This window comes from Gouania willdenowi, chromosome 14 (genome assembly GCF_900634775.1).
Source record: "Gouania willdenowi chromosome 14, fGouWil2.1, whole genome shotgun sequence".
NCBI lineage: Eukaryota > Metazoa > Chordata > Actinopteri > Blenniiformes > Gobiesocidae > Gouania > Gouania willdenowi.
Window position 1 is genome coordinate 26,664,857 of NC_041057.1, and position 110,240 is coordinate 26,775,096.

The 110,240-nt window shown below is 40.4% G+C and overlaps 5 protein-coding genes and 3 pseudogenes across 5 annotated transcripts; all 8 read left to right on the forward strand.

Annotated features, from left to right (window-relative positions):
• The first annotated feature begins 10,801 nt into the window (after positions 1–10,801).
• LOC114475277 (forkhead box protein J1-B-like) lies at positions 10,802–13,330 on the forward strand. The gene is made up of 5 exons (XM_028465968.1): positions 10,802–10,909; positions 11,509–11,732; positions 12,327–12,531; positions 12,653–12,815; positions 12,882–13,330. Exons 2-5 carry the CDS (start codon positions 11,551–11,553, stop codon positions 13,328–13,330), a joined length of 999 nt encoding a protein of 332 aa, XP_028321769.1. The 5' UTR covers positions 10,802–10,909; positions 11,509–11,550.
• Positions 13,331–14,427: 1,097 nt separating this feature from the next.
• LOC114475278 (forkhead box protein J1-B-like) lies at positions 14,428–17,046 on the forward strand. The gene is made up of 5 exons (XM_028465969.1): positions 14,428–14,535; positions 15,135–15,358; positions 15,953–16,157; positions 16,279–16,441; positions 16,508–17,046. The coding sequence occupies exons 2-5, from the start codon at positions 15,177–15,179 to the stop codon at positions 17,044–17,046; spliced, it is 1,089 nt and encodes a 362-aa protein (XP_028321770.1). The 5' UTR covers positions 14,428–14,535; positions 15,135–15,176.
• A 20,879-nt stretch (positions 17,047–37,925) lies between these two features.
• Positions 37,926–40,585, forward strand: LOC114475279 (forkhead box protein J1-B-like; annotated as a pseudogene).
• Positions 40,586–51,253: 10,668 nt separating this feature from the next.
• Positions 51,254–52,768, forward strand: LOC114475280 (piggyBac transposable element-derived protein 4-like; annotated as a pseudogene).
• An 835-nt stretch (positions 52,769–53,603) lies between these two features.
• LOC114475281 (forkhead box protein J1-B-like) lies at positions 53,604–58,300 on the forward strand. Its single transcript, XM_028465971.1, has 7 exons — positions 53,604–53,725; positions 54,343–54,566; positions 55,161–55,365; positions 55,487–55,679; positions 55,840–55,982; positions 56,088–56,141; positions 58,160–58,300. Exons 2-7 carry the CDS (start codon positions 54,385–54,387, stop codon positions 58,298–58,300), a joined length of 918 nt encoding a protein of 305 aa, XP_028321772.1. The 5' UTR covers positions 53,604–53,725; positions 54,343–54,384.
• Positions 58,301–60,188: 1,888 nt separating this feature from the next.
• Positions 60,189–62,873, forward strand: LOC114475282 (forkhead box protein J1-B-like; annotated as a pseudogene).
• Positions 62,874–86,697: 23,824 nt separating this feature from the next.
• LOC114475283 (neutrophil collagenase) lies at positions 86,698–91,440 on the forward strand. Its single transcript, XM_028465972.1, has 9 exons — positions 86,698–86,849; positions 87,006–87,154; positions 87,783–87,908; positions 88,067–88,228; positions 88,865–88,994; positions 89,064–89,200; positions 89,281–89,440; positions 89,559–89,666; positions 91,389–91,440. Exons 1-9 carry the CDS (start codon positions 86,698–86,700, stop codon positions 91,438–91,440), a joined length of 1,176 nt encoding a protein of 391 aa, XP_028321773.1.
• Positions 91,441–94,281: 2,841 nt separating this feature from the next.
• On the forward strand, positions 94,282–97,058 carry mmp13a (matrix metallopeptidase 13a). Its single transcript, XM_028465863.1, has 10 exons — positions 94,282–94,394; positions 94,472–94,716; positions 94,807–94,955; positions 95,183–95,311; positions 95,419–95,580; positions 95,687–95,810; positions 95,887–96,020; positions 96,112–96,271; positions 96,349–96,452; positions 96,548–97,058. The coding sequence occupies exons 1-10, from the start codon at positions 94,296–94,298 to the stop codon at positions 96,655–96,657; spliced, it is 1,416 nt and encodes a 471-aa protein (XP_028321664.1). The 5' UTR covers positions 94,282–94,295; the 3' UTR covers positions 96,658–97,058.
• The last annotated feature ends 13,182 nt before the right edge of the window (positions 97,059–110,240 follow it).

A 110,240-nucleotide genomic window follows, 5' to 3' on the forward strand; every position in this document is an offset into this window, starting at 1 on the left:
GCCTCTGCAGTATCTCCATCAGCATCAGGACCAACAGCATTTGGTGAATCTGGATCAGTCCTTGATGTTATTCTCCGAGCAGTCAGGGGTAGGAGAGCTGCAGCCATGGGTGGAGGTCACAGTGGAGACAGAGACCGTACCCCCAACCCTGGATCAAGGCTTTCAGCATCCCACTCGCTCACAACCCCTCCCCCCAGGCCCACTCCCATCCCGTTGCTATGACAATAATGACAAAAACATGAAAGATAGGAACAATGATAAAATAACAGTTCAACAGCATGAACACTAAATCCTCGAGTCATTACAATATGTATATATGTTTTAAGTTTGTACTTCGTTTTTGATCTTCAATAATATTTTGTCCAGTATTTTCATTTGTCTTTTGAGATCAATTTTTGTGAACTTTGTTTATATATTAGTTTTCCTAATGTGTGCTAAATAAATAAATAAATATATAAAATGAAATAACTGACATGGACATTTCTTCCATAACCTGCTTTGTTCCCTGGGACTGTAAATTATTATTTTTTTTTCACTTTTTCACTGAAAGTCAAGGATGATGACATCAAACCGACACAGCTCGCCCTAAAAAATGACACAATGAAGGACACGCTGCGTGAATATTTTGGGCTTAAATAATAGTGATGTGTTTATCTAAATTCAAACAAAGATATTTCAGAAGCTAGTAATACTTAATCAGAGATGTAAGTAACGGATTACAAGTACTCACGTTACTGTAATTGAGTTGCTTTTATGGGTGCTTGTACTTTTTTGAGTATGTTTCTAAATCAGTGATTTGACTTGTGCTTAAGTTCGTTTTAAAAGAAGTAATTTGTTACATTTCTGCACCCAACAGTTACTGAGTACATTTTAATTTTTTGTTTTAAAATGATCAACAGACATTGTGAAACTATGAAAAATGAAATGACCAGAAAAAAATGAAATGCATCACATCATAGTCGACCAATCAGATTAAAGTGAATGCACGGCACCAAAACAGCATTGAATGCTTGGTATTTTCTCAGTTTTGCAGTTCATTAATGTAGCTATACTTAGAGATTTGTTTATTATTTTGATTTGAATGAATTTGTGTTATTTAATTTAACAAATAATTGCACATTTTGGCAGAACATATATTTTATATAAAGGTGCCTTTGTGGGAAAATAAATTAAGTTCCATTTATACAAGATTTTATCTCTTCCTTTTTATTTAAGTTTATAGATGAGATGTTTACTGTATGCAAGGGAAACGTGGCAAGATTTATTACGGATCAGGTCCCTGAAAGGATAGGGCACTGAGTACCTCACATAATGGTCTAATTTGTGTTTTTTGCAAGGGTGCCAAAAATACTAGTGTTCAGTACTCAAGTAAAAGTATAGATACTTGAATAAAAAATGACTCTGGTAAAAGTTAAAGTATTGATGTTGCTCCCTTACTTGAGTAAAAGTAAAAAAAACGTACATGCTCCTAAATGTACTGTATTGTAAGTTAAAAAAAGGAAAACAAATGTCCCTTCAATAATAAACCTGTGTGTGTGTATATATATATATATATATAATTTTTTATCTGGACATATTTTGTATCTAATTAACTAAACTGATTGACCCTCATATTTTATCGTGTGGCTGTGTTTTATTTCCTGAGAGTACAACGTGGCGGTGTTTGTGACAAACCAGATGACTGCTGATCCTGGAGCAGGAATGAGATACTGCAAAAAAAAAATTCTTTGAACTGCTTTTGTGCTAGAAAAAATAACATCTAATTTACAATTACCAATCGGATGATTGTTTATTTAACAGTTCCATGTCACCATGGTCCTGTACGTCACAGAACTTTCTGTCAGGGGTAGGGGTTGGTGTGGACCCAAAAGCAGACCCAAATGTTGGTAGTTTTCTATTTCATTTCAAAAGTCCAGCAAAAGCTGAGTGGAAACATGAGGGAGCTAATCAGTCACAAAGCAAGCACACCGACATCACTGGGGGGGGGGGAGCCACAAGCAGGAATCCCTGGAAACAGAGACAAGAGTTAACACAAGACAACATACTTGAAAATAGAAAAACCAAAGACTCACAGAAAAACTAAAAGACCACAAGGGCTAAACAAACCAAACTAAATAGAACTCATCCTTAAGGAGCGGGTTCAAAACTCTCCAAAAACCCTTTCAGGGAGGGTGGCGGGGGACCTGGATGAGGGTCCAGGCAGAGTGTTCCCCTGACACAAGTGTGTCGGGCCCACAGAGCAGCAGCAGCAGAGAGGGAAGCCAGGGGAGGCGGCCTGGTGTGGGGAGCAGGCACTGGAGCCGGCATGAGGCAATAAGTCTGTTCCTTATATTTAACAGTGAAAGACAGTTATGTCTGTGATTTACGCTGGTTTGGTTTGGACAACGCAGTAGACATCGTGCTGCCTTATTCTGCTCAATTTTGCAGTGTGTGTATGTCTGTTTAGATGAAGTTAATTTACTATCAAATATTATTCCTCAAAGTTTGGTTTCATGTACTTGTTCTACAGTCACATCATTTATATGGAATTTCAGTTTGGGTTTCTTCAGTAACGTAGTATTTGTTCCAAATACAATGCTATTTGTTTTAGAGATATTAAGAACTAATTTATTGCTGCTTATCCATTTCACTACTGCTTGAATCTCCCGATTTAAAACACTACTAAGTTCAGATATTGTGGTCTTTGCTATGTACAGTATATTGTTGGATCATCAGCATACATTGAAATGTTAGGGTCCATAGGTCATTCGTAAATCGACCAAGACTAAGTTTTCCAAAGTGAAACTAATGTAATTTTTCCTAAAATATTCTCTCTTATTGTGAATAGTCTCAACAGACCAGAAAACTAAGTCATCTTCGCCATCACAGGAGGAGGAGTCGCTGATGCCAAAGAGTGATGAAGAGGAGTCAAAGCTTCCAGAAACATCTTATTGTTCTACGCTCACCTTCCCCTGTTCACCTATTTCATGTATTTGTGAACAAAGTGATTTATGATATATTTATTGAGTTTCTTAACAAAGCATTGGTCAGATGTACTGAAGTGATGGATTTGTACAACTGTGGGTTAATTGTAACACCGTGCAGTGTTGTAAAATGTTAAAGTAGATTAAAGCATTTTCTGAGAATAAAACTATTTTAGAATATGTTTTTAATTGTTATATTAGTAACACTTTATAATCTGTAAAGGGTAAATATATAGTAAATTAACTTTTAGTTAGTAGTTATTTACTGTTAACAAACAATGAAATGTATTGAATGAAATAGTTCATGTCTTAATGATTTGTAATGCTATAATTTATATCATATTAACTGGTTATTGACGCACACAACATTTTATACACCTTATAAAGTGTTTGTTAATGATTAACCAAAGATTAGTACATTTTGATTATGGTTGATAAAACATCTATAAACATTACAGAGACACATGGACCAGATATTTGTTAATGGTTTATAAATGTTTATGAAGTGTATTATTATTTGGATGGTTATTATAAAGTTGGAACTGAAGATTATAATCATATACTAATGCTTTATAAAGCATCTATAAACATGTTTTAGATACTTAATACTTTACTAATGGTTAATAATTAGTTTATAAACCATCTACAATCATTATCTAGATAGTTATTGTAAAGTTGGAACAGATGTTTATAATACTTTGTAAATGGTTCATAAACACTGTGCAGAGCATCATAAACATTAGTTGGATGGTCATAAAGTAGAATTGATGTTTATAAAACTTTAACAATTGCTTTATACAAGCTTTATAAACCATTTAAATAATGTTTATGTTCATTAATATTATAAAGTTGCAACTAATTCTTGTAATATTTATAAATAATTATATATATTCATTAACTAACTAACCATAACCCAGATCACCTGGTTATGATAGAGTGGAACAAATTGGTCATTAGTTTATTAAGTCTTGTCTTAATTTATTCATCTTTAGCAACACTGCTAATGACTTCCACAGACACAAGATTTTTTCACCTCCAAAAAACTTCTTTGTTTAACCCTTGTGTGGTGTTCGGGTCTGTGGACCCGTTTTCAGTTTTTATTAAAAGAAAAATGATACAATTAAATAATTTTTCAAACTGAGACTCACTGGCTTTGGCTCATTTTCTGTGAAGAACATATATCAGAAGACATATTTAATGGCAACACACCGTACACCCCCCCTACACATTTCTATTACATATAAGATGTTCGGGGTCCACTGGACCCGGAGCTAATAGAAGTGTGGAAATTGATCTTCTGTGTACCACACGCGTGCACGCGCACACACACACACACACACACACACACACACACACACACACACACACACACACACACACACACACACACACACACACACACACACACACACACACACACACACACACACACAGCAGGCCTAGACAGGAGGAGGACAGAGTGTAGGGACACAGAACATCAGAGGGTCAAATGTGCGAGAAAATGAGAGCAGACAGTGTTGACAAACAATGTTGCAACCTTGTGTGGGAACTGCTTCTTTTGTGTTTCTGCACCTGCTCTGTCTTGCGGGAACCTTTATTTTCTCACTCTATCTGCTACAAATTGGAGGCGGGACACTATAAATATAGCTTTGCCAGTGTGCTTTCTTATCACAACCAATCAAGATGGCCAAAAGTTACTCTGCGCAGAGGGCCCTGGAATTGATTTTAGAAGAGAGAGAAGTTTTTGATGATGATGATGTAGAGGGAGAGGATTCAGAAGAAGAGGTTTCAGAAGAAGAGGATCACATTTCTGAAAATTCAGAGTCTGACAGTGACTCTGAAGAAGATGATGAGATTGAGCATCAGCCAGTTTCCGAAAAAACAGACGAGCCACAGGACCAGGCCGTCAGCAGCCATCACCAGGCCCAGAACAAGCCAGTCAGCATGGAGCAAGTGAGGAAATATGGATGTCAAAAAATTCTGAAATTGAATGGTCTTCTCGCCCAAGAAAAGAGCCACCCCGCAAGGCTGCCAATGTGATTAGGATGCAACCAGGGCCAACACGGATGACAGTTACTCACACACAGGACATCAAGTCTTCTTTTGAGCTTTTCATCACAGATTCCATCCAGGAAATTATTCTTGACTGCACTAATTTAGAAGAAAGATGTGTTTTTGGAGAGAGGTGGAAGGAAATGGACCAAACCCAATTACATGCTTACTTTGGAGTTCTCATCCTTGCTGGAGTTTTCAGGTCCAAAGGGGAATCCGCAGAATCCCTGTGGGATGCAGAAACTGGCAGAGAAATTTTCCGTGCAACAATGTCTCTGGAAAACTTTCACATCATTTCCAGGATTATCCGCTTTGACAACCGAGATGACAGACCAGCTCGACGGCAGAGAGACAAACTAGCTGCCATCAGGACAGTGTGGGACAAGTGGGTGCGCCTCCTCCCCCTGCTGTACAACCCTGGGCCAAATGTCACCATTGATGAACAGCTGATGCCATTTAGGGGCCGCTGCCCCTTTCGGCAGTATATACCATCTAAACCTGCAAAGTATGGTATAAAGATCTGGGCTGCCTGTGATGCCACTTCCTCATATGCTTGGAACTTACAAGTCTACACAGGGAAACCTGATGGAGGACCCCCAGAGAAAAACCAAGGAATGAGAGTTGTCCTCGACATGTCTCAGGGACTCAGTGGACACAACATCACATGCGACAATTTTTTTACCTCGCACAAACTGGGACAGGAGCTCCGGAAGAGGAAGCTGACCATGGTGGGAACAATAAGGAAAAACAGGTCAGAGCTCCCACCTCAACTGCTGACTTCAAAGAACAGGCCTGTCAAGTCTTCCAAGTTTGTTTACACGGCTGACACATCCCTGGTATTCTATGTGCCAAAGAAAGGCAAGAATGTGGTACTCATGAGTACACTGCACGGGGATGGAAGAATCTGTGACCAGGAACATCACAAACCAGAGATCATCATGGATTATAATGCCACAAAAGGAGGGGTCGACAACATGGACAAGCTGGTCACGGCCTACAGCTGCAAACGGAGGTCTCTACGCTAGCCACTGGTAATATTCTTTGACATGTTGGACATCTCAGCGTACAATGCTTTTGTCATTTGGATGGCACTGAACCCAGAATGGAAACGAGTGAAGCTCCAGAAAAGACGGCTCTTTCTTGAGGATCTGGGAAAGGCATTGGTGAGACCACAAATCGAGACAAGAAAACATATCCCCAGAACCCCAGCCTCTACAGCCATGGTGAGGAGGATTCAGGAGGAGAATGTTGGTGCCCTGTCCACCCAACCTACAGAACCACAATCTGCAGAGCCTGAAGTAAGTGTGTGATGCTGTTGCAGTACATGTCTGGCACTCATGTCTTGTGAGAGAGACAGAGAGACAGGTGTTAGTAAAATTCCTGATCTTTTCATTATTCTAGGTTGTGAACACCAGCAACAAGAAGAAGCGGTGCGAAGTGTGCGGACCCAAGATGGACAGGAAAACACAATATACATGCATCAAGTGCAGAAAGTATATCTGCAACACACACACACAGTAAAGCTCTGCCCCTCATGTGTTATATAGGCTAGTGGCTAAAGGCCATGTGTTCAATGGGGCTGATGTGTTGTCTTGTTTACTCTGTGTTCATGTGTTGAGCTTGTGTTGTGCACCTGAATGGGTTAAATTTCTAGTTCAAAGAAATAAAGTCAGTAGTTTTGAAAAACCTTGCTTCACTTGTAAATGTTTTCCACTCATATCTTGATTTTAATTGATTTTCTTTATTATGTTTTAAATAATAAGTTATAAATGTGACCTAACAAAGGTAAAGGGTAAATATTAACCATATATATTGTTTATACTGCTTGTAATTGGGATAAGGTAAACAACTGTTCAGTATTTTAACATAAAAGTGTTTGATTGTGAGGCATTAAAAGCCACAAAATGGAACGGGTCCATCAGACCCACAAACACTGGCTGAGTAACAACAATATGAACATCACACAAGGGTTAAGCTAAAAGTGCTACAGGAGCCCCGCTCATAATCATGCATTTTTTGATTTTCCCACTAGTGGCAATTGAGCCAAAACCAGGCGGTTTAGCTTCAAATGCAGCTCAGTGTTTACAGATTGTCATGGTAACGCATTCTAAAAGATGAAAGATGATCAGAATTAACCGCAGTGTGAGTTTTACAGCAGGATCAACAACAGTGACAGCACTAAAGACTCTCAGATACGACTAAAGGAGGTTTAATATCCTTAAAACCAGCCCATAAACACTGACCAACAGAGGTCAGCAGTGACCAAGGTTTGTGACCAAAACTTTTTGTAATATTGTAAACTTTAATGATTCATTCAGGGATATTCCTGAAACAAGTTAGTAAATACTGCTGGACTTGTAATATTGCAAATATAGTTATTTATTCAGATAAATTCCTGAATCTAGTGAAAATTAAAATTTAAATATTGTTTCTTTTATAATATTGAAAATGTAGTTATAATCCATGTGAGTTCACGTTTTTAGATTTAGATAAAAATGTATAATTTAGATTTAGATTCAACTTTACATTTAAATTTAACATTTATGTTACAATTTAACAATTACTGTTATATTTATTTTTCTTGTGTACACATTTTTAACAATGACATAAAACATGCTATTTTACATTAATTTGTCTCTCAAATGAAAGAAAAATGAGCTAAATGTGGTGAAAGTGAGCTCAACGTTCAAAGTATGTCAGCTATGAAACAGTGACCAAGTTTTTACATTCAGCTCCACATAAAACTGACTAAAGACTAATGTGTTCTGACCTCATTGTTCTGGTTAAGAACCAAGCTGCAGCAAACTGGTATTTTTTGATGTATTTGTTTATGTTGATTTTTCCACTCTTTCATTTTCCATGCCAGTTTGAACATCTTCAGTCTCAAACCAGGAGACCGGTGTTGACGATGCCTAAAGCCAAAAGGTTTAAGGCGGACAGGTTGGGGATGTATCCGAAGGGTCATGTCCAGGGGTCCGGTCCTGCCCCCCTTGATGACTGCCTGACCAGCCTCGACTGGCTCCACAACTTTTCCATGATCATTGCAGACCCGGAGCGGCCCAGCAGCCCCGGGGGTCCCCTGTTCTCCAGGTACCAGGGTTGGGGTCAATTATAATTGTAATCGCGCAATTGATGATTAATTACAATTATGTCGTAATTCTAATTCTAATTGTAATATAACAAATCAGTTGCCATGTCGTAGTCACAATAACATTTTAACTGAGTTTAAATACTTGACATTGTAATTGTAATTGCCATAAAAATTCTAGACAAATTGTCAATTATAATTAAATGCAAACCTGAGGAACCATGTTACAGTTTTTTGTTCAGTTCTACACATGTAGTTAACAATTATTAAAATTTGTTTCATTTCAAGCTTTCTCACATTTTATCTTGGGTTATACTGATACAAAAAAGCCTCAGACGCCCACAGCAAAAATATTAAAACCTGTATTTTCATTGATTATGAAACTTATTTATTACATTCTCTGTAATTGTGATTATTGTATATGAACTTTAGTAATTGAAGATGTCATTGTAATTGACTTTCTGAGGTTAACAATAATTGTAATTTAATTGTGATTGGAAAAATGCTGGTTACTGTAATTGTAATTGAATTGTAATTTGAATATGGGTAATTGAAAACGTAAATCTAACCAAAAAATGTAATTGACCCCAACCCAGGTACCCTCGCATCCAGATGCAGCCCGTCCCTCTGGTGGAGGTGGACTACAAGACCAACCCCAATGTCAGACCACCTCATTCCTACACCTGTCTCATCTTCATGGCCATGCAGGCTAGCGAACAGCACGAAGTCACTTTGTCCACCATCTATAAGTGGATCAAAGAGAACTTCTGCTACTACAGACATGCAAAGCCCAGCTGGCAGGTAACCAACACCCTCTTTTATTAATTATGAGTATCCATTTCCCTTCATTTCTCATCACTTACTCATATTTGCTCAATGACTTTGTCATAAAATCTTGTTTTTATTGTTTTTATTGTTACAGAACTCTATTCGTCACTTCTTGTCCCTCAAGAAGTGTTTCAAAAACGTCACTGGACAAAAAGACGAGTCCGGCAAGGAAAGAGTTTGGCAAATCGACCCAGAGTATATAGACATGTTTGTCAACAGGATCTACACACCCAGGGAACTTCTTCAGGGCTATCAGGGCACTGCAAAAACTTCTTCTTCTGTTGAAGGTGTGAGTCCTTAACAGATGCCCCTGTCGTCTACAGACAATAGAGGGACCACGAGGTCTACAGAGACGCCGCTGGATTTTGACATTTCTTGCAGCTGCGTGTAATGACATTGTTGGTGGTCATTGTAGCACCTTAGAGGATTTGGACACTGATGCTGTTAGGGTCCTGAAATGTGAGGTGGAGGGGATTCAGCAACCAACAGGAGAGCTGGCAAGGTGTTGGGGAGGAGGAGGAGGAGAAGATGTCATGATCCACCAGCTGTCCTACGGCCACATGGACCTGTGTGCCACCACCATGGATGACACAGTGAACCTAGCAGAGCTCCAAATGCCTCTGCAGTATCTCCATCAGCATCAGGACCAACAGCATTTGGTGAATCTGGATCAGTCCTTGATGTTATTCTCCGAGCAGTCAGGGGTAGGAGAGGTGCAGCCATGGGTGGAGGTCACAGTGGAGACAGAGACCGTACCCCCAACCCTGGATTAAGGCTTTCAGCATCCCACTCGCTCATAACCCCTCCCCCCAGGCCCACTCCCATCCCGTTGCTATGACAATAATGACAAAAACATGAAAGATAGGAACAATGATAAAATAACAGTTCAACAGCATGAACACTAAGTCCTCGAGACATTACAATATGTATATATGTTTTAAGTTTGTACTTCTTTTTTGATCTTCAATAATATTTTGTCCAGTATTTTCATTTGTTATTTGAGATCAATTTTTGTGAACTTTGTTTATATATTAGTTTTCCTAATGTGTGCTAAATAAATAAATATTATATAAAATGAAATAACTGACATGGACATTTCTTCCATAACCTGCTTTGTTCCCTGGGACTGTAAATTATTATTTTTTTTCACTTTTTCACTGAAAGTCAAGGATGATGACATCAAACCGACACAGCTCGCCCTAAAAAATGACACAATGAAAGACACGCTGCGTGAATATTTTGGGCTTAAATAATAGTGATGTGTTAGTCTAAATTCAAACAAAGATATTTCAGAAGCTAGTAATACTTAATCAGAGATGAAAGTAACTGATTACAAGTACTCACGTTACTGTAATTGAGTTTCTTTTATGGGTGCTTGTACTTTTTTGAGTATGTTTCTAAATCAGTGATTTGACTTGTGCTTAAGTTCGTTTTAAAAGAAGTAATTTGTTACATTTCTGCACCCAACAGTTACTGAGTACATTTTAATTTTTTGTTTTAAAATGATCAACAGACATTGTGAAACTATGAAAAATGAAATGACCAGAAAACAATGAAATGCATCACATCATAGTCGACCAATCAGATTAAAGTGAATGCACGGCACCAAAACAGCATTGAATGCTGGGTATTTTGTCAGTTTTGCAGTTCATTAATGTAGCTATACTTAGAGATTTGTTTATCAAGCTAAAAGTGCTACAGGAGCCCCGCTCATAATCATGCATTTTTTGATTTTCCCACTAGTGGCAATAGAGCCAAAACCAGGCGGTTTAGCTTTAAATGCAGCGCAGTGTTTACAGATCGTCATGGTAACGCATTCTAAAAGATGAAAGATGATCAGAATTAACCGCAGTGTGAGTTTTACAGCAGTATCAACAACAGTGACAGCACTAAAGACTCTCAGATACGACTAAAGGAGGTTTAATATCCTTAAAACCAGCCCATAAACACTGACCAACAGAGGTCAGCAGTGACCAAGGTTTGTGACCAAAACTTTTTGTAATATTGTAAACTTTAATGATTCATTCAGGGATATTCCTGAAACAAGTTAGTAAATACTGCTGGACTTGTAATATTGCAAATATAGTTATTTATTCAGATAAATTCCTGAATCTAGTGAAAATTAAAATTTAAATATTGTTTCTTTTATAATATTGAAAATGTAGTTATAATCCATGTGAGTTCACGTTTTTAGATTTAGATAAAAATGTATAATTTAGATTTAGATTTAACTTTACATTTAAATTTAACATTTATGTTACAATTTAACAATTACTGTTATATTTATTTTTCTTGTGTACACATTTTTAACAATGACATAAAACATGCTATTTTACAATAATTTGTCTCTCAAATGAAAGAAAAATGAGCTAAATGTGGTGAAAGTGAGCTCAACGTTCAAAGTATGTCAGCTACTAAACAGTGACCAAGTTTTTACATTCAGCTCCACATAAAACTGACTAAAGACTAATGTGTTCTGACCTCATTGTTCTGGTTAAGAACCAAGCTGCAGCAAACTGGTATTTTTTGATGTATTTGTTTATGTTGATTTTTCCACTCTTTCATTTTCCATGCCAGTTTGAACATCTTCAGTCTCAAACCAGGAGACCGGTGTTGACGATGCCTAAAGCCAAAAGGTTTAAGGCGGACAGGTTGGGGATGTATCCGAAGGGTCATGTCCAGGGGTCCGGTCCTGCCCCCCTTGATGACTGCCTGACCAGCCTCGACTGGCTCCACAACTTTTCCATGATCATTGCAGACCCGGAGCGGCCCAGCAGCCCCGGGGGTCCCCTGTTCTCCAGGTACCAGGGTTGGGGTCAATTATAATTGAAATCGCGCAATTGATGATTAATTACAATTATGGCGTAATTCTAATTCTAATTGTAATATAACAAATCAGTTGCCATGTCGTAGTCACAATAACATTTTAACTGAGTTTAAATACTTGACATTGTAATTGTAATTGCCATAAAAATTCTAGACAAATTGTCAATTATAATTAAATGCAAACCTGAGGAACCATGTTACAGTTTTATGTTCAGTTCTACACATGTAGTTAACAATTATTAAAATTTGTTTCATTTCAAGCTTTCTCACATTTTATCTTGGGTTATACTGATACAAAAAAGCCTCAGACGCCCACAGCAAAAATATTAAAACCTGTATTTTCATTGATTATGAAACTTATTTATTACATTCTCTGTAATTGTGATTATTGTATATGAACTTTAGTAATTGAAGATGTCATTGTAATTGACTTTCTGAGGTTAACAATAATTGTAGTTTAATTGTGATTGGAAAAATGCTGGTTACTGTAATTGTAATTGAATTGTAATTTGAATATGGGTAATTGAAAACGTAAATCTAACCAAAAAATGTAATTGACCCCAACCCAGGTACCCTCGCATCCAGATGCAGCCCGTCCCTCTGGTGGAGGTGGACTACAAGACCAACCCCAATGTCAGACCACCTCATTCCTACACCTGTCTCATCTTCATGGCCATGCAGGCTAGCGAACAGCACGAAGTCCCTTTGTCCACCATCTATAAGTGGATCAAAGAGAACTTCTGCTACTACAGACATGCAAAGCCCAGCTGGCAGGTAACCAACACCCTCTTTTATTAATTATGAGTATCCATTTCCCTTCATTTCTCATCACTTACTCATATTTGCTCAATGACTTTGTCATAAAATCTTGTTTTTATTGTTTTTATTGTTACAGAACTCTATTCGTCACTTCTTGTCCCTCAAGAAGTGTTTCAAAAACGTCCCTCGACAGAAAGACAAGTCCGGCAAGGGAAGAGTTTGGCAAATCGACCCAGAGCATTTAGACATGTTTGTCAACAGGATCTACAGACCCAGGGAATTTCTTCAGGGCTATCAGGGCACTGCAAACACTTCTTCTTTTATTGAAGGTGTGAGTCCTTAACAGATGCCCCTGTCGTCTACAGACAATAGAGGGACCACGAGGTCCACAGAGACGCCGCTGGATTTTGACATTCTTTCAGCTGCGTGTAATGACATTGTTGGTGGTCATTGTAGCACCTTAGAGGATTTGGACACTGATGCTGTTAGGGTCCTGGAATGTGAGGTGGAGGGGATTCAGCAACCAACAGGAGAGCTGGCAAGGTGTTGGGGAGGAGGAGGAGGAGAAGATGTCATGATCCACCAGCTGTCCTACGGCCACATGGACCTGTGTGCCACCACCATGGATGACACAGTGAACCTAGCAGAGCTCCAAATGCCTCTGCAGTATCTCCATCAGCATCAGGACCAACAGCATTTGGTGAATCTGGATCAGTCCTTGATGTTATTCTCCGAGCAGTCAGGGGTAGGAGAGGTGCAGCCATGGGTGGAGGTCACAGTGGAGACAGAGACCGTACCCCCAACCCTGGATTAAGGCTTTCAGCATCCCACTCGCTCATAACCCCTCCCCCCAGGCCCACTCCCATCCCGTTGCTATGACAATAATGACAAAAACATGAAAGATAGGAACAATGATAAAATAACAGTTCAACAGCATGAACACTAAGTCCTCGAGACATTACAATATGTATATATGTTTTAAGTTTGTACTTCTTTTTTGATCTTCAATAATATTTTGTCCAGTATTTTCATTTGTCTTTTGAGATCAATTTTTGTGAACTTTGTTTATATATTAGTTTTCCTAATGTGTGCTAAATAAATAAATATTATATAAAATGAAATAACTGACATGGACATTTCTTCCATAACCTGCTTTGTTCCCTGGGACTGTAAATTATTATTTTTTTTCACTTTTTCACTGAAAGTCAAGGATGATGACATCAAACCGACACAGCTCGCCCTAAAAAATGACACAATGAAAGACACGCTGCGTGAATATTTTGGGCTTAAATAATAGTGATGTGTTAGTCTAAATTCAAACAAAGATATTTCAGAAGCTAGTAATACTTAATCAGAGATGAAAGTAACTGATTACAAGTACTCACGTTACTGTAATTGAGTTTCTTTTATGGGTGCTTGTACTTTTTTGAGTATGTTTCTAAATCAGTGATTTGACTTGTGCTTAAGTTCGTTTTAAAAGAAGTAATTTGTTACATTTCTGCACCCAACAGTTACTGAGTACATTTTAATTTTTTGTTTTAAAATGATCAACAGACATTGTGAAACTATGAAAAATGAAATGACCAGAAAAAAATGAAATGCATCACATCATAGTCGACCAATCAGATTAAAGTGAATGCACGGCACCAAAACAGCATTGAATGCTGGGTATTTTGTCAGTTTTGCAGTTCATTAATGTAGCTATACTTAGAGATTTGTTTATCAAGCTAAAAGTGCTACAGGAGCCCCGCTCATAATCATGCATTTTTTGATTTTCCCACTAGTGGCAATAGAGCCAAAACCAGGCGGTTTAGCTTTAAATGCAGCTCATTGTTTACAGGTAGTCATGGTAACGCATTCTAAAAGATGAAAGATGATCAGAATTAACCGCAGTGTGAGTTTTACAGCAGTATCAACAACAGTGACAGCACTAAAGACTCTCAGATACGACTAAAGGAGGTTTAATATCCTTAAAACCAGCCCATAAACACTGACCAACAGAGGTCAGCAGTGACCAAGGTTTGTGACCAAAACTTTTTGTAATATTGTAAACTTTAATGATTCATTCAGGGATATTCCTGAAACAAGTTAGTAAATACTGCTGGACTTGTAATATTGCAAATATAGTTATTTATTCAGATAAATTCCTGAATCTAGTGAAAATTAAAATTTAAATATTGTTTCTTTTATAATATTGAAAATGTAGTTATAATCCATGTGAGTTCACGTTTTTAGATTTAGATAAAAATGTATAATTTAGATTTAGATTTAACTTTACATTTAAATTTAACATTTATGTTACAATTTAACAATTACTGTTATATTTATTTTTCTTGTGTACACATTTTTAACAATGACATAAAACATGCTATTTTACAATAATTTGTCTCTCAAATGAAAGAAAAATAAGCTAAATGTGGTGAAAGTGAGCTCAACGTTCAAAGTATGTCAGCTATGAAACAGTGACCAAGTTTTTACATTCAGCTCCACATAAAACTGACTAAAGACTAATGTGTTCTGACCTCATTGTTCTGGTTAAGAACCAAGCTGCAGCAAACTGGTATTTTTTGATGTATTTGTTTATGTTGATTTTTCCACTCTTTCATTTTCCATGCCAGTTTGAACATCTTCAGTCTCAAACCAGGAGACCGGTGTTGACGATGCCTAAAGCCAAAAGGTTTAAGGCGGACAGGTTGGGGATGTATCCGAAGGGTCATGTCCAGGGGTCCGGTCCTGCCCCCCTTGATGACTGCCTGACCAGCCTCGACTGGCTCCACAACTTTTCCATGATCATTGCAGACCCGGAGCGGCCCAGCAGCCCCGGGGGTCCCCTGTTCTCCAGGTACCAGGGTTGGGGTCAATTATAATTGTAATCGCGCAATTGATGATTAATTACAATTATGGCATAATTCTAATTCTAATTGTAATATAACAAATCAGTTGCCATGTCGTAGTCACAATAACATTTTAACTGAGTTTAAATACTTCACATTGTAATTGTAATTGCCATAAAAATTCTAGACAAATTGTCAATTATAATTAAATGCAAACCTGAGGAACCATGTTACAGTTTTATGTTCAGTTCTACACATGTAGTTAACAATTATTAAAATTTGTTTCATTTCAAGCTTTCTCACATTTTATCTTGGGTTATACTGATACAAAAAAGCCTCAGACGCCCACAGCAAAAATATTAAAACCTGTATTTTCATTGATTATGAAACTTATTTATTACATTCTCTGTAATTGTGATTATTGTATATGAACTTTAGTAATTGAAGATGTCATTGTAATTGACTTTCTGAGGTTAACAATAATTGTAGTTTAATTGTGATTGGAAAAATGCTGGTTACTGTAATTGTAATTGAATTGTAATTTGAATATGGGTAATTGAAAACGTAAATCTAACCAAAAAATGTAATTGACCCCAACCCAGGTACCCTCGCATCCAGATGCAGCCCGTCCCTCTGGTGGAGGTGGACTACAAGACCAACCCCAATGTCAGACCACCTCATTCCTACACCTGTCTCATCTTCATGGCCATGCAGGCTAGCGAACAGCACGAAGTCCCTTTGTCCACCATCTATAAGTGGATCAAAGAGAACTTCTGCTACTACAGACATGCAAAGCCCAGCTGGCAGGTAACCAACACCCTCTTTTATTAATTATGAGTATCCATTTCCCTTCATTTCTCATCACTTACTCATATTTGCTCAATGACTTTGTCATAAAATCTTGTTTTTATTGTTTTTATTGTTACAGAACTCTATTCGTCACTTCTTGTCCCTCAAGAAGTGCTTCAAAAACGTCCCTCGACAGAAAGACAAGTCCGGCAAGGGAAGAGTTTGGCAAATCGACCCAGAGCATTTAGACATGTTTGTCAACAGGATCTACAGACCCAGGGAACTTCTTCAGGGCTATCAGGGCACTGCAAACACTTCTTCTTTTATTGAAGGTGTGAGTCCTTAACAGATGCCCCTGTCGTCTACAGACAATAGAGGGACCACGAGGTCCACAGAGACGCCGCTGGATTTTGACATTCTTTCAGCTGCGTGTAATGACATTGTTGGTGGTCATTGTAGCACCTTAGAGGATTTGGACACTGATGCTGTTAGGGTCCTGAAATGTGAGGTGGAGGGGATTCAGCAACCAACAGGAGAGCTGGCAAGGTGTTGGGGAGGAGGAGGAGGAGGAGAAGATGTCATGAACCACCAGCTGTCCTACAGCCACATGGACCTGTGTGCCACCACCATGGATGACACAGTGAACCTAGCAGAGCTCCAAATGCCTCTGCAGTATCTCCATCAGCATCAGGACCAACAGCATTTGGTGAATCTGGATCAGTCCTTGATGTTATTCTCCGAGCAGTCAGGGGTAGGAGAGGTGCAGCCATGGGTGGAGGTCACAGTGGAGACAGAGACCGTACCCCCAACCCTGGATCAAGGGGTTTTCAGCATCCCACTCGCTCATAACCCCTCCCCCCAGGCCCACTCCCATCCCGTTGCTATGACAATAATGACAAAAACATGAAAGATAGGAACAATGATAAAATAACAGTTCAACAGCATGAACACTAAGTCCTCGAGTCATTACAATATGTATATATGTTTTAAGTTTGTACTTCTTTTTTGATCTTCAATAAAATTTTGTCCAGTATTTTCATTTGTCTTTTGAGATCAATTTTTGTGAACTTTGTTTATATATTAGTTTTGCTAATGTGTGCTAAATAAATAAATAAATATATAAAATGAAATAACTGACATGGACATTTCTTCCATAACCTGCTTTGTTCCCTGGGACTGTAAATTATTATTTTTTTTCACTTTTTCACTGAAAGTCAAGGATGATGAGATCAAACCGACACAGCTCGCCCTAAAAAATGACACAATGAAAGACACGCTGCGTGAATATTTTGGGCTTAAATAATAGTGATGTGTTAGTCTAAATTCAAACAAAGATATTTCAGAAGCTAGTAATACTTAATCAGAGATGAAAGTAACTGATTACAAGTACTCACGTTACTGTAATTGAGTTTCTTTTATGGGTGCTTGTACTTTTTTGAGTATGTTTCTAAATCAGTGATTTGACTTGTGCTTAAGTTCGTTTTAAAAGAAGTAATTTGTTACATTTCTGCACCCAACAGTTACTGAGTACATTTTAATTTTTTGTTTTAAAATGATCAACAGACAATGTGAAACTATGAAAAATGAAATGACCAGAAAACAATGAAATGCATCACATCATAGTCGACCAATCAGATTAAAGTGAATGCACGGCACCAAAACAGCATTGAATGCTGGGTATTTTGTCAGTTTTGCAGTTCATTAATGTAGCTATACTTAGAGATTTGTTTATCAAGCTAAAAGTGCTACAGGAGCCCCGCTCATAATCATGCATTTTTTGATTTTCCCACTAGTGGCAATAGAGCCAAAACCAGGCGGTTTAGCTTTAAATGCAGCTCAGTGTTTACAGATCGTCATGGTAACGCATTCTAAAAGATGAAAGATGATCAGAATTAACCGCAGTGTGAGTTTTACAGCAGGATCAACAACAGTGACAGCACTAAAGACTCTCAGATACGACTAAAGGAGGTTTAATATCCTTAAAACCAGCCCATAAACACTGACCAACAGAGGTCAGCAGTGACCAAGGTTTGTGACCAAAACTTTTTGTAATATTGTAAACTTTAATGATTCATTCAGGGATATTCCTGAAACAAGTTAGTAAATACTGCTGGACTTGTAATATTGCAAATATAGTTATTTATTCAGATAAATTCCTGAATCTAGTGAAAATTAAAATTTAAATATTGTTTCTTTTATAATATTGAAAATGTAGTTATAATCCATGTGAGTTCAGGTTTTTAGATTTAGATAAAAATGTATAATTTAGATTTAGATTTAACTTTACATTTAAATTTAACATTTATGTTACAATTTAACAATTACTGTTATATTTATTTTTCTTGTGTACACATTTTTAACAATGACATAAAACATGCTATTTTACAATAATTTGTCTCTCAAATGAAAGAAAAATGAGCTAAATGTGGTGAAAGTGAGCTCAACGTTCAAAGTATGTCAGCTATGAAACAGTGACCAAGTTTTTACATTCAGCTCCACATAAAACTGACTAAAGACTAATGTGTTCTGACCTCATTGTTCTGGTTAAGAACCAAGCTGCAGCAAACTGGTATTTTTTGATGTATTTGTTTATGTTGATTTTTCCACTCTTTCATTTTCCATGCCAGTTTGAACATCTTCAGTCTCAAACCAGGAGACCGGTGTTGACGATGCCTAAAGCCAAAAGGTTTAAGGCGGACAGGTTGGGGATGTATCCGAAGGGTCATGTCCAGGGGTCCGGTCCTGCCCCCCTTGATGACTGCCTGACCAGCCTCGACTGGCTCCACAACTTTTCCATGATCATTGCAGACCCGGAGCGGCCCAGCAGCCCCGGGGGTCCCCTGTTCTCCAGGTACCAGGGTTGGGGTCAATTATAATTGTAATCGCGCAATTGATGATTAATTACAATTATGTCGTAATTAGGTTCCGATGTCCCAAAATGGGACAGAGGAACCTATTGTTTTCGCTTTTATTTCCTATTATTATTATTATACCCCGCCAGCCTTTGATCGCTAATTCGACCCCCTAAAAATGCCCGAAAACTCACCGAAATTTGCACGCACCTCAGGCCTGGCGAAAAATTTGATAATTTGGTGGCGTGAAAAAAAACGGACAGAAAACGCACGCGTAGCGTGCGTTTTTGCCGCCAAAACAAACGATGCAACCACACGACCGCTAGGTCTGACCGATTTGCACGAAAATCGCCACATGTAGTCTTCGCCCCAGAATGAGCAAAAAGTTACATTGTGACCCCGCCCAAAACCAAACAGGAAGTCAGCCATCTTGGGTCAAAGGTCAAAAATGGCGTTTCGCCCTCGAAACGCATCTGCGCTATCTAGTCTGAGGGGATTCATCCGATTCGCTTAAAACTTGGCAACACCACATAGGACCCATTGAAGATGAAAAGTTATCGAAAGAATTTTCGTATCTGTCACGGTTTGGTCGTGGCGCCGCCACAAAAATGCAATGCTAATTTTCGTTAGCACGCAAAAAATTCCAAATCTACATAACTCTGACACACAAACTTCGATCAGCTTCAAATTTCACACAAAGGACATGTGCCCAAGCTTGGTCATGACTGCTTTCAAACATTTCCCATCATGCCTTGTGTTTTCGACCGGTGTCATTTAAGGTCATGTACACGGTTAGCATTTACAGGACGCCGTTCTAGGAAAAAGCTTATAACTCTAGAATGCAAAGTTCAAACTGCTTCATATTTGATACACACGATCACTGTCCACAGCTAAACAACAAACGATAACCAATTTACCCACAATGCCTTGCGTTCTCAGAGGGCGCCGCTTCTGGGGTCGTCCTACACGAGCAGCTGTAGCGGACAGACGATATGTCGTGTTGACTTCAAAACACTGTAGGATGAATCTTATTAGATGGAAGCACATTGCTATGGCAAATAGAGCAGGCTGTGAAAAGTGGGAGGGGCCTATCATGACACAGGAAAATCCCTCGCCATAACTACGCCGTTATACGAAAACGCTTATAACTCTAGAGTGCAAAGTTCAAACTGCTTCATATTTGATACACACGATCACTGTCCAGAGCTAAACAACAAACGATAACCAATTTACCCACAATGCCTTGCGTTCTCAGTGGGCGCCGCTTCTGTGGTCGGCCTACACGAGCAGCTGTAGCGGACAGACGATATGTCGTGTTGACTTCAAAACACTGTAGGATGAACCTACACAGAGGGTAGCAAATTGCTATGGAAGAAAAAACAGGCTGTGATCAGTGGGAGGGGCCTATAATGACACGGGAGAATCCTTCACCATCAGCACGCTATAATAGGAAAATGCTTATAACGCTTCAATGCAAAGTTCAAACTGCTTCATATTTGATACACACGATGATTGTCCATCCATGAACAACGCTCGATGACCAAATTACCCATCATGGCCAGTGGGAGGGGCCTATAATGACACATGAAAATCCCTCGCCATAACTACGCCGTTATTCGAAAAAGCTTATAACTCTAGAATGCAAAGTTCAAACTGCTTCATATTTGATACACATGATGACCGTACAGCCATAAACAAAACTCGAGAACCAATTTACCCATAATGCCTTGCGTTCTCAGAGGGCGCCACTTATGTGGTCGTCCAACACGAGCAGCTGTAGCGGACAGACGATATGTCGTGTTGACTTGAAAACACTGTAGGATGAATCTTATTAGGTGGAAGCACATTGCGATGGAAAATATACCAGGCTGTGAAAAGTGGGAGGGGCCTATCATGACACAGGAGAATCCTTCGCCATCAGCACGCTGTAATAGGAAAAAGCTTATAACTCTAGAATGCTAAATTCAAACTGCTTCATATTTGATACACACGACGACTGTCCAGCCATAAACAAAACTCCATAACCAATTTACCCATAATGCCTTGCGTTCTCAGAGGGCGCCGCTTCTGTGGTCGTCCAACACGAGCAGCTGTAGCGGACAGACGATATGTCGTGTGGACTTCAAAACACTGTAGGATGAATCTTATTAGATGGAAGCACATTTCTATGGCAAATAGAGCAGGCTGTGAAAAGTGGGAGGGGCCTATCATGACACAGGAAAATCCCTCGCCATAACTACGCCGTTATACGAAAACGCTTATAACTCTAGAGTGCAAAGTTCAAACTGCTTCATATTTGATACACACGATCACTGTCCAGAGCTAAACAACAAACGATAACCAATTTACCCACAATGCCTTGCGTTCTCAGAGGGCGCCGCTTTTGTGGTCGTCCTACACGAGCAGCTGTAGCGGACAGACGATATGTCGTGTTGACTTCAAAACACTGTAGGATGAACCTACACAGAGGGGAGCAAATTCCTATTGAAGAAACAACAGACTGGTCAGTGGGAGGGGCCTATAATGACACTGGAAAATTCTTCGCCATCAACACGCTGTAATAGGAAAATGCTTATAACGCTCCAATGCAAAGTTCAAACTGCTTCATATTTGATACACACGATGATTGTCCATCCATAAACAACGCTCGATGACCAAATTACCCATCATGGCGAGTGGGAGGGGCCTATCATGACACAGGAAAGTCCTTCGCCATAACTACGCCGTTTTACGAAAACGCTTACAACTCCAGAATGCAAAGTTCAAAGTGCTTCATATTTGATACACATGATGACCGTACAGCCCCAAACAACAAACGATAACCAAAGATACCCACAATGCCTTGCGCTCTCAGAGGGCGCCGCTTCTTGGGCCGTCCCACGCCAGCAATTCTAGCGGCAAGACGACATGTCGTGTTGACTTCAAAACACTGTAGGATGAATCTTATTTGATGGAAGCACATTGCTATGGCAAATAGAGCAGGCTGTGAAAAGTGGGAGGGGCCTATCATGACACAGGAAAATCCCTCGCCATAACTACGCCGTTATACAAAAACGCTTATAACTCTAGATTGCAAAGTTCAAACTGCTTCATATTTGATACACACGATCACTGTCCAGAGCTAAACAACAAACGATAACCAATTTACCCACAATGCCTTGCGTTCTCAGAGGGCGCCGCTTCTGTGGTCGTCCTACACGAGCAGCTGTAGCGGACAGACGATATGTCGTGTTGACTTCAAAACACTGTAGGATGAACCTACACAGAGGGGAGCAAATTGCTATGGAAGAAAAAACAGGCTGTGATCAGTGGGAGGGGCCTACAATGACACGGGAGAATCCTTCGCCATCAGCACGCTATAATAGGAAAATGCTTATAACGCTTCAATGCAAAGTTCAAACTGCTTCATATTTGATACACACGATGATTGTCCATCCATAAACAACGCTCGATGACCAAATTACCCATCATGGCCAGTGGGAGGGGCCTATAATGACACAAGAAAATCCCTCGCCATAACTACGCCGTTATACGAAAACGCTTATAACTCTAGAGTGCAAAGTTCAAACTGCTTCATATTTGATACACACGATCACTGTCCAGAGCTAAACAACAAACGATAACCAATTAACCCACAATGCCTTGCGTTCTCAGAGGGCGCCGCTTCTGTGGTCGTCCTACACGAGCAGCTGTAGCGGACAGACGATATGTCGTGTTGACTTCAAAACACTGTAGGATGAATCTTATTAGATGGAAGCACATTGCTATGGCAAATAGAGCAGGCTTTGAAAAGTGGGAGGGGCCTATCATGACACAGGAAAATCCTTCGCCATAACTACGCCGTAATACGAAAACGCTTATAACTCTAGAGTGCAAAGTTCAAACTGCTTCATATTTGATACACACGATCACTGTCCAGAGCTAAACAACAAACGATAACCAATTTACCCACAATGCCTTGCGTTCTCAGAGGGCGCCGCTTCTGTGGTCGTCCTACACGAGCAGCTGTAGTGGACAGACGATATGTCGTGTTGACTTGAAAACACTGTAGGATGAACCTACACAGAGGGGAGCAAATTAATATGGAAGAAAAAACAGACTGTGGTCAGTGGGAGTGGCCTAAAATGTCACTGGAAAATTCTTCGCCATCAACACGCTATAATAGGAAATTTCTTATAGCGCTCCAATGCAAATTCAAACTGCTTCATATTTGATACACACGATGATTGTCCATCGATGAACAACTCTCGATGACCAAATTACCCATCATGGCCAGTGGGAGGGGCCTATAATCACACAGGAAAATCCCTCGCCATAACTACGCCGTTATACGAAAACGCTTATAACTCTAGAGTGCAAAGTTCAAACTGCTTCATATTTGATACACATGATGACCGTACAGCCCCAAACAACAAACGATAACCAAAAACACCCACAATGCCTTGCGCTCTCAGAGGGCGCCGCTTCTTGGGCTGTCCTACACCAGCAGCTCTAGCTGCAAGACGACATGTCGTGTTGACTTCAAAACACTGTAGGATGAATCTTATTAGATGGAAGCACATTGCTATGGCAAATAGAGCAGGCTGTGAAAAGTGGGAGGGGCCTATCATGACACAGGAAAATCCCTCGCCATAACTACACCGTTATACGAAAACGCTTATAACTCTAGGCCAATTCCCAAATCCCCAACAGTGGTATACGTGACCGTGGGTTACCGCCCCCGGCCGCTTCATCGGAACCTATGACGCCGCTCGCGGCTTTAATTTCCTATTATTATTATTATACCCCGCCCGCCTTTGATCGCTAATTCGACCCCCTAAAAATGCCCGAAAACTCACCGAAATTTGCACGCACCTCAGGCCTGGCGAAAAATTTGATAATTTGGTGGCGTGAAAAAAAACGGACAGAAAACGCACGCATAGCGTGCGTTTTCGCCGCCAAAACAAACGATGCAACCACACGACCGCTAGATCTGACCGATTTGCACGAAAATCGCCACATGTAGTCTTCGCCCCAGAATGAGCAAAAAGTTACATTGTGACCCCGCCCAAAACCAAACAGGAAGTCAGCCATCTTGGGTCAAAGGTCAAAAATGGCGTTTCGCCCTCGAAACGCATCTGCGCTATCTAGTCGGAGGGGATTCATCCGATTCGCTTAAAACTTGGCAACACCACATAGGACCCATTGAAGATGAAAAGTTATCGAAAGAATTTTCGTATCTGTCACGGTTTGGTCGTGGCGCCGCCACAAAAATGCAATGCTAATTTTCGTTAGCACGCAAAAAATTCCAAATCTACATAACTCTGACACACAAACTTCGATCAGCTTCAAATTTCACACAAAGGACATGTGCCCAAGCTTGGTCATGACTGCTTTCAAACATTTCCCATCATGCCTTGTGTTTTCGACCGGTGTCATTTAAGGTCATGTACACGGTTAGCATTTACAGGACGCCGTTCTAGGAAAAAGCTTATAACTCTAGAATGCAAAGTTCAAACTGCTTCATATTTGATACACACGATCACTGTCCACAGCTAAACAACAAACGATAACCAATTTACCCACAATGCCTTGCGTTCTCAGAGGGCGCCGCTTCTGTGGTCGTCCTACACGAGCAGCAGCTTCAAAACACAGTAGGATGAACCTACACAGAGGGTAGCAAATTGCTATGGAAGAAAAAACAGGCTGTGATCAGTGGGAGGGGCCTATAATGACACGGGAGAATCCTTCGCCATCAGCACGCTATAATAGGAAAATGCTTATAACGCTCCAATGCAAAGTTCAAACTGCTTCATATTTGATACACACGATGTTTGTCCATCCATAAACAACGCTCGATGACCAAATTACCCATCATGGCCAGTGGGAGGGGCCTATAATCACACAGGAAAATCTTTCGCCATAACTACGCCGTTATACGAAAACGCTTATAACTCTAGAGTGCAAAGTTCAAACTGCTTCATATTTGATACACACGATCACTGTCCAGAGCTAAACAACAAACGATAACCAATTTACCCACAATGCCTTGCGTTCTCAGAGGGCGCCGCTTTTGTGGTCGTCCTACAAGAGCAGCTGTAGCGGACAGACGACATGTCGTGTTGACTTCAAAACACTGTAGGCTGAATCTTATTAGATGGAAGCACATTGCTATGGCAAATAGAGAAGGCTGTGAAAAGTGGGAGGGGCCTATCATGACACAGGAAAATCCTTTGCCATAACTACGCCGTTATACGAAAACGCTTACAACTCCAGGCCAATTCCCAAATCCCCAACAGTGGTATACGTGACCGTGGGTTACCGCCCCCGGCCGCTTCATCGGAACCTATGACGCCGCTCGCGGCTTTAATTCTAATTCTAATTTTAATATAACAAATCAGTTGCCATGTCGTAGTCACAATAACATTTTAACTGAGTTTAAATACTTGACATTGTAATTGTAATTGCCATAAAAATTCTAGACAAATTGTCAATTATAATTAAATGCAAACCTGAGGAACCATGTTACAGTTTTATGTTCAGTTCTACACATGTAGTTAACAATTATTAAAATTTGTTTCATTTCAAGCTTTCTCACATTTTATCTTGGGTTATACTGATACAAAAAAGCCTCAGACGCCCACAGCAAAAATATTAAAACCTGTATTTTCATTGATTATGAAACTTATTTATTACATTCTCTGTAATTGTGATTATTGTATATGAACTTAAGTAATTGAAGATGTCATTGTAATTGACTTTCTGAGGTTAACAATAATTGTAGTTTAATTGTGATTGGAAAAATGCTGGTTACTGTAATTGTAATTGAATTGTAATTTGAATATGGGTAATTGAAAACGTAAATCTAACCAAAAAATGTAATTGACCCCAACCCAGGTACCCTCGCATCCAGATGCAGCCCGTCCCTCTGGTGGAGGTGGACTACAAGACCAACCCCAATGTCAGACCACCTCATTCCTACACCTGTCTCATCTTCATGGCCATGCAGGCTAGCGAACAGCACGAAGTCACTTTGTCCACCATCTATAAGTGGATCAAAGAGAACTTCTGCTACTACAGACATGCAAAGCCCAGCTGGCAGGTAACCAACACCCTCTTTTATTAATTATGAGTATCCATTTCCCTTCATTTCTCATCACTTACTCATATGTGCTCAATGACTTTGTCATAAAATCTTGTTTTTATTGTTTTTATTGTTACAGAACTCTATTCGTCACTTCTTGTCCCTCAAGAAGTGTTTCAAAAACGTCCCTCGACAGAAAGACAAGTCCGGCAAGGGAAGAGTTTGGCAAATCGACCCAGAGCATTTAGACATGTTTGTCAACAGGATCTACACACCCAGGGAACTTCTTCAGGGCTATCAGGGCACTGCAAAAACTTCTTCTTCTATTGAAGGTGTGAGTCCTTAACAGATGCCCCTGTCGTCTACAGACAATAGAGGGACCATGAGGTCTACAGAGACGCCGCTGGATTTTGACATTCTTTCAGCTGCGTGTAATGACATTGTTGGTGGTCATTGTAGCACCTTAGAGGATTTGGACACTGCTGCTGTTAGGGTCCTGCTGTGGGTTGGAGGGGATTCAGCAACCAACAGGAGAGCTGGCAAGGTGTTGGGGAGGAGGAGGAGGAGAAGATGTCATGAACCACCAGCTGTCCTACGGCCACATGGAACTGTGTGCCACCACCATGGATGACACAGTGAACCTAGCAGAGCTCCAAATGCCTCTGCAGTATCTCCATCAGCATCAGGACCAACAGCATTTGGTGAATCTGGATCAGTCCTTGATGTTATTCTCCGAGCAGTCAGGGGTAGGAGAGGTGCAGCCATGGGTGGAGGTCACAGTAGAGACAGAGACCGTACCCCCAACCCTGGATTAAGGCTTTCAGCATCCCACTCGCTCATAACCCCTCCCCCCAGGCCCACTCCCATCCCGTTGCTATGACAATAATGACAAAAACATGAAAGATAGGAACAATGATAAAATAACAGTTCAACAGCATGAACACTAAACCCTCGAGTCATTACAATATGTATATATGTTTTAAGTTTGTACTTCTTTTTTGATCTTCAATAATATTTTGTCCAGTATTTTCATTTGTCTTTTGAGATCAATTTTTGTGAACTTTGTTTATATATTAGTTTTCCTAATGTGTGCTAAATAAATAGATAAATATATAAAATGAAATAACTGACATGGACATTTCTTCCATAACCTGCTTTGTTCCCTGGGACTGTAAATTATTATTTTTTTTTCACTTTTTCACTGAAAGTCAAGGATGATGACATCAAACCGACACAGCTCGCCCTAAAAAATGACACAATGAAGGACACGCTGCGTGAATATTTTGGGCTTAAATAATAGTGATGTGTTAGTCTAAATTCAAACAAAGATATTTCAGAAGCTAGTAATACTTAATCAGAGATGAAAGTAACGGATTACAAGTACTCACGTTACTGTAATTGAGTTGCTTTTATGGGTGCTTGAACTTTTTTGAGTATGTTTCTAAATCAGTGATTTGACTTGTGCTTAAGTTCGTTTTAAAAGAAGTAATTTGTTACATTTCTGCACCCAACAGTTACTGAGTACATTTTAATTTTTTGTTTTAAAATGATCAACAGACATTGTGAAACTATGAAAAATGAAATGACCAGAAAACAATGAAATGCATCACATCATAGTCGACCAATCAGATTAAAGTGAATGCACGGCACCAAAACAGCATTGAATGCTGGGTATTTTCTCAGTTTTGCAGTTCATTAATGTAGCTATACTTAGAGATTTGTTTATTATTTTGATTTGAATGAATTTGTGTTATTTAATTTCACAAATAATTGCACATTTTTGCAGAACATATATTTTATATAAAGGTGCCTTTGTGGGAAAATAAATTAAGTTCCATTTATACAAGATTTTATCTCTTCCTTTTTATTTAATTTTATAGATGAGATGTTTACTGTATGCCAGGGAAATGTGGCAAGATTTATTACGGATCAGGTCCCTGAAAGGATAGGGCACTGAGTACCTCACATAATGGTCTAATTTGTGTTTTTTGCAAGGGTGCCAAAAATACTAGTGTTCAGTACTCAAGTAAAAGAATAGATACTTGAATAAAAAATGACAATCGGATGATTGTTTATTTAACAGTTCCATGTCACCATGGTCCTGTACGTCACAGAACTTTCTGTCAGGGGTAGGGGTTGGTGTGGACCCAAAAGCAGACCCAAATGTTGGTAGTTTTCTATTTCATTTCAAAACTCCAGCAAAAGCTGAGTGGAAACATGAGGGAGCTAATCAGTCACAAAGCAAGCACACCGACATCACTGGGGGGGGGGGGAGCCACAAGCAGGAATCCCTGGAAACACAGAGACAAGAGTTAACACAAGACAACATACTTGAAAATAGAAAAAGCAAAGACTCACAGAAAAACTAAAAGACCACAAGGGCTAAACAAACAAAACTAAATAGAACTCATCCTTAAGGAGCGGGTTCAAAACTCTCCAAAAACCCTTTCAGGGAGGGTGGCGGGGGACCTGGATGAGGGTCCAGGCAGAGTGTTCCCCTGACACAAGTGTGTCGGGCCCACAGAGCAGCAGCAGCAGAGAGGGAAGCCAGGGGAGGCGGCCTGGTGTGGGGAGCAGGCACTGGAGCCGGCATGAGGCAATAAGTCTGTTCCTTATATTTAACCGTGAAAGACAGTTATGTCTGTGATTTACGCTGGTTTGGTTTGGACAACGCAGTAGACATCGTGCTGCCTTATTCTGCTCAATTTTGCAGTGTGTGTATGTGTGTTTAGATGAAGTTAATTTACTATCAAATATTATTCCTCAAAGTTTGGTTTCATGTACTTGTTCTACAGTCACATCATTTATATGGAATTTCAGTTTGGGTTTCTTCAGTAACGTAGTATTTGTTCCAAATACAATGCTATTTGTTTTAGAGATATTAAGAACTAATTTATTGCTGCTTATCCATTTCACTACTGCTTGAATCTCCTGATTTAAAACACTACTAAGTTCAGATATTGTGGTTTTTGCTATGTACAGTATTGTTGGATCATCAGCATACATTGAAATGTTAGGGTCCATAGGTCATTCGTAAATCGACCAAGACTAAGTTTTCCAAAGTGAAACTAATGTAATTTTTCCTAAAATATTCTCTCTTATTGTGAATAGTCTCAACAGACCAGAAAACTAAGTCATCTTCGCCATCACAGGAGGAGGAGTCGCTGATGCCAAAGAGTGATGAAGAGGAGACAAAGCTTCCAGAAACATCTTATTGTTCTACGCTCACCTTCCCCTGTTCACCTATTTCATGTATTTTTGAACAAAGTGATTTATGATATATTTATTGAGTTTCTTAACAAAGCATTTGTCAGATGTACTGAAGTGATGGATTTCTACAACTGTGGGTTAATTGTAACACCGTGCAGTGTTGTAAAATGTTAAAGTAGATAAAAGCATTTTCTGAGAATAAAACTATAGTAGAATATGTTTTTAATTGTTATATTAGTAACACTTTATAATCTGTATAGGGTAAATATATAGTAAATTAACTTTTAGTTAGTAGTTATTTACTGTTAACAAACAATAAAATGTATTGAATGAAATAGTTAATGTCTTAATGATTTGTAATGCTATAATTTATATCATATTAACTGTTTATTGACGCACACAACATTTTATACACCTTATAAAGTGTTTGTTAATGATGAACCAAAGATTAGTACATTTTGATTATGGTTGATAAAACATCTATAAACATTACAGAGACACATGGACCAGATATTTGTCAATGGTTTATAAATGTTTTATGAAGTGTATTATTATTTGGATGGTTATTATAAAGTTGGAACTGAAGATTATAATCATATACTAATGATTTATAAAGCCTCTATAAACATGTTTTAGATACTTAATACTTTACTAATGGTTAATAATTAGTTTATAAACCGTCTACAATCATTATCTAGATAGTTATTGTAAAGTTGGAACAGATGTTTATAATACTTTGTAAATGGTTCATAAACACTGTGCAGAGCATCATAAACATTAGTTGGATGGTCATGAAGTAGAATTGATGTTTATAAAACTTTAACAATTGCTTTTGTTACGGCTGAATTTACGGTTGACCTCATTTGGAGACATGATTTATTGCTCTGGTTGAATGATGGAGTCCAGGAGAAGCATTGATGATTTTATATAAAAAAAGTTTATTCTAAACTAAGAAAAAAGGTACAAGATGGAACAAAAGAAGTGACCGTCCCGGCCGGAGGTCCGAAGGAAGTGCCGCGCCCTCTAACAGTTTCAGCTTAAGGTTTTATACAGATAAGAAAAGGTCCCAACCCTGAGAGACAAAAGGGAGGGAGTCAGATGCTCCCACAGTGAAAATGTTGGAGGATGATGAAGACATGTATAAAAGTGAGGAAGATCGGGCGCCACTCTTATCTGTCCTTGATAAGTGTGTGCGTCAGTGTATATCTGCATGTGAGCAGAGACTCTGTGCTGCACTGAGAATAATACGATCTGTACTGTTTAATCATGATTCAGCTGTTCAAAAGTGTAAAGAGTAATGCAGTCATCATGTATTAAAACATGACAAATTGTACACATGAACATACATTTGACGATATGATGATGAATATAAAAATGACCATAACATTCCCCACTTTTGGTCGCCCTCAACGACCAAATCAAGAAACAAAATTATTATATTCAGGGTTAACTTTTGTGAGGCACAGATATATCAAGAAAATGTGGAAATAAACTTCTTCATCATTATTATCAATGGCATGAATCATCAAAAATCATCCTTTATTACATCTAGATAAGCAAAAATCATCATTTGCATCAAGGACATCACTCGTCTTCATCGGCTGAGTTCAGTGGTAACTGGGGTAACCAATAGCATGGTTAGAATCACCGCACTTGATTGGCGGCACCATGAGTGAAGAACCTTGAGTATTTTCCTCAATCATAGCAGAAGGGTTTATGACTGTATTCCTGCAGCTAGGTGTGAGGTTGTCCACCCTCAACCTAGCTATGAGCATTTGGTGTGGCTTATAAACAAAGCTAGGCCCTTGTTCTAGAGCGTTTTCTTGTGTGTGTCGTGAAAAAGAAAATCTCAGTGGCCTTGTCGGTTCCCCCTTCATTGTTCGGTCAGCCTCCGTCTCAGCATCAGCTGGTGTCAGCAATCATCTTGGATCCATGTCGCCCGCTCCGCGACCTTCACTGCCGTGTGGGTCGTTCATTTCCGGTCGGCGTTGTAGATGATTGGTTGTTGTCTGAGGAAGGGTAGTCTCCACACACCTGGCAACCTCTCTTGGGATCGGCTGGTACCTGAACAGAAGGGGGGGAAAAACACCAAAACAGAACTCTTGGGATTGGCTGGTACCTGAACACATGCGCGATCCCACTACTGAGGCTTTAGCTGGTACCTGGTACCTGGTAGGCTTTAGCTGGTACCTGGACAGAAGGGGGGGGAAAAACACCAAAACAAAACTCACCCAAAATAAAATAAAATAAAATAAAATAAAATAAAATAAAATAAAATAAAATAAAATAGAAAAAAATAAAATAGAAAAAAATAGAATAGAATAGAATAGAATAGAATAGAATAGAATAAAAGTTTAGGGGTGTTAGGTTTAGTTAACTAACTAAATGAATAGTTAGTATGGCCAGGAAGGCAGAGACAGGTCAGAGGTCAGGATCTGAGAGCTTTTCAGATCCTAAAAGGTGCTGCTGCACAATCACACAATGGTTAGGTGTGGGTTAGTGAGCTAGCTCAATGTTATCTGTAGCATTCGCACGCGAGTGGGAAAATATGAGGCTGAAAGATAAATAATGTTATTTATTTATTTATTTAAATTGTTTGTTTTATTTTTCTTTGCTATCTCTTATTTGTGAAGGAGAAATCTTATTCTATCCTTTATTTATTCTGAATAATGTTAACACTCCACACCTAATTACATAGCCTAATTCTTTTATAGAGCTGAATTTGTCAGTTCATTTATTTCATTATTTTCCCTCATAATTATTATTCGAGATGTAAATTACTTAATTTTGAAGGTCAATTGGTGGCAAAAGTGTCTCCTATTCTGTGTCTGAACCAGAGTTTAGCAAGATTATTGGCCCTTTAAGGTTAGACAGAATTAAAGTTAAGTTGAGTCGAACAATCATATTGTCTTTTGCTCTCTGTATTTATCCCATTCGTAGGGGTGACGAGCCCCAGCACGGTTTGGAGAGCTTCCTTAAATGCTTGGAAATTACTTAACTTTAAACTATCTCTTATTTCAATCAATTATCAAGAATTTCAGGAGGACCCTTTTTAAATCTCAGACGACCCAGATTGGGCCACCAACCCAATGTTGAGAACACTTAATTTTTCCCTTAAAAGTGTCTAAACCCAGTGAAGGTGTTTTTTGGTCTTGCACGCTAAGTGCTGGTGGAACAAGAAGAAAATAGTTGGAGGGTTTTGAGGTATATTTTCCTATGATAAAATATAAATCAAGAAATCAGAGGGACGTTGGCCCGCTCCCTTCCCTTTTTTACATAAGAATACATTTGGATTCTTAAAACCATATGATAAATATCATTGGAAAATCACTTATCTGATCATTTTGGATGTGTCTCCGTTTTCCTCTCTCTTGTGTCTGCCTGCCTTTGTGCCCTCCAGCCTCCTCGACCTCCTCCTCCTCAGCCTTAAAAGGTCAAAGCCAGGGTCAACTGTACGCTCCCTTTGGAAATTTGAAGATCTGTCCCCACTTTTGCAGTTGGATTGGAAGTCTCTGTAGTCTCTGGAATAGATATTATGTTAGAACATCCAGAATATGTCATATTGTCACGTGTCTATTTCAATCTATTTCCCCTTTGCTTCCCAGTTACAGTTATGGACAATACTTCCCTTTAATTCTCATCCTTCATCATAAGAGCAGTGACCAGGCATGGCGGCTGGGGGAGGCAGGATCGGAGTCGAGAAGGCGGTGGCATTGTCTGTTAGGAAACACTCAGAAACAGAAAGTGAGGAAAACATTAAGACTTAAATGAATAATTTAAAATATCTCTTTTCTTTAGTTGGATCTGATTCGTCTCCTTTGAGTATACAGCCAGCGACCTGTATTTTGGAAAAAGCTACACAATAACGACAACTAAGACGAAGACATAGACAAGTGCACACAACAACGAGTATACACATACAACAACAAAAAACATGGACACTGAACATGAACAGTAAGGTCAGTCAAGGTCAAAACCAGTCATTCCACTGAAAGTGGTATCATATATAAAAAAAACGTCATTTGGTGTTTTTAAACACCCAGAAAAAAAACCTTTAAAACCTGGTAAACTTTTTAGAAGGCCCAAGGCCTAAAACCATAGTTCTTTTAACAAGCAGCAGTGTTTTCTGAACACCCCACTACATAATTGGCAAAAACAGGGAGAAGATCTAGTGCATCAAAACCCAGGAGGAAAGGAAGGTGAAACAGAGGAACATGTGTAGTCAAACAGCCATTCATCGGTCAATCACTCAATGACACGTTCACGGCACATTCGCACTCACAACGCGGTTCTCTCAGGCATACGTAACGTGTCATCATTCAGTCACTCATGCAACGCACACGTTCATGCCTCAATTTTCACGTCCATGCATTCACAAGGTTTTGCTGCATAGTGTCTAAGTAGAATATAGGTCTCATCTAACCCACCAGCGGCGATAGCCAGTCCACCTCGTCTCTCGGGGTCAATGAGCTCTTATTGCCCCCCCATGCTTGGCAACCTTTTAGTGTTAATTAATTGCTTTTCACTGGTATCGTCTGATTACTAAGAGGTACGCTCCTTTTTACTTACGCCTTTGCGGAGTCTACATTTAGATTATTGCCCCTGGTAGTACTGACAGTCTACTAGCTGCTGATCAGGCAGAACTCGCACGGCCGTGCCTCAATAACAAACTCAACCCCGGTACCGAACCTGGGGGAAACTCTCAACAGCTGCAGATTCCAGAAACTTAAAACAAATATCTGAATTAGCCGGAGACCCTCTCAACCTGGCCTTATGAAAATATAAAACTGGGAGAATTTCCAGGGGAACCTTCCAACTTCTGACTTTAAGAAAAATATAAAGCTGGGAGGAGTATGGGGGAAGGGTAACCTCTCAACCTGTGACTTTATTTAAAATATAAAGCTGGGAGAATTTCAAACTCGACCACTCGTTACTCCGGAGATATAAAAACCCTCCGAATTAGCAGGAGAATTATAAACACCAACGCAGACTGTCAGGACTTTTTTGGGCACCTCTAAGATTGAACGGAGCACGCAACCTCTAATAACCCTCACTCTAAGGGAACGTAGAAATTTGTTCAGAACGGTATTCGGTTACCAAGCATGTATCAAATCAGGTGGACCACTATCCCCCGAAGAGTGCTTTCCCTAGCAAGGTTTATCCTTTTTCTGCACATTAAACCAGGACTTCTTGTTTGAAAAGTAATTGCCTATGTACTCATAGCAACTAATGGGACATTTTTTTCTCAGGAAAAATTTGGTATCCTCCCCCCTGCTGTCGAGTGGCTTTGGGCCGGCCAGACAGTCCGACGCGGTAAGGGGGAGGCACGCAAAATGAAAACAATGAATGTTGAACTAGGCTGTCTGTCGCAAGCAGCTTCAAAAAGGGTAAGGTACAGATTGTTTACGAGGGTATCGGTCAAAAATGTCAAAATGTAAACTTGGTTGAGGCTGCAGTCCTCAATCTCTGTCTCAATTTTCCTGAAATTGAGTAAAAACAAAAGAGAAAAAGAAGAATCGTTCAGAAATAACAAAGGAGAAAAACGTGTGAGCTCAAAAAAAATCATGGCCAATAAAATAATAAAAAATTAAAACTTCAGCTCCAAAAGCTGAGGCAACAGAGGGCTCTTTGTTCAGCGGATGTAACCATATCTTGCATTGTGGAGGGCCTCCCCTCAACAAGAGAATAAATGAAAGAAAAGCAAACAAAAACAACCTTATCAGTAACACTATTTTCTTCCCCTTTGTTTTTTCTTTTCTCATAAAGGCAAAAGCAGTGTAAATAAATGAGCAACATAATGAATAAAAGCAAAGATAAATGATGGGCACACATGGTCTTATGTGGCAAACAGAAGGGTTCTGTTTGAAGTTCTGGTGGTCCTGTGTTTCTCATAGTTATGAATGTGGGTGTGTGACTGTATGTCTGTCTGCGTGTGAGAGAATAAATGAAAACAAAATAATCTAGTGCACAGTCAGAAGATAGAGGGGTTAGTATTGTGCTATCGAAGGAGAAGCTTGTTGGCTATTTGCTAGTTGTCCCCCTCCATGCCAAAGTTCAAGGCTAAAGTGATTTAGCACTACCACCAAAGGCTGTGGTGGACTTCTTGTGGCTTGGTATCCTTGTGGCTTTTGAAACAGTGTCTTTTTTGGTGAAGATTTCCAGCAGACGTGTGACCAGTCTGCAGTTGCTGCCCATCATTCAGGCAGTAGTCATGGCGTTTAACTCGCAACTCATTGGTGGGGGAGTGTCGAATCACTCCGACGCCCACAGGTTCTCAGTCTTTGATGATGGGGCAGGATGTGTTAATCCCAGCATTGGCATGCAGCCCATTCATAGACGATGAAGAGTTGACTTGGGACTGAGCGAGTTATTTCAGCATTGCTTTGCTGAATGGGAGTTGAGTCCTTGAGTCCTGAAAGGTCACAGACCTTTGATTGTCCTTTTCCTTCTGATGCTTTGTCCTTTGAATGATGTTGACATTTCATTAGCATAAGAGTTGAAGGTGATTTCATTCTTTCATTGAAGATGTCGTTTCTTCAGGGGGCAACCACAAAGCCAACAGAAACTAACAATTAAATAATAAAAAATGATAATGATGGTAACAGTAATATTAAAATAAAATAAAATGAAATACTGTATTCATCTGTGTGTGTGTTTGAGTGTGTGTTGCTCATAGTCATTCTAGTGTGAACCCATCATTCATGAAATCAAAATAAAATTTTAAATAAAAATAAAAATAGTGTCTGTGTGTAATGGCACTATTCTGTCGGCAGGGGGAGAGGTGAGAAATCACAATGTTGTGTCACCATGTGACCTTTCACTAAACTGGCCAGTGAGGGGCGCTACCTCTCTCTTGTTTGAGTGTGTGCGTGTGTCTCTCGTGGGTGTGGCTCTCTGCCTCTCTTTGCGTGCGCGCGCGTGTGCGCCCGTGCGCTTGCTTCCCTCTCTCTCTTTGTGCGTGGGTGCGTGCGTGCGTGTTTGGCTCTCTGTGCGTGCGCGTGCCTGTGCGTGTGCGTGCGCGCACTTCCCTCTCTCTCTCTCGTGTGTGTGTGTGTGTGTGTGTGTGTGTGTGTGTGTGTGTGTGTGTGTGTGTGTGTGTGTGTGTGTGTGTGTGTGTGTGTGTGTTGAGAGAGAGAAAAAAAACCAAAAAAACCAAAGCCGGCTCTCTTCAAAATGAGAGCCTTAAAGCCAAACAACCATTCACAAAATAAAAACAAAGATAAAAAAAGAATTAAAACTCACCGAAAGCATGATCTGAGTTCACATCATACCAAGATTGTATATGCGTATGCATATATTATTTGTTTATTGGGTTGTTCATCTGTTTGATTCACAGAAACACAATTTAGGTTAGGTTCGGGGTTTTAATCTATTTTGCTTTCGGTACAGAGGTGAACTCAGATCATGGCACCGCTGGGATGTTTTGGAAACTTTGGTTGCCTGTCTATCTGTCTGTGGGTGTCCGAACAAAACCAAAGTAAATAACGACCAGCCGTATTTTATGCCTAAACAAAATATCCGAGCCCGAAGAAAACCAGATAGAACCTACAGCATTAAAAAGCAACCATTTGAGCCTTTCTCATGGCACAGTTCACTGCATCAAAACACAGAACAGCTGAGGATCAAAATCAAAGCTCAAAGCTGAAAATCAATACAATGCTTGACTGGTTCCAAAAAAATCAACACAGAGCGAATATATATGTAAATGAAAATTTATATATATATGTTTATAAAGGCAGCTTTACCTTAGTCCGAATTGGTGTTTGAGGTTCAACCGATGGTTCGTGCTCCAGTCTCTGTCCGAGGGCGGACCACCGCGGGCCAGCCCCGGAGCTTCAAGTGTGTCGACCCAGTGCTGGTCCACGGTCGACGCCCCACAGAGCAGAAGATGGATTCAGTTCGTTAACGCCAAATGTTACGGCTGAATTTACGGTTGACCTCATTTGGAGACATGATTTATTGCTCTGGTTGAATGATGGAGTCCAGGAGAAGCATTGATGATTTTATATAAAAAAAAAATTTATTCTAAACTAAGAAAAAAGGTACAAGATGGAACAAAAGAAGTGACCGTCCCGGCCGGAGGTCCGAAGGAAGTGCCGCGCCCTCTAACAGTTTCAGCTTAAGGTTTTATACAGATAAGAAAAGGTCCCAACCCTGAGAGACAAAAGGGAGGGAGTCAGATGCTCCCACAGTGAATATGTTGGAGGATGATGAAGACATGTATAAAAGTGAGGAAGATCGGGCGCCACTCTTATCTGTCCTTGATAAGTGTGTGTGTCAGTGTATATCTGCATGTGAGCAGAGACTCTGTGCTGCACTGAGAATAATACGATCTGTACTGTTTAATCATGATTCAGCTGTTCAAAAGTGTAAAGAGTAATGCAGTCATCATGTATTAAAACATGACAAATTGTACACATGAACATACGTTTGACGATATGATGATGAATATAAAAATGACCATAACACTTTATACAAGCTTTATAAACCATTTAAATTCTGTTTATGTTCATTAATATTATAAAGTTGCAACTAATTCTTGTAATATTTATAACTAATTATATATTCATTAACTAACTAACCATAACCCAGATCACCTGGTTATGATAGAGTGGAACAAATTGGTCATTAGTTTATTAAGTCTTAACACCAGCCCATAAACACTGACCAACAGAGGTCAGCAGTGACCAAGGTTTGTGACCAAAACTTTTTGTAATATTGTAAACTTTAATGATTCATTCAGGGATATTCCTGAAACAAGTTAGTAAATACTGCTGGACTTGTAATATTGCAAATATAGTTATTTATTCAGATAAATTCCTAAATCTAGTGAAAATTAAAATTTAAATATTGTTTCTTTCATAATATTGAAAATGTAGTTATAATCCATGTGAGTTCACGTTTTTAGATTTAGATAAAAATGTGTCATTTAGATTTAGATTTAACTTTACATTTAAATTTAACATTTATGTTAAAATTTAACAATTACTGTTATATTTATTTTTCTTGTGTACACATTTTTAACAATGACATAAAACATGCTATTTTACATTCATTTGTCTCTCAAATGAAAGAAAAATTAGCTAAATGTGGTGAAAGTGAGCTCAACGTTCAAAGTATGTCAGCTATGACACAGTGACCAAGTTTTTACATTCAGCTCCACATAAAACTGACTAAAGACTAATGTGTTCTGACCTCATTGTTCTGGTTAAGAACCAAGCTGCAGCAAACTGGTATTTTTGATGTATTTGTTTATGTTGATTTTTCCACTCTTTCATTTTCCATGCCAGTTTGAACATCTTCAGTCTCAAACCAGGAGACCGGTGTTGACGATGCCTAAAGCCAAAAGGTTTAAGGCGGACAGGTTGGGGATGTATCCGAAGGGTCATGTCCAGGGGTCCGGTCCTGCCCCCCTTGATGACTGCCTGACCAACCTCGACTGGCTCCTCAACTTTTCCATGATCATTGCAGACCCGGAGCGGCCCAGCAGCCCCGGGGGTCCCTCCTCCCAGGAGCAGATCTTCCATAAAAGCCTTGGCACCGACTCTCCGTCCAGCCCCGCCGCGGTAGACACCGCAGCCACCGGGATGCCTCAGTGCCTCGGCAGCGACTCTACCATTGGTCCCCTGTTCTCCAGGTACCAGGGTTGGGGTCAATTATAATTGTAATCGCGCAATTGATGATTAATTAGAAATATGGCATAATTATAATTCTAATTGTAATATAACAAATCAGTTGCCATGTCGTAGTCACAATAACATTTTAACTGAGTTTAAATACTTGACATTGTAATTGTAATTGCCATAAAAATTCTAGACAAATTGTCAATTATAATTAAATGCAAACCTGAGGAACCATGTTACAGTTTTATGTTCAGTTCTACACACGTAGTGAACAATTATTAAAATTTGTTTCATTTCAAGCTTTCTCACATTTTATCTTGGGTTATACTGATACAAAAAAGCCTTAGACGCCCACAGCAAAAATATTAAAACCTGTATTTTCATTGATTATGAAACTTATTTATTACATTCTCTGTAATTGTGATTAATTGTATATGAACTTTAGTAATTGAAGATGTCATTGTAATTGACTTTCTGAGGTTAACAATAATTGTAATTTAATTGTGATTGTAAAAATGCTGGTTACTGTAATTGTAATTGAATTGTAATTTGAATATGGGTAATTGAAAACGTAAATCTAACCGAAAAATGTAATTGACCCCAACCCAGGTACCCTCGCATCCAGATGCAGCCCGTCCCTCTGGTGGAGGTGGACTACAAGACCAACCCCAATGTCAGACCACCTCATTCCTACACCTGTCTCATCTTCATGGCCATGCAGGCTAGCGAACAGCACGAAGTCACTATGTCCACCATCTGTAAGTGGATCAAAGAGAACTTCTGCTACTACAGACATGCAAAGCCCAGCTGGCAGGTAACCAACACCCTCTTTTATTAATTATGAGTATCCATTTCCCTTCATTTCTCATCACTTACTCATATTTGCTAAATGACTTTGTCATAAAATCTTGTTTTTATTGTTTTTATTGTTACAGAACTCTATTCGTCACTTCTTGTCCCTCAAGAAGTGTTTCAAAAACGTCCCTGGACAAAAAGACGAGTCCGGCAAGGAAAGAGTTTGGCAAATCGACCCAGAGTATATAGACATGTTTGTCAACAGGATCTACACACCCAGGGAACTTCTTCAGGGCTATCAGGGCACTGCAAAAACTTCTTCTTCTATTGAAGGTGTAAGTCCTTAACAGATGCCCCTGTCGTCTACAGACAATAGAGGGACCACGAGGTCTACAGAGACGCCGCTGGATTTTGACATTTCTTGCAGCTGCGTGTAATGACATTGTTGGTGGTCATTGTAGCACCTTAGAGGATTTGGACACTGATGCTGTTAGGGTCCTGGAATGTGAGGTGGAGGGGATTCAGCAACCAACAGGAGAGCTGGCAAGGTGTTGGGGAGGAGGAGGAGAAGATGTCATGAACCACCAGCTGTCCTACGGCCACATGGACCTGTGTGCCACCACCATGGATGACACAGTGAACCTAGCAGAGCTCCAAATGCCTCTGCAGTATCTCCATCAGCATCAGGACCAACAGCATTTGGTGAATCTGGATCAGTCCTTGATGTTATTCTCCGAGCAGTCAGGGGTAGGAGAGGTGCAGCCATGGGTGGAGGTCACTGTGGAGACAGAGACCGTACCCCCAACCCTGGATCAAGGGGCTTTCAGCATCCCACTCGCTCATAACCCCTCCCCCCAGGCCCACTCCCATCCCGTTGCTATGACAATAATGACAAAAACATGAAAGATAGGAACAATGATAAAATAACAGTTCAACAGCATGAACACTAAACCCTCGAGTCATTACAATATGTATATATGTTTTAAGTTTGTACTTCTTTTTTGATCTTCAATAATATTTTGTCCAGTATTTTCATTTGTCTTTTGAGATGAATTTTTGTGAACTTTGTTTATATATTAGTTTTCCTAATGTGTGCTAAATAAATAAATAAATATATAAAATGAAATAACTGACATGGACATTTCTTCCATAACCTGCTTTGTTCCCTGGGACTGTAAATTATTATTTTTTTTCACTTTTTCACTGAAAGTCAAGGATGATGACATCAAACCGACACAGCTCGCCCTAAAAAATGACACAATGAAGGACACGCTGCGTGAATATTTTGGGCTTAAATAATAGTGATGTGTTTATCTAAATTCAAACAAAGATATTTCAGAAGCTAGTAATACTTAATCAGAGATGAAAGTAACGGATTACAAGTTCTTAAGTAATTAAGTTGCTTTTATGGGTGCTTGTACTTTTTTGAGTATGTTTCTAAATCAGTGATTTGACTTGTGCTTAAGTTCGTTTTTAAAAGAAGTAATTTGTTACATTTCTGCACCCAACAGTTACTGAGTACATTTGAATTTTTTGTTTTAAAATGATCAACAGACATTGTGAAACTATGAAAAATGAAATGACCAGAAAACAATGAAATGCATCACATCATAGTCGACAAATCAGATTAAAGTGAATGCACGGCACCAAAACAGCATTGAATGCTGGGTATTTTCTCAGTTTTGCAGTTCATTAATGTAGCTATACTTAGAGATTTGTTTATTATTTTTGATTTGAATGAATTTGTGTTATTTAATTTAACAAATAATTGCACATTTTGGCAGAACATATATTTTATATAAAGGTGCCTTTTTTGGGAAAATAAATTAAGTTCCAATTATGCAAGATTTTATCTCTTCCTTTTTATTAAAGTTTATAGATGAGATGTTTACTGTATGCAAGGGAAACGTGGCAAGATTTATTATGGATCAGGTCCCTGAAAGGATAGGGCACTGAGTACCTCACATAATGGTCTAATTTGTGTTTTTTGCAAGGGTGCAAAAAATACTAGTGTTCAGTACTCAAGTAAAAGTATAGATACTTGAATAAAAAATGACTCTGGTAAAAGTTACTTGAGTAAAAGTTAAAAAAAAGTACATGCTCCTAAATGTACTGTATTGTAAGTTAAAAAAAGGAAAACAAATGTCCCTTCAATAATAAACCTGTGTGTGTATATATATGTGGCCAAATGGTAAGTTGTGACAACGCCACCACGGGAATTTCGCCCCTGGAGATCGTTAAAACCAACTAAGTTTAAGGTCCCACAAGTCGGCTTACAAATCAGGGCTGGAGGCGTGATTTCTCGTACAACAAATGCCTTTTATTATAACCAAATGAAACAAAAAGACAGTCAATCATTTAAACAAAACCAAAGGTGTCACTATTGCTGGGGAATAACAAGAGGCAGAGGTGGCTGCACAGGGAGCAGGGAGGTGGACTTACCGCGGCAGCCAGGGGGGTGGGACAAGGGCACAACCTAAAACACCACATGACACACCAAACCAAGGACACCACACGAGGTTGGGAACACCACCACCAGGGGTTCTGGCTGCCACGCACCAGAGGCCCGCAGCTCCTGGCAGACAAAAGGGAAACAATTAATACACCCAGCAATAGGACATCAAAATTAACATGAGAAAGAAATTAAAATACGGAAACCAATGTATATCAGGAAATAATGACAACTCAAGAAACCAATAACTCTCTTGACAAGACAGACGAAACACTAAAATATAAACATACAATGCAGACAAAGACAAGGACAAAATAACACTTTGCCTGTTGCCCCCTGGAGGGATGGGCCAATCGGGCAGGTGCGGAGGGCTGATCCCTGAACAGACTATAGTGAAAACAGAGGATAAAACAACACACAACAATAATGTTAAAAACGGAGCCAATGTGGATTAAAACCACCAAAAGACAGTTGCATTAAAAACCAGCCAATCTCATAGTGCTGATATAAATGAATCCTGGAGAGGAAGAGATCCAACTCCGGCCATACGACACAGCGCAGCAAAACAGCAGGTCTGAGGAGGAATGGCAGCCGGTTTTAAGGGGCTGCACACAGCGGCTTTGAGCCTAAAACAAAACATTTAAATTTCAAGCACCAAGTCTAGCCATGATGTTATTTATGAGTTCAACACTTACAGACGGTAAGCTGGAGTGGGAGGAGTCGGGAGCCGCGACAATAGCGGCTCACGCTGCGCAGAGAGCTAGACTAGAAATAAAGCCCATGTTGGTGCTGAACTTATAACACGGAGCAGCCACAGGAGAACGAGCAAGCCTACCTCGGAGACGGTGGTAGATTCGTTCCGAGCCAGAAAGGAGCAGAGTGTCCGCCAGCCCATCCGCTTTCCAATGCGCTCCGTGCTGTAGACACACCACATGAACTGAGTGTCCGTGTGTGCCAGTGATCGGAAGAGGAAGCAGAACAAACCATGCTCACCTCTGGAGCGGTGCCAAACTCCCAGTCGATGCCGGAGAAACTTGCTTAAAGCAGATCACTGCAGCCTTACGTCGCCAAGCCACTCCGCTACATCTACCAAGCAGGAAGTGATCAGCAGGGGTGTGTGCAGAGCCATAAGTACGCACCGCTGCCAGGGGCACCGCCCACTAATCAGCGCGCCAGCTATGGAGGCAGCAGACTCCATCCTGCTACATTCTACCCCAGCTTTTGAATCGTCGCCCCGACGATTGGCTACGCATAAAGTAATGGTGGTTTTGGAGCTATGACCACGGCCTAAAGAGAGTTGACTGAGCATTAGACACCGGTGGCTGCCCCTGGGGCAGATGGTGCACATTAGGGTGTCGACCAGCGGTGAACCGGCAAGTCCGACGTAAGGTCTGGGGACTGGGTCCAGGTTGATTGCCTGGTGCAGGAGGCGCAGCCACCTGGGCCCGGCCTCTCGTTGAGGGATAGGTTTCAGATGAGGCTCCCCTCAACGGTTCCGAAGGGGGGAAAGAGCTGGTTGGCGCTAAGTTAGGTACCAACAAGGTTTCTGGCATAAGGACCCATAGATCCTCTTCGCTGGAGTATTCCTCGGGCTCGAGTAGAGTAGGTGGCGATGGCGCCCGACTGGGGTTGAGAGGTGGCTCAGGCCCAACCAGGGGTTTCATCATGTCTCGGTGGAGGTCATCCACTGGGGCGACTGAATAGACTGAACCCCCGGTGGGTGCTCTCAAGACCTTGTAGGCCACCGGGTTCCAGATATCCCGGATCTTATGTTGGCCTTTAGCGCTATGGTCCCTAAGGTAGAGTAGTTGGCCCACCTTCAGAGGGGCCTCATGAACACGCTGGTCATGCAGCTCTTTTCGGTGTCCAGCAGCAGCTGACAAGCGTTCGCGAGCACCCTCAAAGGCAAACCGTAGGGTATCACGGTGTTCTGTTACCCAGTCTTGGACTGCTCCAGGAACAGGATCGTGAACCCGTCCCAGGAGAAAGTCAACAGGGATGCGCGGCTCCCTTCCAAACATCAAGAAGAAAGGGGACTCTCCCGTGCCTTGATGGGGTGTGGAGTTGTAACAAAACAGGACTTGGTGGAGACAGGAAGCCCAGTCATGTTTCCTAGAAACAGGTAGTGTGCGTAAGAGGTTGTGGAGGGTTCTGTTAAATCTCTCACACTGCCCATTGCCTGCTGGATGATACAGGGTGGTGTGAGATTTTAAAACGTCATACAACCTGCAAAGGTTTTGGACCAGGGAGCTTTCAAAACTCCTGCACTGGTCTGAATGAATGCGGCTCGGAACCCCCAACCTATAGAACCACTCTTGAAGTAGTACCTGAGCCACCGTAGAAGCTCGCTGGTCCCGTGTGGGGACAGCCACGGTATATTTGCTAAAAACGTCGGTCATTACAAGGACGTTTTCTAAACCATTTCGGGAGGGTTGCCGGGATGCAGTTAAATGACCCATAAAGCTATGGGGCGCGTGTAGTGTCTTTTGTCACTTGGCATCGTTCACACCCCTGGACCCACTGCTTTTTGTCGGACGTCATACCTGGCCAGTAACAGCGCTCCCGGACCAGTTCAGAGGTCCTTTCAATGCCTTGGTGGCCATGTTCGTGATGCAGCTGCCTTAGGGTCTCCTCTTTCAGAGCCGCAGGTAAGAGCAGCTGCAGGCCTCCCTCGCCCCCATCCGGGCGAAAGAGCCGGCGGTAAAACACCCCCTCCTGCTCGACCAACCGGTCCCACTGACGCAGCAGTGCCAAAGCTGGTCTTGAGAGCTGCTGGCGTTCCGTCCTGGTGGGCTGGACCCCTAGTCTTAGCTGCCCAAGGATGGTGGCCAGAAGAGGGTCAGACTCCTGCAGGGAGCGAAGGTCAGCGAGAGACCGGCCTGGGAGGACAGAAACCAGGGATTGAGTGGCATAGGCAACCGAATCTGGTCGTAGTGCTTGTTGGAGGGGTACTGGGACAGTGGTCCCCGGTACGGCATGTTCGACCAAGCTAGCCCCAGAGGTGTACTGACGGGAGAGTGCATCAGCATTCCCATTTCTTCGACCAGACCTGTACCTCACCTCGAAGTCAAATGCTGCGAGTTGGGCCGCCCATCGGTGTTCTGTGGCCCCCAGTTTAGCAGTGTGGAGGTAGCTCAGCGGGTTATTATGTGTGAAGACAACACATTTGTGCCCCCACAGATATTCTCGGAACTTCTCCGTCATGGCCCATTTAAGAGCCAAGAATTCTAGCTTCATGGAGCTGTAGTTTTCCATGTTGCGTTCAGTGGGTTGGAGGCCTCGGCTGGCATAAGCCACTGGACGTACACCACCTTCTGAATCCTGGCAGAGGACGGCCCAGAGACCATTGTAGCTAGCATCGACCTCTAAAATAAATGGGTGAGAGAAGTCGGCATAGGCTAAAACTGGCGCTGAAACCAGTCGCGCTTTAAGGGCGTCGAAGCTTTCCTCGCACTGAGGGGTCAAGCTGACAGCCAGGTCCTTTTCTGAGCCCTTTCTGTGCTTTTTACCCACGAGTTCTGCCACTAGCTTGTGTAGGGGGCCAACCAGATAGGCAAAACCCGCTACAAAACGGCGATAGTAGCTAGCAAAGCCCAGGAACGACCGTAGCTCGGACACGTTCAAGGGACGCTGCCACTTTGCAACAGCCTCGATTTTGTCTGAGTCAGTTGAGACTCTCTGGCTGGAGATGGTATGACCCAGGTATTTTACCTCCTCTTGGAAGAAAGAACACTTCTCCAGCTTTGCCTTCAGCCCCTCTTTCTGCAGACGACCTAGCACGACCTCCAGCCTCTGCAGGTGCTCGGAGATAGAGGATGAAAACACAACAATGTCGTCTAGATACAGAAGGAGGGACTGGCACTGTTGGTCCCCGAACATCCTCTGCATTAAACGTTGAAAGGTTCCCGGAGCATTGCACAACCCAAATGGCATTCTGTTCCATTGGAACAGGCCAAGGGGGTGCAAAAAGCCGTCTTTGGTTTGTCCTGCTCCGTAACGGGAACCTGGTTGTACCCACTGGTCAGATCTAGGGTGGAGAACCAGCGGGCACCGGAGAGTGCGTCTAGACTCTCCTCAATGCGAGGAAGCGGGGATGCATCCCTTCTAGTCTTCTGGTTAAGAAGGCGGTAGTCCACGCACAACCGTAGAGTCCCATCCTTCTTGCGAACCAGGACAATGGGGGAGGCATATGGACTGCTGCTTTCCCTAATTACCTGGGACTCCAGGAGTTGGTTTATATGGGCCTTGACGGCCTCATACTCAGATAGAGGGATGCGTCGATACCGCTGTCGGAGAGGTACGTCATCCAGCAGAGGGATGTCATGCGAGATGAGGTGGGTACAGCCCAAGTCTCCCTCGTGGGCCGAGAAGACAGAGCTGTATTTCCGCAATAATGCCCTCACCTCTGACCGTTCTCCCTCCCCCACCGTGGACAGGTCTAATGCGTCCACTCTATCCGGTACCGGATCTAACACTGTTTGGGAGGACACTGTGGCCATGGTCACCTGCACTTCCGTGACCCCAGCAGGGAGACTGACCACCTGGGCCCTACTTAAAATGCCAAAGCTCGTACGTGGGTAGAGGAGCACCTCTGTAGTTCCCACATTGACCACGGCAATGTAGGCTGTACCCGGGGCTCAAACAGCACCGGTAGATCAGTTAAGTGTGAGGAGCATGTGCTGGCGACAAACTGCATCACTCCACCCGGGACTCGAAGTGCCCGTTTACCATGCACTTTAACTATATTGGTGGGGTCTCTCTGTACTTGGGCTGCGGGCTGGTGGCACTTTTGAAAGGCCTCCACGACTGGGGAAGGAGCCTGCAACACGGGGGATGAATCAAACAAAGAGAGGCCGTATGCCCCAAAAAGATCACGATAGCAGCGTCGAATTACATTCATCCCCAAAACTCCAGGGACCGACGCCAACGTTCCAAGGTGGTCTTTAACAACCAAAATTCCACATCTTGGCATTGTTTTGTCACAAAGGGACACATCCAGCTCCAGATAACCCACATATGGAATGGCTAGGCCATTAGCCGCCTGTAGTCGTAGCCAATGACAAGACTGGAGGCGGTCCTTGCCCCATGTACCGAAATGCTTCAGGAAAAAGCTTTCCGTTATAGTGGACACCATTGAGCCAGTATCCACCAAGCATGACACAGACACATCACCCATGAAAACCTCAACAGTTGGACAAGATGACATGAGACCAACCAGATTACCTTCTACAGAGGCCGAAAATTTCCCTACTGAGCTGTGGCTCCTAAACTCAGCGGGATTCAGTTTTCCGCCCCCTGAGTGGAGAAAGCCGGCCTGGGAAGGCTAGGGGATAAATCGGTGGCAGAGTGAGCACGAGACCGAAAAGGTATACGCTCCCCATCACAATCACGGGCAAAATGTCCAGGCTGCTGACATCTACGACAAATCACCGTATTGTTGCGTGACATCCGCCCTTGGGGACGGGGAGCCTGCAAGGAAGCTACTGTACGGGTGAGATCATTAATCTGTTCTTGTTGATGTCTCAAGAGGTCCATCAGTTCAGTCAAATCTGGCCCCTGAGAAGCAACCATAGGAGCTGGACGGGGGTTGCCCCGAACACTAAACTGATGACCATGAGCGAAAGGAAGAGAATAGCTTCTCTCACGAGAACCGCCGGGAAGACCCTCCCTCTCCCATCTTATAGCCTCACTACGCACATCAAGCAACGAAGCTGTAGGCTGCCGTCGAACCATTTGCTTTAGTTCACGGCGCAGAGAACTATCGAGAACATGCTCCACAAACTGATCGCGTAGCAGCGCTGCGGCATTGGGTATCCCATCAGGTGCACACTGCTGGATGTCCTGCATTAAAGCCAGCAAGGCTAAGGAGAACTCCTGCAGTGTCTCGCCCTCCTGCTGTTGTCTGGCAAAGAAAGCCTGCTGTAGAGTGACATAGGAGTGCGTATGGCCGTAAAGCTCTCGTAAGATGGAGAAAATGCGAGTAGGGTCATCCCTATCTACACCCGGCCGAAACCTGATCTCCTTCCGTGCCTCTCCCTCCAAATGATCTATGATAAAGAGGACTTGATCTGAAGCCGTGAGGAGGCGGGCCCGTATGCATGCCTGTATCTCCTCAAGCCATTCGGCAACCCCAATGCCTGTTTTACCATTAAACATGGGACATCTGCGTTCTCTAGGAATAACCACCAGCCGCTCCGTTACAGCAGCTGGGGCAGGGGAGCCTGAAGCCACCCCACCAGCGCCCACCTGCGACACAGCATGCTCCCGATTCAGGCGCTCATTGTCTGCCGTCAGGCGCAGCACATGCTCCTTGAGACGATGCAATTCCTCCTCCATACTGAAAACAACCACTCTACAGCACCAGTAAAAAAATTATTTTCAGACAAAAAATAGGTTAACTAGTGTAACTTCTGAGGCAATACTGCTGTCTGCTGCTGAAAACCGGGGTAAACACAGCGCCCCAAGGATCAAAACAGTGCATGCATACCTTGCTATGCACGCAGCTCCGCACCGGCACAGCGTCAGATTCCCCGCACACACACACACGTCAACTCCGTGAAGGAGGAAGAGGGAGACAGAAGAAGAGGCCAGCTGGGTGCGTTTGTATGCAGTGTACTAATTACTGAATGGCCGCACTGCCCCCCTGTGGTAGGGAGAGTAACTCCCTCTTGCCACACTTATATTTAACCGTGAAAGACAGTTATGTCTGTGATTTACGCTGGTTTGGTTTGGACAACGCAGTAGACATCGTGCTGCCTTATTCTGCTCAATTTTGCAGTGTGTGTATGTGTGTTTAGATGAAGTTAATTTACTATCAAATATTATTCCTCAAAGTTTGGTTTCATGTACTTGTTCTACAGTCACATCATTTATATGGAATTTCAGTTTGGGTTTCTTCAGTAACGTAGTATTTGTTCCAAATACAATGCTATTTGTTTTAGAGATATTAAGAACTAATTTATTGCTGCTTATCCATTTCACTACTGCTTGAATCTCCCGATTTAAAACACTACTAAGTTCAGATATTGTGGTTTTTGCTATGTACAGTATATTGTTGGATCATCAGCATACATTGAAATGTTAGGGTCCATAGGTCATTCGTAAATCGACCAAGACTAAGTTTTCCAAAGTGAAACTAATGTAATTTTTTCCTAAAATATTCTCTCTTATTGTGAATAGTCTCAACAGACCAGAAAACTAAGTCATCTTCGCCATCACAGGAGGAGGAGTCGCTGATGCCAAAGAGTGATGAAGAGGAGACAAAGCTTCCAGAAACATCTTATTGTTCTACGCTCACCTTCCCCTGTTTCATGTATTTGTGAACAAAGTGATTTATGATATATTTATTGAGTTTCTTAACAAAGCATTTGTCAGATGTACTGAAGTGATGGATTTCTACAACTGTGGGTTAATTGTAACACCGTGCTGTGTTGTAAAATGTTAAAGTAGATTAAAGCATTTTCTGAGAATAAAACTATATTAGAATATGTTTTTAATTGTTATATTAGTAACACTTTATAATCTGTATAGGGTAAATATATAGTAAATTAACTTTTAGTTAGTAGTTATTTACTGTTAACAAACAATGAAATGTATTGAATGAAATAGTTAATGTCTTAATGATTTGTAATGCTATAATTTATATCATATTAACTGTTTATTGACGCACACAACATTTTATACACCTTATAAAGTGTTTGTTAATGATTAACCAAAGATTAGTACATTTTGATTATGGTTGATAAAACATCTATAAACATTACAGAGACACATGGACCAGATATTTGTTAATGGTTTATAAATGTTTTATGAAGTGTATTATTATTTGGATGGTTATTATAAAGTTGGAACTGAAGATTATAATCATATACTAATGCTTTATAAAGCATCTATAAACATGTTTTAGATACTTAATACTTTACTAATGGTTAATAATTAGTTTATAAACCGTCTACAATCATTATCTAGATAGTTATTGTAAAGTTGGAACAGATGTTTATAATACTTTGTAAATGGTTCATAAACACTGTACAGAGCATCATAAACATTAGTTGGATGGTCATGAAGTAGAATTGATGTTTATAAAACTTTAACAATTGCTTTATACATGCTTTATAAACCATTTAAATACTGTTTATGTTCATTAATATTATAAAGTTGCAACTAATTATTGTAATATTTATAACTAATTATATATTCATTAACTAACTAACCATAACCCAGATCACCTGGTTATGATAGAGTGGAACAAATTGGTCATTAGTTTATTAAGTCTTGTCTTAATTTATTCATCTTTAGCAACACTGCTAATGACTTCCACAGACACAAGATTTTTTCACCTCCAAAAAACTTCTTTGTTTAACCCTTGTGTGGTGTTCGGGTCTGTGGACCCGTTTTCAGTTTTTATTAAAAGAAAAATGATACAATTAAATAATTTTTCAAACTGAGACTCACTGGCTTTGGCTCATTTTCTGTGAAGAACATATATCAGAAGACATATTTAATGGCAACACACCGTACACCCCCCCTACACATTTCTATTACATATAAGATGTTCGGGGTCCACTGGACCCGGAGCTAATAGAAGTGTGGAAATTGATCTTCTGTGTACCACACGCGTGCGTGCGCGCACACACACACACACACACACACACACACACACACACACACACACACACACACACACACACACACACACACACACACAGCAGGCTTAGACAGGAGGAGGACAGAGTGTAGGGACACAGAACATCAGAGGGTCAAATGTGCGAGAAAATGAGAGCAGACAGTGTTGACAAACAATGTTGCAACCTTGTGTGGGAACTGCTTCTTTTGTGTTTCTGCACCTGCTCTGTCTTGCGGGAACCTTTATTTTCTCACTCTATCTGCTACAAATTGGAGGCGGGACACTATAAATATAGCTTTGCCAGTGTGGTTTCTTATCACAACCAATCAAGATGGCCAAAAGTTACTCTGCGCAGAGGGCCCTGGAATTGATTTTAGAAGAGAGAGAAGTTTTGATGATGATGATGTAGAGGGAGAGGATTCAGAAGAAGAGGTTTCAGAAGAAGAGGATCACATTTCTGAAAATTCAGAGTCTGACAGTGACTCTGAAGAAGATGATGAGATTGAGCATCAGCCAGTTCCGAAAAAACAGACGAGCCACAGGACCAGGCCGTCAGCAGCCATCACCAGGCCCAGAACAAGCCAGTCAGCATGGAGCAAGTGAGGAAATATGGATGTCAAAAAATTCTGAAATTGAATGGTCTTCTCGCCCAAGAAAAGAGCCACCCCGCAAGGCTGCCAATGTGATTAGGATGCAACCAGGGCCAACACGGATGACAGTTACTCACACACAGGACATCAAGTCTTCTTTTGAGCTTTTCATCACAGAGTCCATCCAGGAAATTATTCTTGACTGCACTAATTTAGAAGAAAGATGTGTTTTTGGAGAGAGGTGGAAGGAAATGGACCAAACCCAATTACATGCTTACTTTGGAGTTCTCATCCTTGCTGGAGTTTTCAGGTCCAAAGGGGAATCCGCAGAATTCCTGTGGGATGCAGAAACTGGCAGAGAAATTTTCCGTGCAACAATGTCTCTGGAAAACTTTCACATCATTTCCAGGATTATCCGCTTTGACAACCGAGATGACAGACCAGCTCGACGGCAGAGAGACAAACTAGCTGCCGTCAGGACAGTGTGGGACAAGTGGGTGCGCCGCCTCCCCCTGCTGTACAACCCTGGGCCAAATGTCACCATTGATGAACAGCTGATGCCATTTAGGGGCCGCTGCCCCTTTCGGCAGTATATACCATCTAAACCTGCAAAGTATAGTATAAAGATCTGGGCTGCCTGTGATGCCACTTCCTCATATGCTTGGAACTTACAAGTCTACACAGGGAAACCTGATGGAGGAGCCCCAGAGAAAAACCAAGGAATGAGAGTTGTCCTCGACATGTCTCAGGGACTCAGTGGACACAACATCACATGCGACAATTTTTTTACCTTGCACAAACTGGGACAGGAGCTCCGGAAGAGGAAGCTGACCATGGTGGGAACAATAAGGAAAAACAGGTCAGAGCTCCCACCTCAACTGCTGACTTCAAAGAACAGGCCTGTCAAGTCTTCCAAGTTTGTTTACACGGCTGACACATCCCTGGTATCCTATGTGCCAAAGAAAGGCAAGAATGTGGTACTCATGAGTACACTGCACGGGGATGGAAGAATCTGTGACCAGGAACATCACAAACCAGAGATCATCATGGATTATAATGCCACAAAAGGAGGGGTCGACGACATGGACAAGCTGGTGACGGCCTACAGCTGCAAACGGAGGTCTCTACGCTAGCCACTGGTAATATTCTTTGACATGTTGGACATCTCAGCGTACAATGCCTTTGTCATTTGGATGGCACTGAACCCAGAATGGAAACGAGTGAAGCTCCAGAAAAGACGGCTCTTTCTTGAGGATCTGGGAAAGGCATTGGTGAGACCACAAATCGAGACAAGAAAACATATCCCCAGAACCCCAGCCTCTACAGCCATGGTGAGGAGGATTCAGGAGGAGAATGTTGGTGCCCTGTCCACCCAACCTACAGAACCACAATCTGCAGAGCCTGAAGTAAGTGTGTGATGCTGTTGCAGTACATGTCTGGCTCTCATGTCTTGTGAGAGAGACAGAGAGACAGGTGTTAGTAAAATTCCTGATCTTTTCATTATTCTAGGTTGTGAACACCAGCAACAAGAAGAAGCGGTGCGAAGTGTGCGGACCCAAGATGGACAGGAAAACACAATATACATGCATCAAGTGCAGAAAGTATATCTGCAACACACACACACAGTAAAGCTCTGCCCCTCATGTGTTATATAGGCTAGTGGCTAAAGGCCATGTGTTCAATGGGGCTGATGTGTTGTCTTGTTTACTCTGTGTTCATGTGTTGAGCTTGTGTTGTGCACCTGAATGGGTTAAATTTCTAGTTCAAAGAAATAAAGTCAGTAGTTTTGAAAAACCTTGCTTCACTTGTAAATGTTTTCCACTCATATCTTGATTTTAATTGATTTTCTTTATTATGTTTTAAATAATAAGTTATAAATGTGACCTAACAAAGGTAAAGGGCAAATATTAACCATATATATTGTTTATACTGCTTGTAATTGGGATAAGGTAAACATCTGTTCAGTATTTTAACATAAAAGTGTTTGATTGTGAGGCATTAAAAGCCACAAAATGGAACGGGTCCATCAGACCCACAAACACTGGCTGAGTAACAACAATATGAACATCACACAAATGTTAAGCTAAAAGTGCTACAGGAGCCCCGCTCATAATCATGCATTTTTTGATTTTCCCACTAGTGGCAATTGAGCCAAAACCAGGCGGTTTAGCTTTAAATGCAGCTCAGTGTTTACAGATCGTCATGGTAACGCATTCTAAAAGATGAAAGATGATCAGAATTAACCGCAGTGTGAGTTTTGCAGCAGGATCAACAACAGTGACAGCACTAAAGACTCTCAGATACGACTAAAGGAGGTTTAATATCCTTAAAACCAGCCCATAAACACTGACCAACAGAGGTCAGCAGTGACCAAGGTTTGTGACCAAAACTTTTTGTAATATTGTAAACTTTAATGATTCATTCAGGGATATTCCTGAAACAAGTTAGTAAATACTGCTGGACTTGTAATATTGCAAATATAGTTATTTATTCAGATAAATTCCTGAATCTAGTGAAAATTAAATTTTAGATATTGTTTCTTTTATAATATTGAAAATGTAGTTATAATCCATGTGAGTTCACGTTTTTAGATTTAGATAAAAATGTGTCATTTAGATTTAGATTTAACTTTACATTTAAATTTAACATTTATGTTAAAATTAACATTTATGTTAAAATTTAACAATTACTGTTATATTTATTTTTCTTGTGTACACATTTTTAACAATGACATAAAACATGCTATTTTACATTCATTTGTCTCTCAAATGAAAGAAAAATGAGCTAAATGTGGTGAAAGTGAGCTCAACGTTCAAAGTATTTCAGCTATGAAACAGTGACCAAGTTTTTACATTCAGCTCCACATAAAACTGACTAAAGACTAATGTGTTCTGACCTCATTGTTCTGGTTAAGAACCAAGCTGCAGCAAACTGGTATTTTTTGATGTATTTGTTTATGTTGATTTTTCCACTCTTTCATTTTCCATGCCAGTTTGAACATCTTCAGTCTCAAACCAGGAGACCGGTGTTGACGATGCCTAAAGCCAAAAGGTTTAAGGCGGACAGGTTGGGGATGTATCCGAAGGGTCATGTCCAGGGGTCCGGTCCTGCCCCCCTTGATGACTGCCTGACCAGCCTCGACTGGCTCCACAACTTTTCCATGATCATTGCAGACCCGGAGCGGCCCAGCAGCCCCGGGGGTCCCCTGTTCTCCAGGTACCAGGGTTTGGGGTCAATTATAATTGTAATCGCGCAATTGATGATTAATTACAATTATGTCGTAATTCTAATTCTAATTGTATATAACAAATCAGTTGCCATGTCGTAGTCACAATAACATTTTAACTGAGTTTAAATACTTGACATTGTAATTGTAATTGCCATAAAAATTCTAGACAAATTGTCAATTATAATTAAATGCAAACCTGAGGAACCATGTTACAGTTTTATGTTCAGTTCTACACATGTAGTTAACAATTATTAAAATTTGTTTCATTTCAAGCTTTCTCACATTTTATCTTGGGTTATACTGATACAAAAAAGCCTCAGACGCCCACAGCAAAAATATTAAAACCTGTATTTTCATTGATTATGAAACTTTTTTATTGCATTCTCTGTAATTGTGATTATTGTATATGAACTTTAGTAATTGAAGATGTCATTGTAATTGACTTTCTGAGGTTAACAATAATTGTAGTTTAATTGTGATTGGAAAAATGCTGGTTACTGTAATTGTAATTGAATTGTAATTTGAATATGGGTAATTGAAAACGTAAATCTAACCAAAAAATGTAATTGACCCCAACCCAGGTACCCTCGCATCCAGATGCAGCCCGTCCCTCTGGTGGAGGTGGACTACAAGACCAACCCCAATGTCAGACCACCTCATTCCTACACCTGTCTCATCTTCATGGCCATGCAGGCTAGCGAACAGCACGAAGTCCCTTTGTCCACCATCTATAAGTGGATCAAAGAGAACTTCTGCTACTACAGACATGCAAAGCCCAGCTGGCAGGTAACCAACACCCTCTTTTATTAATTATGAGTATCCATTTCCCTTCATTTCTCATCACTTACTCATATTTGCTCAATGACTTTGTCATAAAACCTTGTTTTTATTGTTTTTATTGTTACAGAACTCTATTCGTCACTTCTTGTCCCTCAAGAAGTGTTTCAAAAACGTCCCTCGACAGAAAGACAAGTCCGGCAAGGGAAGAGTTTGGCAAATCGACCCAGAGCATTTAGACATGTTTGTCAACAGGATCTACAGACCCAGGGAACTTCTTCAGGGCTATCAGGGCACTGCAAACACTTCTTCTTTTATTGAAGGTGTGAGTCCTTAACAGATGCCCCTGTCATCTACAGACAATAGAGGGACCACGAGGTCCACAGAGACGCCGCTGGATTTTGACATTCTTTCAGCTGCGTGTAATGACATTGTTGGTGGTCATTGTAGCACCTTAGAGGATTTGGACACTGCTGCTGTTAGGGTCCTGCTGTGGGTTGGAGGGGATTCAGCAACCAACAGGAGAGCTGGCAAGGTGTTGGGGAGGAGGAGGAGGAGAAGATGTCATGAACCACCAGCTGTCCTACGGCCACATGGAACTGTGTGCCACCACCATGGATGACACAGTGAACCTAGCAGAGCTCCAAATGCCTCTGCAGTATCTCCATCAGCATCAGGACCAACAGCATTTGGTGAATCTGGATCAGTCCTTGATGTTATTCTCCGAGCAGTCAGGGGTAGGAGAGGTGCAGCCATGGGTGGAGGTCACAGTGGAGACAGAGACCGTACCCCCAACCCTGGATCAAGGCTTTCAGCATCCCAATCGCTCATAACCCCTCCCCCCAGGCCCACTCCCATCCCGTTGCTATGACAATAATGACAAAAACATGAAAGATAGGAACAATGATAAAATAACAGTTCAACAGCATGAACACTAAGTCCTCGAGTCATTACAATATGTATATATGTTTTAAGTTTCTACTTCTTTTTTGATCTTCAATAATATTTTGTCCAGTATTTTCATTTGTCTTTTGAGATCAATTTTTGTGAACTTTGTTTATATATTAGTTTTCCTAATGTGTGCTAAATAAATATATAAAATGAAATAACTGACATGGACATTTCTTCCATAACCTGCTTTGTTCCCTGGGACTGTAAATTATTATTTTTTTTTCACTTTTTCACTGAAAGTCAAGGATGATGACATCAAACCGACACAGCTCGCCCTAAAAAATGACACAATGAAGGACACGCTGCGTGAATATTTTGGGCTTAAATAATAGTGATGTGTTAGTCTAAATTCAAACAAAGATATTTCAAAAGCTAGTAATACTTAATCGGAGATGAAAGTAACGGATTACAAGTACTCACGTTACTGTAATTGAGTTGCTTTTATGGGTGCTTGTACTTTTTTGAGTATGTTTCTAAATCAGTGATTTGACTTGTGCTTAAGTTCGTTTTAAAAGAAGTAATTTGTTACATTTCTGCACCCAACAGTTACTGAGTACATTTTAATTTTGTGTTTTAAAATGATCAACAGACATTGTGAAACTATGAAAAATGAAATGACCAGAAAACAATGAAATGCATCACATCATAGTCGACCAATCAGATTAAAGTGAATGCACGGCACCAAAACAGCATTGAATGCTGGGTATTTTCTCAGTTTTGCAGTTCATTAATGTAGCTATACTTAGAGATTTGTTTATTATTTTGATTTGAATGAATTTGTGTTATTTAATTTAACAAATAATTGCACATTTTGGCAGAACATATATTTTATATAAAGGTGCCTTTGTGGGAAAATAAATTAAGTTCCATTTATGCAAGATTTTATCTCTTCCTTTTTATTTAAGTTTATAGATGAGATGTTTACTGTATGCAAGGGAAACGTGGCAAGATTTATTACGGATCAGGTCCCTGAAAGGATAGGGCACTGAGTACCTCACATAATGGTCTAATTTGTGTTTTTTGCAAGGGTGCAAAAAATACTCGTGTTCAGTACTCAAGTAAAAGTATAGATACTTGAATAAAAAATGACTCTGGTAAAAGTTAAAGTATTGATGTTGCTCCCTTACTTGAGTAAAAGTAAAAAAAAGTACATGCTCCTAAATGTACTGTATTGTAAGTTAAAAAAGGAAAACAAATGTCCCTTCAATAATAAACCTGTGTGTGTGTGTATAAATATATATATATCATTTTTTATCTGGACATATTTTGTATCTAACTAAATTGATTGACCCTCATATTTTATCGTGTGGTTGTGTTTTATTTCCTGAGAGTACAACGTGGCGGTGTTTGTGACAAACCAGATGACTGCTGATCCTGGAGCAGGAATGAGATACTGCAAAAAAAAAATTCTTTGAACTGCTTTTGTGCTAGAAAAAATAACATCTAATTTACAATTACCAATCGGATGATTGTTTATTTAACAGTTCCATGTCACCATGGTCCTGTACGTCACAGAACTTTCTGTCAGGGGTAGGGGTTGGTGTGGACCCAAAAGCAGACCCAAATGTTGGTAGTTTTCTATTTCATTTCAAAAGTCCAGCAAAAGCTGAGTGGAAACATGAGGGAGCTAATCAGTCACAAAGCAAGCACACCGACATCACTGGGGGGGGGGGAACCACAAGCAGGAATCCCTGGAAACACAGAGACAAGAGTTAACACAAGACAACATACTTGAAAATAGAAAAACCAAAGACTCACAGAAAAACTAAAAGACCACAAGGGCTAAACAAACCAAACTAAATAGAACTCATCCTTAAGGAGCGGGTTCAAAACTCTCCAAAAACCCTTTCAGGGAGGGTGGCGGGGGACCTGGATGAGGGTCCAGGCAGAGTGTTCCCCTGACACAAGTGTGTCGGGCCCAGAGCAGCAGCAGCAGAGAGGGAAGCCAGGGGAGGCGGCCTGGTGTGGGGAGCAGGCACTGGAGCCGGCATGAGGCAATAAGTCTGTTCCTTATATTTAACCGTGAAAGACAGTTATGTCTGTGATTTATGCTGGTTTGGTTTGGACAACGCAGTAGACATTGTGCTGCCTTTTTCTGCTCAATTTTGCAGTGTGTGTATGTGTGTTTAGATGAAGTTAATTTACTATCAAATATTATTCCTCAAAGTTTGGTTTCATGTACTTGTTCTACAGTCACATCATTTATATGGAATTTCAGTTTGGGTTTCTTCAGTAACGTAGTATTTGTCCCAAATACAATGCTATTTGTTTTAGAGATATTAAGAACTAATTTATTGCTGCTTATCCATTTCACTACTGCTTGAATCTCCCGATTTAAAACACTACTAAGTTCAGATATTGTGGTTTTTGCTATGTACAGTATATTGTTGGATCATCAGCATACATTGAAATGTTAGGGTCCATAGGTCATTCGTAAATCGACCAAGACTAAGTTTTCCAAAGTGAAACTAATGTAATTTTTCCTAAAATATTCTCTCTTATTGTGAATAGTCTCAACAGACCAGAAAACTAAGTCATCTTCGCCATCACAGGAGGAGGAGTCGCTGATGCCAAAGAGTGATGAAGAGGAGACAAAGCTTCCAGAAACATCTTATTGTTCTACGCTCACCTTCCCCTGTTCACCTATTTCATGTATTTGTGAACAAAGTGATTTATGATATATTTATTGAGTTTCTTAACAAAGCATTGGTCAGATGTACTGAAGTGATGGATTTCTACAACTGTGGGTTAATTGTAACACCGTGCAGTGTTGTTAAATGTTAAAGTAGATTAAAGCATTTTCTGAGAATAAAACTATATTAGAATATGTTTTTAATTGTTATATTAGTAACACTTTATAATCTGTATAGGGTAAATATATAGTAAATTAACTTTTAGTTAGTAGTTATTTACTGTTAACAAACAATGAAATGTATTGAATGAAATAGTTAATGTCTTAATGATTTGTAATGCTATAATTTATATCATATTAACTGTTTATTGACGCACACAACATTTTATACACCTTATAAAGTGTTTGTTAATGATTAACCAAAGATTAGTACATTTTGATTATGGTTGATAAAACATCTATAAACATTACAGAGACACATGGACCAGATATTTGTTAATGGTTTATAAATGTTTTATGAAGTGTATTATTATTTGGATGGTTATTATAAAGTTGGAACTGAAGATTATAATCATATACTAATGCTTTATAAAGCATCTATAAACATGTTTTAGATACTTAATACTTTACTAATGGTTAATAATTAGTTTATAAACCGTCTACAATCATTATCTAGATAGTTATTGTAAAGTTGGAACAGATGTTTATAATACTTTGTAAATGGTTCATAAACACTGTGCAGAGCATCATAAACATTAGTTGGATGGTCATAAAGTAGAATTGATGTTTATAAAACCTAAACAATTGCTTTATACAAGCTTTATAAACCATTTAAATACTGTTTATGTTCATTATTAATATAAAGTTGCAACTAATTATTGTAATATTTATAACTAATTATATATTCATTAACTAACTAACCATAACCCAGATCACCTGGTTATGATAGAGTGGAACAAATTGGTAATTAGTTTATTAAGTCTTGTTTTAATTTATTCATCTTTAGCAACACTGCTAATGACTTCCACAGACACAAGATTTTTTCACCTCCAAAAAACTTCTTTGTTCAAGCTAAAAGTGCTACAGGAGCCCCGCTCATAATCATGCATTTTTTGATTTTCCCACTAGTGGCAATTGAGCCAAAACCAGGCGGTTTAGCTTTAAATGCAGCTCAGTGTTTACGGATCGTCATGGTAACGCATTCTAAAAGATGAAAGATGATCAGAATTAACCGCAGTGTGAGTTTTACAGCAGGATCAACAACAGTGACAGCACTAAAGACTCTCAGATACGACTAAAGGAGGTTTAATATCCTTAAAACCAGCCCATAAACACTGACCAACAGAGGTCAGCAGTGACCAAGGTTTGTGAGCAAAACTTTTTGTAATATTGTAAACTTTAATGATTCATTCAGGGATATTCCTGAAACAAGTTAGTAAATACTGCTGGACTTGTAATATTGCAAATATAGTTATTTATTCAGATAAATTCCTGAATCTAGTGAAAATTAAAATTTAAATATTGTTTCTTTTATAATATTGAAAATGTAGTTATAATCCATGTGAGTTCACGTTTTTAGATTTAGATAAAAATGTATCATTTAGATTTAGATTCAACTTTACATTTAAATTTAACATTTATGTTACAATTGAACAATTACTGTTATATTTATTTTTCTTGTGTACACATTTTTAACAATGACATAAAACATGCTATTTTACATTCATTTGTCTCTCAAATGAAAGAAAAATGAGCTAAATGTGGTGAAAGTGAGCTCAACGTTCAAAGTATGTCAGCTATGAAACAGTGACCAAGTTTTTACATTCAGCTCCACATAAAACTGACTAAAGACTAATGTGTTCTGACCTCATTGTTCTGGTTAAGAACCAAGCTGCAGCAAACTGGTATTTTTTGATGTATTTGTTTATGTTGATTTTTCCACTCTTTCATTTTCCATGCCAGTTTGAACATCTTCAGTCTCAAACCAGGAGACCGGTGTTGACGATGCCTAAAGCCAAAAGGTTTAAGGCGGACAGGTTGGGGATGTATCCGAAGGGTCATGTCCAGGGGTCCGGTCCTGCCCCCCTTGATGACTGCCTGACCAACCTCGACTGGCTCCTCAACTTTTCCACGATCATTGCAGACCCGGAGCGGCCCAGCAGCCCCGGGGGTCCCTCCTCCCAGGAGCAGATCTTCCATAAAAGCCTTGGCACCGACTCTCCGTCCAGCCCCGCCGCGGTAGACACCGCAGCCACTGGGATGCCTCAGTGCCTCGGCAGCGACTCTACCATTGGTCCCCTGTTCTCCAGGTACCAGGGTTGGGGTCAATTATAATTGTAATCGCGCAATTGATGATTAATTAGAATTATGGCGTAATTATAATTCTAATTGTAATATAACAAATCAGTTGCCATGTCGTAGTCACAATAACATTTTAACTGAGTTTAAATACTTCACATTGTAATTGTAATTGCCATAAAAATTCTAGACAAATTGTCAATTATAATTAAATGCAAACCTGAGGAACCATGTTACAGTTTTATGTTCAGTTCTACACATGTAGTTAACAATTATTAAAATTTGTTTCATTTCAAGCTTTCTCACATTTTATCTTGGGTTATACTGATACAAAAAAGCCTCAGACGCCCACAGCAAAAATATTAAAACCTGTATTTTCATTGATTATGAAACTTATTTATTACATTCTCTGTAATTGTGATTATTGTATATGAACTTTAGTAATTGAAGATGTCATTGTAATTGACTTTCTGAGGTTAACAATAATTGTAGTTTAATTGTGATTGGAAAAATGCTGGTTACTGTAAATGTAATTGAATTGTAATTTGAATATGGGTAATTGAAAACGTAAATCTAACCAAAAAATGTAATTGACCCCAACCCAGGTACCCTCGCATCCAGATTCAGCCCGTCCCTCTGGTGGAGGTGGACTACAAGACCAACCCCAATGTCAGACCACCTCATTCCTACAACTCTCTCATCTTCATGGCCATGCAGGCTAGCGAACAGCACGAAGTCACTTTGTCCACCATCTGTAAGTGGATCAAAGAGAACTTCTGCTACTACAGACATGCAAAGCCCAGCTGGCAGGTAACCAACACCCTCTTTTATTAATCATGAGTATCCATTTCCCTTCATTTCTCATCACTTACTCATATTTGCTCAATGACTTTGTCATAAAATCTTGTTTTTATTGTTTTTATTGTTACAGAACTCTATTCGTCACTTCTTGTCCCTCAAGAAGTGTTTCAAAAACGTCCCTCGACAGAAAGACAAGTCCGGCAAGGAAAGAGTTTGGCAAATCGACCCAGAGTATATAGACATGTTTGTCAACAGGATCTACACACCCAGGGAACTTCTTCAGGGCTATCAGGGCACTGCAAACCCTTCTTCTTCTATTGAAGGTGTGAGTCCTTAACAGATGCCCCTGTCGTCTACAGACAATAGAGGGACCACGAGGTCCACAGAGACGCCGCTGGATTTTGACATTCTTTCAGCTGCGTGTAATGACATTGTTGGTGGTCATTGTAGCACCTTAGAGGATTTGGACACTGATGCTGTTAGGGTCCTGGAATGTGAGGTGGAGGGGATTCAGCAACCAACAGGAGAGCTGGCAAGGTGTTGGGGAGAAGGAGGAGGAGAAGATGTCATGAACCACCAGCTGTCCTACGGCCACATGGACCTGTGTGCCACCACCATGGATGACACAGTGAACCTAGCAGAGCTCCAAATGCCTCTGCAGTATCTCCATCAGCATCAGGACCAACAGCATTTGGTGAATCTGGATCAGTCCTTGATGTTATTCTTCGAGCAGTCAGGGGTAGGAGAGGTGCAGCCATGGGTGGAGGTCACAGTGGAGACAGAGACCATACCCCCAACCCTGGATCAAGGCTTTCAGCATCCCACTCGCTCATAACCCCTCCCCCCTGGCCCACTCCCATCCCGTTGCTATGACAATAATGACAAAAACATGAAAGATAGGAACAATGATAAAATAACAGTTCAACAGCATGAACACTAAACCCTAGAGTCATTACAATATGTATATATGTTTTAAGTTTGTACTTCTTTTTTGATCTTCAATAATATTTTGTCCAGTATTTTCATTTGTCTTTTGAGATCAATTTTTGTGAACTTTGTTTATATATTAGTTTTCCTAATGTGTGCTAAATAAATAAATAAATATATAAAATGAAATAACTGACATGGACATTTCTTCCATAACCTGCTTTGTTCCCTGGGACTGTAAATGATTATTTTTTTTCACTTTTTCACTGAAAGTCAAGGATGATGACATCAAACCGACACAGCTCGCCCTAAAAAATGACACAATGAAGGACACGCTGCGTGAATATTTTGGGCTTAAATAATAGTGATGTGTTAGTCTAAATTCAAACAAAGATATTTCAGAAGCTAGTAATACTTAATCAGAGGTGAAAGTAACGGATTACAAGTACTCACGTTACTGTAATTGAGTTGCTTTTATGGGTGCTTGTACTTTTTTGAGTATGTTTCTAAATCAGTGATTTGACTTGTGCTTAAGTTTGTTTTAAAAGAAGTAATTTGTTACATTTCTGCACCCAACAGTTACTGAGTACATTTTAATTTTTTGTTTTAAAATGATCAACAGACATTGTGAAACTATGAAAAATGAAATGACCAGAAAACAATGAAATGCATCACATCATAGTCGACCAATCAGATTAAAGTGAATGCACGGCACCAAAACAGCATTGAATGCTGGGTATTTTCTCAGTTTTGCAGTTCATTAATGTAGCTATACTTAGAGATTTGTTTATTATTTTGATTTGAATGAATTTGTGTTATTTAATTTAACAAATAATTGCACATTTTGGCAGAACATATATTTTATATAAAGGTGCCTTTGTGGGAAAATAAATTAAGTTCCATTTATGCAAGATTTTATCTCTTCCTTTTTATTTAAGTTTATAGATGAGATGTTTACTGTATGCAAGGGAAATGTGGCAAGATTTATTACGGATCAGGTCCCTGAAAGGATAGGGCGCTGAGTACCTCACATAATGGTCTAATTTGTGTTTTTTGCAAGGGTGCCAAAAAATACTAGTGTTCAGTACTCAAGTAAAAGTATAGATACTTGAATAAAAAATGACTCTGGTAAAAGTTAAAGTATTGAAGTTGCTCCCTTACTTGAGTAAAAGTAAAAAAAGTACATGCTCCTAAATGTACTGTATTGTATGTTAAAAAAAAGGAAAACAAATGTCCCTTCAATAATAAGACAGGGTTTTTAAACCTGCAAATTCCATATCTTTTGTTTTTTTTTTTAGATCTTGCAGAATACTGGTACATGGAGACAAGTTAAATCTGTTACCCTTGAACACATGGAGAATTTATCACTCATAATGAATACAATTTGTAAATAAAAAGTGTCAAGAAAAAAAAAAAAATGCAAAAGCTCAATAAAACCCAGAGCAGCTTTGAGTTTAACATTTTTAAAAACTTGAAAATGCTAAACTAAGGGACCTGCCCAACACAACAAATCTCAAACTACCAAAATGTTGTTTTGTTTTTATGTCGTACATATACTGGTACATGGAAACAATTTAAATCTGTTACCATTGACAACATGGATAATTTAGCACTAATAGTCAATACAATTTGTAAATAAAATGTGTCAAGGAAAAAAAGTGCAAAAGCTCAATAATACTTTAATATTAATAAAATTAAACTTTTTAAAATGTTGCCTTGGCTCATTCATGTATGTATGAGTAATTTTTAAAAACTCTGCCGGCAGCCATTTTAGGTGTAGCCACGCCTCAGAACGCTCCCACCTCGTGGAGATGCCTCAGACCATTTGTCACCAGCCGAGTTACGGCCCACCGCTCCACAGCAGAGCCCCTCCCCCTCCTATGTTCTCTTGCTTACTCAGCCCACAGCACCCGCCTCCGCAGATTTAGCTTTTCATTAACTTATTTTAAATACTTTTGTAAGAAACCCCTGGCTTATGTTGTCTGTACTCATTAATGTACCTGACGGACAAATCTTGTTCGGTCCGGAAAAGTTTGAATCACTCGTCCCATCAGCCAAGAAGTCCGAGGCGCTGTGCTGTCCATGAGGAGGACGAGGTCTCCTAAATTCAGGTTCTTCCTGCTCCTGTCCATCTCTGATACCCGTAAAGCTGTGGTAGGTATTAGTCTACTGGTAAGTGGTTTTTCCTTCCATTTGACCTTAAAGGGGATGGCTTCCACTCAGGTGTCCATCTTGCCACCAGAGGAATCTGAGCACATCGGTGTCATCAGGAGTAACTTGAACCTGGTGAAACATGGACTTGATGTCCGCCTTTATCACCACAGGTTCCTTTCTGAAGTGAGTCACCACTCCTGGCTCCTCTTCAGGCACCTTCTCAGAGAAGCTTTTAACAAGACGTTCATTCATAAAAGCGTAATACTCATTGTAGAATGTTAAGTTCTTCTGCAGCCTCGCTTTCAGATGTTGGAAACATTGCTCCACAGGTTTTCTGTTGTTTGGCATGCAGATGGTGCTTTGCTTTAATGGCCAATTGATCTGATAATTGCCATTCAGATGTTTCACTGAGTGGTCAACAGATTCCAGAAAGTTGCTCATCCAAACCTCTCTCAGAGAAGTCATTCTTGACCCGTTTTTGCCAAAGCTCCGCTAGGTTGACAACCAAGACCCTGTTGACAGTTATATGTGGCTTCCTGTCTCCAGTCTCCTTACTGCTGCCTCCCAGTGGTCCATCAACGGTCCATCCCAGCAAAGTCCTTGTGGAAAATGGTCCCCCATCTACACTACACACCACTTCCAATGGCTCCAGGGCTCTTGGCACATTGGTTCCAATCAGGAACTTAATTCCTGTGTCTTTTTGAGGTCAGTGAATGTGTTTCAGGTGAGGCCATTTTTCAATATCCCTTCTGGTTGGATTATTTCCTTGATACACTGGCATTGACTCCTGTGTGTAAACTTTCGGCAACTCAAGGAATTTAAAATCTAAATATTAAATCTAAATCTAAATGTTAAATCTAAATGTTTAAATCTAAATCTAAATATTAAATCTAAATCTAAATGTTAAATGTCAAATCTAAATCTAAATGTTGAATCTAAATGTTTCACACATATGCTAATTGTTCCTGCCTCTTGTAACCTCAACTAATACACAAGCAGAGACACACACAGCCACTCCCACACACCTCTTCACCAATGCCTGCCTGGGTAATATGTATGGCTGGTTCTCTCCCGGCGGCGGAAAAGAGAAAAGTGAGATAAATAATGAAAATGTGTTAGCTACAACTTTGATACTAAATTTTTACACTTGGCACCCCATGTGGATGTTTGGTGTAATTTCCATGTTAAACTCCTTCTCCCAATTTTAATATAATTGGTTGAGTGTTAATTCTGTGAGTTTAACCCACGATAAATTGTTGAAATCATTCTTGTTACTTCCCATATATGCTTTCTTTATGATTTACATCATATTGTTCACTTCTCCAGAGGGTCAGCCTGGATTTCTTTTCTGTAGTAGTCACCTAACTGAAGGTATCTATGAAAGTCAAGTGTCCTCAGAATATGTTTTTCTTTCAAATTCTGGAAACTCTCCAGCTGCCCTTCTCTTTCTAAGACACACCGAGCTGTTACTCCTTTAAATTCCCACTGCTTAATAATAATAATGATAATAATATTACATTGGATTTTATTTAGTGATTTATCATACACACTTAAAGCGCTTTACAGAATTATGGCATTATTCTTTCACTCCACACTTAGTGGTGTTAAGCTACTATTGTAGCCACAGTTGCCCTCTGACCACCATAAACACTCACTACATTCATACTAGGCAATGTGGGTGTTTTGCCAAAAGACACAATGACAGATCCACTGGAGTGACTGTCCCCCACAGTGTCACCTGGAATTCTCAATGGTCTCCCATCCAACTACTAACCAGGCCCAGACCTGCTTAGCTTCAGAGATCTAACCAGATCAGGCAATGACAGGCTGGTCATCATAACCCATTTTAAACTTTTTTTTTCTAAATTTCTTGTAATTCAGCTACTTGTCTCCTATCATATTTTGAATAGACTGTTTACATCCTTTTCTACTTCTTTCCATCGAGCCTCATAATTAGGTTTGCACCAACTGTAGACAGGTCTTAGTTGGGCTGCATAGAAACAGTCCTTTAATTTAAGTAAAGCCATTCCACCTTTATCTTTGGGCAGCCGGAGAGTTTCATATCTAATTCTTGGTCTTTTGCCACCTCCCAAATGGACCTAGATATAATTTTATCCCACCTAATGAATAGACTTTTTTTTACGACAACCGGAAGTAGCGCCTCCTGGTGTAACTTCCTGTTATTGCGAGTCTAAGGAAAAATGGCTCTTTTTTCGACAGCGTTGCTCAACTTGCCAGCTTTTTAATTCGCTGATGCGGAGGCAATCGCAGCGGCAAATACCAGAACAAATAAACTTGATAGGGGTATAAGTTCTTCCGTGAAGAATATATCCACAGCGATCAAGATAAGAAAATAAGTAGCTTTGTGAATAAACAACTATCTACAACATATGAAGTATAAACACTGTAATAAAGAAACCTAGTTTAGTCTGATAAAATATTCGGAATGTTTAAAGATAGGCATGTTATAGACTTTTAAATTATATTTTAACATTCTGATACATTCTATTTACCTGTGGATGGTGTTTTAGCCTGGCTAGCTTGCTGTGAGAGGACAAGCTGTCGTTGCTGAGCCCTCTCGAAGGCAGACTTCCTCTTCGGTGGTGCGATAAAATTATTCCAGTGAAAGGAAGATGGAACAGTTCCACTTTGAAGGTGGCTGATGGTGACTGGATCCGCTGACAAAATCCTCCCACCTTGTTTGTTTTGGGTCCGTCGGAAAAGCGTGGTAAGACAGGTACGGCTGTTTTCTTGCACCACAAAAGCAACCAGGAACAGAATAAGAGCCACCACACTGAGACTGAGCCATTTTTGTCACTGTCTAATGTTAAAGTTATAGCCACAGGAAGTTGTTGCACACCACTTCCGGTTTAAAATACGGAAGTGTGAAGAAGGCCTATTGACTCTGAGGGGCCTCTACAGGTAATGATTGGAACAGGTATAGAAATTCATCCTGACTATCTCAATTCTTAAATTAAAATTTAGTGGCAGGGTAGACCATCTTCCTATATTCCTTTGTATATTTTGGTTTAGTTTTTCATATTTTTTTTTATAAAGTTCTGAGAGATCCTGTGTAACTGACACACCCAAATATTTAATAGATTTAACTTTCCAATTGAGCTTATATTTTTCCTTAATTTATTTTGTTGTTTTTTGGTTCATTACAAGGATCTGGGTCCTAGCAATGTTTATTTTACATCCTGATAAATAGCCATCTGAATCAAAAAGTTTCATCAGTATAGGAAACGTGTTTGATTGTTCGAGGAAAGCTATAACATTGTCAGCAAAAAGTCCGATTGTGTGTTCCCCATTGTAATTCCCTTCATTTCTTTGTTTTACCAAATTGCCTGAGCCAAGGGCTCGATACAGATAGCAAAGAGGGCTGGTGATAGGCAGCATCCATGTCTGGTAGATCTTTGCAGCTGAATTTTATCCGTCAGATTTCCGTTTATTTTTATTCTAGCCGTAGGTTCTTTGTATAATGATTTCATAAACTGTATTTATTTTTTAATTAAATCCTAGTCGTTCTAATACTTTATAAAGAAAACTCAAATGAACACAATCAAATGCTTTTTCGGCATCTACTGTATGCTTACCAGGTCAGTACTTTGCTTTTCTCTCTGTGCTGGTTCTATAATATGGAGTGTTCTCCGGATGTTGTCCTGGGCTTGGCGTCCTTTTATGAAGCCTATTTGATGTTGGTCAATGAGTTCTGACAGAAAGGTATTTAGTCTTTTGGAGATAATAGATGTATATATTTTATAATCTATATTCAATATCAAAATTGGCCTGTAACTTGCACATTCTTGTTTATTTTTTCCTGGCTTTGGTATAACTGAGATTATTGCCTCCGCCCATGTTGGAAGAATTTTGTTTTCTTTAAGAGTCCAACTGAATGAACCCTGGAGTACTGTTATCAGCTCTTCTTTAAACATTTTGTACGATTCTGCAGGATAGCCATCACTACCTGGGGATTTATTGTTTTTTAACAAATATATTGCCTCATTTATCTCTTCAAGGGTGATGTCAGCTGTTAAGATATCATTTGAGAGGTACCTATCGATTGTAATTCCAATGGATTTAAGAGGGCTTACATTTCACTCTCATCTGGAGCTGGTGGTTGTGTATATAGGTTTTCATAGTATGTCTGGAATACTCTTTCTATATGCTCTGGATTGTAGGTGATCTTTTGTATGACAGGGTCTCTAATTTTATGTCTTGTGTTTTCTGCCTGTTGCTTTTTTATTCGTTTTGCTTGTAATTTTGTAGATCTGGGACCCATTTCATAATAACTCTGCTTTAGATATAAACATTTTTTTCCAATTTCAATTAATAGTATATTGTTAATTTTGGTTTTAGTTTCCAGGATTTGCTGGTCCACTTTGTAATTTGATTTTGCTGCTCCAAGTCCCTTAACCTTTCAGTTTAGTTCTTGTATGATGTTAATCTTGCTTTTTTTTTTTTAGATCACAGACTGCTCAAGCGTGGTCTTTCTTTTTTCATTTCCGAAGTCTGACCTAAAGTGACGTTTAAGGCATAGCGCCCCCACGCTTCAATGGTGAGGCCAAGAACTGCATGCAGGCCTTCTTTATTGAAGTGAAATACAGGGAGTGATGCACTAATCATACACTAAAAATAGCCTGATTACACATGATTCATAATTATAATTATACAAAAAATAATAATAAGGTGAAGGAAATACATGGGAAAAACAGCCTATTGCCAATATTTAAGTGACCCCATCAAATTTTTAGAAATCATGTTTACAGGGGAGATCATGTCACATTAAGGGGGGCTGAGACCCCCCTGGCTCCCCCATAGTTTGCACCCTTTGTGCGAGGCATAATCTACGTTGAATTACCTTTGAAACGAAATATCACACGACTGTTCCCATAAATTTGGAAATTAATGGAAATGGGGGATGGGCCACCGGGCCCTATTTCAAAAAAGGGCCCCGAGCGTCTCATCATATTCATTCATGGAGTATTAAAACTGCATTCCAATCTAACGAGAGCTAACAAAGGAGAAGTCATTTGAAAAACCTGGCCCCCCGGGGTCCCCCTAACACCCCCGTGACACGTACGTGGTAATGGGCCCCATTTATATATTGGTAACTGTCGTAATATTTGACTCGCAAATAAATGAGAAATCGACTTAGTTGTTCTTTTCTTTTGGAGCCTCTTGGGGCCTCAAATCGAAAATCGGGCTCCGAGCATTGATGCATACACGTCCATACATTATACCTACCAAATTTCAGCCCGATCTGTTCAAGAATAACAGAGGAGTAGCGACTTTAATTAGTGTACACAACAACAACAACAACAAAGCGAGTGGCGTTTTGAGTCCGGTAGCGCGGCCTAAAATAAAAATACTCTTAAACAATAAAATTAATGATTAAAAAGTAAACCCATATATAACAAATTAGACAGAATAATAAAATACAGTGTCTTTGTGTGTGGAAGTACCAATAAGGACGCACCTTTAGGGATTTTCCTACTTTACCCCTCAAGATTTCAATTAATAAATGAGTTGGTACAGCTGGCTGAAAAGTGCGTCATTGTGTGACTATGTGTCACAATACGAATTGATTAGTGTAACAAAGTGCAAGCCACACCTTACAGAAGTAGAAGGACTATTGGCAATGTGTACTCTTTATACTCCACGTGCGTAAGTGGATTGTGAAAATGTATTGTGAGAAGATTGTTCGAGTGTGACAAGTGCTTTGTGACTTCTCCAAAAATGCATCACCACAATCACACAAAGGTTTATGCACTCCTAAGAGTCATTGAGTCCTTAATGTTGGGAAAACAAAGGTGCATGTGCATGCTAGTAGGAACTTGTGAACATGTCTTTAAGGTTTAGGGTAATGACAGTAATCCAAGTGCACTTTAAGGGAACTACTAGGATCATAAAATATGTTCTAGCATTTGTACGTACTTTGCTATTTGAGTGCCAAACTCCATCAATCATATGTTGCTGTGAAGTAATTGTGACTGAATGACTCCCTGCACTACAATGTTTGATACCAGCACCAAGCAGATTGAAAATCTATGTCCTTTAATCAATGTTGTTCACACAGTGTTAACACACTATCTGAGACCAAGGCTTGCCAGAGACCAGGACAAGACCAAAACTTTTGGGGTGAAGGCCAAGCCAAGAATGAGACAAAACCATGAAAATCAATATTAAAACTGTGACAAAGTTGAACAGGTAAACACCATTCTACCTTTCATTTTTAGTTTTCTTTTAAATACATTTCACGGACAGAAACAAGTAGGATATTTATTTGTCAGGTTAATGAGGCCTGAAGTGACTGTTCAGAGGTATATTTGACAAAATTAAGGTGGAATTATGTGTTTTTACAGGTGTCTGACACAAAATCCACTGGGAAAGATTTCCAAGGAGGCAAAACAATAAGTGAGCTAATGCTAAATGTCAAACTACAACATTGATTAATCATAAACAGTTCCAAGTGCTCCTTATTATCACATTAATGAAGCTGAAGTGCTGCTCTCCACTGGTCACGACTGAAAATCCAACCAGAAGAGTCCAACCAGTGAAAGACCAAGACCAAAACCTTCAAAATGTGGTCTTGAGACTGGTTTCGAGACCAAGACCAGTCTTGAGAATCCAACATTACCTTTGATAGTTTGAAAAACAGATGCTGGCTTAACATGCATTGATTCTCAAACAGAAGATACTTTAGATATGTAGATGCTTCAAAATGCCCCAATTTTTTGTTTCCATTTCATCTGCTTTCCCTAAGCAGATGAAATTACAGGCTAACTTCTATAATATTAGTAATAATAACAACATAGAAGTGAATTCTGCATTTTCTGTCCATTTAACAGAAAATTAGATACTCTAAATATGTGTAATACTAATCAAAATAACAATATTGTGGTAAAAAAAACACTAAAATTAAAGTAAGTGTTATTTCTGTTAGATTCTTTTCTCACTGATTTCAGACAGTCGTTACTTACCACAGATAATATAAATCATTCTGTATATAGTTATAACTATATCAGTTTCCCTGATTCTAAATTTAAAAAAAACAAAAACAAAAAACAAATCAGAAATGTTTTTAATGGCCATTTACAGTTTTAAGGACATTACAAGGAATTTGTCTTGGTACTTGGTGCACAAAACAAACAACAAAAAAAAAATAAAAAAAAAAAAACAAAGAACAACCCAGCAACAATAATAATAATAATAATAATAATAATAATAATAATAATAATAATAATAATAATAATAATAATAATAATAATGATAAATATAAAGGATGAGGGATAAATAAAGGATAGATAGAGAATAAAGGATAAATAGGATAAATATAAATATATATATATATTCAGTATATATACAGTGCAGCAGATAATGTCATCATGGAGGTGGTGATCAGGTGGGGGGGGGGGGGGGGGGGTTCAGTGGGTGACTTGGGGTGTGTTCATGTGGATGGTGGCAGAGGGAAAGAAGCTGTTTTTGTGTCTGGAGGTTCTGGTCCTGATGGACCGAAACCTCCTACCAGAAGGGAGAGATTGAAACAGTTTATGACCGGGGTGGGAGGGGTCGGCCACAATCTTTCCTGCACGCCTCATGATCCTGGAGGCGTACAGGTCCTCGAGGGAGGGCAGATTGCAGCCGATGACTTTCTCTGGAGAGTGGATGATACGCTGCAGTCTGGCCTTGTCCTTGGCCTTAGCTGCAGCGTACCAGATGGTGATGGAGGAGCAGAGGATGGACTGGATGATGGAGCTGTAGAAGTTCACCATCATCTTTGTTGGCAGATTGAACTTCTTCAGCTGCCGCAGGAAGTACATTCTCTGCTGAGCTTTTTAAATAAGGTCCTGAGTGATGATGGTCCCCAGGAAGCAGAAGTACTCCACAGAGCTCACTGTAGAGTCTCCCAGGGTGAGGGGGGTGAGGGGGGCTGGGTTCTTCCTGAAGTCCGCTATCATCTCCACTGTCTTTAAAGCGTTGAGCTCCAGGTTGTTCTGTCTGCACCAGGACACCAGCCGGTCTGTCTCCTACCTGTAGTCAGACTCGTCTCCATCAGAGATGAGACCGATGATGGTGGTGTCATCTGCAAACTTCAGGAGTTTGACCGACTGGTGAGAGGAGGTGCAGCTGTTGGTGTACAGGGAGAAGAGCAGAGGAGAAAGAACACAGCCCTGAGGAGATCCAGTGCTGATGGTCCGGGGAGCAGAGATGGGTTTTCCCAGCTTCACGTGCTGCTTCCTGTCAGACAGGAAGTCTGTGATCCACTTGCAGGTGGAGTCTGGCACGTTCAGCTGGGAAAGCTTGTCCTGAAGGAGAGCTGGAATTATAGTGTTGAAAGCAGAGCTGAAGTCCACAAACAGGATCCTGGCGTAGGAGCCTGGAGAGTCCAGGTGCTGGAGGATGAAGTAGAGAGCCAGGTTTACAGCATCGTCTACAGACCTGTTGGATATATAGGCAAACTGCAGGGGGTCCAGGTGGGGGTCGGTGATGTCCTTGATGTGGGAGAGCATGAGGCATTCAAAGGACTTCATGACCACAGATGTCAGAGCGATGGGTCAGTAGTCATTAAGTCCTGTGATCCTCAGCTTTTTAGGGACAGGAACGATGGTGGAGGCCTTAAAACAGGCTGGTACGGTGCATGTCTCCAGTGAGGTGTTAAAAATGTCTGTGAACACTAGAGACAGCTGATCAGCACAGTGCCTAAAGGTGGAAGGAGAGACAGAGTCCGGTCCACAAGCCTTTCGGGGGTTTTGTCTCCTGAAAAGTTTATTTACATCTCTCTCTTTGATGGAGAAAGGTGTCTGTGTGGGAGGGGGGAGGGGGGGGGGAAGATAGGGGGGAGAGCCTCTGTAAGAAGCTGTGGTGAGACTGTAGCTTTGATGTGGGGGGTGAAGGTGTTGGAGTGAGGCTGGTCAGAGGTGTGGGGGGGGTTGGAGTCAGGTCTGTCCCATTGTCTGTCAAATCTACAATAGAACTCATTCAGACTGTTGGCTAGGCAGAGGTCGTTAGCAGCAGCAGGGGCTCTGGGCTTGTAGTTTGTAATTTGCCTGAGCCCTCTCCAGACAGAAGCCGAGTCATTCGCAGAGAACTGATGTTGTAGCTTCTCTGAGTACAAACGTTTGGCTTTTCTCACCTCCTTTCCAAACGTGTACTTTGACTCTCTGTACCTGGCTCTGTCTCCACTCCTGAAAGCGTCCTCTTTGTCTGCCCTCAGCCCTCTGAGCTTAGCTGTGAACCAGGGTTTGTCATTGTTATAACTCACCCTGGTCTTTGATGGAATACAGCTGTCCTCACAGAAGCTGATGTAGGACGTCACAGTGTCTGTAAACTCATCCAGAGAACTGTTCGCAGACCTGAAAACATCCCAGTCAGTGCAGTCCAAACACTCCTGGAGTTTCTCCACTGCTTCACTTGGTTTAGATTCCTTCACCACAGGTTTACAGAGCTTCAGCCTCTGTCTGTATGAAGGAATCAGGTGGACCATCAAATGGTCCGATAGGCCCAGTGCAGCACGGGAAACGGCGCGATAAGCACTGCTTAGTGTGGTGTAACAGTGATCCAGTGTCTTCTCCTCTCTGGTCGGACATTTAATTAATTGTCTATATTTGGGGAGCTGACGGTGGGATGTACACACCAACCAGGATGAATGAAGCGAGCTCACGGGGAGAATAGAAGGGTTTGCTGTTGATAATAAAGGATTCCAGGTGAGGAGAGCAGTGCTGAAGGATCACTGTCACATCGTTACACTAGTTGCTGTTCACCTAAAAGCAGATTCCTCCACCTTTCCTCTTCCCGGTGAGCTCCGCGTCTCGGTCCGCTCTGTGAAGTTGGAAGCTGGCCAACTGCAGCGCAGAGTCCGGTACCGCTCCACACAGCCACGTTTCCGTGAAGCACAGAACAGAAGATGAGGAGAAGTCTCTGTTTCTACCCAACAGCAGCTGGAGTTCGTCCACTTTGTTACACAGTGAGCGCACGTTAGAGAGGAATATCCCCGGTAACGGTGTGCGTTGGCCACGCTGGCGGAGGCGCACAAGCGCACCAGCTCTTTTTCCTCTCCTCCGGCGCTTCACTGTGTGAGCAAAGGTAAGCGCACCTTTAAGTAAAATGTCCAGTAAATCCACAGAGGAAGCGATGAAAGTGGGAAATAAATCTTTGGGGATTGTTGCCCTGACGTTCAAGAGCTCTTCTCTTGAATAAGAGCAGCCAGTTGCCATCTTGCGATCAGCACTGAGATTTTACAAAAGAAGACATGCACTACCTGATCCTCCATGTAGGGGGCGGTGTAATGCATAGTTGAACTCCATTTAAAAGTAATAATATATAATAATAATAATAATAATATATTATTCTAACAAACTGTACAGTAGTACATTTATACATTAGGAGACATATGTTTAGATGGTAGATAGAACCTTTGGACAAATATGGAGCGGACTTGACAACATTGCTGCCCCTGCCGTGAACATCACTGCATGTTCCTGCAGTGCAGAATGTACTGTACATTATAGCACTTTAAGTGACAGTGAGAGGCAGCCTTAATTCTACTGTTTGAGGAGCAAGTTTAGACAAAGAATAATTACAAGCAGACATGGCTACAGCACATTCCTCAGTGGGTTTCCTATGTGCAAATACAAGGACTTTTAATGTGCTGCAAAGACCCTGACAGGCAAGAAAAAACCCATCCGTACCCTTCCTGGCCATTTTCCTAAATGATCCTGATATGTGGAAATCTGCAAAAGTACTCCTGATAATGTCATCGTTACAGTACACACGTCAGTCAGGCTTTGCGTGAACAAACTGTCAAACAACAATAAAACGTGTCCAAACTTGATGGAGATCGTCGGCCAACATATGATTCTACATCCGCACTTAAAAACCAGCCTTGGTATGACAGTACTGATATGTGATGCAATTTTATTAACATGTTGAGAAAAAGAGGAAAACACCTCTGTACTTGACTGCCATACACAGCATGTGTTTTCTTGGGTTTATGGGGAATTTTTGTGACTAAGATCTTGTGTTTTTCTTACAAAAGATGTTGTTTGTGCAGCTAATTGCATAAATTTTCCATATTCTAACAACAGATGCCAACAATTTGTATCATTCCATTTGTCAATCTGTCAATCTTTGTCAATAAACCACTGCCCTTTGATGTTCTACTGAAATGTCTGATTAATAATGCAAAGTTCTTCATTAAATAAGGAATTTTATGAAGCAGCGATGGCGGCTAGTGGTTAAATTTCATATATAAAATATACAACACGGAGGTATCAGCTTACAGCTGATCGCTAACATCCATAAACAAACAGGCTGTATCTCTTCAGCATGTGGATGTGGTAAAAGAACCATGTGGGTCCAGAATGCAAAGAAGTAGAAGAGCATCAGTCACATGCCGTGACCAACACTGTAAAACACCATTAAAGAAACATAAGCAAGTATTTAATATAGCCTCCATACTCTCCCAACAAGATACTGTAACTCATGACACGGCAGCGCATCCGTTGTTTGTGTTGGAAACAGAAACATGGAGAAAATGACAAAAACAACAACAACAACTCAGAACAATGTCAATACACAAAGTCAATCCTTTCTTTTGTACCATTCACTGTGGAAAATACCAACAATTTTCTGACCTTAGCTTTGCTGAAGGTCTGGTAACTCAGGTGTTGGTCTGACATCTTTTAAAAACTGTCATTTTTCCTCAAAAGAAAGTTTCTTTATTGTCTCTAGCGCTGTCATCCTGCCTGTAGTGTTATCCCACCCACTAGCTAGAGAACATAGCAGCTGTAGCAGCCACTCAATTCCCTAATGCACTGTTAACTTATTGGGTTAGGGTTAGCATTTAGTATAGCACGATTACGTCCAAAGGCAGCGTAGAGAGCTGCCTTTTTACGTAAATGGTTTTCATCTTGGGGAACTGACTGCGCATGCGCAGACACATAAAAACATGCTATGGGAACAGAGGGAGAGCAGCAATGTGTTTTTGGGAGGGGGTGTAGCCTCCTCCTGCCTTACAGCTGAGTGAGACTGTGCAGCCGTACCTGGAAATAGCGCTGTTTAGTCATTTGGTCTATGAAACGCACAAAATGCTGACACTTTCATACTAAGAGGTACTGTAGGAAATTGAAAAATAAATCATTTACAATTATATTATAATTAAAAGAAATAATCAAAATATCAATTTACCTTTGGGTAGGCACTGCCTACCTTGCCTACCCTGAATGCACGTCACTGAAGAGCATAGCCTATCAGATGAGCTGATTGGAGGGGCAGGAACATCACAACAAGATACAAGAGATCGTTCACCGTTCTTACTAATGAGGTCCTCCAGTACACCCAGAAAGTATTCACAGCGCGTTTTTCCACGATTCATTATGTCACAGCCTTATTCCAAATTGTATTATATTATTCTGTTTCCTAAAAAATTTACACAAATTACCCCATAATGACAATGAGAATTAAAAAACAAAAAAAGATTTTCTAGATTTTTGCAAATTCATGAACTAAGAAATCACATTTATGTAAGTATTCACAGCCTTTGCCTTGAAGCTCAAAATTGAGCTCAGGTCTGGTTTTCTTCTGATCATTCTTGAGAGGTTTCTAAAGCTTTAATTGGAGTCCACCAGTGGTAAATGCAGTTGATTGGACATGATTCGGAAAAGCACACACCTGTATAAATATGGTCCCACAGTTGAGTGCATGTCAGAGTGCAAACACCAAGCATGAAGTCAAAGGAATTGTAGTTTTGAGGCAGAAATATGGGGATGGATACAGAAAATGTTCTGCTGCTTCGAAGATCCCAATGCACCCAGTGGCCTATTGGAACATTGAGAAAGTTTGGAACCACCAGGACTGTTCTTAGAGCAGGACGGCTGTCTAAACTGAGTGATCAGGGAGAAGGGCCTTAGTCAGGGAGATGACCAATAACCTGATGGTCACTCTGTCAAAGCTCCAGCATTCCTCTGTGAAGAGAGGAGAACCTTCTAGAAGGACAACCATCTCTGCAGCAATCCACCAAGCAGGCCTGTATGGTAGAGTGGCCAGAAAAAAGCCAATCCTTAATAAAAGGCACATGGCAGTCTAGAGTTTGCCAAAAGGCACACAAAGGACGCTCAGAGCATGAGAAACAAAATGATCTGGTCTGATGAGACAAAGATTGAACTCTTTAGTGTGAATGCCAAGTGTCATGTTTGGAGGAAACAAGGCACTGCTCATCACCAAACCAATACCATCCCTACAGTGATGCATGATGGTGGCAGCATAATGTTATGGGGATGTTTTGTTAGCAGCAGGAACTGGCAAACTACTCAGGGTAGAGGGAAAGATGAATGCACCAAACAACATCATCCTGGATGAAAAGTTGCTCCAGAGCTCTCTGGACCTCAGACTGGGGCAATGACCCGAAGCACACAGCCAAGATGTCAAAGTAGTGGCTTCAGAACCACTCTGTGAATGTCCTGCAGTGGTCCAGTCAGAGTCCAGACTTGAATCCAATTGAACACCTCTAGAGAGATCTGAAAACAGCTGTGCACATACATCACCTATCCAACCATATGGAGCTTGAGAAGTACTGCAAAGAAGACTTTTTCCACATTGTCATTATGGGATATTTTGTGCAGAATTGGAATTAAACTGTATTATAATAAAATGTGGAGAAAATTAAGCACTATGAATACGGATGCACTGTACATGTTCTAAATGTTCTTATTAGAACATTTTTGTTTACTCATTTTTTTTCAAATAAAGACAATATATACTTGTTATGCAAATCAAATATTTTGTTTTAACAAGGAGCCATGGTCTGTTTCACTTCCCCTTTAAATCTGGTCATTATGTGTGTATAATAATCTAAAAATGAGAACGTAGCAGATTAAATCTGCTGTGAGTCAGATGTCATAAAGGCCAATACTGTCATTTGGTCCATGCTGTCATTGGTAGGGTTTTTCCTGATACCGCACGTCTTATTGGCCTGTGGGAGGCCAACCTGGGAGAGGCATTGTCAGCACACAGATGAGTCATGTTGGGAATACCTGCAATGCTTGAAGTAGCTGATAAGCAGAATGACAGCACGTACGCAGAGGCACTTTGGACATGTAACAGAACACTTAATGGTTAGGTTCTGCACATGATTATAGTGCTTTTTCGTGAAGTACATTATGTAAATATATTATTTTTTTATAGGCCACGGTGAGAGAAACTTCCCCAAATGCTCCACATAGTTAGAAAAACACACATTGAACCTCATTTGTTCATTAATCAATGCATCTTCTATAGTTGCTTTATTCTAGAAACGTTTTTGGCTCTAGTACCCCTTTCTCTTATTTCTGAATCCAAGTAGCCCCTTTGCCGATTACAACATTTTTCTTAGAACATTATTTAAAAACAACTATAGGGCATAATGATGGAATGAACGAGTGATAACACACATTTTAAAGAATGTCAGTTTGTAAATAAGTGGAAAGAAACAGTATTAATAATAATAATAATAATAATAATAATAATAATAATAATAATAATAATAATAATAATAACAATAACAATAATAATAATAATAATAATAATAATAATAATAATAATAAATTAACACATTTCAAAAATCTATTTTACTTTTTCAGAAAATTCAGGCAACCCCATTTAAGCTCCAGGCGACCCCACATGTGGTCCTGATTTAGTGACTCCTTTATAGATTTATTTCTATAGTTTTTATCATTTCCGGTCGTCTCATGCCTGGGGTAGGACCAAGACTGACACTTTATTTGTTAATTTTCCACCCTCTCTCAAGTACAGCCTGTAGTTCCATCATGTACCCCTAGGGGTACACGTACCCCCATTTGAGAAACACTGCAAGAAAGTTTTCCAGAGGTCTGCTGGAATAAGTTCATTTTTATTGAAAATATGGCAAAAAGTACCTAGAATCAAATAAATGAAACTAAATATTCCAGTTTGTCAATGCAATAAATTGGGCTGTGTTATTGGAAAGGGAAATATTACCTTTTAAATCATTAGGGCAGGTGATCACACAGACTGAACAGTAAAAAAAGCAACTGTTGGTTTTGTTTGTGTTTAGTCCTTGTGGTCCTCAATTTATAGTTCTTTTTTCAAGATTTGCTAACTCTTGTCTTGACTTTCAGGTTTTCCAGTTTGTTTCTCGGCCTTCCAGTGATGTCAGTGTTTGGGTTGTGAGTGATGACCTCCCTCATGTTTTGCACTCAGCAGTAGCCCATTCCCAATCAAGCCTCGCTCACTATTTAGCGATTGGACACAATAACATTATGTGACCATTGCCCTAATAGCACACATACATCTCACCTACGTCGGCACCATGAATGAAGTTGCATCGGCGAGACATATTATGTTGAGCGTTTGCACATTGTGACATCGGCGTTCATGATCATAAATGTATTTTCAGCAGCATAGCCACAAGAGCCCCAGCACAAAAACAGCTTCATGGAAGTGACATTTTACAGTTCTACAATTTTAGAAGTGGTATCGCCAATTTGGGGGGAAATAACACACAAAATGACGCATTATCTGAGGCCGACATCGGCGAGACGTGAGTGCTATCTGGGTGTCTATGTGGCCCTCTTGGTGTGCTGTGGTGTGTCTCCCCTGCAACCAGTTTTCCCTGCGCCTCCTTTGGTTTTGGATTTTTAAGTTTTGTTAATAAATGGACACTTATTTTACACGTTTCGCCGGCCTGATGCCTCATTCTTCCTCTGCACTTGGGTCCACCTCCACTCCCACTGTTCTTGACAATGTTAGACCAGACTGGTGGCACAGAGCCACATCCCTGGGCCACACATCCACAAGGCTCTCTGTCTAACTTTGAGCAGCCCTGAAAGTTAATGCACTAAAACACTAAGAGCACACAAAAAAATCCACAACACAAAATGATTCCAAAACACAAAAAATTACAACAAAACCACACAAAATGAGACAAAACAGCAACACAAATATACAAAATGATTACAAAAACAAATCAAATTAGAGGAAGATGAAAAATGGTGTCATTCTTATGTGAATTTTACATCAGATTCATCTTGAACTCATCATTTCTGGCACAAGAGATGATGCTCTATGTGATAATTAGCAACAGAACTCTGCAGTACATAGGTTTAAAACTCATTCTATCTCACTAAAGGAATTCTACAGCTGCAATGATTAGTAAAAAAAAAAAACATAATTAATCAACAACTATTTTATGATGGAACATTCGTTGTCACTGAGATAATTAGCACATGAAAATATCACCTGTAGCTTCACTAATTGGCGAAGCCAGTCTCATGTGTGCAAGACAGCAGCTGTTAGCGTTTAAAGGCAGATTTCAAACTGTCAAAAAACACAACTATATAGCATGGATATGTTGATAATTTATATTGGCTGATTTATTGGCTCCATTATTGTAAAAGTGATGTTTTAAAATGTCATTTTTGCGTTGACTCCAATCGACTCATGACGTGGCTGAAACGCCGCTGCATAAAGAATGTGGAGGCTAGTAATGTTACAGCTTTAGAACGTCGTCTTGTTGTGTGTTTGGGTGCCAGAATAGGAGGAATACCATTAGTGGACGGAAATGAAAGTTTTCTAGAATTCCAGCAGACACTCGTGTTCAGAAAAAATGAAGACAATTGTGGTTTTGCCTCCAGGCTAAGCCCCGCCCAACAAAATATGTCAAAGTGTTTAAAAACAATGAAATGGTGTCGTAAGCAAAATTACAAATGAGGTCAAAAATTATTTTTTGAGATACACTTGTGATATTTTCCATATATTATCTACCATAGCTTTACAGAATATCACCGTTTACATTGATCAATCAAAACTCTGTATGGATTATTTGTGTAGGACAGTCTGATGACCCAGATGTAGCAAGGTTGATGTCAATTGAATAATTAAATTGCAGGAGGGGATAGGTTTTACAAGTTTTACAGTTTTTGGAAATAAAAGAATAATGCAATAGGTACTTTAAATGTACAAAAGTTTCTTCAGTATTAGTGCTACATTTCGGTAAAAGTTGTAAAACTTGCAAGTGGCAAAAATACACAAAACAACAGAAATATACAACAAAAACAGACAAAATGACTCTAAAAAGTAACCAAAACCTCTTTGTTCTTTTGTGTATTAATGCTCAGATTGGTCATTATTCTAAATACTGACTTGAATGTTGATAATTGATAATGTGGCCCTTGTATCAATATGCTTGTGGCCCCAACTGCGATAAAAAGTTTCCCATCTCTGGACAAACAAACTGATTTTTTTACTTGTCTTATATTTGTTTTTTTGCTCCCCGTTTTGGATTCTTAACTCCTAAGGCTGAAAACAATCTTAATTTGTCAACGCTAGGTTTCAAGTTGCCATTTATACACTTTTTTTGTTTGTTGTCTGCCACAAGACAACAAAGCGTACACACTGAAGCAGTGCTTTGACTGAGCTAGAAAATAAGAGGAACATCTGCACACCATCTGTTTCCATTGAGGAGCAGTGTGGTTACAAAAGACTGACTCACAGTATTTTTATTATCGTGTCTTTTTAAACTGATCGTAGTGACTAAATCACACAATGTGGGCAGCACAGGAAGTTTGTCACAACAATATTACAACAGAACGGCAAATGTAAAACATTACAAAGGAATATCAGCTGTTACTGCACATTGTGCAAAATAATTAAAGAGGAAGTACTGTTTGAAGCAAGTCTTTCGTCAGTCGCTCACGAATAAGTCAGTCGGTGCAGATGAATGTCTGTCATTGTTGGACGTCTACTGGAATCTAAGTGCAGCAACAGTGTTTTATTCAGGACAAATGTCACATGACCAGAGGAGAAGAAAAGCAGAGTGTAACTCAGTAAATGAATAACCTTCTACCCTGCCTGTGCATAGTTTTAGTAAAGACTTATTTGTGTATGCGTCTGTAGGCCATAAGTGCTGATCAAAGACTTGTTCCTTTTCTAACACCATAGAGCATACATGGGCAACTTTTATCACAGTGAGCTGTAAAAATGTGATTGATCAAACCAAAGGCTACAGAATAGAATAATGTACAAAAAGACTGCACATGCACACACGCACAAACACACATACAGCTGGATTCCACACTTCTCCCACAGCTGTGCATGCACGTCAACCATGCAAGGGTCAAACATCCAAAAACCAATTTGTTTAATCCCCAATAATGATGGAGAAATATTTTTTGGTAAGTGGTGGGAAAAAATTAAAGGGTGACGGTAAGGAAATTTATTACATTTTTTTAACCTCATTTTACATTTTAACATGAAACTCTTATGTTTGAAACCTTTTAACCTTCCATTTCATTCATGCATTATATGCTTCACTGTGAATACCTTCAATTGGTGCTTAAGCACTCTACGTCTGAGGTGTCAAACTCATGTTTGTTCAGGGGCCAAGTTTGAGCTCAAGTGGGCCACACATTTTAACTGGGAAAACAAGTGATTTCAAGATTAATGTGCCCTAGTTTGTACTTTCAAGTATCAATGATAAATAAAGTATGCATGCCACCAACAGTATCCAAGCTATAACGACAGATATCAGTCCTTGCAGGATTGTCACTTAAAATGTGCTTGATTTTGTGACCTTTTTTTTTTTTTTTAATTTAAAGAAATCATATGGAATAATTAATGGAAAACTACATGATTTTGGAAAAAAATTCTTTCTACAATTTGTACAATTTGTGATTAAAAATTACTGCCAGCATAAACTTTGAGCATGGCAAATATTATGGAGTTTTATTGAACTTGTGTTTAGAGATGCTGAGATATCTACATGTGAATTATCTTGTGGGCCAAATTAGATGCTCCACAGGGGTAGATTTGGTCCCCAGGCCTTAAGTTTGACATGTTCCTTAGACATGCTGTTTTAATCAGTTGTTTGAATGAACCTTGCATGCTCATTTTAGCCAGTTTGAAGAAACTAAAAAACTGTAGTTTTGTCGAGTGTGGAGCCATCTTTATGGTAGGACGGGAGCACTGGAGCATAATTAAAAGGTGGTACCTGTGTGTGTGTGTGTGTGTGTGTGTGTGTGTGTGCGTGCGTGCGTGTGTGTGTGTGTGTGAACAGCTGCACATCTCAAACACACAAAGCGTCTTCATGTTGGGTCGTCTCAGCTGAACATGAAGATGTTCTGTTGGAGCGTTCTAATCTTCCTGATGCTCAAACACACTCCTGTGACAGCTTCACCTCTGCGGACCTTGAATGTAGATGCACAGCAACAGCTTGGACCTTCTGCAGCCGACATACACTATGCAGAGGTATTTATCTTTTTGTTGTCCCCAAGAGACAAACAAATAACAATCTGTGGTCGCAGGAAGGAGTTGTGTTATTTCCAGCTGTTTTTTGTCTGGACAGTGGAAAACAAGAGGAATTGTTTTTGTGTGTGTGCCGTTTTTAATTATTAAAAAAAATAAAAGTCTGTGACTAATGTTTTTAATTGTATTTCTGTAAATGATAACATGAGTATACTATCATTAAAATGTTAAAATACAAATTTTGTCTGCTCCAACTTGTTAAAAGAAATACATCTGAATATTCTTTGCAACCTAACTTGTGCATGTATTAACATTTAAAGCTTTGTTGTATAGTTTATATTTATTGTGTTTAAATTATGATGTCAAAAATAAACCAAATAAGAGCACTCAGGCTGTGCAAACCTTCGCCAAGCACCAAATATGACTAAAACATCCTCTTTGCCAGATACTGTATATGCCGTTATCTATGATCCTGAACGTTTGAAAGAAATGTCTCCATTAATAACCATACAGTAGGTTGAAATGTATGGTCAGTCGCAGTTTTTTTTTAGTAAAACAGTGATATAATATGCAATCCAGATTTGATCTGGATACAACTTGGTGAGATAATTGCAAAACCAACCAAACATAACTGAGTCAAATTTCATAAAGATCAATCAATTATTTATTTATTTCATTTTATGAAATTTTGCCAATGATGAGAAAAGAGAGATTTTTCATCCCTTTTTTTATGATGCAGAATCAATATATTGACCCAAATCCTCTCCAAAAGTTAATGAGATCTTCCATTGCATAAGGTCTATCTTTGGTATCTTTAATGTTTTTGATGTAATCCTAACAAACAAACAAAGAAACAAATCAACAAATGCCAGTCAGAGGTAATGACTCTAAAAGCACAAAACAACAACCAAAATGATTCACAAAACGACTTTCCTGTATTAACTCTAGGATTTGTCACTATTCTAGATGCTGATATAAATGTTGGATCAGGCAATCACATTTCTGTGCCCCCTAAAAGTATCTGTGATTGTAAAGGAATACATTCTGTAAAGATTCCTGCAGCTTGGTTTTAATCCCCGCACTAAACCTTGGAGTGTTCTCTCCACTGTAGCTGATGTTGACACCTTAAATTACATGAGTGCAGGGATGTTTGTGCACTGTACTATTATTAAAGGAACGAGAAATGTTTGGAATTTCTATTGTAAATTTGTTTCATGTAAATGCAAGCCTTTGTGCTATCCATGTACAGAAGTAGAGTAGGGTCAATTATCATAATAATTTTGGGCAAATAAAAATAAACTCTAAATACAATATTGTGATGCAAGTTGAAAGTTTGCCATTTCACCATATTTTACAAAACTGGCCCTAATCTGTTTCCATAGCTCTGGGCGGCAGTAGCTCAGTCCGTAGAGACATGGGTTGGAAACTGGAGGGTGGTCGGTTCAAGTCCCAATGCGGACCAAATATGGAAGTTGTTCTGGTAGCTGGAGAGGTGCCAGGGCACTTCTTGAGCACTGTCGAGGTGCCCTTGAGCAAGGCACCGAACCCCAACACTGCTCTGGTGCGCTCCCTTCATTGTAAAAGCAGCCCCACTCTGACATCTCTCCATTAATGCATGTCCACAGGTCCTGTTTGTGCATGTGTGTGATTCGGGCCTATGTGTTTGAGAAGCATGTCCCTAAAAATAACAGAGTGCAATGTTATTTCCCTTCAGGGATTAATAAAGTTATTCATATTAAAAAAAATTCAAATAGCTCCTCAATTGGGACTGAATTCTCCACCTCTTCCAAACTTTACTGTTTTTTTCCATATGAACAGATTAAGTTTTTGCCAATAACTCTTCAAAGTCCTTGAAGAGATTACAACGCCGTGTTCATGAGCTAAAAAATAAATAATATCTTTGTTATTAAACCTAACTTTGAAGTATAGTTTAACCCGTTCACCGATGCATGTAATATTGTAGACGGCCACGATCTGTTGTTTGTTGTCATATGATGAAATGGCCTTTGTCAGCTTCTGTCGATTTGACTTTATCTCAACATTTTGACTTTATTCATGATTTGTCCCAAATTATTTTCACTTCAAAATTGGCCCTTATCCACTTCCATAATCCATGTTCACACATGAAAAACAAGCAAGTGGTTTTCTGTGCTGACAGTAGAGCTCCTTCCTTGTATTCTCACCTGAGGAGGCTAACATGTCTCCTTCAGAGTTACCTCCAACAGTACTATGGCCTCCATCCCAGAGCAGGGAGACAGAAGAGGCACGCAACCGCAGAGCCAAATGAAGAAGTTTCCTGGAAGAGTGAACTCTGTCAGAAGATGGAGAGGATGCAGCGATTCTTTGGTTTACCTCCCAGCGGTGAGCTCAACAATGAGACGCTGGTAGTCATGAAGAGGCCGCGCTGTGGCCTGTCAGATGTGGAGCAGTTTGAAGACACAGTGCGATGGACGAAGAGCACGCTCAGCTACAGGTGAGGAGAGATGGAGAAGATACACATTTTTAGACTCTTGGAAAAGCACCTTTGATTAGTTGAAGCCCTGTAAAATATTGGATTAGATTGAATAAAAACTTACTGTCGGTGTTGTAGTGTTAAATTTTTAAAAAAACCTTTGCCTTCCATCATTAGGATCGCTGGCATGAAACTTCCCAACTCAAAGCTGAAGGTACATAAAGTCTTCAGGGCAGCTTGGAAGATGTGGTCCACTGTTACACCGATAAAGTTTCGTAAGCGCAGCAGAAGGGAAGCCGACATCACCATCTCTTTCCACACCGGGGGTGACTAGTGTTTCTTTACTTCTGCCTTTATTGGCCTATCGGTACTACTAGAAGAAAGATGTTAGCAACAAGATATTACCGGATTAATATACTGTGTCTGATAAAAAAAACAACCTTTAAAGAGTAACTAAACCCCTGCTTTCTCCTGACCTGCCACTAGGAGGAAAATTAAAAAAAAAATCCTTGATTATGGGCGGGGCTCCTGGAGCAGTTAAGACACGCCCAGTCTATACTATAAAATCTCCAATGAACATTCTATGCTATGTTAACTAGCTACTCATTACTCAATAAACCTCTCATTCACACTTTTCTCAATCCAACCAGATTGTAGAGCCCACAGGACAGGTAATAAAAGTGCTTGTTTGTGACGCAAGATAATCCCAAAATGTCACATGATCTTGTTCTCAGCCAATAGCAGAAATCGATTGTAATAGCCAGGTTTCAACCCATAGAGGGCAGTCACTGACATTTTACAACAAAAGATGCCAAATTGAAATACTTTGTCAACATTTTTTTGAGAGTTGAACCAGGATCAATCAACTGTACTACTTCAGAGTATGTTAACAAGACACTAAGGGGTCCGGTGCACGTGTGTGTGGAAATGATCAAGTAAACCTTTTGTCTGCAGACCACAAAGACGGCTCACCTTTTGATGGCAAAGGAGGAATCCTGGCTCATGCTTTCCTACCAGGGGCTGGTATCGGTGGAGATGTGCACTTTGATGCTGAAGAGGACTGGAGTTTGAATTCCACTGGTACTACACTGTTAAAAGCATTTTTTTTTTTTTGCATTTCAGAGTCAATACTTTGCATTTTGATGTTTTTCAAAATATGAAAAATCTGTAGAGTTATGCGTGAGTGAGTTATGAATGAGGTCACAATCAAACAACAACCTGTGGTATTGTCACCTCAGGCTTCAGTCTATTGGCTGTGGCGGTCCATGAGTTTGGACACGCACTCGGTTTGCCCCACTCCTCTGACCCTGGAGCTATCATGTACCCAGCGTACAACTTTGCTCCCAACTTTGAGCTGCAGCTCTCCTTCACTGATGTCAAAGACGTCCAACACCGATATGGTAAGATCAGGATTCAATTGGTTTCAGATTAGTGATTGTTTTACCTAAGAAATCTTTATGTACAACAGTTTGTACAGTATATTTACTTGCTAAATGAAAAAAATCACAAAATATTGGAGTCATAGTGGATGATGTTTGGAAAATACCAGAATTTAATCTTAAAAAATGATATGTATTTTTTTTTAAAGCAATTTTAATTTGCTTTCATGAGAATAATAAAAGTCAATGGAAAAATGACATTTTTAAAGATATTTTTTTTTCCCTTATGAAGCCAATAAATCGTTGGAAAAAAGAAATGATGGTCATTTGTGCATTTTTTTTAAATTTTATCCCAATAACTGAATATTTGACAGCCATTTGAAATCTGCCTTTAAACACTAACAGCTGTCTTGTTTTGCCCAAAACTGCCAGACCCCGACCATTGCTATACCGCAGCTATTATTGTATCTATTATTGCTAGTATAGTTACATTTAGTCATATTTGCTTAGTGTTTTTATTGCAAACGTTAACAAACCCAATTCACAGATTGCAGGTTCTGTCAAAAGAATAGTAACAAAGAACAAATGATAATATAATAATGAATTCATGCCTTTTTGTCAATAAACAATGGATCTTGTTTGCTCCATTCCCTACAGGTGTTAATCCAGACTTTGTGTCCCTCATGTTAAAGAATCCTCCTCCAAGAACGCCTGATAAATGTGATCCAGATTTGTCCTTTGATGCAGTCTCAGAACTACGACAGGAGGTCCTTTTTTTCAAAGACAGGCATGTCATTGTAGACTTAATGGTCATAGTCTTTGTTACACTATTTGAGATCACTTTGAACTTTTTCAGGTTTCTGTGGCGCAAACATCCTCAGTTTGATGAGATCGGCATCACTCTGATCAGCAGTCTGTGGCCCGACTCCGTGCCCTCACACTTGGATGCAGCGTATGAGAACGTGGAGAAGGACATGACTCTGTTTTTCAAAGGTATACATGTTTTAAGTGTGAATAAGCTCCAGGTGGAATCCAGTGGTGTAAAAAGTTGAAGGTGTGTCTGATGATTGCAGGGGATCAGTACTGGGTGCTGAAGCAGTTAACACTTGAAGAAGGCTTTCCAAGAAACATCTCAGATTTTGGCTTCCCCTCCAGAATCAAATCTGTAGATGCAGCTCTTCACTTTAGAGTGGAGCGCTACACTGTGTTCTTCACTGGACACGAGTGTTGGAGGTATTCAGGGTCATGTATCCACATACTACCAGCTTTATTTTGATCATTAGAATCTACCCTTGGTTTCTAAGGAGTTAAACATAGAACCGCTCTGCCCTGTCACTGTGTGGATCATCAGGTACAATGAGCAGATGAAAAAGATGGAGGGATCCCCAATGCTGATCGAAGAACGTTGGCCAGAGATTCCGGCTCCTGTCGATGCAGCTGTCGGCTTTGATGGTACACAGTACACCTTATGATTTCCTAAGCATATGGTTTTATTTTTGAAATTTCTGAATTGAAAACAGCTTGTTTCCTTTACCAGTAAAAGAAACAAACTGCAACAAATCTGGTGTCAAAGGACTTACTGTTCCCTCTTGTCTGGCAAAAGAAATCAAGAAATCACAGTAAAAATGAACTAAAAAAGCTTATATGCATCTGTTTACAGGTCTTCATATCCCACAATGCAATACACAAAAATGGCAACAAACAGAGGTTTAGGGGTATTAAAACGTGTGCAAAGGTCACTCCACGCACTAATAAGGGGTACAAACCCTAGGGAATCACAATGCGTCCACAATCCATTTAGTGCGTTTCCCTCTGATGAATATGTATAAAAGAGGCACAAAAAAATGGGAGGAGCAAATGCAAATAAATTAATGCAGTGGGCGCAATGCAATTCATCAAAGCTGGAACTGTTTGCGGTGATTGTTTTAGCACCGAAAAATAGTACGACCCACAGGCAGGTGCAAACACACACTCAGAGATCAACACTGAATGTTGAAACAAAACACAGCAGAGATGGGAAAAAAAGACTCCAGTTAACCTTTCTAGTATAAAAAAATAATTTGAATAAAACAATTGTCAATATTAACAGCCGCTGAGTGTGTGAGAGAGTAAATGCAGCTGAAGTGCAGTGTGTCTCCGTGAATGTCGCTCTGGACGCAACGCTCCAGGGAGCTCCTGTGTCTTCCTCTACATGTTTTGACCGTCAAACTCTCGTGTCGCGTTGATGGCAGGGGTGTCAATTTACCCAGCGATGGAACAATATTCACATCTGAGAGTGTGTCACACAGCATTGCAGGAACTCAGAAGGAACTGACGGAGCGAAAACAATTATGAGGGAAAATAAAAATAGGGTTTAAAGTTTATTAAACAGCATTTTCATTTGGTTCATTTTGTTTTCTACATTATTGAATGTTTGTGCAGCAGACAGAGAAGTCAATCTGCCTCTGTGCACTCACCTCTCCAGGTTAAATGAGCAAAATGTTCATTTAAACCACGTCTAAACGTTCACATATATGTCCGGCATTGTTAGTGAACTTCCCACAGCAGGTGAAGAAACAGCGCCACTAAAGGATTTTTAACCACCCTTTATTTCCGATCTTAGTGAATCTGCCCCAGAGTGTTTAAGGGTTGAGATGAACATAAACTTTAAAGCAACAATTTCAACCTTTTTCCTCTTTTTGGAGTAAATTGTGTTTGATTCATTGATCTATGAGGTGTGCTGTCCTACACTAATTTTATGGAATAAGTGGCAACAATATTGTACTTAATATTTCTAAAACAGATTATATCTGACTGCTGGTTAGTTTTACATTCTTGCTCACTTTTTCCTTATTTTACAAGCCATCCTCAGCTGTCACTGTCTTTCAGTCCTTTAATTGTTATCTTCAGTTTGCTTTGAATGTTGCCGTTAAGATTTCATGTTTTGTATTTATAATAAAATGAGCTTTTTTATTGCAGCAGAGGCCAAGCTTTAATATATAATAAATATAAAAGAGTATGTTTGTTGACTGAATTGGTTAAAAGCAGTTTTTATGGTGTCCATAATTTTTGGCTGTAAACTAAACACTATTTATTGACTTTCTTACAAATAATTTGTCTCTCTTGCAGGATTTGTGCATTTCTTTAAAAGAAATATTCACTACACATATGATCCTGACTCACAAACTGTGCTGTTCACCAGTCCAGCAAACGAGCTGCTGGAATGCAAGAACACGGAGGACAATGAGACTTAGCCAGACTTTAACCAGAAGAAAGGAGAACCGTGTGTGCGTGTGTGAGTGTGGGTGTGTATGTGTGTAAGTGGGTGCATGTGTGTGCGCAATCGTGTTTGTGAGTATTATCCAAAACAGTGTGTCTAGTAGAAAAAGGAGAACTGATTAATAATTTGTTACCTCATAGTGTAATGCAGTGTTGTAATGTATGTTTTGTTTGTTTGTTTTTGTTTTGTTCTGTTTTAAAGCTTATTTTTGGTCCTATCTCATGATTTATTTAAATAAATGTATATTCATTTATTTCCGACTTTGTGATTTTTGAAATCTTACGAATGTCATTTAACACTCAGCGCACATTACAGAAGCCATGATGGCGCATTCACACCAAACACATCGAAAGCGTCAGGTTTACATTCACAAAATATGGTGGACACGCTTCTAGAGCGCGTCGGAGGTCCCGCGCGTCCTGTGCGGCGCATTTTGACGTGCGTCCGGCATGTCGCTCCTGATTGTTGACCAATCAGGAGCGTTCCCCAACCGTGACGTATCCAAGCGCAGCTCTGGTGAATCCAGAAACGGCGCAAATAAAGCCAAGCCATTCTCTGGATAATGTAGAGCCGACGAACGGGAGTCGGAGGAGGCGTGTTCAGCAAGGAACTCCAAACTTTATTCTCCATCCACCACACTTCTCTATAGCCCTCTAACATCACAGTGCACACACTGAGTCACACCAAAATACATCCGACCAGAAACACCGCCTTCTCAACACAATAATGTTCCCCAGCATATCACAGTCACTGGGTGAATTATGAATGTAACTGATCGCCACAATATCATCTATTGTATTGGATTCAATGAGCACAAGCGTCCAACTATGTGCGTGAAGCACGATTTTGACGCCTGAAACTTGTTTGGTGTGAACGCAGCACACCAAACAAGCAACTGCTAATAGTTAAAGAAACTGTCAAAGGCCTCATGAGTTATTATATTTTTGGGATATGGAACACACTAAATCATATTATAGTTTTAACTTTTTTTTTGTTGTTCATATTGTTCTTATTTCGCACAAAGTAAATAGTTCAATCAATATTTAAGAATGTACTTTTACTTGATAAGGATAAATTCCTGTTTTTTTTTTATTATTATTATTATTTATGGTGGGGGGAGGGGGTAGCTGCACACTAATGCTACAGACAACTTCCAAAACAAAAATGCAGTGAGGGTAAAATAGTCTGCACCTTTTTGTAGACGCCACCTTAAACGCCCCAGGTGGGAATCTTTTCTTCCCACGAACAAGTTCATGACTGCTCTGACAGTTGTTAATCCCCACAAAAAATACTATACATTATTCCACCAATATGACTCAGCCCTGCCATCTTGTATTAAGTCAGCACAATGTAGCTTCACGTAAACCAGAGGTGTGACTGTCCACTAAATGAGGAAAAATGGAAAATAACTGTAACAGCTATTGACTCATACCTCAGAGCAGAGGTAGTTATTAGATTTTATCACAATGGTAGCCGCTAAAATGTGATTTTATCTGATCACTCAACATTTAGAATAATGGCCCAGTGTGGGCAATAATACAGGAAAAAACTGAGAGTTTTGAGTGTTTTTGTTGTCATTTTTGTAATTGTATTTTTTTCTGCTAATTCTACCTCTGCCAAGGAGGTCATATTTTCACCAGTGTTTATATATTTGATTGTTTCTCTATTAGCAAGAATATGTCAAAATAACTTCTTAAATCTTAAACAAAAATTGACCTAACGATATCCATTACATGTTGGAGAGGATCCGGATACAGTTTTGAAGTTGTCCTTTGCGTTTCTGGAGTCATTTTGACCCCTGGGCCACTAGGCGTCCATGTCTGTTCAACGTACGTAATAAATGATTCATTCAGTGAAAAGTTTAGTAAACAATCCATGCCCAGACGTGAAGCTTTGACGCTGTTAGACGTCAGGCTGCCTGCCAACTATTAAATCATTTTACCTGCTAATTCTTTTATTGTGAAACTGAGCATTAAGGTCAAAGCAAAGGAGAAAATGTAAAAAATATTTTGCTCAGCGATAAGACAAGTTTCCATACAGTTGCTGTTCATTACCATGTCGGGAAATACTTTCTATAAATGCTTCAGTTTCTTTTCACATGTGTAAACCACATTATTTAATTTAATAATGTGATTGAAGATAAGGAACATTACTTTCAAATTCACAGCTAAAATAATAAGCTTATTAAAAAAAAAGCTAAATTTCCAGTTTTCAAAATGTCATGTCATGTTAAATATACTCCACATCTCCGTGACGAACAGAATCCTGCTGCAGTGAAGTAGACATCATTTACAATCTTTCAGAGACAAACATCTGTACAAAGTCAGATGAAGTGGCAGATACGGAGGAACAACTGTTACATTTTATTGTGTTGGAGGTTTAGGTTAAATGAGAAGAATCAGGGATGACTAACTTTAAAACAATACTTTGGATGTAGCCTTTTTGTTACACTTAATATAGTCTTTAAATTTGAATGAAACTAATCGTCTGTCAAGAAGTGAATTTGTGAGCTGGTGATTGTCTCTGTGTGTTAGCCATGCACATTATTCACAGTTAGCAGATATAAGGCCAAAGCTCCCAGGACGTTTATTTATTTAATATATAAAAAACGTTACATTAATATCATTAAAACAAAAATCTTCCTCGTAATATTATGTGGAAGATTTTGGTTGATCATGTCATCATCACTTCATAAAACTTTACTTCCTCTTGTCCCCATAAAAGGATCTGTTCCTGACTCATTGACATTGCTCAACACACGTCATATACAGCCTATAAAAGTGCTCCCTCCAGCGCTACAGAGACACAAATCAGATCCAGAGAGGAAACATGAATGCGTTGAATCTAAGCGTCTTTCTGAGCCTAGCGCTGGTAGCCTACTGCGTGCCAATCTCACAGGTTACCCAACAAGATGAAAGCTTTGCAAAGGTACGTGTTCTTCTCTCACATAAAATACTTCCATTGTAGTGTTTCTTATTGCTTATTTTCTTTTTTCTGTATTTCAGAATTACCTCAAGCAATTCTTCAATATGACGGAGGTGACGGGCCCGACTGCTAGAAGGGGGTTTAGTGCAGTGACACTGAAGCTCATGGAGATGCAGAAGTTCTTTGGTCTGCAGATCACCGGGACTCTGGATGCCAACACCTTGGACGTGATGAAGAAGCCTCGGTGTGGTGTTCCAGATGAAAAAATTGCTCGTTTTGCTACATTCGATGGTTATAAGTGGGACAAAAACAGCCTCACATACAGGTACATGATAACAAGAGTTCTTCTGAAGTAGAGCTGCTACATTAATGCATAATGTGATTTTTCTAAATTTGAATTTGTGCCTTACTGCAGAATTGAGAACTACACACCTGACATGTCCACAGCTGAGGTGGATGACTCCATAGATAAAGCTCTGCAGGTTTGGGCCCGAGTTACTCCCCTGAGGTTCACAAGAATCTACAGTGGAACTGCAGACATCATGGTTTCCTTTGGTCGCCAAGGTGAGTAGAATCCCATAAAGTGCAGTATCATCATTAAATGGTGATAGCAGCAAATTACCACACCTGTTCAGGCTCTGTAGTTAAACCACAACCTCAAAGAGGTGCTTTCCAATTGACAACAATGTGTATATACTATACTTCGGATGAAATCATATTTTTCAGTTAAAAAATTAAGTAGTTGTTTTTAATACCAAAGTCACCACATACTGTATATGTTTGTATTGTAGAACATGGTGATTTCTACCCATTTGATGGCCCTGATGGCATCCTCGCCCACGCCTTCCCACCATCCCCCGGCATCGGAGGCGATGCTCATTTTGACGAAGATGAGACTTTCACCTTCCGCTCAGACAGAGGTAGATTTCTCCAAAGTGTAGCGCTTGGTATTTTCTTTGCCGCTACATTGTCTTTGAGTGTTGACATTATTCATTATTCATTCATCGTTCTGTGTTTCCTACTTTAGGATACGTTCTCTTTCTGGTCGCGGCTCATGAGTTTGGTCACTCTCTGGGTTTATCTCACTCTGATGATCCTGGTGCTCTCATGTACCCTGTGTACTCATACAGCAACCCCGACACCTTTGTTCTGCCCCGAGATGATGTGAACGGCATCCAGCACCTTTACGGTGAGTGCACAAGTGCTCAATATTTACAGAAAACCTCACCCCACACTTCTTCTAACACGACTAAAGAACAACAACTAAACACTACAAAACACTCTTTGTTCTCCAGGTCCAAACCCAGACACTGTTGAGCCTGGCCCTACTGCTCCTCCAACCCCTGATGCCTGTGATTCAACCATGACCCTGGATGCTGTTGCTACTCTGCGTGGAGAGATGCTATTCTTCAAGGACAGGTATTAAAGATGACTATTTAAAAAATATATAAATTATTTGTTATTTAAATGACTTCATTTGTGTTTGTGCTTTCAGGTTCTTCTGGCGAAGCTATCCTCAGAGCGTTACCCCCCAGCAGACTCTCATCACCAACTTCTGGCCCCAAGCTCCTGTCAAAATTGATGCTGCGTATGAAAGCCAAATATCGGACACTGTCTTACTTTTTAAAGGTACAAATTCCCTGTGATTTTTTCATGTTTACATCCTGTTCATTTGCTTTTACGTGACAGTGACATAAAGTCTTTGTTTTAATTCCATCAGGTCGCAAAGTGTGGGCCTTCAGAGGGTACGATCTTGTGCGAGGCTACCCTAAACCCATTTCTCGCCTCGGTCTGCCCAAAACTGTTTCCAAAGTGAATGCAGCCCTCTATGATGTTCACTCAAGAAAGACTCTGTTCTTTGTAGGCGACCAATATTACAGGTTTGTGTAAAGAACAACTGGATTTGCAATCCCTTTTGCTTTACCTTCATGGAGGTAACTTCTATATCCGTTTTCAGTTATGACGAGACAAAGAAGACAATGGACCGTGGATTTCCCAAAAATGTGGATGAGACCTTCTCTTCTATGACCAGCACAGTGACAGCAGCTTTCCAGTACAGAGGTAAAATTCTAGAGAACATTTGAAAGCAGCGGAATGGGCTGAATGGTTGTTATAGAGGTGTTGACATGCTAACATGCTATATCTTTGCCCTGCAGGTTTTACGTACCTCTACAGTGGACCCTACATGTATGAGTACAGCATGAGGAGTGGCCGCCTGTTCCGCGTGCTGAGAAACAGCTACTTTTTGCGCTGCACCAACTACTAGAGCAGCAGACCGGCTGACTAATACACAGAGGCTCCACAAACCACACCGAATGTGCACTAAATTATTTGATTAGAGTCGTTTTGAATGTTACAGAGAGGTTTTAAAAGTCTCCTTTAAAGCAGCTATTGATTGTGAACTCTTTGAAAAACACATCAGGTGTTAAGATAACTAAGTTATTTAAATTCATGTTTACTTAAATTATTATGTCTCCATTATGTGTTTTATTTTTTTTTTCTGTTGCTGTTTTTGAAAAATGTTTTCACACTGTATTGAAGTTTAATAGTGAAATATTTTACCATTGATGAAGTTGCACACAGAACTATGCATGTGAATATTTGTATGCAAACTTTATTTTGTACTGGATTAAGGATAAAAAATTGAAATAAAATGTTATAACCTTACAGTTACAAAATGGCGAGTCTTTTTCAGTAAATTCACCAATTAAAAAAAAAAAAAAAATAGCAATTATTTCAGAAAAATTAATTGTTTGTGGCTTATGAGGCATTGACATTTTTAGAATCAGAATGATAAATATATGTAGGAATAATGCACTCAAAGCAGGCAGATCTTTTGAAGCATCACAGGATGGCTTAGGTGGTAGAGTGGTCGTCCTCTGGGGTTTCGATCCCGGTCTATACCGGTCTGTGTGCGAAGTGTCCTTGGGCAAGATGCTGAACCCCAAGTTGCTCCCAGTGGTTGACTAGCGCCTTGCATGGCAGCTCTGTCCCAGTGGTGTGTGATATATGTAAAGCACTTTGTGATCTCTGTCTGTGAAAGGTGCTATAAAAATAAACATCACTTACTTACTTAAAATACTTCATACATGTCTCAAAAGCAGCTCAATCAACCACAACACTCGCAAATATACTCACTTTAGAAACACACAGTGTCAATCTGAGCAAACTGATCTACAAAATACTAACTAGTATTACTAGCATTACATAAAATACTTATCTTACAACTTATCTTTCAATCGTGAATATTTAATTATTTAAACAAGATTTTTGCACTTTGATGGTTTTAAATGATTGTACGTATATGCCGTGATATATTGCAACAAGACGATCAAAACAATTTACAGCAAGGACATTACTAGTACTTTGGGACCTTACAAAAATATAAACATTACTCTAAACAGGAAAATGCTGAATGTCAGAATTCCAGGGGCAGAATACAATTTCATTCCATGTCACATCTTATGTCTTCTCTGGCGATGCGTTTATGTAACCACAATCAATGTATTTTCCAAACTTCCAGCTGATGTAAAGCCATAGATTACTTTATTTTGTAAAATCTGGCTCAATACAGTAATTGTGGGATGCATGTCTTGCCCATTGTTTTGCTGGAAAATTCTCATAACTGATGCAACTGTTGAACGCTGCAAGTTTGGCTGCAGCTTTAAAGCAGCCTCTGTAAGAGAGAGTCTATGATTTAGCACATGGTGAATCATTGTGGCCCTGATATCATCAGAGCACAGCTCTTGGTCTTCCCCTCCTTCCTTCTTATAACTCTTTGATCCTTATACAGTCCAAGGAGAAAGAATCAGAGCCACTCCTTTGTTTCTAATGAGGCCAAACACAGATCACCTGAATCGGTTTTTAGTTGACAACTACTCTAAGCTGTGTTTGTAATTTCATCATTGTCTTATTTATCTTTATTGTCAATATTTTTTTAACATAATTTTCAATAGATTTCAATGTGGCTGCAGCAGACATTGCGATTGTTTTTTTCCCACCATTATTCTGTTTTGATTGTGTTTTTGAACAAAGTGTGTTAGCATTTGAAAAATGTGTGTGTTAAAAATTTAGTGTTTTGCAGTTGGTGAATTCGTGACTGAGAAAAGAGCTCATGAAATTTGAAAAGTGAGTCACAGTTTTGTCCACATGAACAGTATGCAGACTGTGTTAAGAGTTTTGAACATGTGACGTCAGTTTCAACCAATGCTTATTAACTATCGGAAAAAACTACAATGAGCTGTGCTGGGTGCTTTTATTATCTACTTTAATATACTTACTCAATCAATACCAATACAAGTGTTTTGACTGTCTAAGATGTTAAAGCTGTCAAAACTGAAGGTAATTTTTTATTGTTAAACATACTTGATATGTAAATGGTGTAAATGGAGTAAATGAAAAAAAGGAATTGGTTTGAATAGTGCTTCTAAGACAAAGTAGTAAGTGCCTTTACATTCCCAGATAGCACACATACATCTCGCCGACGTCGGCACAATGAATGAAGTTGCATCGGCGAGACGTATTATGGAGAGCGTTTGCTCATTGGGCAGACGTCGCGGAGACATCGGCGTTTGGATGATGGATTAAAGATGCTCAGCGCGGCCTCTAAACAGCTTATAATAACCTTTATTTAGCTCAGATCATTCAATTAGTATAAATATCTCCATATCCATAGTCGAGTATTTACTTAAATCTGATAGGAATATGGCAATATCACAAAAAAAAAAAAAAAAAACAATGTACTTGTCAGGATGGGGTTTTATTTTGGAGGGCACTCTTGGCCTGCCTCCCAGCAGCTTTCTCCTGCAATTGATTAACTGCAGTGTATAAATGGGGAGGCTTTGCTTCAGTTCAGTGCTGGGACATTTACTATGGTTTTTCTACATGTTTCACTTGTAATCTGGGCTTGGGTTCATGCCAGTAATTCCTGGATTGACAATGAGTGTTTGTTTCCCTGCATTTGGACTTTCTTCTTTGGTTTGTGTTTTTTGGATTACCTCTGCCTCCTTGGACTGACCTTGTCTGACCACACCTCAAAAGACAATAAAGATTGTTTTGTTGCACCTGAGCTCCGCCTCCGTCCCTGCATTTTGGTCTCTACCTACACCTGCATGTCACAATACTACCAACAAATAGCTTATGTGTGGACAAAATAAAGAGAAACACAGTTCATGATCATTAATGTATATTCAGCAGTATAGCCAAAAGAGCCCCAGCACTAAAACATTTTATATTTTATAAGTGGTAGCACTGATTTGGGGGGGAAAAACACACAAAATGACGCATTAGGAGTAGAATGCCGACGAACGATCTGAGACCGACATCAGCGAGACGTACTGTATGCGTGCTATCTGTGTTTTCAGCTCAATCACACATGAATGGGACAAAGCTATCATGTAATGCACTAGTCAATCATTTGGAGTAACTTAAAGAACACTGACAGGCAGAACCTTGTAATCAAACCCACAATATCACAGGAAACAATGCTCTAAGTTGCTGAGTTAATTAGTCAAACACATCATTACAATATATTATATTTCATGATGGAACTGAGCAAATTAGCAGAAAGAAAATCACTAATTAACTAAACCAATCGTCTGTTTGCAAGACAGCAGCTGTTAGCGTTTAATGGCAGGTTTCAAACTTCTGTCCAAAATTAGATCATTCAGACGAAAATCAAAAAACGAATACCCACATATTGTATCCAGACAGCATGGAGATGTTGATCATTTGGTATTTAACAATGTTTTATTGGCTCCATGAGTGAAAAGATGTTTAAAAATGCTGTTTTTGTATTGACTCAATTGTTCACATGAGAGTGAAATTCAAAATGAGGTAAAAAAATAAAAAAAATAAAAATAGGTTTTTGAGAGAAAATTGTGATATTTTCCAAACATCATGTACAATGACAATGATTTTCTGAGGAACATTGAAACTGTACTTAGTGAGAATTTGCAGGTATTTGTTTACATCATTGTTTACAGTCATGGATCGTTTGTGTAGGAGAGTCTGAAGATGCGCTTTAACAAATTTGGTGTCATATGAGCCAAAATGGAGTTTTTATAATTTTTATAGTTCTTGAGAAATTAAAATAAAAAAAAAGTGAGTAATTTACTTCACAGTTTGCAGTAGGTTTAAGTATACAAACCTTTTCTGTGTTGCGGCTAAATTTAGAGGTTTGCTGTAGCGCCATCTTTAGGACGATTGGTCTGTTTTTACAGCTCAGTGGTCCTGGATCTTAGTGCAAAACTTGGTCAGTGTTTGTACATAGAAAGTATGATTGTATGATTTCCTAAAAATGATGCTGCTAATTAAAAAGGAGATACTAAAACACAGCTTTTAAAACCAACCAAAAGCAAGATCATTTCTGAATGAAATACAGTAATGAACTCTGAATCACCCACACTGCTTAGAATTTGATTTACTTAAAGATTAGAGGCTCGTTTTAAGCAGTTGTGAAGCTACATATATACAGTATATAATATACTGTATATGTAGCTATACTGAGGGCCTGCTCATTTTTATTTATTTTGAATTGAATTCATTGGTGTTATTTAAATAAATAAAAATTTTAAAAAATAATAATAATTTTTTAAACTGAAAAACAAAAATTGTATTTAAAAATGAATTGTACATTTTGACAAACCTTTAAGTTTATACATAAGTCTTTGTGGGAAAATTAATTAAGTTCCAATTGTGCAAGATTTGGTTTCTTCTTTTTTAAGTTTATACATGTTGTTATGATGTTTACTGTATGCAAGGAATCTATGGAAAGATTTATTACCAAAAATAAGACTTTTACTTTGAGTACTATTTAATTGAGATACTTTTTACTTGTACTTCTCACCTTCCGAAAACACCTCAAAACCCACTTATTCTGGACTGCTTTTAATGTATAGCCATTTTATATTTTTGTAGTCTATCTATTAGGGATGTAACGATTAATCGTAAGGCAGTTAAAAATCGATTCATAGGTATCACGATTCACATCGATGCTCTAAAAATTCAATTGCAGTACTTTTTTAAACAGCAGAGGGCGCTATATATCCTTCTCATCTAAAAGTGTAGGCGGCGGGCGGAATCTGCTACTACTTTCTTTCTGGCCGCCACCTACTCTTAAACATGTTCATAAATGATTCTTTACCCCTTTAGCACCGAAAGAATATCTGTAACATTACGTGACTATCTGTAAAAGTCACGTTTTTCTATTAGCTCTGTCTGCTAGCTAGGGATGTAACGATTCACTCAACTCCCAATACGATTCGATTCACGATACTGGGTTCACGATACGATTTTCTCCCGATTTATTTTACAAAATGGGACTGTAGACAAATGATGACTGAAAAATATTCCTTTATTTTTTGGGGGAAAATACTGTACTATTTTCCTTTTATTTTTCATTGTCAAAAGAATCCTTTGATAAACTATTCAAAACAATGCAATTTAACTAAAAATAAATCTTGAATGAAATAAATAAAGGAATAATACAAATGAAGAAGAAGCCCATTAATTTAAATTCTGGTTCTATAGTAAACAATTCAAAACTACATATTAGTTCTTTTTCTTTTTAAAAGTGCAACTGAAAATGTATTTTGTGCCTTAACAATTGGACTTTTAAAAAAAAAAGAAAACAGTCATTTTACTGTATTTACGTCAGATATTTGTTGGGACCAGCAGAGGACGCTGGTAACCCATTGGTCGGTTGGCATGCAGATATTCCACCAGTGAAGAAGAGAAGCTTCAGTTTTTTTTTTTTTAAAGCCAGGGCCCCCCCCAAGGGCCAAGCCAGACCGCCCCGCCGGGACGTGGCCCCCTATTCCGGCCCCCGACACCCTACCTCACGGGGCACTGCCCAAGCGGGGGCCGTACCAGTAGGTACGCAAGGGCGTGGCACGCGCCACCCGCCCCGAAAGATCCCCGCCAGGACCGGCCCGGCCAGCAGGCCAAGCACCCCGGGCCCCAGGAGCACCCCCCGGGACCAGGACCCCCCAAGGGCAAGCCCCCGGGCCAAGCCCCCGGGACGCACCCCCCACCCCCGCCCAGGACCCAGCCACGGCCCAGCAGGACCGCACAGCCCCGGACAGCCCAAGGCCAGCAGCCCAGGGCCCGCCGCCCCCCCGGACAGCGCCAGCCACGAAGCAGCGCCCCCCACCGGCCCGTGAGCAACCGGCGACCCCCACCGCTTGGACGGAGGCACCCCAATGGCACACATCAAGTGCGGGACAGCAGCCCCCAGCCAAAGATGCCCCGGACCCACCCACCAGTCCGCAAACGGCAGGACAGACCCACCAGGCGGCCGACAGCAACCTCCACCACCGGAACAGCTAGCGCCGCCCCCCAGTAAACAGCATCACTCCGAGGCGCCAAGCAACCCCGCCCCAACCCCGGCGAGGACACCAGCACACCCCCAGCACACCCACCCCCCAAACCGGCGAGGCAGGCCGCCCCGGGTCCGCACACCGCGGGGCCCGCCCCCAAGGCCACCAGGAGACGAAACAAGCACCCAGCCACACCCAAGGGGAGGTGCGGTGTCGGCCCCACCAGGCCGACACCGCCCGGAAAGACCCCGCAAGGAGAGACCCCAGCAAAGCCCCCCCGAGACCCACCGCCACGCCCGACCGCACCATCCTGATGTATTTTTACTCTAAGCAGTGGCCCGGCCACCAACAGAGGAGCCAGGCCCCCACCGGAGAGGCCCAAATATGTGAACCAACCCACCACCCTGTTATCCCCTATCCCCTGTGTGAATGTGTGTGTTTAGTGAATGTATGGGGTGTAATTAAAAGAAGGGGGAAGGAGAGGAGCGGTGCTCCCCATCCTGCCTCTGTGGATATATGTGTATGTGGTGTAATAGGCCGGAGGGTGTAGGTGAGTACACCCTCCGGGGGGTGGCATGTTGAGGTGCGATTAAAATTGGAGGGATTAGTATGGTAACTAGAGGTGGGAGTGCCGCCCCCACGCCACTACATAGTGACACAGGTGGCGGCCCCCTCCACCCCCAGTCCCACCATCCAGCCCCCCAAGGGTTGGGTATGGGTGTGTGGTGCATTCTGTGAATGAGCCAGACCAGCTGGGAGTGAGGTGAAGTGTACATGTAGGAGGCCTGTCTGGTGTGAGCCGGGCCCGTCCACATGGCGGGCCACGCGAGAGGGTAGATGGTGCAGACGGGCAAGCGGCACTGCGGGCCCCGGAGCAGCAAGGCCGGAGACCCCCCCCACGGCACCCCCCCAGACCGCGACGGCCCCGCGGAGCACAGCGGCTGAGCGTACACTTTTGCTGGTTGAGTTGCGAACAGACGATTTACTCGTCTGGCTTCGTTGTCTCTCGTGTATCTCTTTAGGCGGCTGGCCAAGGCTTGGAGCCTTTGTTTGGCAGTTTCCAATGCTTCAGGTATGGGCATCTGGCTGTACCTTTTGGGTATTTGCTTTTTCATTGCACCTTTCAAGGCCTCTGTCAATTGACTCACTTCTCTCTGTGCTGCCTTGATGCTAGCCTCCAGCCTTCTTTTCCATGGTGGGTATTTTATCTCATGGTTGCTCTTACGATAGCCAAGCGTCTCTAGGATCACTGCTGCTGTGGAGTATATCAGCTCATTGGTTTCAGTGATGTTGATGTAGGAAATGTTCTCAGAGCTGCATTCACATCTTCTAGGAGACTTTCTGACGGGACTTCTCTTAGCCTCTGTAATTGGCTTCGGGGTTGCCTGCTGGACATTTTTGACATGATCTTATTTTTCAGGTCAGTCGCTGCCTTGTTCAGCGTGATTGCACTTATTTGGGCTTCGTATCCAATCTCCATGGGGGTGCTGGTGTTAACTCCCCTCTGACCTCGTGTCCTGGCTCCCCGTTGCCGGAGCATTGGTGTTGTACCTCGTCAATCTCAAGTTGTGATAGCAGTTGCCGTTTGTGGATGTTGGAACACTGAGCTACTAGTTGTTTCGCCGTGAGTTTGGACTGTGGGTTTCGAAGTAAACATTTCTCCCACATCCTCTGCATCTAGCCCCTCTGGCTAGGGGTACTGGAGTAGTAGCATTCCATCAGAGCCCTGTTCTCGCATCTCGCCCATTTCCTCCTTGTTCCAGTAGCCCATTTTACATCGAGGTGCTCTGGTTCCCCAGCACCTGACGCAGACCTTGTTTGGCCGGGCGACGTCTGAGCCGGCCCTCCTCCAGGTTCTTCATCTTCTCAGACAATGCAGACTGGTTCTTCTCCTCAGCCTTACACGTATCTCTGTATTGAGAGATGGATTCTCTAAAGGGCCGGATTTGGCCCCCAGGCCTTGAGTTTGACACGTGCTCTGAGTATAGCTACATTTACCAACTCTAAAACTGAGAAAATAACCACATTCAATGCTGGGTGTAGAAATATATTGATTTACTTTATTTCTTTTAAAATGTATCTAAGGACAAGGCAAATTTATTTGTACTAGTACAGTGCCCGTCGGAAGTATGCATTCATGTGGGAGCATAAGGGGTATATTTGCAGGTGCAAAATGTGGGTGCAATTTTCCTGGTTTAATGTCATCATTATGTGTTTTTTTATTGTCTTTTTGTGCATTTTTTGTATAATTATTGTTTTTTGTTGCCATTGTAGTGTGATTCTGGAGTAATTTTGTGTATTTTAGTTTGTTTTTTTGGTGTAGTTTTGTGCATTTCTGTTGTCATTTTAGTGTATTTTTTGTATAAGTATTTAGTTTAGTGTATTTTGAGTCATTTTCATATTTTTGTTGTTGTTTGGTGTATTTTTCTGTAATATGTCATTTTAGTGTATTTTTTTGTATAAGTATTTAGTTTAGTGTATTTTGAGTCATTTTCATATTTTTGTTGTCGTTTGGTGTATTTTTCTATAATATATGTTTTTTCTCTCTCACACACGCGCTGCAGCAAAATTTGTAGCTTTCAACACAGCAGCCATTGCTGTCATTCACTTCCGGGTGAGGTCCGTCCGGTCTAAATAGCGTACGGTCAAACTAACGTTTTTAAACGACATCATCACCAAATAAGGAACAGTAAAAAAATATTTTTCCTCAAAAGAGAAGTCTACAGGAGCGAGATTAGGGCCAAACTCAGCTGGCACGCACCGGAAGAGAGCTGTGCAGTGAAATAGATACAGTGCCCGTCGGAAGTATGCATTCATGTGAGAGCTCAAGTAGAGTTAATTATGGCCAAATGAGGATGTGTTTGAAGGTTGGATGTACAAAGAGGTGTACATACTCTGTGCTCTGTAGTGTTTATTTGTGGACGCAAAATAAAACAGCGTGTGCGGTGTGTATTTGTGTATCTTTTTGTTGTCATTTTGTGTATTTTTTGTATAAATATTTAGTTTTGCGTATTTGAGTCATTTTCACATTTTTGTGTAATGTATGTTTTTGGAGTCATGTGTATTTTTTATTCTTTCAGTTGTCTTTTTGTGCATTTTTTGTGTTTTATTTTACTCATTTAGTATATTTAAATAAATAAATACCGTGTGTGTGTTCCGTGAAATGTTTGAGACGCTGATAACCAAACTCCATAGTGATTGTAGTGGCAATCAGAAAAGTAACAAAACTGCGCAACACAAAACGTAAAACTCCAAACTACATGAGTGAGTAAGTAAATTAAAGTATTATCTACTATTCGGCTGCCTTTTTTTAAAAAACAAAAATAATTTTTTACCTTCGAACTGAGTGGTCAGGGCCTTGCTTCCATGCACGGCATGACACAGAATCCGCAGTTTTCCAGATTGAGTATTGAACGGGTTGAGGTCAAAACCGACTCTAGTGAAACAACGCGTTATTGAACAACAGTTATATGGTTTAAACAATGGGAAACGTGTCTGCAAAAGACTCACCAGTGGCTGACGGTTTCAAATGATCTATTTAGAGAACTACCGCGTTTGAGACGCTAACGATAGCATGGCATAGGAGGAAGTGGAGTCGGCAATGGCTCACATACACAAACATCAGTGACTAACATCAGGCCCAATAAGTGAGACTTAAGAGCTTTGCTAGTTTATCAGTGCAAGCACGGCTGCTCAGACGCTCCTCTCCCCTCTCCGGTATAAAACTATCTTGTAAGATATGTTATAGTGTGTGGGTTTTTATTACTTTATTAGTTATAGTTAAATAATTAAACGATAGTTAGAATATGAAATTATCCATGATTAACTGTGTGTGTGTGTGTGTGTGTGTGTGTTTGCAAAACATATCCATTGTCCACCATAGCTGGTTTAAACTAGTTTGGGCCAGTGTGGGGGTATGTGACCCACTGCATGGACATATGAGCTGTTTCTCCCCCAAAGTTTTTGTGTTACCATATATGGTATTAACCCTGCACCCAGAGCGTTGTTGCACAGCCCCTCTGGGTGTGGTCTATGTTTTCTATAATAAATACCTAGTTCTGAGGCATCACCGTCAGAGCAATCCAACTTATATCGGACTTTTGTGTCTCTTTTGTTGGGTTTTTCTCCGAGCTGCAGCTCGCACCTCTCTGCCTCTGGTCGCCTTTTAAGTCAGATAGTGTTTTTCTCCTTGAGTTGTGATTGAGCAACGGTCTTAACGTATTTAGACCTAACATTCACTGGTGCCGCAACCCGGGACCTTACATCTTTTCTTCTGGATCGGTGCGGGCGCAACCGGACCATTAGTAAAACTGCCGGCACCCCCTCCTTTGCAGGGGTGGTCGCAGCTTGTTCCAGCACCGACCCGGAGGGTGAGTGACGGGTCCCACGAACCAGGGAGAGCACTGACGAGGTGAGAAGCAGTTCTCTTTTCACCATAGTACCCGTGACGTACAACGGGGAGTGAAGACCGTGGTGGGTGACGTAATACTCACACGGCGTGGTAAAGGGACAGAGGGCAGACGGGAGTTGTTGTGTGGTGTTTCTTTGTGTGGTGTTTCTTTGTGTGGTATTTCTTTGTTGTGACAGTGTCTGTAAATCCTGTGCTGAGAACATGGGTAACGCGCAGCGTAAAGCATTGATGGAAAATAATGATGTGAAATTCATGCAGAGAAAGTATCCCGGTAGTTGTTGCTATCTAGAAGATTGGTACAAAAATTGTGGGTTTGCAGGGAAATTGTCAGATGAAACTGGAATAGAGAAAGTGTCTATCTGGTGTGAGGGAAAAAGAGTGAAGGCATTAAAAAAGTTACGTCCTAAGCAGGCTGAGTTAATAGCAGACCACTTAAGAGTAGTGTGTATCTGGAAAGATGCTATGAGTATCAGGAAAAAACAGATAGAGAAAGGTGAAGAGAGAAGGAAACAGAAAGTGTTAGCAGCAGCTAAAATACAGCCTTGTGATGAGACCGTGTGTGCACCGCGTAGAGTTGAGGAGACAGATCAGCAACAGAATGGGGCTGCAGGGGGATCACAGCAGGGGGGTGCAGTTGTAGGACAAGAAACAAAGGGACCTGTGACTAGGGCAGCTAAACAAAAGTCAAAACAGATGAAAGAAAGTGTTAACAGTGAGGAGGATGAGCAATATCACGTAGCTCAGACGGGAATAGAGAAAAATCTATATCCAATTTTGCCTATGATTGAGGTGGCTAATCCTCGTGCAGGAGAATTCCTTAACCCACAGGATCCATTACAGGGTGCACATCCCCCACAGCTGTTGTTGTTTCGGCCATGGACGGAACAAGAGGCATTAGATGCCTGTAGGGGCGTATGTGATGTCGAGAATGACCCGACTGCTTATGCTGAACAAGTACGTGGGTTGATTGAGACATGGCATTTAAATGGACTGGAGGTGGAAAAGGTTTTAAAACTAACACTTAGACACCGATATCCAGTAGTGGTGGGCGGTTTTACCGGGAGACAAGTTAACCGTCAGCCCCTAGCACATAACTCTAATGAGCTGCGACAGCAGGTTGAAGCACTGATGCAAAGAGTGAGAGCGACTTACACTAAACCCCCAAGCCACGAAGAAATAAGTGCGTGTCGTCAGAAATCAGACGAGACGCCAATGGAATATCGTGCCCGTTTAGAAACGGTTTTTAGGACTAATAGCGGGCTTCCTCATTCTCCGCAGGCGGATAATCCATACCAAATACAGCTAAAAATGTGGTTAATCAGTGGTTTGTTGCCAAACGTGTCAGATTTCATAAAAAGAAACTGTGTTACACACCGTACCCTCACTGTTCCAGAGCTAATGGAATGGGCCGAACATGCTTATGAAGTCACTGAAAGAAAGAAAATAAAAACTGAGTCAGCTAATGTTAATGTATTGGCTGAGGCCATGGCTGCAGCCCTAGTGAGCCAACGCTCAGGGTTTAAAAGACAGGGAAAAAAGCCATATCGCACCAGAACGCCTGATGAGGAAAAACAAGCAAAAATAGATCGAGAAAAAAGACAATGTTTCATTTGTCATGAGGAAGGACATATGGCAAGAGATTGCCCAAAAAGAAAGCAAAAAACAGACCATACGTCGTTCGGGCAAACTCCTAGGCAGTGACGCCAGGACTGGCCGGAGGGAAATGTAATCAGTGACTCCGGAACAGATAATGAAACCTCAGAGTGTGACATAGCCTTTTTAGGGCAAGATGAGGATGCTGATCAATATGACAATGATTTACCTGCAGAATATGAACATCCCCCACCTTTAAATCCAAATCATTTTGTTGATTTCTCCATTTATGCAGCTGTAACATTAACACATGACAAATACCCAAAACGTACATTGTTGGTGGGACCAAAACAAACACCAGTCACTTTTCTGTGTGACACAGGAGCTGATGTTTCTGTCCTCCGTGATCAGGTGGAGGGCGTGGTCACTTCCAAAAAGGTTATTGGCATAGTGGGAGTAGGTGGAAAGCCTCAATATGCATGTTGGTCTGAGGAGGTCATTGTGCAAGATGAAGATGGTTCATATTACACACACCCATTTATTTTGACAACTGATTGTCCCTTCAATTTAATGGGAAGAGACCTCCTCAGTAAGTTACAGATCAGTTTAGTGCCAACGGCTAATGGAATAGTGCCAAAGAAATTTTTATCAGATACTAAAGAATCACTTATGGTGTTGCAAAGCCCAGTCATTCCTAATAAATTCTATACATTGGATCCAGTGTCAACAGGCCCTCGGTCAGTGGTTGGGTCTATGGAAGAACTGCGGGCTAAAATAGCTAAAACATTTGTAATTCCCACAGATGTACAGACACAGTGGCCACCACATGTTACAATGATCTATGTCAGACCTGATGGACCCCTGCCAGGTCAACCAGACTGGCTACGGAGACCAGACCTGTCCCCTGAGGGCAGAGCAGCTGCTAAAGCCTGGGAGGAAAAGTTTCTGCGATTGTCACCACAGAAAATAACATTGACAGACGTTTGTTGGTCTCCAGATGGATGGATTATAATCAGAGTGACGTTGCCTCCAGAGCTGACACCAATAAACCCCCCACGGTTTCCACATATATGTTTACAAAAACCTGCACATAAACAGTGGAAAGATGCAAATGATCTGTTGGCTGCACTTCCTGTCAAGAGTGACCTTTGGAGCAAAGAGAGACACAATGTGTTCACATACAGAGGCTCCTTTTGTGGCTTTGTGAAAAAACAAATGTTGAACTGGTGTACTTTGGCGCCCCCTGCTGTGCATTTGGATGCATGACTGTCTGTGTGCACTCTGAAATCAGATGACTTCCCTTCAGTGCCATCATGTCTGTGGGCTACATCAAAAACAGATGTTGGACTTATGACAACCGCAACATCTGTAACCATAGATCCAGCCACATCCCACAGGCCTCGAATTAGACAATATCCACTCAAATCAGATGCAAAAGAAGGAATAAAGCCTGTTATTAATGATTTACTGACTGCAGGCGTGTTACAGGAACATGACTCAGCTGAATGCAACACCCCCATCTTCCCT

What these genes read in the sequence shown, in the direction of transcription:
- LOC114475277 (XM_028465968.1), top strand. Translation starts at nt 11,551, where the DNA reads ATGCCTAAAGCCAAAAGGTTTAAGGCGGACAGGTTGGGGATGTATCCG. An exon ending in GGGGGTCCCCTGTTCTCCAG is followed by an intron (nt 11,733 to 12,326) that starts GTACCAGGGTTG and finishes ACCCCAACCCAG; the next exon opens with GTACCCTCGCATCCAGATGC. An exon ending in ATTTCTTCAGGGCTATCAGG is followed by an intron (nt 12,816 to 12,881) that starts GCACTGCAAACA and finishes TGTCGTCTACAG; the next exon opens with ACAATAGAGGGACCACGAGG.
- LOC114475278 (XM_028465969.1), top strand. Translation starts at nt 15,177, where the DNA reads ATGCCTAAAGCCAAAAGGTTTAAGGCGGACAGGTTGGGGATGTATCCG. An exon ending in GGGGGTCCCCTGTTCTCCAG is followed by an intron (nt 15,359 to 15,952) that starts GTACCAGGGTTG and finishes ACCCCAACCCAG; the next exon opens with GTACCCTCGCATCCAGATGC. An exon ending in ATGCAAAGCCCAGCTGGCAG is followed by an intron (nt 16,158 to 16,278) that starts GTAACCAACACC and finishes TTATTGTTACAG; the next exon opens with AACTCTATTCGTCACTTCTT.
- LOC114475281 (XM_028465971.1), top strand. Translation starts at nt 54,385, where the DNA reads ATGCCTAAAGCCAAAAGGTTTAAGGCGGACAGGTTGGGGATGTATCCG. An exon ending in GGGGGTCCCCTGTTCTCCAG is followed by an intron (nt 54,567 to 55,160) that starts GTACCAGGGTTT and finishes ACCCCAACCCAG; the next exon opens with GTACCCTCGCATCCAGATGC. An exon ending in CACTTCTTCTTTTATTGAAG is followed by an intron (nt 55,680 to 55,839) that starts GTGTGAGTCCTT and finishes TGCTGCTGTTAG; the next exon opens with GGTCCTGCTGTGGGTTGGAG.
- LOC114475283 (XM_028465972.1), top strand. Translation starts at nt 86,698, where the DNA reads ATGGAGAGGATGCAGCGATTCTTTGGTTTACCTCCCAGCGGTGAGCTC. An exon ending in CTGGAGTTTGAATTCCACTG is followed by an intron (nt 87,909 to 88,066) that starts GTACTACACTGT and finishes TTGTCACCTCAG; the next exon opens with GCTTCAGTCTATTGGCTGTG. An exon ending in GTCGGCTTTGATGGTACACA is followed by an intron (nt 89,667 to 91,388) that starts GTACACCTTATG and finishes GCTGTTCACCAG; the next exon opens with TCCAGCAAACGAGCTGCTGG.
- mmp13a (XM_028465863.1), top strand. Translation starts at nt 94,296, where the DNA reads ATGAATGCGTTGAATCTAAGCGTCTTTCTGAGCCTAGCGCTGGTAGCC. An exon ending in GTAGGCGACCAATATTACAG is followed by an intron (nt 96,272 to 96,348) that starts GTTTGTGTAAAG and finishes ATCCGTTTTCAG; the next exon opens with TTATGACGAGACAAAGAAGA. An exon ending in AGCAGCTTTCCAGTACAGAG is followed by an intron (nt 96,453 to 96,547) that starts GTAAAATTCTAG and finishes TTTGCCCTGCAG; the next exon opens with GTTTTACGTACCTCTACAGT.